Below are 121896 nucleotides of genomic sequence, written 5' to 3' on the forward strand. Positions count from 1 at the left end.
AATTACCGGAAGCTCAGCATCCATGAAAGGGCCTTTGTTTCCAGAACACTTCAACTGACAAGAGACCCAGAAACCACTGCAGGAAAGGACGGCTATTAATTACGGCCTGCTCCGGAAGTTGCGCTTCGTGGACCCCATGCACAGTTCCTGGCTCTGCAGTTAACCCGAACCCTCCAGCCATTTCAAAGGCGATGAGGTTTTATTTTTCTTTCCCACTAGCCTGGGCTTGACTTCAATATTTCCCACCTCAAATTGCCCTTACCGGTTCCTATCTCTCTGAAGGCTGTGGGGCGCAGGGGACATTCCTCCTTCCCCTCTTGATTCTTATAACTGGTGGAAGAATTAAAGTGACACAGGCAGATGAACAGGAGAAAACCAAGTTTTAATACCTAAGCAAGGAGAATTCATATAAGCATGAAAACTCTAAAGGCAGGAAGGCCAAATGAGGTATCTACGTCATTCTGGACTAAGGAGCGGGACTAGGGGTCTGGAACTTCAAAGAGAATTGCTTCCCTTTCACAGGGCGATGAAAAGAGTTCGTGTTTCGTGAACAGACATTTGCTGGGCCATTAGAGACAGTGGGTCACAGAGAGGACTTAGATCAAACAGGCCTTGCTGGCCTCCTCCCCGTGGCCACACAGAGTGTAACCAGCTTACACTAGGTTATCTGTGGTAATAGTTCTGCTAATAGGCCTCTATCGTCAATTCTTTTCTGAAGTTTGAGGGACGGTCAGGGGTTATTCCTGAGTCCTTTGTTGCCTAAAAGTAAAATAATCCTCATGCCAGAGAGACATGTTTTGAGGTGGCAAATTTTGCTTCCCAACAGATGCCACGCATGGAACAAAGGCAGCTCAAAAACAGAAAGTCCAGGGGCCCCAAACTGTTGTCCACCTTGAAAGGGTCAAGTAGGCAGGATGGTAAACAAGCTTTACCGGATCATAACAACATCCAAGCCTGGCTGCAAAGAAATGTTCCCTATTCTGCGTGTATCCCGTCTTGTTTTAAAAAAAAAAAAAAATTTCCAATTACATAAGTATTTCAGATCCCCAGTAGAAAAATTATAAAAATAGAAACACAAGTGATAAAGCCCCACCTCCACCCAAATAACCACCATTAGCCGTAGGGGGCGGCTCTCCTCAGTTTTGCATAACAGCCTTGTGACATTAAGGAAGCGATCCTTGTTTTGTCTTCCTCATCTTGCTTGTTACCAACTTCTTTTAGCTCCATGGCCCCTTTAGGTCGCAAACACAGTCTTCATTGAGTCCTTAGAGTATTAAGCCCGTGGTATTAATCACATCCCCGACTGGACTTGGGGTGAAATCTTCTCCCTCCCCTAGTTCAGCCTGCTCCAGTCCAGAGGACTGTAGTGGGAAGGGAGACCACGCAGGAGGGGGAGGAAGGAGGTTGTAAGCAGCAAGATGGTTCTCACTCACCTGGATGGCTTCCTCTCCTGGCTTCCATGGGTTCCTTAAAGGTTCCCTGCCCAACTCTGGGGTTCCCATGACCCCTGAGGTGCTCCTCAAATTCTGAGTGGTCCCATGTGACTCCTTCTTCAGGCTGGACAGCCATCAGGAGTCCCTCCGGCATCCTGCTGGGCTCTGCCCCCTATCAGCTGGCCCCATTAGACAGGTCCCTGGGTGGCCCCCTGCAGGTTCTGTCTTTGGTCCACAAGGAACTTCCATCTTCTTGCTTGGACCCATAACCAGGACCTGTGGGCCGTCCTCCCATCCCCCAAGCCCTCTCCTGGCTCTGCCATCCTAACAACCGAAGCCCAGTCTCCCTCTATGATGTCTCTGGAAGGAGACAGACCCCCACCCCCATTCACTCAAGCTTTCTTTAGGCTTGGCCAGGAGTCCATCCTATGCCTCTCTCAGCGGTAGGGGACACCTTTCAAGGCTCTCTTAGGGGTCCCATGGCTTCCCGTGATTCTTAGGGTTGGAAAGATCCACTCCTACCCTTCCAGCAACAGAGGGGCAGGTGGGACAGCAGAGCAGCGCCTCGGGAATTAGATGGTGTGTAGAGAGTCAACATCACCCAAAGAGGCCTGGCCTCTGCCCTCGGCGACGGGGAGGAGCCCCCAGGCCCCTGCAATGTCCTGCCTGATGGGCTTTTATCCAAAAATGGCCGCAGCAGTATTTCCAGTCCCGCGTTCTCTTCCAGAACCTTCACGCTCCCCACTAGGAGTGAGGTCCATTTCCCCTCCCCTTGAACTTGGGTGGGCTTGTGAGCAGAAGGAGTCCAAAATGATGCTGTGTGACTTCGGAGACTCGGCCGGAAAAGGCTCTATGTCTTCCACTCGGTCTCTCTCTGTCTCTGTCTCTCTCCTTCTCTCTCCCTCTCAGCCTTTGGAGCCCTGAGCCTCCGAGTAGAAGTCATGCTGTAGAAACCATGTGGAGAGACAGAGATGAGGACGCCAGGAGCCCAGCATCCACCCCCAGCTTTTGGGTGCTGGCAGCCCAGGCTCCAGACATGCAAGATGAGGGAGCCCTCAGAGGCTTCCAGCCCCAGATGCAACCGTAAGAAAGATCCCAGTAAGAGCTGCCTAGCTGGGCCCAGTCAACCCCCAGGACTGTGAGAGACAATGCTACAGATAGTTGTTTTAAGCCACTAAGTTTTGGGGTGACTTGCTATGCAGCAATAGATAACCAGAAGAGGAGGTAAGGAGCACCAAGGAATGCATGCTAGACTGCCCTCTACCCACCAATATCCACTGCACCTTCCTGTAGATCAAGGGTCAGCAAAATACACCCCATGGGCCAAATTGGCCCACTGCCTGGTTTGTCTATGGCTGCTTTCTCATGAAGATGGCAGAGTTGAGTAACTGTGACCGAGACCATGCAGCACAGAGTCTAGACTATTTACTCTATGTCCCTTTACAGAAGGAGTTGCCAACCTCTGCAGTAGAGGATGAGATTTCCCTGCTCTTTGAACTCGGGCAACCAGGTGACTTGCTCCGACGTATGAAATGTGAGCAGCTATTGGATCCCTTTCAAGTGGAAGCTTTGAGAACCAGCTCACACTTTGTGCCTTGCTTTCTTTTCCTTTGAGGAAAATCCCAGTGCTGTGAGTAGAGACAGCCTGGGTCCCGGAGTGAAGATAATATTTGTATTAGCTTCTTGTGGCTGCTGTAATAAAGTACCAGGAACTTACAACAACAGAAATTGATTATCTCCCAGTTCTGGAGGCCAGAAGTCAGAAATCAAGGTGTCCCTGCAGTTTCTGGGGGCCTCAAGTATTCCTTCATTTGTGGCTGCATCCCTGCAACCTTTGTCTTTCTCTCATGGGGCAGGGCTGTTATGAGAAAATACACAGTGTTGCCAGCAAGCCACTGAGATGTAAGGCCATGTGTGGCAGAGCCTTGCTGAGTGATGCTAAATGTTAAGTGAAGCAAGGAGAGAGCTGTGGGCTGTGTGCCTCGGAGCATGTAAGGCAGGCGTGGCCAGTGACCAGGTCCACTTGGACAGCTACAGGAGAACAAAGCATGCCCCTGAGGTGTGCTGTGGCTGTAAGTGCATTGCTTTGTAATATTCCGAAGTGATCTGATTTTCTTCTACTGGTGTGTTTTTGTTTTCAAGTGTGTCAATTACAATATTAGAATCGAAAAGTGAGCTGTAGGTTGGGCTTGCTAGGACAAAGCAGAGAGCATTTGATGTGCTTTGGGAAGCAACCTGGACCACCCCCCTCTCCCCCACTCCCACCCTCACCCCCACACATTTCCTGCTCTGTACCACAGTCTGACTGATCTTAGCTTGGGACCCGGCTGGAGACCAAAGAAGATGCACCAGCAAGATCGCACATCCGTTTGCATTTCCATGCAGGTTTCCCAGGGCAGGCGGCTTCCCAGCTTCCTTCCGAGGAGGGTTTGTCCTTGATTTCCTGATGACCCAGAGGTTGGGTGGATGGTGCACGTTTTTTGCAGAGCAGCCTTCTGAGTTTTGGGGGTGGCACAGGGTGGGAATTTAGCAATGGAAGTTCATGATCTTGGGGGTAGGGAGCTGATCAGAGTCACTGACTGGGGACTCCATTGGGAAATCTGTGCCTCACAGGCAGAATATTCTTTGTCAGGAGCAGGGAAGAAAACAAACTTCAGTTCCTTCCCGTCCATGTTTCAGAATCACCGCCTGGAAGACAAGCTCCCTCTACTCTAACTTCCTCCAGTTTCTTTCTAACCTCTTCCCTCCTCTGGCTAATTTTGCCTCCCTCCCCTGAGGCTGGGCTGGTCAGTTAATGAACCTCACTGATTTACCACCAGATGGATGGGGCACCATTAGCTACCTGTTTAACAATCATATTTCTTCCTCCCGATGAGGGCTCGCTATCTCTCCCATGAAATATTGCATGAAGCTCCCCCATCCCAGACATGAAGTAGTGAGCAATTACTCAGCAGTGATTCTGAGGCTGTGGCAGCTTGGTGACAGCCACCTCCTCTGTCTCCTCTGCTTGATTGGAGATTGGAAGCGGCAGGCTTCCATTTTACAAGAGATTGATGCTTTCTTGGCTCTCTCTGATGTTCTCCTTCCAGTGCCCTCTTTCCATCCTGAATTCTAGCGCCGTGGGTGTCAGTGTGCTCCCCAATGGCAGCGATAGTCTGCAGGCTGGACCTCTGCCCGAGAGAGGTGGCTCACCTGGCCGGACCGCGGTGCCGACCTGTGGCACCACAGTGTTGATTCCTATGAGGTCGTGCTACAGTTAAAAAGGGGTAACACGGTCAGACACAGGGCAGGTACTCTTTGGAGGGGTCTCTCAAATCACCCCACCTGAGTTGCTTATTTCATTAGGCCCTTCTCTGACTCCAAACCAGGGGTCCCCAAAGTCATCCCTACAGAGACTGCCCCTGTGGTCACCCAGGCCTTGCGTCCCTCCATCATTATTTACCCTCGCTCTCCCTTGCTGGTCTTTGTGCCACCCTCCTACCTCCTCTATCTAAGGGCCTTTGAACGTTGTATCTGTTAAAACCAGGTGCAGGGCAGGTGACTGGAAGGAGAGAAGGGCTTCCAGCGAACATGGCAGACCAGGAGAGTGGACAAGGTTAAGCAGAACAGAATACAGTACCACACTCAAAAGAAAGGAACATCCTCAGAATGGGAAACAGCTAAAGGCTGGGGCAGGAAAACAGAGGCTGACCCTGACACGCTCAAGGTTTTGGGATGGGTCTGAGCTTCTAATGTGGGGACAGGGGGTGACGTTTGGAGCTCACTTGAGGGGATATAGTTGGAATGGAACCTCAGCTTAAAGCCTGGAGTCTTCAAGGGCTGCCCACTGGTGCCCTGAAGATGGTGCAAAGGGGGCTAGAAAAACCACCTGTTGGGTTAGCGACTTAGGGTAGAAAAAAAATCCACCTGTCAGAAATCAAAACCCCAGGCCTATGCCAAAAATGGGGGCAGGGTGAGAATTTACACTACCTAAAAGGTGGAGGAAGCCTAAGTCATGAGAGCAACGTAAAAACTGGCCCAGAACCATTTAAACACCAGAGCCCTCTGGCAGAAGCAAATAGGAAATCACTCTACAGGGACAATTTGACAACCTAGAGGGTATCGGACTCCCACAGGACAGGGGCAAACACCCTTGATATGAACCCACCATAGAAAAATTACAAAAAATGTACATAAACCACTACAAAAAAGAGATATTAGAAGTAGCAAAAGGAGAATTAGCTCTCCAATAACTGAAATTAATAGAACAGCTGAATGTGACTTTAAAGTATTTAAAATGATATGGGAAGCATAAGAAGAAATTGGAGCCATAAAGAAAGAATAAGACATTTTGAGAAAAGAATAAGCAGACATAAAAACAATCAACTAGACCTAGAAGTAAAAAATATCTCCTCTGAAGCTATAAATTAAATTTACGAGATGAATAGCAGAATTGACAATACCAAAGAGAGAGTTAAATAAATAGAAGGAAATCATCCAAAACGCAGCACAGATATGTAAAGAGATGAAAAATATGAAAGTATGAAAGCACAATTAAGACATATGGAAGATAGAATAAAGCAGTAGGTTGAATAATATTTCTTATAGATGATCCAGAAAAAGAAATAAAGACAATGGGAGAGAAGCAAATTCAAAATGAAAAAAGTGACAGGATTTTTCCATAATTGAGGGGATTAGTCATCAGAGTGAAGTATCACATGATCCAAATAGGACAAATAAAAACAAATACACATCTAGATACATTGTGGAGAAACTAGAGAGCATCAAAGACACAGCGATCTTAAAAGCAATGAAAGAGATAAGACTACCTACCTAGAACAAATGACAGTTAGATGGACAGAATTCACCAAAGGACGCCAGAAGACTTTGCCATAATGAGGGGATGTATCTGTTAATCTAGAATTATATGCCCAGCTAAACTATCATCCAAAAGTGAAGGTTATAATAGAAACATTTTCAGACAGAGACAAAGAGAGCTTACCATTTATGGGTCCTCACTGAAAGAGCTACTAAGGTTTGCTTCAGTTCAAGTAGAAGTTAAATCCCAGAAGGATTTAAATGATAGTCAACCTAATAAGCATTGACTATCTAATTAATAGTAATATTAATAAGATAATGTTGATGAATCAAGGGGGTTAAAAACAATGAAACTAAAATGCTAGCTAACAACGTGCAACATGGGAGATAAAAATTAGAGAAAAGACAGTAGGATGATAGATGTAAGTCTAAATATGTCAGTAATTACAACAATAATAAATATATTATACTTGCCACTTACACAAAAAATTTTAAGATACAACTGAGCCCAAACAACACAGAAAGACTGAAAATAAATAAAGGTTGACAAAATATGTATACAAAAGAAAGCTGGTGTAGCAATATTACTACTAGACAAAGGAATCATTAAGACAAAAAGCAAGTTTTTATTAACAATGAAAGAAATTATGCTTCAAGAAAATATACCAATCCTGAGCCATTATGCATCTAACTATTGGTCTCCAATATAGAAAGTGAAACCGTAGGAAAAACTAACTCACAATCACACTGGAAAGTTTTAATACAGAGGGTGCCAAAAAAATGTATACACATTTTAAGAAAGGAAAAAACTATTAAAATTCATTTTTTCAATATATACCAATAACAAAAGATGAATAGAAATCATGTGTGTACATTTTTTTTTGGCACTCCTGGTATATCTGTCAGAAAACCATAGCTTAATTAGTAAGATTATAGAAGCTTTGGGCCACATATTTAACAAGCTTGATCTAGACATACATAGGAACTGTTCTTCCAAACCCGCATCTGACATTTAACAAAACTCAATCAGATATTAGGCTACGAAGGAAATTTCAACAAATACCAGAGAATTGACATCATGCAGATCACCTCCTGACACTAAGTAATAAAATGATCTGAATGGCAGTGAAAAGACTGCATTTCCAAACTCGGGAGATCGCTAAAGCAGTGGTAAGTAATTAAAACCACTTGTTAATAAGTAATAGTGCAAATTAATAAAGTAAGCATTTAACACACACACACACACACACAAAATAGAATAAAATACCAGAGAAATGAAAAAGAATGAGAGGAAGGAAATAGTAAGTACAAACATTAGTGAAACAGAAAACATGAAAAAGAAAGAATTAACAAGTTTGAAGGAGATAGATGATGGCTTTGCCCCTCCAGGTATAAATCCCGACTATAGAGGAATTTGTAGCAATAAAAAGTGTGGTTTAGATCTAAGACAGATAAACCAATGGGATAGAATAGGGAAACCAGAAGCAGGTGGTCAGTTTGTGGAAACCTGGCAAATGACAGCGGTATCAACACAGGTCAATTGGGCCAAAGAGGGAGCCAGACAACAAATGGTGTCAGGATACCTGGCTGTTCACAAAGGAAAACATAAAATTCGTATTTACCTGTATGATATAGGAAAATACGCTCCAGATGAATTAAAGGCCTAAGTGTGAAAAAGCAAAACTTTGTATCTTTAAGAGATATAAGAACATCTTCATGATGTTAAGAGAAGCACAAATTATACAGAATAAGTATATCTGGCAACGGTAAAATTTAAAGCTCCCCAAATAAGAAGACAATGTAATAAAGTAAAAAGACAAGCTTCACTCTGGGAGATGTTTCAGAACCACCATATTGCTCAATAAATATTGGATGGATGATAGAAGGCTGAGTGGGTGAAAACAGAGGCATTTATTTACTTCTTCTGCCTATCCTGGCAATGGGCAGAAAGCCTGGTGTTTGTTACTGTTTTAAAATATAATGTATTAGTAAAAGATCTGAGGCATGGTAAGGACAACAGATCGGGAAATGACTGCAATTGAAAACATAGTTAATTACAGTTCCCCAGACAGGCAGTACACACGTTCCTGTGGGGTGGGGGTGAGGGGGGCACATGGAGAAGCACCAGGGTAGGTCAGGAGGCAGAGGGCGAAGAGGGAACTGTGAGCAAGTGACTTTATAATGGTTTCCACTGAAAGTGGTAAGCAGCCTTGCGATTGGCTACTTCAAATAACTGCAGGGGGCTCTGGGGCATAGGGGCTGTCCCTAGTCAGCTGATACCTGGGCCTGGGATGATTAGGGGAGGTAATACAGTGGGTGGACCGGAGTGTGAGAGCCTCATTAGGGAGTGGACTCTGGATTGGTTGGTTTGTATTTGAAAAGCCAGCCCCTGGGAGGACTCCCCTCTCAGTGGGGGTGGGGCAGGGAAAGGGGGTGGAAGCTGGAGAGGAGCCGGAGGCCACGGCAAGGTGACAAGGCGTGGCCAGCGTGTGCACGCATGTAGGGAGGACGTTAATACAATCAAGTTTGCAGAAACCAGAACCGTGGTTAATACGTTACACACCAGTAACCGCTCCCACCCCCCAATGTTTTTTATTACCCTGCTCTGAATTTCCTTTCCTGGTAAACAGCTGCTCGGTCTGGAGCTTCAGGAGAAAAGAAGGAGATTAGTGCCAAAACCAAGAATTTATTCTTCTGTGCCTTATTTTTGGCACCAGGAACACAAGGCTTAGCCGAGCAGGTTTATTACCTTCGCTGCTTTATCTGATGGAAGGAAAAGGCCCCTCCGAATCTGCTGAAGGAGGGGACACACAGCTACCCTGCCTGGGACAGGCGGCTCTGTTAGATCAGCTTGAACTCGCCTCACACACCCAGCCCAGTTTGCTCCCCAAATGTTTTTCTGCCAAGTTCTCTCCATGAGCAAAGTAACATCTATTTGCATCCGTGAAAATCTACCCCAGACCAAGCTCATAGTAGCAATTTTAGGACATTTCATTGTCAACCTAGTTTTCAGGCTCTCTCCCAGGAGTGGAGCTCAGAGCCAGTTACTCACTGTCGCCTCCCATGACCAGCTATCAGCTTGTGCCTCTGGGTCAACTCACTTGCCACCCACGCCACTTCCCCTAGGTCCCCAGTATCCTCCAGGGCCGAGGGGACTCCATCTTCTCTAGAGGCTGCCCAGCTGCTGCATCCATCTCTGCATCCCTTGGGCCAGGCAGGGTGGGGAGGTAGGTGCCCCTTGGTGGCCCACCACGTGCCCCAAAGGCCAGCCCTGTTTGGCCCCAGTGAGGCCCGCAGGGATGTGGACAATATGAAATCACGGAGAAATGAGGAAAGTGTCTGAGCCCCACTCCGTGTAGCCAGCTGTGGACAGATTGAGGCCCCAGAGGCAGGTGTGGCTGCTTCCCCACCCCCACCCCACAAGGGCCCAGCCCCTCCTCCAGGCAGCCCCACACCCAGCCTGTGTGGCCCGGAGCAGGTCTTCAGTGAGACAGTCTACTTTCAGAGCATGAGTGATGGTCCCTTGCCTGCCCAGCTTTTTGTTGTTCAAGTCTGACATGGGAACATTGCTGGGCGACCATATTTTTCCAAACTCAAATTGAGACAGATGGTGAGCCCACCAATGTCTTCCTGACTTGGCCATTTACTTCCATAAAAAGGCTCGTCCAAAGTGCGCGTGCCAATTTGCACTTGATTGTTCATTTCATGAATCGCCTTTCTGAGCAGGATTAAGCCTGGACCATTGGGGTCGCTCTCTGGCCTGGATGGGGGAGTGGGGGGCAGGAAGGGGGGGAATTCTGAGAGGGGCCGTTCGGAGGCGCCAGCTCCCTGCAGGCGTGCCCCCCAGCCCTGGGGTCGGGACTGCACTGTGCCACGTGGCGAGCAGGCCTGGATGTGAAGAATCAATCACTCGGGCTGTGAAGGTGATAAATAATCACCAAGGACTCGGGGGAAATCTCCACAGCTCAGCAGCTGGGCTTTCACGCCAAGCCATGACCCGCCGCAGAGCTGGGCAAAGACTAATGGGGAGCGGGCTGCAGAGGCCGTCGGGTGACCCGGTACAGGGGTCCTGCCTCCTGTGCCAGTGCAGAGGGGTCAGTCAGCACCCCACGGGGGGCCTCAGTGCCACGTGTCCCAGCGTCATCTGTGTCCTGACTCCAGGATCATGTCTTGAACATTCAGACGTTAGCTTCTTTTGTCCTCACGGCACCCTGTGAGAAAGACGTCATTATTAGTCCCTAATTTTACAAAGAGGCACAGAGAAGGCAGAGACTTGTCCAAGGCCACACAGCTAGTAAGTGGTGGAGGTGGGACTGGAACCGGGTCCGCGAGCCTCAGTGCCTGTGCTGCAGTCACCTCACCTTCCAGGTACCTCATGTCAGTGGTGTGGAGTCTGTCCTAGACCAGGCAGCCCCCCGCCAAGCTGGCAGCTGACAGCAGGCACGTGGGAGGGCCCAGCCCCGGGGAGCAGAGCCGTCCTGCCAACCCGTAGACTCCCTGTGAGCAAATGTAGTTGTTGTGTGTTAACTGCCACTGAGGGCTGAGTTGTTATGCAGCGTCAATGTGGCAATAGATAACTGATATGGATTTGAACCAGAATTTATATTTGGCGAGCCAGCCGGTGTAACTGCATGTGGATGGCTCTGGCACAAGTGCCACTTTCGGGTGAGTGTGGAGCTGAGGAAGGGCCCTGGGCCCCGAGGGCCAGCACCAGCCTCTCACGCCCCCTGATGCTGAGGTCCATGGGGAGATAGAGGCTGTGTTGCGTTAGGTATTGGGGAGAAATCCCAGTTACTCGTCAGGCAGCTTCTCCTTGGTGGGGGGAGTGGGAGGGTGGGCACAGCTTCCTGTGCATCAAGCCACCCACCATGGGTGTCCCTGGGAGGGCTTGGTGTCTGTGCTGCTGCTTTTCAAGATTTGGCCGGGGGAAGGGTGGACCTGGTGGGGGTCGGATGGCTAGGAGTGTGTTCCCCTTCCTCAGTCGGGTTCCCCAAAACCAAAAGCCGAGGCAAGGACGTGAGTGTGGACTGTTTATTTGGGGTGACCCCAGGAAGAAGGAGTAAAGGACAGCCCGTGAAGGACGTGTTGGGAGGCTGGGCTGGAGCCTGCTGAAGGGGCCCTAAGAGCCCCGTGGACTGTGCCCCAAACTCACCCACTGCAGGGCAGGAGGCTGGGACTCCAGCCCCAGGCTTGAAGGGTTGTCTCTGGGGGTGTTGGTGCCTCTGCATTTTGGGGCTGCTCTGAGTGTGAGCTGATAGAGGAGACAGGTCAAGGTGGCCCCTGGCCATGGGTGGGGACGGGCCCCATAGCCTGCTCTCCCCTACAAAACCTACCCCACTCACCTCCTCTGTGAGGCTGCCCTTACCTGCGAGGTAGCCGGTCACTCCGTTTTCTGCGCCCTGTGTGGGCCACTGTTAGGACAACAGGAGCTCACGTTGTGCCAAGCACAGTACTACACAGTCTACTTACGTGGCCCATTGACTGCTAGGACACTCTGAAGAGGACGCAGGAGTGTTACCATTTTCTAGACCAGGGGCTGAGGTTCAACGTCTTATGGCTAGGAAGTTGAGGAGGCAGGATTCGAACCAGCTCCTAGACGGACTCCACACACAGGCTGCACCCAAACTGTGGGTGGGGTGTCTGCCTCTTGTTTGGAACAACACGGTTCGGGGTCAGGGAGGGGGATAGTGCAGTTCTTTGTTCTGCCCGGCATCCGGTGCGTGTGGTAGAGACTCCGATGGGAAGGTGTGCACACATGCCAACAGATGGAGCCCGTCGCTCTAATGCCTTCCTAACTCCCACTCCCACGGCGGCCGCCAGCAAAAATAGCCGTCTCATTTGAATGGAGTTCCAAGAAGAAGAAACAAGGACCCAGCTTCCGACAAATGGACGTTTTCTAAAGAGGAAGGTAGCGGCCAAGCCCGCAGCGGAACACAGCTCAGCCGAGCAATTAACTGCAGCCACAGCCCCAGTCAATATAATAGCAGGTGCATTATCAGTTTTGCCACAAACCATTATTCATTATCGCTGGGTTTCGCAGCCTCACCCACGGCTGGCTGGAGTCCGCTGCTTCTCCTGCAGTCAGCTATATTTTAATCAGCTACATTACGGAAAATGTCCCTGGAGAGAATCGTGGCATCGTTTGGCGTGTCAGCTGCTCACACATCAGAACAGGAATGTTCCAAGGTGCGTTAATGTGATGTGACACGGTGCAAGTTAATTTATAGAAAAATTAAACATCTTTTGGAACTGGGCAGGGAGACGAGCAGGGGATGGCTTGGTTTCAGACAGTATTTAAATGGCCTTGATTCTGGAGGAAATCTTTGCAGAGACTCACGGTGGTCTATGAATGTTTATCCAGAATTCCCAGTCTTGGCACAGGTGCGGACTAAGAAGCCTTAGAAAGCAAGATAAAGCCCTCAATTAAAAGCGTTTATTTGGTACCAAGGGTTGGGAACTTGGACAAGGGGTGTTGGGAGAGCTGGGGGTGAGGGTGGGGGAGGGGCAGGAAGGGTGAAGGAACCATCTAGTCCACACGCATTTCCTGAGCCGATTCCATGGGCCAAGCGAGGTGCTGGGGCCACGAAGACGGGCCCACACTGTCCATGACCTTGAGGGAAAGAGAAGCAGGGGCACGAATGCACCCAACCAACCTGAGACCTGACAAGAGCAGGAGGGAAGGTGTTCTTTCCTTTTCACCCCACTGGTGGCGAGGGAGCCTCACACTGAGTACTCTCAGGTGGCCGAGCACATGACACCTGACACAGGACGAATGAGCTCGTCGGCAGTTTATTTGGGGGAGGAGGACATCACAGACCGCTTTGCACTCAGGAGCAGAGTGAGAAACAGGATCTGTGGGAGGTGGCTTTGTAGTAACAAGAGGGTGAGGTGACCCTTGGTTCCCATTGGGGGGTGTAATTGAATGATTCTGCGGGCAGCAGGGAGGAGAAACCCATGAGGTTGGGACTGGGGGGGGGCTAGGCTGCAGCTGGCCTGGCTGACAGGGAAACTAGCCAGGTGGGCAACTTTTCCTGCTGGGTGAGGGGACATCTGGTGAGAGAAGCTGAGCTCAGGTAGGCCTTTGGGGTCTTGGGAGGCTCCAAGGTCAAGGCAGCATTGAATAATGCAAGTTCATTTCAGGCCTCACACCACAGAAGGTGCAAGTGAGGTGGGAACCGTGAGGAGGGAGGGCTTCCTCTGCGTGGTGAGGCGCTACAGGCGTCACGGGGCTGAGGGCATCCAAGGTTGGCGGTGAAGGATGGGCAGCATTTCGGCGCGTGAAAAATGAGAGAAAGGGCGTGCAAGGCTGTGGGAGCTGCGTGCGAGCAGGCGTGGAGGAGGCAAGACAATGCAAGGCTTGAAAGAGGGATGGGGGGCCCACAGTGAGAAGAGCACACAAAGTATGCAGAGGGGGTGGAAAAGGTGGGAGGGAGCAGATTGTAGAGGGCCAGGAGGGCCTCGCTGGAGGAAGGGCAATTCTTCAACATGGGGAAGAAATGGCTTACAACCAACAGCAATGGTCTGCCACACGAGGAAGGAATGTCACCGAAGAGTTGGTCCCTGGATGCTGAGTGCTCACCTGGATGTGGATGACCCCCACATTGTGATTCCAGGCCGGGGTTCTCCCTGAATTCCAGACTCGGATGCCCAGGCAGTTCTCCACCCATCATTCATTTCCGGAGTGCCTGTGGGGTACCAGGCACAGTACAAGGCACTGAGAGTCCAGTGGTGGAAAATCAGAGAAGATCCTGCCCCAATGGGGCTCCTTTTCCAATTGTTTCGCTCCTGGGGCCGATGTTTGTGATGCTTGGGTTTGTTCACACAAACATGAACATTCTTGTTCTTTCTCCTAAAATCAGCATCTCCTTCTGAAGTATCAGGTGGCATTTGGGGCCCGTGGTCCCCAAGCTGGAAACCCAGGAGGTCTGTCCTGGCTGCTTACGTCACCTGATTCACCACGCCCCACCATTTGCTGTTTCCTGCTTTGACTGCCAAAGTATTTCTCAAAACTGTGTCTTCTGCCTTCCTATCCTTTCTTATGACCATAGGCTGGTTCAAACCTGTTCCTATAGAGGGAAAGATGCACGTACACACACACACACACACACACACACACACACACACATACTCACAACGAGTGTAACCACCTCAAGTCCCTCCTGCACAGTCATTAGGGCAACTTTTCAAAACACCATCCTGGTCATGTCACACTGCAGCTCAAAATCCTTCACAGGCTCTTCTGTGAACAGAATTGTATCCCCCTTCCCCGCTCCAAATTTGTGTGTTGCAGTCCTAAGTCCCAATGTGATGGGATTTGGAGATGTAACTGGGTTTAAGTGAGGTCATGAAAGTGGGGCTCTCATGATGAAATTAAGGCCCTTAAAAAAGTGACATCAGAGAGCTCTCACTCTCTCTTTACCACCTGAGGACACAGTGAGAAGTTGGCTGTCTGCAAGCCAGAAACAGGTCTCTTACCACAAACCAAATCAGCCAGCACCTTTATCTCAGACTCCCCAGCCTTCAGACTGTGAAAAATAGATGTCTGTTGTTGAAGCCACCCAGTCTATGGTATTTTGTTATAGTGGCCCAAGTTGACTAATACAGGTCCCCTATTGCCGATACGAAAAGCCCAAGCTCCTTGCACAGCACGCAGAAGCTCCAGTTGTCACACTGCCTGTCTGTTCTCCTAACCACCCCATCTTGCATGTAATCATCCAGAAAATTGTGCAGTTGCTTGCTGATGTCCCTCAGGTAGGAAGATGGAGGGATTGGTCCCAATTCATCATCCCTCCCTGTATGTCTTTTGTGATGTGCATTTGAACTTCTTCCCACCAAAATGTATGGTGTACCTCCGTGCCCCTCAACTTTAGCCTTGGCCATGTGACTTGCTTTGGCCAATGGGATGTGAGCAGGCGTGACACAAGCAGAGGTGCAAAATGCAATGTGCATTTGCACTTACCTCTTGCACTTCGAAGCGCCATTGCTGGAAGAAGGGCTTCCTATTGGTAGCTGCCAGGGTCACCCAATGAATACACATGGCATACAGTCACTGCAGCCACTCGCTGACCTGAGCAAGAATAAATGGGGTTGTTGTGAGCCACTAAGTTTTAGGATGTTTGTTACACAGCGTTATTATGGCAATAGTTGACTGATACAGACACTATACTGTTGTTTCTGTTTTTTGACTTCTTGCCTTCTCTTGCTTTGTCCTTAGCCTAGAAGGCCATTATACATGCCTCTTGGCCTAAATATAGAGGGTGCCAAATAAATGTGTACACATTTTAAGAAAGGAAAACTGTATTAAAATTGTAATACTCAATACATACTGATAACAAAAGATGAATACAAGTCACGTTTGACTTTTGCAATTAACAAGAGGTGCTCAAAGTGGTTGCCATCAGCATTCAGACACTTCTGATTACGGCGAACTACTGCTTGAGCAACGTTGACCAAAGTGTCCACGTGTGTACATGTTTTTAGCACCAAGGTATATTTCAAGTCTTAGTTTATGGTTGCATTCTGCAGGGAGTCTGCGTCACCATTTCCAGAATTGATGCCATCTTGTCTCTGATCCTGCATTTGGAGAAAAAGCATCATGGCAGGTCAAAGGCAGAGAAGGGTCCGTGATTCCTCTGTGTGCCAGGGCTGAGGTCATTTATCCTCACTTTCTTCCAGGAAAGAGGAAGGAGAACATCTCCCACTCTCTGAAGTTCAACCATGGGAACCAGCCAGGGGCTCTCTGGGCCGACTAGCTATTTGTACCAACGTAGGAATCTGTGAGATGCCAATGCGTTTGCCTTTCCAGTTACTCTGTGTCAGTTCCCAGTCAGAGCTCTGTGTAGTTACTACTTAAGTAAGAAAGAATCACGTTAGTTCATGCTCTGGAATTTAAACAGCTGCTAACACCTCCCAGAAAACATTGTATTTAGTAACTAGGTGGCCTGTGTTTTAATTTCAGTCTCTCTGCTCTTCCCAGCCTTTATTATGCGCCAGAGATTTCAGTGCAAACATAACTACATCTTTGCTACATGCTTGGCAGGCGTGGCAATCCCTTTGCCTGGTGGTGGTGGTGGAGGCCTTACTTATCCCTGCCCCACTCAGGAGCCTATAAGCAGAGGGAGAGATGCACATACACACACACCAAGGAAAACTTTTAATGCTGCAAAACTGCTCACCTCAAAAAAACTGTAGGCACGTTTTGCCAGCCTCCAGGGTTTCCTTGGCCGTCATGATGGCAGCCAGCAGCTGCTGGGTTCCTGTGTCAGTTACCTGCTTCCTACCCCCTTCAGGAACCCATGGAGGTCAGGAGGACCAGAGCCAGACCCTGCCTATGCAGTCGCTAACTGGAATATGTGTGGTTGAGTTTTTCCCTCCCATCAATGTCTCTCTCAGAACGATTCCAGCTAGAATACATACAGATCACCTTTCAGGTGTGGGGCAAGATAAATTACTATGGGAAGAGCATACTTCCTTGCCCCACTGATACTGAGCTGGACCTTGGGACTTGCTTTGACCAATGAAATGTTAGCCAACATGATACGAGCCGTGGGTTGAAATATACTGTGTGAGTGGGCTTGCCCTCTTTCCCACCTGCCTTTCCCTATAACTAGACTGTCCCTGAGTGACCCCAGGTCCCGTGAGCATGAGAACACACCAAGCAAGTCTGGACCCCACTTGCATCTTGGAGCCAAATTCCATCTAAACAAAAACAAGATCAGCCAAATCCCCACTGACCGACAAATGAGTGTGAAAGAAATGCTTATTGTTGTATGCCATCAAGTTTTGCAATTGGTTGTTAAGCAAGAATAGTTGACTAATGCAAAGGGACAGGCCTGCTTTCCTCCCACATTCTCTCTAGCTGTTCCTTTGCATATAAAATTGGCAGCACTTGGCATTGCTGATCACCCCCCAAAGAAGAACGTAAATGTGAAGTCACTTTGCCAAGAGTGAGGGTCTCATTACATGGAGTCAGACCCCATTATCTTGCACAGGACCGTCAGCAAACAGCCCCAGGACCCACCCTGTTACTTATCGATATGGTTATGAATAGAACAAAGCCAGCTCAGCTGCTTGGGCCAAGTGGCCAATGCCAGGCTCCAAGCTGGCGTCTTGCCCTCCTTCATGTCACCAACTGAACTAGCCCGTGTAACGGTCCACGCCAGCCCCTTCAGGGAATGTGCAGACTTGTAGAGACCTGGCCTCCCAAGGGGCTGTCCAGCTGCAGAGGTGCTGAATCGAAAGCCAGCCCTTCTGGAAGGTCTTGCACAGCAGAGCTCAAGGGTTCAGTACTTAGCTGCTCTTCACCCCCTGCCCTCATCACTCTTCTCTTTCCTTGGCAGTGTCTTCTCCTGACCCCAGCCCTTCTCTTCACTGTCTCTTGCTCACCCTCTATCATGGCCCTGATCAATTACCCAGGGGAAAAAATTGTTCATCCAGAGTCAAATCTCCAAATCACCCAGATAATCAATTTTTGACTACTGTGCTATAGAGCAGGGGATCGATTTGCTGCTAGCCATTGCTAGGCAACCAGAAGCTTTCACACCATCCTTGTGCAATGAAGGGGGTTGTGAAGGGGGCAGCACCATGGGGCCGCTTCGGAGGCAGCACGTAGTAAAGCTAGGGAATCAAATCAGAGTAAAGAGGGACTTGCTGCTTTCAAGACTAGTGACATTTCAGCCTACACCCTAGCTGGAAGCAAACCACTCACTTAAAATATTTTGTACTGTAGAACATTTCAAATATTGACACAAAGAGATACTATAGTGAATATCCATGGACCCATCGCTCAACGTCAATAATTACCAACGCCTGGTGAATTAATTTTCATTTTCTCCTCCACTCGCTGCCCCACCCCCACCATCAGATTATATTTAAACAAATCCTCACCATCATGCATAGGTATTTCAGTAGGCACCTCTGCAAGGGAAGGACTCTTAAAACGCAGAAACAAAACCCCACAACATTATGATGACACTTTAAAGAAATGAACCTTAATTTCTTCAAAACATTGAGTATCTAGTCAATGTTTGTATCCCCAAATGTCTTCACTTTTTTTACAGTTTTATTTTAATCAGGCTCTAACTAAGTTTCAAACATCGTCCTTGGTTGGTATGGTTCTTAAGTTACTTTTAATCTACCGATTTTCCTTGCTGAAAGACTGTCTGTGCTGTAGAGATTCCCATGAGCTGAATCTTACACCCATGGTGCAGTTTACCACGTTCCTCCATCCTCCATATTTCCTGTGGATTAGTAGCCAAATCACGCAGCTTAGTCAGATTGAGGTTCGGTGTGTTGGTAAGTGGTTTTTATCAGTAGTCTGTAATGTTTGGTCTCTCTCTCTTTTGGAAGGTTGGCAGCTGCTGATTGCTTGTTAGGGACTGGCAACCCACCAAGCAGAAGAAGTTATGTGCAATACATATATGTGACAAAGGAGTCGTATCTAGACTATATCAACAGCCCTTACGAATTATTAAGGAAAAAATAGGCACCCCACTAGGGTGACACACCTCTTTCTGAATAAAAGGTTTTCTGATTCCTTTCTCCTAGAACCAAATCTAGACATGAGAATCAGTGAACAGAAAAGGCTTAGACTGCATCTGGAGAGAGAGAGGACATAGGAAGAACATACTGACAAGTCATCTAATTCCCTTCAACGTTGGACATGAACGTGTCACATGTTACTGGAGGGGGAGAAGGGCTATTTTGAAGAAACCAGTTGATCAATTTTCCAAGACGGACTTCACCAAGATTCTTGAGTTACTGAGGGATTCATCTGATGACAAAGAAAATCAATGTCAAGAATTAGTCTCACCGACTCTCCTTGTTGCAGGCAGTGATCAGGGCAAGCCATGCAGTGCTGGAATTTAGCCTATCTGCAGAGACCACTCTGGGACAAACTGCATAAACACTAGTAAATTACTTCAAAGCTTTTCTCTCTTCTAATTAACTGGAGTAATTTTGTAATAATCCCCACAGCTTGTGTCTTAAAATGGAAATCAGTTAAGATCGAATTCATCTTCTGATAGTATTTCCCTGGGGCTCCGCCCGTGAGAACTCAACCCCACAGGGTGGTGGGGACTCGAAGGGCCTTGATAAAGCACACAGAACTTCCAGACTTCACTCCAGCCTCAGCAGGTGGTGACGAGTGTCAGAAGCATTTAATTAGGACCTCCATCAGCTCGTGCTTTAATCAGCCCCGTCTAGCTGTGTACCTGTGATGCGTAGATCAGCGGAGACAGAAGCTTCTGAAGGACTCTAAAAAGCTTTTTGGGAATGATGGGTTTGAGTGTTTCAAGTTCCCAGACTGCCATAAAAGGAAAAGGCCAGCCCCACCCCGCCTCCTCGTCATTGGGCACACGCAGCAAATTGAGCCTCCACATGCAATGAATTCCACAGTCTCCAATCCGTGTGGGATCTTGGGCGGTGCACACAGCTTCACAGCACCACCCAGCCAGAGGGACCTCGTCCTGTAATCCCTTTGTGTTTGCATGCCTTGGAAATGCTTTTCAAAGCTAATTCACTTGCATTATCATGTTTGGGCCTCGCAGAATCCTGTGAAGTAAAACAGTGATTACCCCATTTGACAGGTGTGAAAACCGCCACCCGAAATCTGAGGTCAACAGTGAGTGAGTGAAGACACCAACGCAGAACCCGCGTGTCCCCATGCTCTGCCTGGTCCCAGCTCCAGCCAGCCTGGCCCTGTTGGGGGCCTGGGGTCTTCATCCAGGAATTCAGGCAACTCCACAGTGCCTGGCACTCTGTGGTTAATTCAGGGAGAGCAAATCCACCCCACGATAGTGTCCTCGTGATGGTCAGGAAGTGAAGCCCAAATCCTGCTGTTTGCAGCCAGCCTAGGTCCTCTGTGGACCAGACAGACTGGATTTATACCCCTCCGTGAGGGCGCTCGTAGACCTGGAGGCAATAGAGGTCACATCTCAGTGAGCTAGTTCTTTCCCAGAGGACAAAGCCAGATTCCTTAGTCTCTCTCTAGGGGAAAAAGGGACTTACACTCTCAGTAACCATCACCCCATCATGGTATATTCATAGGGATGAGATGTTGTGTGTTTGATCTCTGAGTGTCCCCATATTCCAGGCTGATGTCTCGACTACAGAGGGCAAAATAACTACCCCAAGTTTCTTTCGCAGGCACACATTTGGGAAGTGCACCCTGCAGCCCCAGCCCCTGCTACTTTGCCAACGGAGAGTTTTCCCGCTGAGCTGGCAGGCTGGACTCACCCGGGGTTTGCAATGTCTGCTGCACTGGCAGGGACAGCGACGGAGGAAATGCTTTGGAAAGAAATGCCAGCAGCAGCTGTGGAAGCAGAACCAGCATCGAGAAGCAACACCAGCTCCTCTTGGCTCCTCCAGGCAAGGCAGGTTTTACACCCTAAAGCTTTGTGAGCACAAGATACCCACTCTCAACCTCTGCCCTCTAATTCCTGGGGGCCTCGGAGAAGGGTGATGATGGCCTTAGAGCAAAGTTCCTCTACCTGCTTTCGAATCACCTGGGCTGCTTTTGTCCCCAAACAAGTCAACTCTCTGGGGTAAGGTTCTAGCATCCGTGTTTTTAACACCACCCCCCACAAGGGGGATTTGAATGCCCAGCCAGAGTTAAGAATCACCCTCTTAAGGGAGCGTTTGATGCAGGGGTGTCTCAACTCTGGTTGCCATGGGAATTCCCTGGGAGCTTTAAATACTGATGCCAGGACCCCGCTCCAGAGATCCCAATCGAATGGGCCTGGGTGCAGCCTGGGCAGCAGGATTTTATAAGCTCCCCTGGTGTGGCTAATGTTCAGCCAGGTTTAGCCATTGCTCTAAACACTTTTATCCTGTGGCTTTAAAAGAAGCCCCTGGAAACTCTTGGTCTCTCTGGCTTTAAGAAAGTCAGTTCTGCGTGGCATCTGCACACAGGTAAAACTGACCCTGACAATCTCAGCAACTCGGTAAATTAACCGATAGACTGGACCCCCAGGAATGACTTTATTTCCTTCAAGAGTAATAATAATCCCAAACTCTGTAGTGTATTTAAACATCATATGAACACATTTGTACAGCTTCTCATTTGAACCTGACTGGGGACGTAGTTATAGATCTCTGAATTTCTATCTCGTTGTCTGATGGAGCCCAGAGACTTGCTTGTGGTTGCTGGGTTTGGGGTTCAGATCTCTGACTCTGAGCTCAGGGCCTTTCCTCCTGAACTGCCTTATGACACACACTAGAAACAGGTCTGGGAAGGGAAGTAGGCTGCATGGGGGCAGAAGGTGGTGTTCTTTTCTGCAGAAAAAGAGCCTCAGGATTTGAGGAAAACATGGGGCCACTGAGTATGTGAGGCTCACCCAAGGCTGGACCCACAGGCTGTTACCCAAGGTAGGAGCCCCTTCCAGATGGTCCTGCAGAAGTTATAGATCATGAGATCAGGCTTTAGCGCTTGAGCTGGATGGAAAGGCAGTGGTTTACCTGCAAGGCCAGACCTGGGGTGAGTGAGCAAATGCAGGAGGTTGGCTCCTCTGGAGGGTGATGAACCACAGCTTGTCCTACTCCTGTGACACCTGGAACGCACCTGGCCCTGGCCTGGGATTTGGTCCTGGATAATTTTGTCTCTTTGGATCATGGATGAAGCCAATATGAGGACTGAACAGAGTAGGACCCTTTATGGAGAAGGATTTCAGAGTCACCAGGACTTCACCTCCCACTTGCCCCTTCTGTGGAAGCTACTGGAGGATGTGCTCCAGCAAAACGATGGCATAAACCAAATTAGACAAAAACATAGGATCCAAGTAACAGGAGCTCCAACCACAGGAAAATAGTGAGAGGAAGCCCTAGAATGATGGAGAAGGGGAGGATGATGGAAAGGATGGCCCCAGATCAGAGCAAAAAGAGAGGTCTCCAAGGAAAGAATTAAAAAAAATAATAATGAAGGTCTCTTTTAAGAAATGTACAAGGAGGGGGCAAGACTTTGAGGGATTAGAGGGGCGAGGGGAAGGCTTTGGGATGGAAAGGGGCAGAAAAGTCTTAGAGAGGGGCAGTGAAGGGTATGTTTATGGGGTTGGAGAGCAGAATCTGAGGGGGCAGTGGAGGCAGCCAGGTTGGGAAGTGCTTCAGCCAAAGCTGGAGGCTGTTCTCCAAAACCCACCAGCCACGAAGCTGGGGAATGCAGCAGCTTCCCCAGGTGGTGGTGGTGGTGGTGGCCCCACGATACCCAGGGGGGAAACAGGACACTCCCAGCTTTGTTTTCAAGGGCAAAAGGTCATGCAGCAGAGCCAGGCAGAGGTCACAGCTCTGCTGGCCAGCAGGAGGGTAATGTCACCTCCCTGAGTGATGGCCTGCATTTCACCCAGCTGTGCCAGAATCTCTAGCACATTGAGCCTGGCCAAGCCCAGGTCCCCCCTTTCCTTCCAGAGACCACCCCCCTTTCCACCTTGGCTCAGTCACCAGAAAAGCACAGCCAGCCCCATTTAGGAGCAATTGACATCAGAGGCACTTCCGCAGAATGTCAGCAGGCAAATCAGCAGGTTTCTGCTTCAGTCACGACTCGGTGGAGCTGATTACAGGTAACCAGGAGCCTGGAGGTTTGGCTGTGGCAGCCTCTGCATATTTGTGTTTGTCACATTATCTCCAACTGGTAGAGGTGTGTGTGGTGTGTGTGAGTGTGGTGTGTGGTGTGTGTCTGTGTGTGTGTGGTGTGTGTGTGTGTGCGTGTGTGGTGTGTGTGTGCGTGTGTGCTGTGTGCGTGTGTGGTGTGTGGTGTGTGTACAAGTTCTGGGCTGTAGGCCCGGGGGTCTGATAGCAGGGATGAGCTCAAGTTTCACCTCAGAAAGTCCAGGGCAGAAACATTCCACTCTGGCTACTGGCCAGGCATTCGGTGGATAGTTGGAACTTACACCACACACGAATTGCGACACACACACGTATTCAGCTGCTCGCTGTGAGCAGGAGGCTATGAAGAGCCCCAGCAGACAGGCCTCAACTGAGCAGACATTTGGGCCCAAACCCGCCTGTTAGCCCCCAGAAGCTGCTGCCCTCAGGGAGACCCCAGGCGGCTGCGAGGCCGGTAGGGCTCAGCTCTGAACCTCTGGGTTCACTGGCATCTGTTTGGGCATCGAAGCCCCTGCCTCCCAGCCTCTCACACCTTGCACTGGCTTCAGAGCCCTCCGCAGAAAGCCAGGCCTACAACCTCAAGCCCTGCCCGAGGCCAGGCAGAGCGATGATTTCAAACCTGCTTCTCAGCCCCGTTTGCACCACTCCAGTTAGGAATGATCTGCTGTGACTAAAACATCACCCCTCGCCATTGGAAGAAAATGATTTTCCTTCTTTTACAGGCGGCAGGCACATCGGAGCTCCGAGAGGTGTCCAGAGCTCCCCCTTGTGGCAAAGCCTCGCAGGCACAGCGTCTGCACACCTAGGTTCCAGGTGCCTTCCTGACACCTGCTAGGGGAGTGGGACGCAGGGGGTGCAAGCAGCAACTCCACCCCCACCTGTCCCCTGCTGGCCCCCCTCCTCCCCCAAGAGTCCTGGGTGTTTGGGAAGAAACCTGTATGTGGGTGCTTTTCACCGGTCAGAGCCCCTTGGGTGCCTGGAAACAATACCTCCCCTGGGATTAAAGCCGTCCTCAGGTGTCACCGTGGACTCCAGCCAGATGCTATTTTATACCTTTCACAGCACCAATCTGCTGAGAGCACTTTGAAGCTCTCTTTGCAGAGTTTCTAGAGTAGATGGGGATCTCAGTAGTGGGGCTGGGGAATTCTCAACCTCTCCTGAGACAATCTCCCAGGACAGGAAGTGCTGCCTTTCTCACTGCATCATTCCTGCATTGGGGGGCCAGCCCCTGTCCTCTCAGGCTCTGCCGGGCAACCCCCTCCCCACCCCACCCCAGCCCGTTCACAGGCACATGCTTTGATCCTGAGGAAGAGCGGCAAGAAGTATTTTGTTCTTTAAAATACACCTGACCCCCCTTTCTGAGATCGCCCTGTACCGTGAAGAATGAGGAGGCTGAAGTAGTGATACTGCTGATGGCACGTGTGCTGGGCTGGGCTGGGCTGGGCTGGACTGGGCGCCAGGCACCCTTTCCTCGCACTGTCTCATAACCCTACCAGGTAGGTACCGTCCTTATCAACGATTCACAGGTGAGGAGAGGTTAGTACAGGTTTGGAGCCACCAGCTGGTGGGTCGTGGCACCAGGCATCTCCCCCAGGCCCATGTGCTTCGCCCCATGCTGTGCACCCCACCCTCCACCTAGCTCCCTGAGTCTCCTGGCTTTACATGCAGGTGGGTACCATCTGGGCAAGCAGCCTCTGACCCTATAATGCCCATGAGGACCACCTGGGTGCTGGAAAGCCATCTACTTCAAAATGGAGGGCCCAGGCCGACTCCCTAAGGGACCTTCTCCCAAGAGGTCCCTGTGCATGAAACCATCGGCCTCCCAGTCCATCCTCACCTCATGTTGGCCCTTTGGTCCTCCTTCCCGGGCTCCTCGTGAACACACGTGCCCTCCCACCTCCCGCCGTGGGTCTTCTGGGTCTCCCCTAGCTCCCCTGCCCATCCCCTGGCGGTGAGACTGATCCGGGCTCGGTCTTTACTGCCATCTAGTGGCTCCCTGACTCACCACAGAGACCTTGAGGATTCTACCCACCTGACTGTAGAGTTTAGGGTGGTCAGGCCTCAGAGTCTCCAATGGGCAAACCCAGGGGCCAGCAATAGGCTTGGCGTGACCCTGAGGTGACCTGTACGAGGAGCTAGTGGCTCTGACTGGACATCCTGCTGAGGACCTGGACTCGTGGGCACTTGCCGTCCTGTCTATGGAAGAAGGTTTGCCAACCTTGGGTGGTGGGCTCCGCCGTCCCCGCGGCATCCAGCTGCACCCCTCTGCCCGCTAGTGTATGGCCCAAGGAGAGAGGGATGTGGAAGGGAGAGGGTGAGCCTGACGGGGAAGAGAGGTGTTACGGAGGAGGGGCCGTTTGAGTGGGTTTGCGTTCTGGCGGGAACGGTGGGGCATGGAGGTGTCTCTGCCATGAGCTGGCTGTCTGAGGAGTCAGGTGGCAGGGCAGGCAGGCGGGCGGCGTGGCCAGCGTGTTTTGGGGTCGGCACAAATGAGCTCCGGCCCCTCAGCTGAGCGGAAGGTCCTCCTGGTCAGAGGTTGGCTCAGAAGATGCTGTCACTGCCTGATGGGTCCAGGCAGGCCTCTGAGGGACAAGTGTCCTGACAGTCGTTCTGAGTGTCAAGGAGTATTTTGGAAAGTCAGCCTTTACGGGATCGAGCAGTCAGCCTTTTACTATGTTAAAGAAGTGCTTTACCCAAGCGTTGGGGAAGATGACAGCCTGGTCGTCGGGAATGTGCTGACCAGCGGAAGATGTTTGAGATGTCCAGTTCTGCTAGGATGGTCAGACCAGGGCCCAGCGGTCCGGAGGACGGGCTGGTACACAGCGAGCAGTGCGGACAGCAGACTGCTCTCACCCCTACCTGGTGTCTTGATGGGTGGCCCCGCTGTGAGTTGGGTGGGTAAGGGCGAGTGAGGAGAGGCCTGAGAACAAGGGCCCCATAAAGCTAGCCCTGGCTCTTTAACCCAGTCTGTGCTCAAACGCTGGGGAAACTGAGGCAGCCTCCTGTACTCTCTTAGACCACACAAGGGCTTTTTCAACAACAACGTATGAGTTTTCTGTGGCTGCTGTAACAAAGTACCACCAACTAGGTGACTTAAACGATGGAAATGGATTCTCTCACCATTCTGGAGGTTAGAGGTGTGAAATCAAGGCGTTGGCAGGGTCGGTTCCTCCTGGGGCCTCTCCCCTGAATACAGGAGATTTCCCGAACAACTGGATGGACAGTGGAGGGAGGTTGTTCGGAGGCAGTGAGCCTCAGGTGTGCGCCCTGAGAGCTCAGAGAGCACCCCGCTGTCGGGCAGATGACGAAAATGGGCCCCAGTGGGGCCACGGTCTGTGGAGAACTCAGACTCTGGCATCTGTATAGTCACATGGAGTAAACGTGATGGCATAACAAGGTCTTCTTAGCATCACTGCCATCCTTACGCAGTCCTTTCTTCATTCAGAAAAAATATCTTTGGTACCACTCTGTGCCAGGCGCTGTTCTAACTACTGAGGATAGAATGATGTTTTTAAAAAAAAAAAAAAAATGCCTTCCCTGGCCGGCCCGGTGGCTCAGGCGGTTAGAGCTCCGTGCTCCTAACTCCGAAGGCTGCCGGTTCGATTCCCACATGGGCCAGTGAGCTCTCAACCACAAGGTTGCCGGTTCAATTCCTCGAGTCCCGCAAGGGATGGTGGGCTCCGCCCCCTGCAACTAGCAACGGCAACTGGACCTGGAGCTGAGCTGCGCCCTCCACAACTAAGACTGAAAGGACAACAACTTGACTGGAGAAAAGTCCTAGAAGTACATACACACTGTTTCCCAATAAAGTCCTGTTCCCCTTCCCCAATAAAACCTTAAAAAAAAAAAAAAGAAGCCTTCCCTACCCTCATGGAACCGAAATGCTTCGGGGGTGAATAGGCAGTAGCCAAAAACATTTATACTGATTACACGAGACCCATCAGCAGGGTGTGGCCAACGGACTGGAAGTGTGTCCTGCCGGCCACTGCCGAGCCAAGGAAACACTGGGGCTCATGGCACACCACGTCCCTCCCCTTCCCTCAAAGTCCGGTAGGTTGGACCTCACTCCACCTGGTGTCACACGGTCATCCTGCCTTGTTACTCTAGGAACCCTTGGTTAGAGCCAGAATATCAGTATCACAGCGGCTGACATGTGACAGTCTCCAGGAGGGCTAGCAGTAGCCCACATTGAAAGGTACCTCTAATCAACTCCTTGATGCAGAGGGACAGTACCTGTCTGGATTCACTGGTTCCCGTCTCTCAGTCCCGCTGCCCTTAGCAGGTAGGAGAGAGATGGCAAGTAATGTACGGGAGTGTGGGGGTTCAACATTCTGCTCCTTCCAACCGTGATTGATGGATGATGTGTGGCAGGAACCTGGTCAGAGGAGCAAATGGGTGATGTGTCACCACACTCAGCTGCCCTGGGCACAGGCGTGGCAGGATTATGCGGCCCTGGCCCAGCACCTGAGCGCTGGCGTCCCCCTGGCACCTTGAAAAGTGAGACCCTCAGAGAGACCAAAATTGGACTTCAAATTATTTTATTTTATTATTTTGAGAGTCCTTCCTCAGTGCGCACGCTTTCTCTCTCCCCCTCTCTCACTCTCCCATCTGGCAGTCTCTTTCTTTTTCTGGCCGTCTCTGTCTCTACATTAGTGTCATGATACGTGGCCTTGTTGGGCACCAGGGTGATTTCAAGACCCGCCTTGGACACCTATGACACTAACGTCTGTAGTGGAGCTTCAGGTTGTCATTTACTACAAAGGGACATTCCTCCGCGCTGAGGACGCGCCTGCAAACCTGGCTCACTCACAGCCCTTCACAAGTCGGCTTTGCTCACCTGTTTCTAGTTTACAGTCGGGGGATGCGTCCACATGGGAATTATTTTGCTCCAAGCCGCTGGTACCAAGTCGGTTCCCAAAGTCCCCACGGTCTTGCAGGAAGGGTTTCAGACCCCCTCATTCTTTTCTCCGGTCACAGGCCATCTGGATGCCGGCAGACAAGTGCGTACCAGCTAAGACGCATGGTACCTGGGAAAGGAGATGCCGCTGGACCGTTGGGCTCCCTTCCCCTCCGGGGTGGGCATTACAGAAGATTCCTGCTCTATGGCCCAAAGCAACACACCCACCCATCGCACCGTGCTATCTCCAACCCCAAAAGCAACCCACTCACAATGCCTTTAACCTTTTGAGAGGTGTGTGCCCTTGGGTCCTCAGCCATGGCTTCCCTCTTGTGGAGACAAAAGGAGAAGAAGAGGAAGAAAAATTAACTGACATATTAGCTGCTCCCAGGCACTGGGCATGGTGCTGGGCGCTTCCTGAATGATCCACCTCTTCCTCAGAACAACCCCAGGAAACAGGAATAGTTTCTCGTTTAGAAAGGAGGAAATGCAGGCTTTGAGGAGGGACATTACTCAACTAGGCAGGACGCAGGTAGGACCGCAAAGCTCCCTCCCTTGCTTCTCACCAAACACTGGGGAGAGCCTGCTACAGCAGAGGCAATTCCAGCTGTCAGGCTGTCCTGTGTGGTATTTGGCCAGAATGCCCACTACACCACTCTTCCAATTCTTCTCTTAGCTCTGCACCCAGCCTGTGATCGTGAGGGCGCTCCCCACTATTTCCCAGCTTCACACTTGCTCTTCTCCCTGCAGCTTCCTTGGGAAATGCTGCCCCTCCCCCCTGCGCCATTGTCGCTGTGAGGACCAACCTCCCTCGGGTCTGAGTTCCGAGCTGTCTCCTGGGTCTCCAGCCCTGCACAGGCTGGCATGGGCATATCACCACGTGAACGTGCGTGCGGTCGTGTGCGAAATGGGGCCAGGGGGAAGCTGACAACTGCTGTATGATGTGATTCAGAGAAATCAGGTTTGTTTCAAAACCATGCCTCCCACCTCCCTCCTTACACCAAAATTAATCCGAGCTGGATCATAGATAGAGATGTGAAAATGATAACATGGATAGATACTTTTAGGTTCTGGAAGTTGAGAAAGCTTTCTAAGTATGGTGGGTAGAAATCCAAGTCAACAAATGTAGGAATGTAAGAATGTGTATTTTTTGTAACTTCATGTGCAGGCTGATGGGCCTCAGCTCCATTAGTTAGGAGGGCGCCTCATTAAACGTGCTGGAGGAGAAGGTGAAGTTCAAACACGGCCTCAAATGATACCTGGGGATTTTTAAGGTGAAAAGCAGGGAAGGGACTCAGAAAGGAAGCAAACATTTGGTTCATTTGAGCTCAACAGTGTAAACTCTCATTTTAGCTGTGTTTCCATGGTTTTATAACCACGTGGAGTAAAATCACCTTATTAGCAGGAAGGTCACGCGATTGTCCTAACTCGAGAGTTTCAGGAGTAAATGGTGCCGACTCACTTGCCTGAGTGTGTCCTTGCAAATGGCCATTCCCGTGCTTTTCTTCCTTGCTCTCTCTCCCTCCTTTCCGTTTCCTTCAGTAAAAAGGTGCAACCAGATTGTAACATTTCCCCACTGGCAGGGGAGCTAGGCAGATGGCGCGGGGGGAACACATGAGGATTGCAACCAAACGTTTAACTGGTTTATTGAGCAGTCTCAGACTCGGGGGTACAGACATAAAATGGTTTTGTATTTTCCCTAACCGATGCCTTCAGCTGCACTCTGTCAAATTCCGCTTTCGTCTCCTACTGACATCTCCCTGCGTTCTGATCACTTTCAGTTATTAGAAATCCTTTTCCTTTCAAACCATTGCCTCATGTCCGGTTCAAAGCTCTCTGGTCCCAGTCTCCCAAACCAGCCCAGCTGCTGCTCTGAGATAGGTGGGAAGGGCCCGCTGCCATCTCTCTCTGATTTGGTCTGGTTCCATCCACCCTGGGTAGCTCCTGCTCTCCAGGTGGTTTCCATGGAGATAGCGTGCCCATCACTTCCCTCCCCAAGTTTCCTGCACTGGTGTTCAGACTCACGCCGGACACCTCTACTGCTGCGCACCCCCTCTGAAAGGTATGCCCTGTCTCCCATCAGGCCCTGCCAGTGGCCCAAGCCCTTAACACTGTGGAGGGTCCTGTCACTTGAGGGCAGCCTACACGGTCCATGACTCCTGCCTCTCTTCGATGTCGTGGCCATTAACATGGAACTGCAGGAATCAATGAAGACCTCTGCAATGGCTTCTAAGTGCTGTGAAGGTATGAGTTGGGGGACCCCTATTCTTGCTTCCTGGGCAATGGCACTAATCTCTATTTGCTCAGCCATCACAGCTGCTCCGGCCACATTCCTGCCCTCAGAATGCTCCAGGTGGGCAGCAAATATCAGTTTCTTTGTTGCATACATCATACTACAGATGACAGGGTTGAGCTCTCCTGGGTCCACGTTCTCCGTGCCCCAGTCTGTCCTGACAGCGGGATCAGAGAAGACCACAGACTGCAACTGGGCAAGGACCCAGCTGGGAGCGTGCCTGCGACCTCCCCTTGCAGGCACCCCAGTCTCTGCGAGTTCTCCTCTTGGAGCCCGACTTGTTTGATTTTTTTGGGAGGGAAACACCCCCTCACTTGGCTGGGGTCGATGGGAAGAGCACCTCCTCCCTCCCTCTACCAGAATGATGCTACTGTAGAATAAAATCATAATAGGTGAACACATATACTTGAAGCAATTCCTATACACCGTTTCATCTACCCTGAGAGAAATACTCTATTGTTACCTCCATCCTACGATGACAAAATTGAGATTTAGGGGCAATCAAATGACAGCCAAAGGGCCAAATCTAACCCACCACCTGCTTTTCTATGGCCCACAACTAAGAACGTTTTTCACATTTTTAAATGATCAAAAACAACTGCGTAATTTTACTAACAATTGTCACCCCAATAAATTTTTAAAAAATGGTCAAAAACAAATCATTCAAAAGGTGATGATTTTGTGACATGAGCAAATGATGTGCAATTTAAATTTCAGTGTCCACAAAGAAAGTTTTATTGGCACAGCCGAGCTCATTTGTTGATGGGTTATCTATGGCTGCTTTTATAGTACAGAGGCAGAGGCGGGGAGTCTCAACAGAGCCTGCAAAGCCCAAAATATTTACTATCTGGTCCTTTAAAGAAAAGATTTGCCAGACGCTGACAATTATTTTTCTCCCTCACAGGTCTCTGGCCTGCAGACATCATCTTCAGGCCGCAGGCTGGGGCTGGCGGCCTCCACCTGCATCGCTCAGGGACCAGCAGTCACCTGGGGCATGTCCTTCTTACGGGAGATGGAGGAAGAGCGGGCAGAAACAGATGACACTTCTGAAAGCCTGGTCACTTCCTCCCACTTCACATATAACTGCCCATTCTCGTGGGAGGGCCCGCAGAGTCACACGCCAAAGGGCACCAATTTCTAATTCTGATACAGTGAGTGAGTAAAGAATTGCAAGCCGAGGTCTCCTTGACCACAGTCAGGAGTCCAGGATTTGAAGTCAGGGCTCTCTGTGTGCTTGGTCGTGTGCTGCACTGACCTGTCCTGGGCAAACAGTCATAGGCACAATAAAGAAAAAAGAAATGGGACATGCAGACAGATTTTTCCACCCTTCTCTACTCACAAGGGCTATTCCTGAGCACACTGGGCACCATTCAGTACATTACCATCTCTAGTAACCAAAAGCACCAGCGAACTGCAAACAATATCAAAATGGCTCCTGAAGACCCTGGAAAGCTTCAGCCAGCGCATCTAAGAGCAGCATTCTTCAGGAATGCCATTGTCCGTAATGAATGCACGCTGACTGGATGCTGAAAAATTCCAAAGACCGTCATTTCAATTACCCAGCAGGCATTCTCGCAGCCAGCTTTTTTCAGAGTTAGCATATAAATAAGTCACGTGCGTCTGGAAGCCCTTACAAAGAGGAGGAAGGAGATGGGAGAATAAAACTTCACGATTACCTCTCTGCCAGTTTTGCATGAGCGCAGGAAGGCGCAGACCCAGTGCAGAGCCTGCCAGTGGTGAAATGTGCAGCCACTGGGTGTTTGCTGCGCCAGGAGCCGCGTGGGAGAGGGTGGTGAATACACGCTCAGGCATCACAGTGGCTCAATGAGCCTCCCGTGGCCCCAGGTTGAGTCTCTGTGTCATAATGGAATCGGACACTTGCCAAGAAATCCATGGGGGGAGAAAGAATTCATAAAACGTACACACTACTCATTCTGTAACTTCTGTTTTGAAAGGAAGATGTGAGAAGAACAGAAATGTAGCAAATCATATAGTGACACTGATATGTTGTAGAACATGCTGAGATGCCGTAGATTTTCCTTTCAAGCTCCACTGACAATCAGAGAATCTACAAAACAGTGGACATGGAGTCTTTGAATAGCACATGCCAGAAGTACTGTTTTTGATGAGGTGTCTTCTGGATTCAACTCCCTACGGTTCTTGGCCTTTTGAGTGGGTGTTCCAGATAAAATCAAATGCTTCTGGGCAAGTGTATTTTACTTACAGAGGTAGAGGAATAAAAACTACCATTTTACCGAGAACTCATCTGTACCAGGCACAAAATGTTTTACGGACAGGATTCCATGTCCGTAAACTACACATGAGGAAACTGAGACTGAAACAGAAAGGTTCTGTGAGTTGCCTTAAGGAGCCCAGCTCCTACGTCACAGAGCTGAGGCTGAAAAGTGGATTTGTCTGAGTCCAGACCAGTGTTATTCATTCATTACACAGCCTCCCCAAAAGAGTGGGTTACCTCCAAGTGGACATCATGTAGGCAATTTATGTGGCTGCAGATGTTTTTTGCAAGATTAAAATGTCCTCCCAGTTACGAGTTCCCTGCTGCCCGACACACCTACATATCAAACCCTTGAGGAGCTCAGAACCAGCCCAAATCAGCTCACTTTGTCCTGCTTCCTTTGTTACTGTGATGAGGCTTCTGGATGGGACTGGGCCCTCAGGGCTCACACCCACTGGTCCCCTCCCCCCCAGCTATTTCCCACTCTTCCCTGGCCCTCAACATTTTGTTATGAACGTTCTCAAATATACAGCAAAGTCGAGAAAAATGTACAGTGAACACCTCTCTCTACCACCTGGATTCTACCATCAGCATTTACTCTGTTTTCCTCTGTCCATCTACGTATCCCTCCATCCATCTGTCTATCCACGCTTCTTATTTTGGATGCATTTCAGAATAAAATGCTGTCATCGGTACACTTCACCTAAATAATCCAGCATGTCTGTCATTAGCTAGAGCTCTATATTTAGTCACCTTTTTTCTTTTGAGGTTATACACAGTGGAATTCCCAGATCTTAAGTGTACATTTGCTGGGTTTCGACAAAATCATACATGGTGCATCCCAGACCTCTGTCGCTATATAGAGGATTACTGTCACCCCAGAAAGTACCCTCCTGTCCCAATCAATCCCAACCCCCAGAGGCAAATGAGCTATGATAACATGCACATGACCTTGAGATCCATTGGTCTTACCATGTAGTCCATCATCTGGAGACATCTAGACTAAGCGGACAGTAGAATGGCTCATCAAAGGCTCATCGAAGGTACCTGATGAGGGGTGACACCCTGTGGTATAGGTGTGCTGTCCTCTAGGATGGCTGACACGTGGTGCGATGTCCACAAGGGCTAGAGTACACTGGGACACTACACAGGGCTGTGAGCACCAGGTGCAAGAATCACCTGGGCCACCTTGGAGCTGGCCATCGCACCTGCCAACAACCCGCAAGTACCAGGGAGCTAATGTAATGCCTCAGAAGGCAACTTAGACCAGGCTCGCTCTTGACTGCCATCTCTCTGCTACCTCTGGACAGAAGAAACCCACAGCTAGAGACCAGCAAATGAGAAAAAATCTATTATCCTCAGGAAATTGGCTCCCGGCCATCCCACTGAGTGACAGTAATCACAGAGGCCCTTCAAGTGGCCGGCTGAATGAATAGTAATGCAGCAGCTGCCGCTGGGATGCTTGTAACAATGAGGTAGGTGGGCTGTGGGGTTGCTCTATCCTCCTGCAAAGGCACATTGGGGCGGGGCGGGGGACCAACTCATGTGGCTCCTTTCACAGGAAGCCGAATGGAGCGGGTCTGCTTTCAGCCTCCAGCCAGTTTTCAGCCTGGGGAGAGCCGAAGCCACCCAGTCCCGCCAGTCCCCCCAACCCCCCGGCCACGTCCTACCTTGGGGAGCAGGCTGAGGAGATGGGCTGGGAGGACAGGGCTGGCCATAATGGGAACTGGCCAGCTTTCTTGGCAACCAAAACCCTGAGCAAGCTGAGCAGAAGGCTGAGGGATTGCAATGGCCAGTTTGGATGACCTTGAGGACATCACTGATTCCCTAAGACCATGGGGGCAGTCTGGGTGTTAAGGGCAGATGACCAGGGTTGTTGAGTCACCTTAGGCAAGTCTGAGCCCCTAAAAAATAAGCACAATGATACCTCATTCCTGGGGTTGCTTTGAAGGTTAAATGACACATGTACAGGAAAACAAGCAGCACAGAGCCAGGCACCTGGCCGGCCAGGCGTCATTGTTCATCTCCCCACTTCCACCCTCCCCCAAAGAGTCAGGGCATTGGGCTTGGCTAGCCTCTGGGTCCTAGACTGCACTTTCCACGGTGGCAGCCACAAGCCCCGTGTGACCACTGAGCACTTGAATAGGGCTGTCCTTTAAATGTGAAATACACACTGGATTTCAAAGATGCATTACAAAAAATAAAGTTAAATCTCCCATTTATAATTTGTATGTGATTATACATTGAAATAACATTTTTGATATATTGAATTAAATAAAATATACTATTAAAATTCATGTCACCTGCTTCTTTTCACATTTTTTAAATGTGGTTACTAGGACACCTGAATTTACATAGGCAGCTTGCATTGTTATATCCCTATTGGACACGGCTGTTCTAGATTATCTATGTCTCCTGGACAGGGCTTCTGGCCAGAAGCCATAGGCAAGCTCCTGCAGGGTGAAGGGACGGCTGATGGGGTCCCATGAGCCCATCGTGTTGAGAACTGTTCTCAGCTGTGAAAAGCAGTGACTGGCTTACCAAGTCACCTCCCTGTGAGCTGGCACTTCCCGCTAGATGCTTTACACATTAATCCTCACTTAATTCTCACCAGAGAGAATGTAAACAGAAGCTGAGGCCGGTTGAGCAATTACACACCTGAGTGTGTCCTGAGATGTGCGTCCATGGGAGGGAGGCAGAGTCAGCCCCCAGGCGGGAACATTTTCTGTGGGGCAGATGAATGTGCCAAGTGCTCTATACGCACTCTTATTTCATCCCTACCACAATCGTATTAAGCAGGGATGGTTATTGTCATTTCTATTTTTGCAGGTGAGATAACTGAGACCCAGAAGTTAGGGACACAGAGCTGGCAGGTGGCAGAGCCAGAATCAGAACCCAGAATGGATGTGCTCAACGCTACATGACACCAGCCGAGCCCCTCTCCAGAGTATTCCAAGTAGGGCTGCTGGATTTAATAAAACAAAACAAAACAGGTTGCCCAATTTAGTTTGAATTTCAGATCCACAACGAATAATTTTTTTTTCATTGTCTCATCAACGACTCGCCGGCTGCGGCCCCTTTAAGACGGCCTTGGAGGACCAAGTTGCAAAGCCGAGGGCGACTCTCTAGCTATCATCTCGATGGGAAGCCGTCACTTCCGGGCGGAAGTGCGTGTGCTCTTCGGTTTCGGCCTGGGGGTGAGAGATGCGTGGAGATGCGACCTCTCTCGTGTCCGGCAGTGGGTGCCCCCTCGGCTCTGGCTGGTCGCCGGACCCCGGCCCGGAGGGTGACGCGGGCCCTTTGCTGCCACCAGCGCTAGCTTGCGGCTTCCGTCCCCGCCCCGGGATGGTAACAAAGCTCCGCCGGGGGAGGGAGGCCCCTCCCTGGGGCCTGGGACTTCGGGAACCGCTCCCCGCATAGCCGCTGGGGCTTGGAGGCCCGAGGAGGCCCAGGGAGCTTGGTCCGACGTGGGCAGCAAAGCTGGGTGAGCGGTTGTAGGAGGCGCTGCCGACAGCAGAGAAGCCTGGGGTCCCCGGCCGGGTGGCAGCGCGGGTTCCTGGGAGCGTGAAGGTGGAAGGAGACTTGCCTTCCTGAGCGCGTTGTACGACTCTTTCTCCCCAGGGTTTTCTCAGAAAAGGAGAACTCCAGCCGCCGGCGAGTGAGTGAAGGCCTGCAACGGTTATTTCCTCCTGCTCCTCGCGGGGGCGGACTCGCCGAGTGACCTCAGTTTGGCGGATCCAGGTAGGTCCAAATCTCCACGCGTGGAGATAAGTGTCCTAAGGCCGACGGTCTGGGGAAAGGCTCCTGTGTCGTTGAACCTGCCCCGTGGTGGGTGCAGCCTTGTACCAGACAGCCCTACCCTGACCTACAGTAACTTCCCAGGAGGAGATCTCCTGGGTTTTGAATTTGCAGTAACAGGTGTGAGCATTCTAGCAGTAGTTTGATGATCATGTATGATACTGCAAACAAGACCTAGCACTGAAAGACGAGAACCACTGAGCAAGTCGTTTTCAAAAATCTGTAAAGAGTGTTCATTTAATAAGTATTTCTTGTGTTTTCATCCCAAGCACCGTACTAAGTGTGAGGGATACAGAGGTGAACCAGACAGCCATGGCCCTTGTTCTCAGGGAGCTACAGCCCAGCTGGGGAGACAGATTAAGTGATCACACTACAGAGGGTGAGGTGAGTGCCCTGGGGGAGCACAGTTCTATAAGAATGTGTCACATGGAGCCTGGTGGAACCCGGAAGGCATTCCAGCAGATGGGATCCTTGAGCTGGATTCTGCAGGATGAGTAGGAGTTTGCTGGGCCGCACGTGCAAAGGCACAGTGGCCTAGTAAGTGTGGCTAGTGGAGGAACTGAAAGAAGGCCACTGTGGCCCAGGAAGCAAGGTGGAGAGCAGTGCGGAACGAAGCAGACGAGGTGGTGAAGGGCCAGATCACACAGGGCCTGTGGCTCGTGGGAGCATTTGGTGTTTTCTGAGAATATGGGAGGTCAGTATGGGTCTTCCACAAGATGATGCCCTGCAAACATTTGTAATTTTAAAAGAACATTAAGTCCAGACCAGTGCTGTCCAGTAGAACCCTTTGCAGGGATGGAAATGGTCTCTACCTGCAATGTCCAGTGGAGCAGCCACAAGCCACAGGTGGCGGTTGAGCACCTGCAGTGTGGCTGATGCAACTGAGGAACTGGCTTTTTAAATTAAATTTCAATGTAGTGGCTGCCATGTTGGGCCGCGCAGGCCTAGAATGTATGGAGGGAGTGGTGACACCTTTCCTGCCATCATGACACACAGGTGCCTTTTTACAGCTCCTGTCCCTCCCTTTCTCGGGAAAACCCGGGATGGACTTCACTGTCGGGAGAACCCTGTGCTGATGTCTCCTGAGGAGCTTCCACACGTACAGTGGCTGCTTGTGGAACCTGGCATTTGTATTTCCGTGGCTGTAGGTTAGCCTGCTCCTCGCGAGGCAGCATTCTTCTTTCTGCCTTTGCCTGTTTTGTTGTCAGCACTGAGTAGACAGGAGTGATGTCTTTGGCACGTTTAAGTACCTACGGTGGTCAAAGCACGACGCCTGCGCTCTGGAGGGATGTGAAGAAGAGTGGCCCCTGGTGTTACGGGGCGTAGAAGCGAGAGAGGTAGACTGGCAGGGAGTGCTGTGGGGCAACGGGAAGAAGCATTTTCAGTGGGACCCATCAGGATGCGACCCCATAAAGGCTGTTTCCAGCTGATGACACGTGTGACAAAAGGCAGGAAGCATGACAGTGCTTGAGAGGATGTGGGGACCTCAAGCGTTGGGGACCAACTGGGGAAAACACATAGCTAGAGGAAGGCAAGGACAGTGTAGGGATAGATAGGTTGGTGTTGGGTCATCGGGCTCTTTGTCAGTTCAGGTTGGTTGTGGCTTGTTACGGGCTGGTTTCTGAGGCAGGCACCAGTGGTGATGGGCAGATGGCCGGCAGACGGCGGGTTACGGCCTGGGCAGAGATGGGTTAGGAAACCAGCGATGGCCTTGAAGTAGGAGGGGCCTGCCCCATAGACTTGGGAGAGGGAGGGGCTCACAGAAGTAGGGGCACACTGTATTCTGGGTGGAAGGTAGGCTTGAGATTTTGGAGGCTAATTTAGGGCACTAGCAGTTTCCCATTCTGTAAATGTTCTGATTTGGCAGAAGTCGAATGAAAACTGACAAGGTGTGCTTTCTTTGCGGGTGAGCTTACTGGGACGTGTGTGCTGGATGAGCATCTCATCTCATTTCTGCCTGATTTTCTGTGCCTGAAACATAATTGTTTTGTTTTTGGACCTTCCAGGTTTGTTTGGTTTAATCCTTAACCACGTGATTTTTGAATGAGGACCCGCGTAAGACCCTGTTTGGAACGGGTGTAAATAAAAGGAGTCAGACCCCGAGGAGACTTCTCGTGCACTTTGTGGTTTCTGTGCCCAGTGACGGTGTGTCTGAGCGTGTCGCCTGCTGCCGTGCTGTGGGAACGGAGGATGGTCTGCCAGAGCCACTCGCCCTTCTCTTAGGAAGTGGGAGCACCTGGGGCGTGCCTCAGCCGTGAGGAGCCTGGACTGTCAAGGAATGGGGACACGTGGAGGGAGGTGGTCGTTGTTGATAATCCAGCCGGAAGGGGGGTGCCACCGTGTTGAGAAGGAGCGCTTCACTTTGGGTGGAGTTTGCCAGACTCGACTGCTGACCTCAGGAATGGTCACCGGGAGCTGCCAGCACTGCCCATCTCCGCCCATCTCGGCTTCCTCACCTGCATTGCTCATCCTGTCTGGCCTCTTGGTTCAGCCTGAAACCAGGCCCACACTTCACCGAGGGCACTGCCAGCCTTCTGCAGGGGTGAGCCGATCCGTGCCTCAGGGTCTCAGCACGGGGCTGCCTGGCACTCACATACCCTTTGGGCCACCTGTACCCATATCTTAGTCCCCAGGGTGCTGTTGGCAACACCCTGGGCCCACAAAGCAGCCTCGGAGCCTCAGTGGGGTTTGCTGTCGGCTCTTGTCTTTTGACCCTTGTAGTTTTCACCTTTGGGCCACTCCCGGATCCCAGAGCACGCAGCTCAGTACAGGTAGCGTCATGTTCTTCCACGTGCTTGTCTTTAGAGGGAGAAGGTGTAATAATCGCCTCGGTTAATGTGAAGATGTGATGGATCCTGTGGGAAACAGTATATATTGGTATTTCTGGAATAAATTTGGATGCCCCGTTGCTGCCTCGTTCTCCTGTGGTGTTTTTCTTGAGTGAAGATGTTCACTTCCTCCCACTGGCTCCGGGCAGGGCCTTGTCTGTCTGTCCGTCCTTGGTGTCGGTCTGGTCGAGCAGCTGTCTGCAGACTTGGTGGGGGAGTCAGGTCAGCCTTCGGTTTGGTAGGTTAATCAGAAGCATTAGATTCCAGGCTCTTCAGCAGTTATTACCTTGTTTCCCCCAAAATAAGACCGCGTCTTATATTAATTTTTGCTCCAAAAGACACATTAGGGCTTATATTCAGGGGATATCATCCTGAAAAATCATGCTAGGGCTTGTTTTCTGGTTAGGTCTTATTTTCGGGGAAACACTACCGTAGTGTGGAAAATGACCGCGTGGGCGTGTGTCATACAGAGGTATTCCTCCCAGGAAGTGCCTTCCTCTGCTTTCCCATTTGCTCCGACATCGACCAAGGAGGGTGCCTGAGTGTCTCCAGTGGGTGGTTTGGGACTTTCTCAGGCGAAAGAGCCTGCCAGGAACAGGGAAGTGAGGAGAAGAGCGAGTATCCTAAGGCGGGGTGACGGGCTGAGACCTGGAACCTTCCCTGGGAACCCTCCATCCCCCACGCTGCCTGCTTGTCTTTTCACTCCTGGCCTGGTCCAGTCTGCTGAAATGCTGCCCTGCTGTGGGTTCTTAACGTCCAGCCGCCTCCCCTGATTTCCGTGACCGCACCCCAAGACAGCAGTCTTCACTGATTCTGCTGCATGTTACTGCAGTGTGTCAGGCGGCTTCCTGAGTGATGGGAGAGAAGCCTAGAACCCAGGGGAGGAGACGAAGTGTGGCTCCCGGAATGTTCCTCAGCTGTATCCTGCCCTGTCATTCAGTTCCTGCTCCTTCGTGGAATCGCCCCAACTGGCCCAGGTGTGGCGATGGCGTGCTACTTTTCCCCAAAGACCCCAGATTTAAAATGGGCTGCGACATCGTTTATGACTTTTGTTTCTCTGGATGGTATAAGAAGGTTGGGGCAGACAGGAGTCTAGTCTTTGAAAGAGGTGCTACTTTCAGTGGTAACAACGGATAATGAAACGTGTGGTCTTTAAGAAGTAATTTTTCAATGTTAAAAATTGCTACGGGACACAAGGCCTGTAGCAGAAAAGGGAAAAGTTGAACTAAAGGACAGAGCAAGTTGAGATGTTTAACTTCCCTCTTTGTCCACTAGAGGGTGCAGTCTTACACCAGACTGTTCTCTTTTGTAACTTGGTACAGTTTTTTGTTTTTTGGATTTTTTTAAAAAATAATTTCGCCAAGGCCTTATTTCACTAGAATGTTATGCAGTAGATTAATCCACAGGCTTGGGCTCTTAGGGATCGGCCAGGGTGCCCCGGGGGCATACAGTTCCTGGGAAGTGTTTATTATGTCAGGGACCAGCTGAACCATGTGCGGTCACAGGACATGGCCGGGTACGCGGCTCTTGGGGACAGGAGCACGTTCTAAAGCAGCTTTCCGTCCACATTCACTCCCGGTGACAGCAGGTGGTTTTCCTCAATGCGAAAGGTTTTCTTCACTCAGGAATCCGGTGTAACACGTACCAGTGTTTGCAGCCCGGACAGTGCGTCCAGGCTGAGAGGCCTTCATGCCCAGAACTGCTCATACTAGAAACTGAAAGGTACCTGTCAAGACCAAACCAAGCTTGTGCAAAGCCAGTGTGGTCTAGATTGCTAATTGTCCAATAGAAAAGTGCTGTTGACTTGGAAAAAGAATTACAACTCTGGAAGTGTAATTTTCGCAGAGTACTAAATGTTCTCTGGTTTATGAACCTGGTGGACAGCTTTCCTATGGACTAAACAGATGTTGAATGGAACGCTCACTGCTGCCCACGACCGGCTTCCGTTCCAGTGCAGGGGAGGCCGGAAAGAGATCAGAGCAGTGCGATAGCATGGCAAGTGCTCTGGGAAACTGGCTAGCTGGGAGAGGAGGGTGGAGCTTGCAATTTTAGACAAGGTCATCAGGAAAGGCCCCAAATCCTAAGGTAAGGGAGTTAATCATGTGACAGCCTGGAAGCGCATCCAAGGCCAAGGGAACAGCCGTTGCAAAGGCAGCCAGTCCAGCCAGTACGATGGGGCATGAACAAGAGGATTTATGAGGAGGGTTGGAGGGGACCTGGGGCCAGGTCGCACATGGCCTTGCAGGAAAGTTTGACTTTTATAGTGTGAAGTGTCAGTAGCTCACATTTTCTTCTCATCTCTTAGGGATCATTTTTTCTCCCAACAGTAGTTTACATAGAAGTATCTCCTGTCCTGTGCTAACAGAGATCCCAGACCTGTGCACAGGGAGTGTGTTCTTTCCCTTGGCAGCTGTCGGAAGCTGGCTCTGTTGAACCCTGACTGTGGTGTCCCGAGATGAGTGATATGGAAAAACACGTTTGGATGTGACAAGTGAAGTTCCTGGGACAACTGACCTGTGCCCTTCACCTTACAGGTGAAGCCAGAGCCTGCCCGAATGTCTGCCTGCCTCAGAGTGGCGGCAAGGACTTGGCCCCTTCGTGCCCACGCATGCCTCCCCTCCATCATAAACTCACGCACTGTTTGTATTCCTGCCTGATTTCACCTCGTAGGAACTGTACTTACTTTTTTGTACACATGTTTTATTTAAATCATTATTTAAATCACTGTCAGGAGGACTGACAAAAAGTACATTCTCCTGCAATCTTTACAAGGTAGAAGCCTGTTTTCGTGTTACGGGGTTACATAATGAATGTGTCTAAAACGATGATTCATTCTGATATTTTTCTTCAGATCAATTATGCAGCTACAGCAGAAAACTAGTTCTTTTATTGCAAATTTAATGAAAGTGGAACCGGATCAGTTGTTGGAAGGTCACGTGTAGCTTAGGCCTGTCAGCTGTGCAGCTGTGTAATGGTTATGCAACGCTGCCTTAGAACCACAGCCACCGTCAGCAAAACGTTTAGAATACTGTATGGAATTTCAAATAAGACCCGTACTTTCTTTGAACAATAAACTGCTCGTTCACAAAACCAAGCCTTGGGTTTTCAATACAGCCTTTCACTAGAGGCTCTGGCAGTACGTTCCACCTGTGCTCAGGGAGTACATTTCTTAACGGCAGCCTTCTGGGTTACGGCAAAGCTCCCTTCTCTGATGTGCCATCTTTGTTCCCAACTACTTCACCCCTTAGAAAGTTAACGGGGATGATAAAAAGACAATTAAGTCAAAATGAAATCAAGGCTTCACTTCCTCTGGTCATTTTAACTGTGTGTAAACACTACTTGGTATTTGTTTTTAATTTTTTCCCTAAAGTAATAATGCACTAGTTTGAAAAGTTCAATGGATGAAGAGGCTGACAGAAGCAGTTCCCTGTCCCCCCCCCCCCCACTTCACATAGACCTCCTCACAGGCAGTCGGTTTGCTCAGCGCTCCCTTCCTTCCAAGGGCCCTCACCTCCCTGTTTCCGAATAGCAGGTATGTGCTGCTCCTTTTGACTCATCGTCCTAATCTTTGCCCCTCTGCTTCCTCTTCCCCGTCCTCTCAGGGCAGTCATCCCCTGTCATCTCTTGTCTCAGTCAGCATGCGGTGTTTGTGTTGTGCATACACCCGGATTACCCAACACCTAGTGTGCAGCTCGTCTCTGCGTTTCCTTTTTGTTCTCCCCTTAGTTGTCTTGCCATTTCTTTGGCTGAGCTTCCTTTGAACCGCTTGCTAATTCTTCCCACATGTCCTGGTGGCCTCAGCGTAACGTTACACAAGGTCAGCCGCACTGAGTCATCCATCCATCCTCATGTTTTCTTAGATGAGTGAAAGAAGACTTTTCTGGCAATACCTACAGCAATGTGTTCAAGTTCTGTTCCAATCTTGTGTGCAATGGGAGAGGCACCGTAGGTCAATTCAGAAGCTCATTGTTAGGTAGGGGTGTTTCATAGGAAAATACGTAGAAAGATTGGATTATCGTTGTTTAGCTAAATAGAAAAAGAACCGCTGGCTAAGGGTCCTGACAGCAGAGTGGGTGGGGAGATAAGTAACTGATTCCCCAGAAAACTTAAGAATTAGATCAGGGATGCCAATTTCGTCCCAGAAGGAGGTTAGGAATTATATCAGGCAAAATAGACTCTGTTCCAAGTCTGGCTGAGACCAGATTTTATTTCATAGTCCCTCTTTTTGACCTACGCGTCGTATCTGTCTTGATTAAATACTGACTCTGTCTAGAAGGCCCATCCAGTTGCTTTGGGTTCTAAGAACGTAAGTGATTAAAGTGTCGCCTAGTTTGTTGCTTCCCAAACACCGTGCGCACAAAATCCCCTGGGTTTGTCAAATGCCGGTTCTGGGGCAGCAGGTCTGGCGTGGGGCCTGGGTCTCTGCCTTTCTCCCCAGCTCCCAGCTGGCCTGGTGCTGCTGCTCTGGGGACCACACTCATGAGTGTGTGTGTGGGGGGGTGGCCTGTCAGTTGCTTTGTACATTTCTCAAGGTGCAGGCCTGTGTCCTGTCCGGGTGTGGACTTCTCAGGGACAGGAGTCGGTCTTCCCAGATCGTGGACCCAGCCTCTTGAGGGGACTTAGGACAGTGGAATTCTCGGGGGAGGTTCTGCTTCTAGGCAGATAGGGGGAGTTCAGGGGAAAAAAGCACCTTATTCTGGAACCCTTCCCCGGCCTGTTTTTAAGCCTAATTTTGCTCAGAATCAAGGAAATCACCCTCTGCCTGCCTCCTCCTAAGGAAGGGGAAATTGAAGTGAGTCAGATCCCCTCTGGAGTCAGGAGAGAAACAGGCTCAGCTCCGGCCTGAGCTTCCCCCACCGGGGTCACCTGGCCTCCAGCTGACTTCCCCTGTGTATACAGCTTCCGCCCTGCCCTGTTCCACTGTGTGCACAGGAGCAGTGGTTTGTGCGTCACCTGCAAGAGTTTGTTTATCCCCCAGGCATGTAATTTACCATCAAGGAATCAATCGCTTGTGTATTGGAGAAAAACAGCTGCTCTGGGTGGAGTTTTCATGACTTCAGATTCTGGGGATGAAACCTTACTATTCACCCACCCACACTGTGAACACGGGGGAGGAACAGCAGTGCAAAAAAAGTCACCATCCCTAAGGCCAGCGTGGTTGCTGCCTGGCGCTTGGCTTTTATCTCATTTACTCAGAACAGGGTCTGGGCCCTAGAACGTTGTTTTTCTCCCCTTTTTATAGATAGAGGGCCAGGGCACAGGGGCAGTCAGGCCAGGGTCCCGCAGCTAGTGAGTGCTGGGGTTTGGTAAAGTATTTTAAATGCAAAGTATGTGACTCCGTTCTCTGTTATACCCGGTTAAGAAGACAGAGAGAAAGAGGGAGACTGACAAAGTCCAAGAGAGCAGAGAGAGAGAGAAGAAAACAGTTCTGCCACCGGACAGAAAACCCTCCCCTCAACGTGCCCAGGGGATGTGGACGATCCTGACCTCAGGTCCTGAGGGTTTTGGGCGATTCTCTGGGCGATTTTCAGTGATGTAAAGGTGCTGTTTTGACTTTCTTGCTAACCACACACAGGCTTCTTTTACAGTGTTTCTAAAGGTTTTACACGTATGAGCGTTTGAGTTGGTTTTCAAGCTTTCCTTTGGAGCATTGCAGCTCAGTCTGCGACCCCGGGAAGTCCCTTTGACAAGGGGCCTGTGCTGTTCAGTTTCATTCCCCGCTCCCTAAATGTCACAATTTGGAGTTGACATTTATGTCACTGTTTTCAGTCTCCTCTGCCCCACGCACGCCCACGTGCACTCATGCACACATAGGTGAATGAAATAAAACAGAGGGCCAGAGGGATGGGGCCCGTTTCATAATATTACTGTATGTCCATGTCATTTCATATTTCAAATGATTTTTCATCTTCGTTCTGTTCAAACTGTGGTCATCCCAAAAAGAAAGTTCTGATGACATACAAGTAAAGGATTTTTTTTTTTTTTTTTATTAAGGAGGGCGCAGCTCACAGTGGCCCATGCGGGGATCAAACCAGCAACCTTGGTGTTATCAGCACCACACTCTAACCAGCTGAGCTAACCGGCCGCCCCAGGGATGTGTAATAAGGTTTTTTTGACGCCTCATCTGAAAGAGAATTAGATGAAGCTAACTATTCAAAGTTATATTTGCTGTTTACTTTCTGGAGCATTAATTTTTTTTATACTTGACGTTGGAAGTATATAGAGTTCTACATACTCTCAAAGGAACAAAATAATCCACAAGTACTTAGCACCTACCGTAAAGAACAACATTTGAAGATGGGCTTTTCAAGTGTTTCATGAATCAGACCCAGCCGGCAACTGGAAGGAAGGAGCTCTGAGGGGTTGTGCAAAGCGAATGGGTTTTATACGCAGAAGGGCGGGGGCAGGGGAGGCATTAGCAAAAGACAAGAAAGGATAAGATTCTTGTTAGGCCAGGTCATCTTTTGAGGGGAAGGGAATGACGGGGTGTCTTCAGGCAGATGACCTCACTAGGTATTGATCAGGACATTTCAGACTGATTTGTTTAAAATTCCGCTCCTGGGAGAGGCTGCAACTGCAGTTGATTTAGTTTGGGTTTGGTGACTTGGCTCAGCAAAAGTGACTCCATTTTGGCCTGGGTTTTTTTTTAACACTAATTTCCAAGCGTCATAGTCCCTGATTTCACCTCAGTTCAGCAGCCTGTTAGCCACTAAGTTAACTAAAGGTACAAAATGCTAATAGTTAAATATGTGCATTTTTGGAAAGCGGTGTCATAATTCATCGTGATTTGTCGGCTTGAAAATGTTTTTCTTGGAAAACCCTGTGCTCTCAATTCTGTACTTCCTGTGCAAACAGCACAATAGTTGGAACCGACTGCAGGCAGACTGCTTCGGCTTTTACTTCTGTCATGTTACCCAGAATCGCGGAGGAGTGGACTTGTTTACTTGGTTTTCATTGAGGAACATTCTTTGTCTTCCAAGGAATACATGAGAAGAGCTCTTGTATCGGAACATGAAGCTCTGAGCAGTGACTGGTCTGCTGACCGGCTGACTGAGCCCTGGGAGGAAATGCCCTTTGGTTGGCAGATTGCAGGGAGAGGAAGTGGCCTGTATCGTGGGACTGTAAGAAAACAGTTGTTTCAATGGGGGACAGTCATCAGTTACAGAAGTGGCTCTGGGAATAGCCCGGGTGATGACAGTGAGTGAAGGGCCCGCCAGGAGGCTGTGCATGGATCTCACCTCCGCAGACCCACCCCCTCCACGAGTGAAAGAAGCCTCGTGTGTCTTTGATATTTCATTCTCAAAATGAGCTCAAAACTGGAAGCAACCAGAGATAAAAAGGGGAAATTAGTTAAATTATGGTAACAGCTGGACAGGGGAAAGGAGCTTATGATATTTTGATGAATGACGGGACAAACAGGTGTCAGCATACTGTATGATTTCCAAAATCAGGCAAAAGTAATTCTGTGGTGACAGGTCAGAAAACTGGTGGTTTGGGGGCTGGGACATGGGCGGGGCAGGGGTAAGGAAGCTTTTGGGGCAGCTCCTTAACCTTGATCCACAGGGGGGTCATTGGGTGTCTACATATGTAAAAACACCTGAAATGTGTGCTTGTCACTGTATGAAAATTATACCTCAATAAAAAAGAAGACATTGTGTACATATTGTGTGATTTCGTTTGTAAAGTTCATGAGCGAGAAAACTGGGCTATGATGTAGATGTCAAGAGGGGGTGACTGGAAAAAAAAAAAAAAAAAAAAGAGGGGGTGACTGGAAATAGGATAGGGAGCTGCTGGGGTGGGGGGCGGCCGCGTTAGAATTCTTGGCAGGAGCAGTGGTCACACAGGTTTACTCTCTGCGGTAGTCCAGCCATGTGCTGGATTTGTGGTTTCCTGTTGGGCTGCTATGCTGCAGTACGAGACTACTCCAAATATTATATTAGTATGGTCCTGGATTTTTGGTTGCAAAAATACATGCAAAGAAAAAGAACTGGAAGGTATTGTATTAGTTTCCTGTGGCTGCTGTAACAAAACACCACAAACTTAGTGGCCCCAAACTGTACAAGTGTGTTATTATCTTAGTTCTAGAGGTCAGGAGTGTGACTCAGGTCTCAACTGAAACCAAGGTGTCAGCAGGCCCCTTACGATTACATTGGGCCACCTGGGTAATCCAGGCCAATTTCCCTATTGTAAGGTCATCTGAGCAGCACCCTGAATTCCCCTTTATCATGTGACCTGACGTTTTCACAGGTTCTGGTGTCACAGGTGGACATCTTGGGGGGCCATTATTCTGCCAACCTCAGAAATACAATAAAAAGTGAAGAATGCAACTTTCTAAGTGTAAGGGCCATCCCCCATCCCTTTTTTCTGACCAGTATTTTCAGACACTTTCCTCAGAATACACGTACGTACTGCTTTTGAGATGAGAAAAATTCAATCTCGGTTGCATGGATGGTGTCTCCCAGGTGTGGTCAGTACCGGCCCGGACAGTCCTGAGCAGCTCACAGCGTACTTGAGCCTTTAACATCCAAAACGATGAATTAAAAAGCACTTAGGCCTTGAGCAGCTCACCACCTGTTGTTACTGCCCTCAGAACTTCTTCTGCTCCTTCCAGACGTGTCGTATAATCTTGTCCAGAACAACAGCGTTTCTGCTTAAACTTTTGGTCAAACTTCACATTTTGAAATAGAGGGATGCTTCTACTATACAATTTTAAAAGTATCTGAAACAAACGAATTACATTTGGGAAACGGAGTATGGGCAACTTGCCAGCGATACCTCAGCGTTCCTTTGCCCAGCAGGGTCTCCTGGTCACCTTCCCAGTGTGTTTGAAAGGACAGCGCTACCGCTGCCCACGGAACCACAGAGTGTGAAGCTGGCACGAGCTTCTCCCGTCTCAACCCTTCACTTTCCCTGCCAGCCCTCTTGGGTGTTCTCTGGGTCACTGGCTGAATGCACCCCAAAACACATCCTTTGCAACAGACTGGATAAAGAATGAGCTGGAAGGAAAAGACCTTCCAGGTGGAAGATGAGAAACCAGCCAAGGTGAGTCTGTTCTCTGCTCACCCACCCCTGAAATCCTGCTGGGGCTGAGGTCGTCACTGTCTTTGGGACAAAGAACAATTGAGAAGAAACAGCAACTGAAGGCCTCTGTGCTTACCATGAGGGCTGCAGAGTTAACACGAGACATAAATTCCTATTATTGTATTTTCACTTTATGCCATGGTTGTCCTATAACTGCTATAAACACAACCTCTCATCCTACTCACAGGCCTAAAATTACTCCCAGGCACAAGCTTCCTGGTCCCAGGAGAGAGATCCTGGCTGCTAAATGTGGGTGCAGATAAAGTCCACAAGGTCACCCTGTGGGGGAAGGAGATGCAGGTGTCAGTGGGCCACCCCACCTTGGGCAAGGTCTTACAGTGCTATTTGTGTGGCCACCTGAGTTGCTGTGACAAATGACGTTATCAGAGCAATCCTAGGAGCCACTCCCTGCCCTCCACACCACCTCATAATTCAAAAGTCAGGCACAAACCTCAGACAGACCATCAGGTCCCAGCAGCATTTTCTGGCAGCTCGCAGCCATAAACCATGGGGATGCAAGTGTCTTCTCGGTTCCTAATTGCACAGCTGTTTCCCTGTTTTGCCTTTAGTCATGTATTTTAGTAATTGACGCCAGAAAACAGCCCCTTTCCAGCTCCTTCCCGCCTCTGACCATCCGCCAGTTACGAATAAACTGATAAATACCAAGGTGGGTGTTTTATGTACAGTGGGAATATCAGGCAGAGCGTGTCTGCAGCTGTGTGGTTTGTTTGAAGCTCCAGGTCCCTTGGGTTGGCCTTTGGCAGCTAGGGTGTTTTCATCACTGACCCCATCTGTGTCAGGCCCTTGTTTTGGGCTGTGGGGGAGGGCTCCCAGGGCCTTGGCTCTGGGTGACTACAGCCTTCCCAGATGCTGTCCGCCTCCAAGAAAAGGGGCATTGTCGGCTCTGATTGCCCTGTCTGTGGTTGCAACCAAAGCAGCGTGTTCTCTTGCTTCTCGAGACCCAGAAAACAAATCCTTGTTTCCTAAATGAAAACAAAATCAGCAATGGGGGAGACGGTGGGAGATGCTCTCCAAGGATCTGAGAGTCCTTGGCAGAAAAGAGCAGAACGCTTGTATTTAAAATCCCCTTGATCAGGGCCTTTTTAGAAGTCGTCCACTGGGTGGTAAGAAAAGAGAAAGAAAGCATTGAAAACGTTTTGACTCCTTCCTATTTTTCAACCCTACCGCAGTTCACATGGATGTAATGATGCATTTTGGGGGCTCTCTGCCGGAGGGAATTGGTGTGCCCGAGGGACCCTGTATGAGGCAGTCTTATGGGAGTGTAATAACGTGAGCAAACCCTGGACCCAGAACTAGTGGCAGGTGAACTGATTCTGACCTTTGCATCTGGGTGTTACTCGGTGGAACTGAGTCATGAGGGATGGATGAGATTTCAGAGGGCAGAGACTGGTGGGAAAAAGACCTTCCAGGGAGAAGAGGCCCAAAGTTCTAGAGAGGCCAACATGACAGGGAGAGAGGCGTGAGCTTTCGGACAGCGAGTCCTGGTTTTCAGCCCTTGGCTCCTGGGGCCCAGGAAAACTAAAATTGTGTATATTTATCACTGTTTCCCCATTGTGTTTACAAGTCTGAGAGCTAGCACAGGCATACATTTGCTGAAAAGGCAGGGTTTTGTATTTAAAATTCGAAGGGACATTTTTATCAGTAACAGCACTTTCAAAGAGTCTTGGAATTCCACAGACTTTTCCGCAACCTCCTCTCATTTCTCCAAGGATCTACCTGGCAGGATACTCGGTAGTTGACTGTACAGTCACCCGCTTCGTCCACGGCTGTGGACGTGAGTGGGGCTGGGCTGCCCACTGGGCAGTTTCTGGACCATGATTTCTGGCTAGTACTCCATCTTGACAAAATTAAATCTTAAGCATCCTTTTGACTCGCCGTAATTGGTTACTTCTGGGTCTGCTGAGTGCCATCCACCCAACAGTTTCCAGCCTTCCTCTGTTCTCAGCAGTAAATGCTACTGAAATAGTCTGTATGCAAAGGTACTTTTTGGGTGCGTGCAGAAACCCAACCAGCATCTTTTCGAAAGACTGGTATTTTTAAAAGCCCTAATGAGCTCCTCTCACCGGCTGAATGAACGTGTTGACAGCCTAGCGGTGATCGATGTGTCCACAGCCTTTAGACAGAGCTGATGAATTATAGAATTCCATCACAGGTCAGGCCCTAGAGGAGAATTTTCCCTGTGGAGTCGGTCTGTCACCAACAAATTGCTCAAGAAAACCCCGCCCCTTATCCGTCCTGACCATGTCCTGCAGGAAGACACATTTGGGAGGGCTGGGGGGTGTAGAAAGTCCTTTATTACAGTGGACTCGGGGTGGGGGAAAGGGCTTGGTTTGGGGGTTCAGACCTTTGAGACCACCTTAAGATCCTTCCCTCTTCTCATCACTAGGTGAGAATCTATCTAGAATACAGAATGATTGGGCTTTTTACAGTGGCATGGTGAGAAGACCCTAAAAACAATACCATCCTGACAGATGGCCAAGCCCCCTGCACACGGCTGGCACTGAAGCTCTCTTGAATCTTCGCCAGAAGGCCTGAGGTTTGGAGGCCAGCAGCAAGGTGAGCATTTCATCTGGGTCAGCTTCAGGGTCAACTAGATGCAGAAATCATTTGATTTTTCCAGTCCGGGCATCCTAAGTAGGCCACCAGGTCCACCTGGCTTGGGCTGGTCAACCCAGCGTGCCAGCAGCTGGGCGTCTGGCTACTCAGAAGCCTTGACGGTGGGTACAGTAGACGGCTCTGAGCAGGGCTTGGAAAAGTGGCTTCTCCCTGTTTGTTTTTCAGCCTAAAGCCCTTTTCCCTCGGCTGGCTCTCGGCGGGGGCCACTCCTGCAGGGCTTTGTCTCCCACCTGGTCCTCAAGGATTCAAACCAGCGATCCTACCGTTTTTCCCCCAACCAGGTCACCTCTGAGAGTGAAAGGGAGCGTTATTAATAATTACCTTGACTCAATAGGCATCAGCCGAAACCGTCTGGGGCCAACTGGCATGTCTGTCACGCTAATTATAAGGGATGCAGCAGGAGAGGAGTGTGATTCATTGAATGAGGCCTATTAATCTCCACCCATGTGGGACTGTCCTTTGAGCCCCACACATTCCAAGTGACAATGGACACTTTTCTGTTATGTAATACAGTCTGGGCGCCACCAGGTCCAAAGGTAACAAAGGACAGCATTTCCAGCTGCCGGTCCAGGAATGCCATTTAACCTAAGGACAGCTTTGGCCCCAGCCAGGGAAGATCATGCTTTCCTAGGTCAAGGTTATAATTATGCAGCATGGAAGCCTCCTTCCTGTAATTGTTCTACTGTGCGTGCAGGCACGCACGGAAGTGGCACTCCGAGAAGCTGCCGGCTATACTTAGCTGCCATTAGCATTGCCTCCTATGCAGGGAGCACAGCTTTGACTGGCAGGGTACTCCCAGAGGGCTTAGAACAGGAAAGAAGGAACTAGTACCTTCCAGTAAGCACCCCACCACCTCCAGCAAGATGCCAGCAGCCCTGGCTTTGCTGTTTCCTGAGTAGGTCCCAAGAGCCAGCTTAACCTCCAGGCAAGTGAGCTTTTGCACACAGCGACTGGGAAAGGAACACACCATCTACCAGGTGACTAGGCCCGCATTCCTGAGGGGTCCTGGGTGAGTCCCAGGCTTCCATCCTACCCTGAAACAAATACCAGCTTCGTCCAGGACCTGAAAGGCTGAGTCTCAAATCACCGCAGTAGCTGGAGGAAAAGCTCAGAATAGAGCAGTGTCCCTGGGAGAGAGCAGACTGGGACGTTGTCAAGAATGCCAGCTCTGTGGCAGGGCAAGAGGCAACATTTCTTTTCTCTGTATTCTTATAGAATATTATTCTAGTAAGTATCCCATGCAATCATGTATGTCGAGTGACTGCAAACGTCATCTACCATCTCAAGTAATTAATAACGTCTTCATCCATAAGCAGAGGGCCGCAGTCTGGTTTGTCTGGAAGGGCTCTTACACTGTAGCAGTTGATGCTTCCGTTATGTGTGTGATCTCCAGATCACACACACCAACCTGTGCTCACACCTTCTGCTCCCTCACTCCGGTGCAAAGGCTCTGACTAGTTGGAAAAGCAGGGCCTGTCCAGATACCTTCAGATCCCAGCTTAGAAAAGCAGAGGCAACTTCAGGAATCTGAGCGTGGGGACTTCTCCAGGCTGCCCTGAGCCTCGCTGCACTTGCCCTGCCTAACAATATTTTCCTTTATTGTACCGAAAACAATTTCAGCTGTTGGTTATACTGCCTGAGATTTCACCCATTGGAGATTAGAGTCAACAAGCCTGGGGAGGAAAAGGTTTTCCTTGACTCTCTTAGCGTCCCTGGCTGAGCCTGAAAATTAAACTGACAAGCACAGCTTAACAGGAGAAAAACATACAGATTAACTGAATGTAAGTTTTATGTGACACGGGAGCCTTGCTAAGGAAACGAAGACCCGCGGAAACAGTTGAGCCTGAGTGTTTTGTGCTGGGTTTGAAGAGTGGGCAGCCGCGGAGGAATCTGAGCGCAGGGGCACGTGTAGTAAACAGCGCGGACCTGAGCGAGGCCTGTTTGAATTCTTCCTGGTGACCCTCTGTCTTTGGAGAAAAGGGTGAGGATGCCCCTTTCCTCTGGGTGTAGGGAGGGTTTTGTCACCTGTTTCAGGGGGTGGGGGGAAGGTCCTGGTTCTGCCGATTTCTCAGGCTCCTCCCCCTTAAAATGTTCCATAGGCCACAGTTTTTGGTAGGGTGGCCCGAACGCCATCCCACGCACCTTCTTCAAAGTGAGCTGAGAAAGACACACGAAACGTGCCCCAGAAATGGATCACTGGTCACCTCGCTTTGCCTCTCAGTTCTGAGCTCCGCTAGGGATTTGAGGAGTGTGCGTCTCTGTCAGACAAGGACAGAGGGACATGACTTCTGGGCACGCATTGTGGCCTACTCCTCACCCATAGCCTGAGGCTGCCCCAGAGGTTTCAAACCTTCTCTCCACGATCTGACTGTAATCAGATTTCCAGATTGTAGGTATCCCCTTTCCAACGTAGAAACAGAAAACCTGCTGGGGTTCAGATGTGTGATTTAGATTCAACAACCCCAGGCTCCTGCAGGAGACTGACTCAGAACTGACTCCTGTGGAGACAGGGCAGGGAGTGGGGCATCGTTTGGTTGGCATGGTGGATGACAGAGCGAGCTTGGTGCTGAGACGGGAGCCAAGAAAGCAACATCCTGACTTGGCAGCTTCCTAATTCTGGTGAGGTGGCGGCTCCCTCTCTGAGCCAGGGTTCAGTTCCAGCCCCTGGAAGCCAGCCTAGGGCCTGCATCTCCCTTCCGGCCCTCCCGACAATTCTGTGAGCTCTCTGCCCCTTATAAACCCCCTTTGGCTTGAACTAGCTGGACTGGATCCTGTTGTCTGCAACTAAGAACCCCCTGGCTAATGCAGATGGAGCAGGGACGGCAGGGGGTGGGGAAAACAGTCGTTCAGAAAGTGGTAGAAGAGTCCAGAAAGAGATACGAGAAGTTGGCAAATGCCTTGAATAATCATTACTGTTTATCGAGGCCGTACCACCACGTGCTTTATCCATAACACTTAACCACAACTCTGTTAGCCATTTCATTCCCATTTCACAGATGAGGAAATAGGGTCAGAGTGGTTAAGGGGTGGGCCCAAGGCCACACAGCCGGCCCGCCCCGTTCCTCCCAGCTTCCCCTCCTCAGAGCCAGACGTCAGCTGTTCTAAGTCTACCACAGTTACCTATTTATGGGCTTGGAAGGTTACGTGGCCGTTCACAGTCAGTCAGAAACAGCGCGTATGTGAGAAAACTCTGATGCAGTGGGGGAATTCCCAGAATAGGTGACCAATTTCACCGAGGCCACCACCGAGGGGACAGAATCACAGGAGCCATTTACCCTGTGCATGCAACAACTGTGCTATTTACATTTTTTACGAAAAGTAAGTGTATTATTTATGTAATTATATATTACAATTAGTACCACCAAATCAGTAGTTTAAGCTGTTCTTTTTTTTTTTTTTTAAGGAGGCTGCAGCTCACACTGTCCAATGCAGGGGAACCGGCAACCTTGGTGTTGTCAGCACCACACTCTAACCAGCTGAGCTAACCGGTCACCCCCAAACCAGTGGTTTAAGAAAAACGGGAAAGCAACAAAACACAAATTGTGGTTATTGGATAATGGGGTGATAGGTGATTTTCATTTTCTTCTTTATGCATTTCTGCATTTAAACATGTTTCTAAAATGAGCCTGTACTCAGGTCGCTTTTAGCTGCAAGGAACAGAAAGTACTTCCTCAAACTGGGTACACAATGAGGACATTGATGAGTTCACATGGCAGAAAGTCCAGCAAAGAAGGAGGCCCCGGGCATGTCGTGGACAGAGGTGACACCGAAGACCCACTCTGCTTCTTGCACCTCTCCTCTCTGTGGCCCCAGCACCCCCACCTATCGAAGCCTGGTTCCCCTCGTGGGTACCCCACAGCTGTCACAGTCCCAGGAACCAGAGCGGACACAACAGCGTCCAGACACAGAAATGGCACCTCCTTTTTCAGTGTCTCATTTTTTAGAGTGCAGGAACCCTTCTAGAAACCCTGGCCCACTTCCCTGCGGGCCTCATGCTCACTCCTAAATCAGCCCCTGGGAGAAGGGATGCCTTAGACTCGTGGTCTGCCTGCGGGAGCTGGGGCAGAGGCCAGCTTCCCCTTGGCCGCGGCGTGTGGAGGGGGTGAGTGCCTGAACAAAATCGGGGCCTGGCAAGGAAGATGTAGGGAAATGGATGCTGTGCGGACAGTCTGCTGTGGCATCTATTGCACAATTTTTAAAACTATGTCGATGTTATTTTAAATGTAAAAATGACCCTTCTTGTGAGAATCGCAGTTGAAGGTTCTGACAGGAGTTGTGTTGACGGGTCCCCTCCATTTATGAAAACTTCCTGCTCCTGAGGGAAAACAAGCATGGCCCCAGCAGGAACAAAACCCTGTCCTGTTTCTGCTTCAATATAGTTTTATCTCTGGGGACATCAGGAATCTAACAGGTCTTACCCGGCAGCCATGGGGCCCAAGCTTCTTCAGGTGCGCCTGTCACATGGGTCACAAGAGCCAGACCACTGACTGGGGCTCCCTGTTGCGGCTAAATAAGGTCCTTTCTTAAGCTGTCATGGCTCCAAATTCAGTCCTGTCCTTAGCCGTGAATAGTGCTAAGCTTTTATTAGACATTATTTAATGCAGACGTAAACATTTAAGGACTTGGCCAAGATAAATGAAATGGTCTTCAAGGTGACTTGGATCCCAGCATTGCAAATCTGAAGCGGGAGGGAAGAGAAACCACGTGGAGGCACCTTGGGTTTTCCTGAGTCCATAAACTTTCTCATTTCCTTTTAGCAAGTTTGAACCAGCTGCTGGGAAATCATTGGTTCCTTTCCGCTTGCCGTACAGTCACTTAACTGTTTGAAGCAAGGGACGCAGAAATTAAGACAGTGGGTTCAGTGTCTTGCATCAGAGAATAAGCTTTACTTCGTATTGAGATCCAATGGACTTAGCAGTCTCTGCTGCTAGGACATAAGCATAAGTGGATTTAAAGAAAAAGAAGAGGAAAAGAAAGGAAAAAAAGCCACTTTACTATTTGCACCAAGTTAAGTGTATCTTTAATGCAGCATTCTAAAACTTGAACTGAATCCCTAGCTTTCGAAGTTGCAGGCTTTTTCTCCTCCATTATGTCATGTGCTTGGCACTCAGGAGCTCCATTATTCTAAATCTCAGAACAATAAATGGGTGGAAGAATAAATGGACCATTAAAAAGTCATACAGGTTATTGCCACTTGCTATTTAAAGAATTTATGAGTCAAGCCAATTCAACCTCTTCACAGGGGCCATATGGAAATATTTTAAAGTAAGATATGTTCTTGGTTTGTCTGCTCAGCAGAATGTCCGAGAATGCACCACAGCACATACATTGATCAGCAGTTCACACATGGCCAGTTGGAGATCACCTGGGCATCTGCACGCTTTATGTGCTTATGGGTCATGAGCTTTTCACCATGACACCTGGACATAAAAGTCTTGAAACTGTGAACTAGAAGAAAGAACAAACAAGCAGAAAAACTGTGAGTTAAGCAGAGAGAAGTTAATGCAATAGAAACACCTGCGTGAACCCGAGTCAAACAGCATTAGGTTCAGCTTCTCTGCCTTGGAAGTTACTTCCCCTGTGTATATCTTGGTGTTCCCATCTGTAAAATGGGCTCCTAGGGGGATCAGTGGTGACACATGTTAAGTGCCTAGGGTCAGGCCTGGTACAGTTGGTGTGTAACAGAGGGAGCTGTTTTTAACTGTAATGAAATTAAATAGGGTACCATATTTAGGTGTCACATGGGGAGAGAGGCACTGTCAACTGGCTCCAAGTCCTGAATTCTCTGTAGTGATTAAATAACCAGGACTCTTTGTGCCTTGGTTTTTCTGGGTGGCCAGCATCACAGAGGTTCCTGGAAGTCTCCCCTGAGCTGCCAGGGCTGGTCCCCAGAGAAGCCCTCTGTGCCTGAGCAGGTCCCGGAGTGGAGCGCCTTTCCAGGTGCACATGACAAACCTTTGAGCAAGGCCAGCCCAACACAGAGGCCGCTCTTGGCCACCAACGATAGCAACGTCCTTGTCCTCAGAGCCTGGGGCCTACAAAGCGGACAGCAGGCCTGCCTTGTCCTTCCTTTAGCCTCAGTTTCCTTAGAGGCCACAGTGGTTGTGTCTGTGTGGGGGGTGTCAGGCAAGAGCGCGCCCCCTCAGGGACCAGGGGGCCCATCCTGGGGTCGTAGGCACCTTCTTCTCTACTTCATGGAACAGTGGATGCCAGTGAAAGCGAGCGAGCAGGACTGTGCCCCTTCCCTCCAATGAGAGCTTGTTTTCTAACCAGCTGTAAAGGGTGGAATGGTGGCCCCTAAAACATGTATCCAGGTCCTAACCCCCAGTAGCTGTGAATATGTCCTTTGCAGATATAATTAAGTTGAGATCATGGTGGATTTAGGTGGGCCCCTAAATCCAATGACTGGTGTCCTTATAGAGAAAAGAGAGAAAGGTTTGACTTTCAGAGACACGCAGAGAAAGCAGGTGCAGAGACTAGGGTGCTGCAGTCCTGAGGTGGGGGACACCTGGAAACTCCAGAAGCTGGAAGAGGCAGATAGGATCCTTCCCTGGAGCCTCAGGAGGGAGTGTGGCTCTGTCTCCACCTTGATTTCACCTCCAGAACCTCTGGCATCCAGAACTGTGAGAGAATAACTTTCTCTTGTCTTAAGCTCTCCAGTTTATGGCAGCCCCCGGAAACCAAAATGCCAGTGCCAGCATCGGTCCTTCCTGAGCCTGTGTCAAGTTCAAAGGTGTGCCTTGTGTCCCTGGGGGTACAGAGGAAGGTCGTGCAGGCTCTCAGTTTTGCATCAGAGGGGTTGCAAATTCTGGGGAGCCGTAGAACCCCCGCTGATGTCCTGGAGGCAGCTGTGGGTCATGCCTTGGCACAAGCCCAGTACCTGACAGAGGCCACCCTGGGCGGCAGGGCTGGCAGGCTCCGTCCCTGTTAGGATCAGTTATGCTCTCACACTTGAGCATTTTCATCGAGTGAGCTTTCTGAACTTAGAGGGTGGCAGAGACTTTGTGCCCAGCTAAGCAAGGTGACCTTCTCTGTGTGCGTCCCCTGACCCCCTTCAAAGCCTATGGAGCTTGTAGTTATAGAAAGTGGTTTACCAAGAAAGACCCCCATATTTTTTCAGTGGGGCTGTGCTGACAACCATTCAAATGAGGACTGGTCTTTTGATCAACACTCTTGATATTCTTTTTCTGTTTAGAGGAAATTTAACATGGGGAAGAACTTATCTAAATAAATAGAGGACGATGCCAGTAACCAGCCAGAGCGGGAGGCATGATAATAATGACCTATGCTTACAGAACATTCCGGAGGCCGAGCTGTAGGATGATTGGCTGTGGGAAGCATTTACACAGAGCCTAACCATTCACAAAGTGTTTTCACCAACACTTTCCTGTCTAAGCTTAACAGCCCTGTGAGATACAATTTCTGACACCAAATCTCAGCAATAGCCAATTTAAAACAAGTCTTTTTTTTTCCTTTGGAAGAGAAAAATCCTAAAAGCTGCTTCAGGATACTGAGACGGCTCAACGAGGCACACAGGCCCTGCCAAGGTGGGAAGGGGTGAGAGATGGACTTTTCAGCCAGGTGTGAAATGAGCAGATTTCTGAGTCTCAGGTGGTCACAAGACATTCTGAAGGCAGAGCTGTAGGATGATTGGCTGTGGGATGCACCCCAAGTAGGGAATTGAACTGAAACACTCCCCCCATGGTCGAAAGCATTTGGGGTGACAGATTTCAGGGTCAGAGGCGGCCCTCCCTTTCACGCATGTCAAGGAGAAAGTCGGGGACCTGGGCTCTAATGACCCATCTGTCTCCTCACCGTGTGGTCCAGGCTCTGTCCACAGAACTGAAGGCGAAGGAGGACTTTCTCTGCCATGTTTACCGTTGGAGGAATTGCCTAACCAATTGGATTTAGTGTTCTCTGCTTCTTATTCCTCACCCAGCCCGCCCTTGTTGTGTGCCCTCCAGTCTGTCCCATGTTAGCACTTCATTCCTTCTGCAGGTCCACCCCACCTCCAGCCTGTGTGACTGGCAGTGGAGCAGCCTGGGAATGAATTGCTGACTTGCTAACCCAAGTCCGGATCTGGCCTAGGAAACCGCCACCAGCTGCATCGTTGTAGGAGAAGCGAGGACTCTGTTTTGTGAAACAAACCAAAAAGAAGTGTGATTGGGTTGGCTATTTTTATTTCTGAGCCGGAAGCTGAAAGGCCTCAGGTCATCCTTGGTCGTCCTAGATCTCATCAGACGAGTGCTGTGCTTCCCAGGGCACACTGCAGCACATCTCCTCTTAATCTGGGCTGCTTCCCTAGACTCCATGCCCTAGCTTGGTGACAGGGGACAGAATGGGGTGAGAGCATCACCCCCAAGGATGCTTCAGCTCAGTCTATGGGATGGAGAGACGTGTTCCACCACTCAGCATAAAGGGCTACTCTAAGTAAGGCTCATCACTTCAACGCAAACAACCCAAGCAATATTCAGTATTTAATAGGATTCTGCAAAGTGCCGAGTGCTATGATAGGTAGAAGAAAATGAGTAGATATGGTCCCAGGACCCAAGCAACTCTCAATTCAAGGAGAGACAGACCTGATTCTTTTACAATCTCATTTAAGGAAGTACATCTTATGATGGAGGTACCAGGTGCACAGGCATATAGAAAAAGGAGGTGAAGGAAAAGCTTTGGGGGAGAGGCGTACACCACAGAACGCGGCAGGCTGCGTTTTCACTGTTCCCTGCCCTGTGCAGTCGGCTGAGCACCCGAAGGAAAATCTGCTTCTATGTAGTGCATCTTCCCATGCTGTGTTTACTATGGTGTCTGAATAAATTCAGGGACTGAATAAATGTTTGCTGAGTTAATAAATGTTTGCTGAGTTTGCTGAGATGAATGAGTGAACAGATAAAGTGGACATGAAAATAAAATCATACTGGACAAAGGAAAGCTGGGAACAAGATTTGTAGAAGACCTCAGGTGGCAGGCTTTGAAGCTTACCTTTATTTCTGTCATCAATGTAGTTTTGGAGTGAAGGAGTGAGTTTGCGTTTGTGTGTTAGAAAGAATTCTGCCAGCAGCGTGAAAAGTGCCCTGGAAGAGGGAAGACTTGTAGGCAGAGAAACCAATTAAGACATGGGGAGCTTTGCCTCTCCTGACAGAAATGAAATATTTTAGAAACATCTAAGGCTGGATGATAACTTTTGCAGACCTGGCTTCTTGGCCTGAAGTTTCCTCAGGTTGGGAATGATGCAATGGTACGAGCCTAAGGCCACAGGATGACTGCCAGAGCTCAATTAGGAAATTGTGCCTCTGGGTAACCTACATCTTCTGTACTTTTCCATGCTGGACACTTTGCCAGGTGGCCCATGTCAGGAGAATCTGTCATGTCCTACAAGGCTGTCTTTTATCCTTTATCACCAATTGAGAACGTCGTCCCTGACTGAACAAACTGTGAAATACAAATGCCAGGGTGGATGGGGCCACCAGAGAGGAAGAAACGTGTGCCACTTCTAGAAGTGTGTGCCACAGCCTAGATATTTAACTGGCCTTGACGCTTAGTAACCTTCAGAGAGATCATTCAGAGTTACCTCCTGCTTCTTTTGCTGTTGTGGGGAAGAGGTTGGGCTCTGCAGGCTCAAATTTTAGTTAAGACTCACTTGCCTCCGAATGTCTTTCCAGCTTTGACCCTCCCCTTAATCCGTACCCCCAATCCCTTTGGTGTCACCAACTTCCCACGCTTTCCTTGAGATGATTCCTAATATTGCACTAAGCAGTGGAGAAGATGTGGCCTGAGGGACCGGTAATAGTGTCCCCAGCTCAGGTTAATCCTGATGGGGAAGAGGTGACAGGCCACAGTGTCAGTGCCCAGGTATAACTGGGCTGTTGATACCGCATCCTGACGTCAGATAAAGCTTCTTTAAAAAGATTAGCAACAATTGTCACCCCAATAAATTAAAAAAAAAAAAGATTAGCCAAAATACCATTATCCCACCTAAAAAATTAATAATAATTTCTTAATATCATTGTGTTCAGTGTTTAAATTTCGCTGTTTGATGAATCGCATTTTTTGCTATTTTATTTGTTAAAATCAAGATGGAAATAGTTTATATATTGCAGTTAGTTGATGATCTCAGGTCTTTTTTTAAATTTTTAATTGAAGTATACGTAGAAGAAAGCATACAAATCATAAGTGTATGGCTCAATGACTTTCTCAATCTCTTAATCTATAGGTGGTTCCTTACCCTCTTTTTTCCTTTGGACTTTGTTTGATAAGGAATATGTTTGTCACGTAGTTTCCCACGGTCCATACTTGGCTGGCTGTTTCTCCGTGGTATCATTTGGCACGTTCCTTTGCTCTCTATTTCTTGTACATTGGGAGTTATGTGTAGAGGCTTATCAGATCAGGTCAATTTTTGGCAAGACCATTTCATAGGTGCTACTGTTTACTCCTATCAGTAGGCTCAGCATTCCTGGGCTGTGCCTTTCTCAAAGCATCTTTTGAAAGTGGTTGTGATATTACAGACAGGCAAAAGCCAGTCTGAGCTGTGCCCAGCGAGCAGGGAGGGTGATCAAGTTGGAAAATGATGGTTTGAGTTGAAAAGGTGTGATCAAGTAATGAATGGTTTTCTTGTGAGACTGGTAAACTGGCCCCGAAGGAAATTCCAAAACAGTTCCAAAAATATTCTGTGCAGTGGCAGCATCAGATGTACAGCCACCCAGGTGACTAATGGGAACGGAACAACAGTGACATTGATGGAGAAATTGTACGTTGGTTATAAAACCAGCTTTGTTGTGTGGGTGGAAGTGCGTGGTGTCCTTCTCTAGTCATTAGCGCCTCTTAAGGACCCCAAATGTCTGTGTGTATCATACTTGAGTTTGCAATTGGAGCTGGAACCGCGGCTCTCTTGCTGGAATGCAGCCCTCATCTCCAGACCCTAACTTCTGTCTTGGTTTCACCCCACAGTCTGGACTTGTTGACAGGACGCTCGCTGCTGGGTCCCACCCACCTTCTCCCCAGCCCTGGCGTTTGCCTCATCGGCATTACTCGGCTAGAATGTGGTCAGGGCACTGCAGCAGAAGCCTGCTACTTCTGAGTAGTCAACAAGAAATGAGGAAGCACAGGGCGACCTCCAGCGCGGATCAGACTGGGGGCAGGGCCTCAGGGCAAGCGGCCCGGCAGGAAGGCCCCGGCTATTCTGACCCCCGCACACTTCCCTTGTCCAGTTCAGCAGAACTACTTTCGGCACTCGCGCGCAGCCCACTTTGGGTCTCGCCCCGCCCCTCACCATGGCCCCGCCCCTCACCATGGCCCCGCCCCGCGACGCAAACTACTAGGCGCGGCCAGCGGCCTTTAGCGAGACCAGCCACACTTAAGAGCCGACCCTCGTTCTGAGCTCCTCCCACGCCCGCCATCCCCGAGTTGGCGCCTGCGCAGCTCGCTGGTCACCCTTCCCCCTCCCTAGCAACCATCCTCGCGCCCGCCTCCGCCTCCTCTGCGCGTCCGCGCACGCGTGCCGCTTCCGGCTGCCTGGCCCCGCCCTCGCCGTCACCCGTAACAACCACTGGAGCCTCGCCGTGCCCCTCCCGCTCCCGCCCCCCCGGCCCACTCCCCGGAACCGGTGGTGGAGCTGCGGCCGCCGGCAGTGGGACGGCGACGGCACCGCGGAGCCGCCGGCATGAGCGACCCCCGCCGCCCCGCGTCCCAGGCCGAGTCCTTCTGACAGAGGTAGGCGCGCGTCGCCGCGGCGGGCTCCGAGCGCGCCCCCGGCCCGGTTCCTCCCGGCGGCGCGGGGCTCTCGCGGCCGCCTCCACGCCCGGCCCGCCTTTCCCGGCCCCCTCGGTTCCCTTCGGTCCCTCGGCCTGGAGCCCCAAGTCGGCCCTTTCCCGTCCCGGGTCCCTGCCCTCCTCGCCGCTTCCACAGCACTGGTCGCCCCCTCCCCACCCCCACCCCGCCAGTCTTCCCACTCCCGGACCCCTTCTTGCGGGCAGCCGAGTTTGGGGTCGAGCCCATCCCTGCGCACCTTCCCGGGTCGGCCGGGGCTGGGGGCCCGCTGGAGCCGCTGCGCTGGACCTCCGGACGGGTCTGAGGGCCCGGCCGCCCCTCGACCCTGCTCGGGATGGATTCACTGGGTTTGGCCGTTGGCTAATTTTTAAGGACCAATTGTCATGCAATAGAGGCTGCCCTGGGCCAGGATGCCACTTGGCCGTTGTAACTCCGGATTCCCACGTAGGACATTTTTCTGGACCAGAGCATCCGAAGCCGGGAACTGGCAGGAGTTCAGACGCTCGTGAATTAGCAGGTTCTTGAGCGTAGCCAGTTTGGGTTCTGCCGGGCTGTGGACTCCTGAATGGATGTTACGGTGCCTTAAACGAGCGTTCTGCTCTTTTACACCCCCCCACCCTTTTTATACTCCATAATCACCCTCCCCCTTATCGGGGAGATACCCTAAAATAATTTAACCGATTAAATTTTTTAAAAAGACTATTGAATTCCTACTGTGCACCAGCCTTGTCAGGTTTGCAAAACTAAACAGAATGTGGTCCCAGCGCACCAGGACCTGCCAGCCCCAGAATCAAGATTAATGAGGCTTCTGTGGTGGAGAACTCAGGAGTTTGGCTGTCTTATGATTCTAGAGCTGGAAGTCTTTCAAGATTATCTCACCCCAAACCTCATTTTACAGAGGTGAAACTGAGTCCCAGCGAAGTCAAGTGACTTGCTTGAGGTCACCCAGCGTTATTTAGCTTTTTTCAGACTGTCACATAGTGCTGTTTTCTACCATATCCTGTTCCTTCAGAGAGGGATGCTAAGCAAACATGCCAGAGACCATTCAGACCTGTTTAAATGTTATCCTATAGATAGGAATCTTCTGAAATAAAATCTATTTTCGTAAATTTTTTTTTTTTTTTTTTTTACAGCTAGACTTTGGGCTCCTAGAGGACATTCCATTTTGTACTTTTGAGTGACCTCTCACCATACTCAGCATAAAATAACATTCTTAATGATTATCGTCTGCAGGACAGGTAGTCTCTTTGGATTTATTTTTCTTCCTCATTTTTAAATAGGGAAGTCCCCCAGGGGACTCCAAATAAAAGTGTTTTCAGAAAAGCCACATAGGCTGGGACGGGAGTGTGAATTCCTTGACATGTGAAGTAGGCGCCAGCATTTAATTGATTACTTAGGGATATTACAGCTCTTTGAGACTGGAAACGTCAGTGTAGCCTCTGGCCAGAGTTCTAGGTCTCTCTGCTATTTGAAGACAGGCCTCTGAAATCGTGGTCTACACAGTTAGAAAGTGGGCATTGACAAGTTTCCTTGGAAGCTGGCTTTTGAGGAGTATTCCATAATTTAAGATACAATAGTATTTTTTTCCACTTTTTAATTTTTGTGTGCCCCCAAAATAAATATCTTAAAGTGGCACCATTTTAATTGGCTTCTAAGAGAAGTTGTTGAGAAAATGATTCAAGAACTAATTGTATCGGTTATCAGAATAATCAAATCATAACTTTTCATTGCTGGAAAGGACTCTAACTCAGGTCAGCCCTTTCTTCACCGTTTCCGTCTTAGTATGATCCTTTGCCCAGTTAAGTGTCATTATTTGATTTTTGTGTGCATAGGATTATGACCTATTGGTTCCTTTCTACCCTTGGACTATATAGTATGATGTGTAAATCAGACTTAATTTTTTCCACATCAGGGTTATTTATCACATGTTTGTTTTGCAGGTGTGAGAGGATTGCTATTATATTACAATCATGGTGCAGAAATACCAGTCACCAGTGAGGGTGTATAAACACCCCTTTGAATTAATTATGGCTGTAAGTACTTACTTAACATTTCAGTTTACTCTTTGGCTTCTTATGTTTTTTAAGTATTCAGATTTGATGATCTGTAAACTGATGTTTATTTTATTGTCTTCATTGCTTCATTTGTACTTATGCTGTTTTTTTATGCTTATGAGTCGTATCTAGATTTTGCGAAATATTTTTAAACTCTTAAGTCTCTGAAAATCAAAATCTGCACTTTATTTTTAAAAAATGCACCTCAGGGTAATGAATGTATTTGAGTTAATTCTCCCTCTGAAAACACAGAAGTGGGTTTCTGACTAAATACTTCTTCCTCCACATTTTGCTCTTTGTTAAAGTAGAAAAAGGATGTGGAGAGGGGTTTCTTCCCTCTGCCGCTCATTTGGAAGAGTGCTCTGATTGCGGGTGAGCTCACTTCACGTAGAACTGAGCACTGTAGGATGGAGCTTAATGTACATTATTCTGATGACTGTTGAATGAGTTTCCCTCTAATGTCAAATTCATGAGTCATATTAGAATTACACAAATGAGGTAAATAAATTCTTAATTAAAGTCATCGTCGTTATTTACCTGAAGTGTTTGGCTGAAAATAAGCATTTCAGGAGATGCAAGACGACACAAACCCATTTCCAATCACTTTTACGTTACTATAGGGTATTCTTTCTCCTCCCTTCCCTTTAGTGTTGCTGTTAAGGTATAATACACATACAGGAAATGGCTTGTCGTGAATACACCATAATGAAAATGTCAAACTGAACCATGATTGAGTAGTGGGACAAACCAGCCCAGGAAGAAGTCCCACTACGCCCCTTTCCGTCCCTTCTCACGCCCCCTTCTCAAACTTAGCCGCTACTGTTGACTTTGAACACTGCATGAATGTTACCTGTTTCTGTTCTACATATGAATTGAAACTCAGGTGTGTTTGCATCTGGCTTCTGCTCTGCATTGTTTGTGATCAATCTGGTTTTGAAAAACAAAACAAAAACTCTAGTCCTCTCAAGGGAACAATTTAGATTGAGGGAGTTTGTTTTTTAAATTGAGGTATAATTTACACACAGTAAAATGGTCACGTGGTCGGGGTACAGTTTGATCGGTTTTGACGAAAGAGTGACCCACACCTCCTATCAACATGCGGAACCTTTCCATCCACCCCCTCAGAACGGTCCCTCATGCCCCTTCTCTGTCAGGAGTGAGGTGTTTTTGTCTTTTCTTTGTTGTTTTTCAGTTCTGTGTTTCCCTTAAATACTAGGACTGTTCAGTATTCTACGTGAATGGCTTATCGAAAGGCTGGTTTCCTGTTTGCGGCTTGTGTGTGCTGGTTTGGCTTCGGGGCGTGCAGAGCAAGGATCCACTCCCGCGAGCTTGAGGAGTGCTGTTAGTCGGAACACATGCGGTGTGATAGGAATGGTGCAGAAATCCAGGAATGCAGCTGGGATGGGCTGAGCTCCCAGAACCTGCATGGGAGGGGGGGTGTTCCTGGCAGTGCTGGGGGCCTGCACCCCGTGGGCCTCCGTCTCCCTCCACAGGCTGGAGCCTCTCTCCCCCACCAACAAGCAGCTGCTTTGCTCACTCCTGGTTTTCCCTCCCCTGTGACATCAGCTCACCTACTCTTTTCTCTGGTCAGAACTCCTCTGGCCGCATTTCCACTTTGTGGCATTTTCTTGTTGCTTGCATTCTTGCACTTTTTAAGTGACTAATTCTTGTCACATTTCGTGGTTCAGATTCTAGAGAGACTTGATCTGGTCGTCTTTCCCCTGGCCAGCTTGTGAATTATTGGCCTGGTAGTCGAGGCAGAAATGCAGCAAGCGATTGTGGGGGTGGGGGTGGGGGAGCTTGGTGGTCCCGGGGGAAGGTACCATGACCACCATCACGTTATGTTTTCTAAAATGTTAACTACAATTTTAAAAGCTTGGTGCAAGCCTGATAATTGGAGGCAAAGGATGGTCCCTTCTGCAAACACTAGATTTTATAAAGAGGTATTTTGATTGTCTACAGTTCAACTTCCTTATTTTTCTTACTTTACTATTTTCAAAGTGGTAAAGTTTGCCCTGCCAATTTTATGCATGGATTTACAGAAGAATTTGAAATTCAACTTCAACCCCCTCATACTTTTTAAATTAACTCATTTTTAAATTGCTTTTGTTTCAAGGCAGTAGTAGTATTCTTTTGAGTTGTTAGAAAATATTTAATCTGAAAATGAAGTATGTTCAGCCTTTTTCCCTTCTGGAATTGGAAACCAGAATGTTTGTTAAGTCTTTAATAGTGATTTTTGTGTGGTGTCATTTGCCACTTTTCTGACTGACTGTTAATTGTATGACATAAAATTCTCTGTATTTAATTTACCTTTATTTTTTTCATGAGCAAAAACAGTATAAAAGAGTTACTTTGAAAGTGCTCTTAGTTCATTCAGAGTGAGGAAAGAGATAAACAGTTAAAGTGAGAACAGAACTATAGATAGCTTCGCAGCATGTGACCCTCAACAAGAGTTTGGCAGGTGGTGGTAGCCTGTGGGATTGATAGGTGTATCTGAGTCCTGATTTCCAGGAGTCCCGTGAAGGAGGAGAAAGACTTGGAGAAAAGGCCTCTCGGTACATTTAATGCCCTTGATTGTTTTAACCGAGACTGTATTGCCAGAAAATTGTTTAGGTAGAAAGGGCCTAGTGTAAATAGGTACACTGTGGGTATCAAATATGTTCATTGCATTTTGATTGATTTCATGAAAAATTATGCGTTTTGGGGTCATTATACTTAGCATTAAGAAATCCTGTTAGTGTTCTCATTAATTCATTTGAATTAACAAATGGTAAACAAGCAAAATTGAAATGGAGGTTTTTCAATGGGCATTTGTGGCCTTTTAGGGGCATTCTTTTGTTAGCTGTTAGCCCAGGAAAAGAATGTTAGAGCTTTGGTGAGTTGAGAAGTCACGTAGCTCAATGCCCTTTTGAGGGCGAGGACTCTGAGACTCAGAGAAGTTCAAGCAGACACAGCGAGCCGTGGGGATCTGAGTCTTTGTATCATAGCGTGGCCCCTCCAATAACCAGTACATCCTGGAATGTTTTATGGAGAGTCTTGTCCTTGAAAATGTCTTTCTGGTCTGGGCCAAAAGCATTCCCTGGGGCCGCCCCGCCTGACTTGTAGGGAGGAGAATTTAATCAGTGAAGGACATTCCAGTGGGCTGTGCGGAAGGAAGGATCTGTGGTCTCACTCGGGCCGGGACGTGATCCCCCCGAGAGGAGCTTGATCCCCCAGAGAGGAGCTTAGCCTGGGAGGCGTGATTCTGGATGCTTGGCTTAGAGCGTTTCATTTTGAAATTTCTAAGGTAAAACACAAATTGGAAAACTTAAACATTTTCAAGTACAGCTTTCCCCCTCCCCATGTGAATGGCCCCTTAATAAATGGTACAAAGACAAAATAAAGGAGATAGAGAATCGACTAGAAGTGCAGTGTAGGAGAGCCCCCGGGGAGAGTGGTCAGGGCGCTGTGACTGGGAATTGTGTGTGAGAGGAAAACCTGAGAGTCTGCCTTCCGAAACAGACAGACAGGTCTCTGGTGACAGTCGCAAGTGATGGGGGACTGATCTCTGATCCTTCCTCGCCTGAGGACAGCTGTCATTTTGACTGGTTGGAACATGTGAAAGAAGAGGCACTACAACCTTCTGTAATCATCCCACAAGTCATACCCTTGTCCAGGCCCATTTCTTTTTTCTTTTTTATCCCCCCTCCTCCTACCTGCCCCCCCTCCGGTTCAAGCCGTTGTTTCTCTGTCTAGTTGTGTAGGACACAGCTCCCTGGCCCACGCTGGTGTTATGAGCCTTGCACGCCCCCCGGCTGAGGCAGTCGGTCGGCCATTCACCGCAGCTCTTGCCGGATGCTGGCTGCTCATGTGGGCCCATTTCCACTTGGGTTTTTTATCATCACAAATTGGTTACATGGTTCTCTCTTAACCCACCCATTCCCCCCCAGTTTCCCTGTTCTCTTAGCACTGTTCTTCTCCCAGAAGCCCCTGCACCATCTGTATTCCCAGCAGACACAACCTTTAGATTGCGCTTTCAGGGCACGCAGTTCTGTCCCTTTCTCTCCCAGCACTTGCCATCATCGTTCCAGCCTAAGCCCTCTTCTCTTTGGAGGGAGAGACCAGAGTTTACTTGTTCCTTTCTTACCTCTTTTATTGTCCCTTTCAGGCCATCCTGCATTCTAGTGCCAGGCACTGTTGCTGTTTGTCAGTCCCCTGTTTCAGTGATCTCTTATTATCTGTCAGACAGTTCTGAGCTGCTTTGCTTTTTCTTCAGGGCCTTTCATGTCCTACCCTCTCTGTGTAACCTGATTTCATATATCATGCAAACTTCCCATCAGGAACATTTAAATCTATTCTGTGCTGTCCTGGTTTGCCATGCACAGGGTCTCTTCCTGCTGTACTCCCCTTTCTTTGCATACTTCCTTTCTTGCCTGAAATGTTTGCCCTTCGGCATCTGGCTCTTAGAATCTTCATTTTATTGACCCGCCCACTTCCCTGATGTCTCTTAAGATACTGGACCTGCTTCTCTTTCCTCTGACTCCTTAGTGTGGTCAGTGTTGGGTACTTTCACTTGTAATTAGTTTATTCTAGAAGGTTCCTGAGTGTTGCTCTCCAGCTGTTTTATATATTCCTCAAGGGCAGCGACTTTGTTATTTCTCTTGTTCCCTCAGGTGTTGGTGCTAAGCACTCACATGTGTTTGATTAGCTGGTGTCTGCTTGTTCTCAGGAGCTTTGGGCATGAGGACTTGGGAAGTGGGTTTGATGGACTCTCAGATCTGAAGTATAACTCACCTGTTTTCTCCATGGAAACAACGTGCTGTGCTCCTTCAGTTAACCAACACCGCCCGCAAGAGCAAAGCCCTTTTGTGACAATGTTGGCTTTTTTTTTTTTTTTTTTGTACATTATATAAAACCCTGTTGATAAACACCATAATCGTAGTTTAAGTGATGTTCTTTTACAGGTCGAATAATGAAAAAACCTATTTGCCACGCGTACACATACGAAGTGGCCACCAAAACAAAATGTGCTTTTGCTCTTTTCATTTTCTCGTTTTATTTTTGTTTCATTCTCTCTTCTCTTAGTCCCTTTCCCTTTCCTCTCAGATTTCTCATGTCTTCCGCTAAGACGAGAAGAGCAGAGGAAGAGAAAGAGTTTTGCTGTGAGACTAGCACAAGTCTGGGCCCTGCCACAGACCAGTTCTGTGACCTAATAACTATGCCAGTTACTAGCATAAGACTATTGTGAGGATGTGATAGAATTAAATAGACCACGGAGGTGAAGGTGGGTAAGCCAGGCCCTGGGAATGTCACGGCCTCCCATTGTCCCTTCCCGATATCCAGCCCTTTTCCCGCCTCCAAATACTAGGTGAAATAATCAGTTTGTATGTAGGTAAATCCCTCTACTGTGAACATGTGTCTCTCTTTTAGATCGGCCTTTGTATTTAAGCTTTATTTCATCGATTCAGATTTCATATATTCAAACAGCTAGGGAGACATGTGGGGCCCCTGGAGTAGACTTGTGTATCTGCATGCAATCTGGGGAGAGCTTGGTGTTGAATTAAATTGAGCCTTTTTTTGGAGGGTGAAGTGTGTGAAATCTGAGAGGTAGAGCGCTTCCTGGGGAGCTGTCTTGGAACACAAGCCACCCCACGTTTCCACATTGTTCCTCTGGTTGCTTGGGGCAGAGGAGCAAAGGTCCTGCTGGAACCCATTCTTGCTTTGTCCTTTCTCCCCCGTGTGGCAGCTAGCCGCCTCCGTTCTCCCACGCGTCCTTCCTTGCCTGATGTTATTTTGAGCCACTTACACCTTTTCTCTAACTTTGTTTTTGTCCTTTGACCTGACTGTGCATATTGGGTTTTCAGCATAATTTTGGTTACGAAGTATTTTCATTCCATCTTTCTTCTCGAAGCATATCCTCTTCCTGTCATCCTAGATTTCATGCCGAGGCCTTTATATTTCTGACTCAGGTTTCCAAGTTTCTCATGGTTAGGTGTCATATGGAGGTTCATCTTTTTCATTAATTAAGATATTGCTAGAGTGTCAGCCTCAAATGCAAGAGAATTTGTTTTTGCCCAAACGAACACGCAGTCTGCATTTTGGGGTAGCTGACTTTAAACCCAGTTTTATTCAAGTATAGGAGTGGAGGGAAATGATCAGTTTTCTCTGATATGTTAAAGATCCTGGTCAATTTTTAGTTGGCAGGGGGAGTGGGTATGTGTGTACTCTTCTTATTTATAAAGTTTTTGAATGCCACAATGAGTCCTATTGTATTTAATAAAAGCGGGGGTGTAATTAGTCAGATTTACTTGGTTGTGAAAATGGATAGTTAAATATAGAATACTTTCATTGCATGCTACTTTGCATGGAACCAGGCATTTTCCCTTCTCTTACACCCACTCTCCCAACATGCATTTTGAATTATTGTTAATGTGCCAGCGTGAAGACCGTGTATTACAGTAGGAAATATTTCAAGAAGAAATAAAGCAGGGTCCGATTCAGCTTCCTGCATTTTTGATTTACCTGTTTTTGTACAAAAAACAAAGCAAAACAAAAAGCCAAACCTTGTATTATTGAAATTTTCAAGCAAACACAAGTAAAGAGGATGGTACAATAAATGCCCTTGTTGTACCCACCACCCGGCTCCAGTAGTGTCCACATTTTGCCAGTCATCTGTTCTGCCCCCTTTTTTCCTGGGGTACATAAAGCAGAGTTCACACATCTCGTTAATTCGTTGATAAGTGCTTCAGCGTGCATCTCTAACCAGTAAGGACCTTTTTCCTTTTTAAATATAACCCCCATGGCATTATGACACCTAAGCAAAGTACTGGTAATTTCTTGGTGTCATGGAATACAGTATCCACGTTCAGACTTTTGTCTAAAACAATGGCTTTTTATAAGTTGTTTGGTTCCTGCTTCAAATACAACCATTGCGTTTCATTTGGTCATTACGTTTCTGCAGTCGCCTTTATTCTCTCACATTCTCCCTCCCTCATTTCCTTTCATCCCATTGCTTTGTTAGAGAAACTGGGTCATTTGTCCTGTTCACTTACGTTCACCTTGTACTGATCTAATTGCTCCTCACAGCAAATAGGCACTCGGAGAAGGTGCAGATGTCAACTCAATCAGTTCAGTTACTTTTTAGCAGTTCCGTGTAGCACTTCCTGAGAGAGATAGAAGCCAGTGGTTACAACCAGCGGCTCCCCTTTCATCCCTGTGATTAGCCTGCACAACTTTGAGTTGCAAATAAGGTGCAAAATATTTCTTCCCAAATCAAACTGAGTCTTTCCTATTTATAGTCACTTTTGAACCCACTTCATTGGTCTTAGTATTTCATACACAAAGCACTTAGAAGGAGTTAGTTCAGTGGCAGGTCTGATGAGGAGGCTTCTGTGTAGCTCAGGCAGGGAGTGCTTTGGCGGAAGTGTGGCCTCTCTAGTGAGGGGGCTGTCGGCCAGTCATGCTTTGTCGCAGCCCAGGAAGGGTAGGGAGGGCTATCGGGCTGGTTGCGGAAGTTCCCCCAGAGAAGTTCCCTGAAATGAGGGTTTTCGTTGGCCACTGTTACAGTTGATCCTTCTTTCTTGGTTTTTAACCTGTACAAGAGTGAAACAGACAGTTTTGTATATTTCTAGTGGAGTAACTTTACATGTTGTAACAGAATGCATGTGTTGTGTTGTAATTCTCTTGGGAGGTACGATTGGATGTTAGGAGTACTAGCCTTTTTAGAAAAGTCTTTATGTGTATGTAATTACCACTGTATGTGAGATAATTGCTGTATGTGTGTCCATAGTTTCCTGTGTGTCCTGTTTCCATTCAGACGTCTGCCGTCTGTATTTCATAGCTCTGCACGTTTTTGCACCAGTGTCAGAGGGCGCTTGGGGTCATCAGCACGGCACTGGTGAGCGTCCGGGTTGTAAATGTCGTGCATGTTTGATTAGATGGCTGTGGGGTGGCTCTTCCTCTCTGGTCTCCGGTCCTTCCTTCTGGTCGCTCGTGCTTTTCTTCTCAAGCCACCTCCTTGCCTTTTGGGGTACAGACGGACTCTTCCCCTAATGATAACTTGTCTTGTTATTTTGGGACCTCCAGTTGTATTATTTTGTGTTTTCTGGCCATAATAGGTGTTTTAATTTCTAGTAGTTATTACCATTTTAGAAATATCTAGCACTGTCTTACCTGACGTCTCTTCCTGGCAGCCTCGTTTAAACCTGCAGCCTCACCTGTTGCTCTCTAAACCTGAGATCTCAGAGCTCTATGGTCAGCCTACGCTCCTGCCTCCTGGGACATCTCCGTCTGACTGTTCCAAGTTACGTTTAGTACATCTGAAGCAGATCCGCCCCTCCCGCCTGCACAAAGAACACGCCAACAGAAAACACAAAACGAAAACCCCAATAAAATGCCACCCCAGAGCTCTCCCGTTTCCTCTGAGCTGCTGCTTCTGACCAGTGCCCTCACCACGTGCCGACCCTCAGACCAGAAACCTGGTGTCCCTGGCAGCCTTTCCTCCTGACCCCTCAGCCTCAGTGATGACCAGACCCTCACCTGTCAAGGGTGTCTCCTAACTTGTTCCTGAATCTGAGCCTCTGACGGTTGCTGTCTCAGATGACCGCTCACCACTGCCTGTCTCTGCCTCCCAGCCCCGTCCCACCGCCCACTCTTCTCAGGGCTGCTACCCCGGAGTCTCCAAGTTGTAAATTGGGACACGCCTCTTGCTAGTTTAAAATTCTTATGTAGCTGCGCCTTACCTTCAAGATGAAGTTCACATTCCTTAGCCTGGTCCCCAGAGCCCTTCATCATCTGCCTCCTGACTTGCTCTTTTGCCTCATCTCCACATGCGAGGCCCTACACGTACTCCACACCTAGTTATGTTGGTTTACGTGTGGTTTCCTAAACTTGCCATTCTTTTTCATGGCCTCCCTGCCTTTGTACCAACCCGCCTGGGATACCTTTCCCCCCCGTCTCACCTGTCCGACTAACTGGTCAGATTCTTCTAGTTGGAATTCGGAATTCCTTCTCTGTGCTCTGATGACTCACTGTCACCTCACTGGTTACTGCCCTGTCCTGGTCGCTAGGCTTGCTGACTTCCCCTCCACTCTAGTGTCTTGAGGATGGGAATCAAACCATCTTGCTTAAATCCTGAGCGTTTAGTAAGGCCTCAAAAATAGATTTGTCTACAGAATAAGTGAGTCTTGGAATGTATGCGTGTTTCCTGTATTCTGCTTTTTGTAATGAAAATTTTGACAAAAGGTCACATTGGAAGATAGCCTTTTGGTTGGAAGTTTTTACTATTAATATTTATAAATTAAATTATGATTGTAAGGAATCTGATACAAAACATGTTTTGTAAGTAAAATAGAGTTTATGTTCAGTGAACTGAAGCTTATAATTACTATAGTTGACTGAAAAACATCCCTCAATGTTTTGTGTGGTTTTTCTCTCATAGTGATGAATACCTACAATTTAAAACAACTCAATTTTTATGATTTTCCTACAGTGAAATTTCACTTAAAAATTCTTGACTGATAGAATGGTATTCTATTTTTCTGTTTGCAATCTCTACACACTTAAACCTGAAAGGTTGGTTATTACATGAGTTTTTTTTCTTAATGAATATGTTATTCTACTTAACATTAGGTAGTCCTAATCAGAAAATCTGTCTTCCTTTTCTTTTTCCTAATTTAATGCCTGTGTGTGTTTTAAAAATCCAGTCCAGAACTGAAATCTACAAGGTACATATTTTAAGTAAATTAATTTAAGAGATTGTTGGTTGTATTGCAGGATTTATGCTATTAATATTTAGAAAGCTCTTCCCCAAACACCTATTGTCTTCATTGGACTTAACTAAGTTGGTTTAGAATGCACATGCTAACAATTCTAAACTGATTTTCTACTGAATCAGAATTCCTGGGGGTGGGGCCCCGCGGTCTGGTTTCACAAGCCCTCCAGTTGTCTGATTCCTGCTCAGGCTTGAGAACTGCTGGTGTGTTCTCCTTAATTTGAATTTGTAGCAAATGGAATTGGAAGAAAGGAAGTTGGTTTCAGTTATAACTTTAATTTAAAATTTTTGAAAGGAATGGAGACTGTTACATAATGCTCTCTTTTGAGATTTAACATCTGCTGAAAGGAGACTATTTATTTGCTTCATGTGCTTTTCCAGACTGCTGTTCTTGAGTTTATTTAGTGATACCAAAGTTATATTTACAAGTATTTGTGTCCTTGAACTTCTCTTAATGTAATTAATTGTTTGCATGACTTCATTTCCCAATTTTCAGGTGGAGTAGATTTGTAATCTATTTTTTTCTGTTGTTACACATAACATAAATTTACCATTTCAACCATTTTTCCAGGTGCGGTTCAGTGGCATTAAGTACATTTACATTGTACCATCCCCATCATCCATCTCCATCTTCCCAAACAGAAACACTGTCCCCATTAAACACTGATTTCCCCCCCCCACTTTCTGTCTTTGAATATGACAATGACTATTCCATGTATAGTGGAATCATACAATATTTGTCCTTTGTGACTGGCTTATTTCTCTTAGCAAAATGTGCTCACTGTTCATCCATGTTGTAGCACATGTCAGGATGGCTTTCCTTTTTAAGGCTGAATGATCCATTTTATTGTTAAGTTTAGACCACATTTGTTTATCCATCAGTGGACACTTGGGTTGCTTCCATTTTTAGGTCATTATGCTTACTGTACATTTTTAATGTCTAGTTTTTAACTGTAATGTCAACCAAAAATAAACCTAGCTCTAGGTTTATTTTTATGTCTTTTATATTTGATAGATTCCAGATCCAAAAGACAGGCTCTTTGAGGACTTCAACCACTGTATTCCACCTGTTCAAATTATTTCTTTAATTTACATCTCTGGATTGGCATCGCTGTTAGTTTCTTAACAAAGAACGAATAGCAACCAAAAGCAGGTATAGAATTAAAACAATAAATAAATAAAATCAGGTGGAGAATGATGAGCTCGGGGGTGATCCACTGAAGTCAGGTGGTGGCTTCGTGCCTCAGGGAAGGGAAGGGGCAGAGGAAGCAGTGAATCAAAAGCTTCGAGGTCCGTGAGGTATAACTTGTGTGATAGCCGTTTCATAACTAGTACATGATAGATACTTCCCTGACGGATTAAAGCAACTCCTGCTCTCAGCCGACTGAGGATGGAGTTTTTATTCTGGTTCATGAAGCCGGATACTATTTCCATAGCTCATTACATTCTTTTATGTGGACAAACACATGGCATCTTTAAAGGCTGACAGCTGCAGTTCTCTGGAACACCACATGCTTTTCTGAAGTCCACAAATTTATTTTTTACACTCTGGAAAGTAAAATAGTACTCTGCCAAATCCAACTTGATTTGAAGAGGAATATGCAAAACTGCTATTTTGGTTGTCGTATTTTGTTGTCACATAAAGTTTGCTCTCTATTAGACCAAAAATCTTCTAGATTAGTAAGGGTTTTGGAAAATCATGGCATGTTTTGGATTCCATTGGATGACAGATCAAAGTGATTGCTTTAAATACAAAATTAAGCACATGAAAAACAGAGAAGCCTCTCTTAGGGCTGCAGACATTTTTGTTTGCCTAGGGCTTTAAGAAATTATGGCCAGGGAAACAGTTGACCTTCAAGGCTTATTGACAGAAATAAGATATCTTAAGTATAAAGATGTGCTTAGAGATGTGCGTACCTCTGTTTTATTTTAACTAGTGGCCTTTAATTCTCTAACAGGGATTGGTTAATGCTTTTATTTTGATAATCAAAAAGTATATAAACATGGAGATCAGCTGGATGGATACCTGTCATATTTATAGCTAAGTGCTGGCAGACAGTATGTGGTTTGCTTTTATGTTTATTTTTTGGGCACCAAATAGTACTATTTTAATGGTCGAAAGCAGATACAAAAAGAATTCGAGATGGCATTAATATGTAAATGATGTGTTCAAGCCAAGTATAGGCTGAGTTACTTGGCAGACAGGGAGCTGTACAAATAAAGTTTTAAATAGAGACAAGTAGTGGGAGTGGGGAACCATCCACCGACATCTCCTGGCGGGGCTGCCAAGTGTGCAAGCGGCCCTGCCCATCCCGTACTTCTGTTGAGGGAGGAATTTGGCTTCAACAACTCGCCATCCTTCCCATTAAATGTTTGTGATTGGTTTTATAATTGTATGAGTTTTTGCTTAGTTTGCTTGTACGTATTTAAGTATACATTTAACATTATAATAAAAATAACTGGTCGACACTAAAGGTACAAGGAAACTTTTCTCTTTCAAAAGGGGTTTGTTTGTTACTCAAGCTTTACAAGCAATTTCTGGGGGTTACAGATTTTGCTTTACTTTCATTAAAAACCAGACTAGCCAGGTCCTTGAGTTGGGTTTTGTTTGAAACCCAACCGGAGGTTGGGGGGAGAGGGGTAAACATGCTCGTGTTACTCTGTCTGTGCTTCACTTGAGTGGCTTGTTGGTGCAGCTGTTTTAATGGGCAACCCTTCTATACAATGAATCAGTAGACATAGTCCTTTATAGTCATTTTAATTGAGTTTTGACAGGTGAGGCTGAGAATGGAAAATAGGGAGGTCAGTGTTTGCAACTTCTGGGTCTGACTTAGAGCTGTGGAAATTAACATAATGTATACATTTGGACTGCTTTGTCCCCCTACAGTGGAAAAGGGGGGGGGAGTCTTTTATGTTTGTGATTCTCATGGTCATATTTCCTTTTCATGAAGGAAATCTTAGAATACTTTGTAAATGGTCCTCAAATGAATTGTATCCCGTTTTTAATTTTTTAAATTTAAACTTTTAAAACAATTTAATCTGAGACAGTTAGTCACGTACAGGAAGCAAAGTAGGTGTGGATGCCATAGGGGGTGAGGCAATGGGTCTAAAACAGGGTCTGCCTTCAGAGGTCTTGTGTCCTGGGGGGTTGCTGGGGGTTCAGCTGGGCTGAGCCTGGGGCATGCAGTGGGCAACCACCCCACCTCCGTGCGCTCTGCTCTCAACCAGTGTGCAGTCCAGTGAGGAGGCCTGGTGGCCTGGGCCCCTGTGGGCAGACAGGGATTATTGGGGACCCACTGTTTGCGAAACGTATATAAGAACTTACAAAGGTCTAAGAATAATGGTGAGCATTTATGGGGTGCTTCTGTGCCAGTATCTCATTTATAGCTCACACTTTGTGGGGTCGGCCCTTCTCCCCCAGTTTTTTTGAGATATAATTAACATATGACATGGTGTTAGTTGAAGGTGTACAACATAATAATTTGATATATTGTGAAATGATCACCACAGTAAATTTAGTTAGTATCCATCACCTCACACAGTTACGCGTTTGTTTCTTGTGATGATAACTTTGAAGATCTCTCAGTGACTTTCTGCAGTACAGTGTCGTGAACTGTAATCATCATGCTGTCCCTGACACCCCAGGACTTGTACCTTTTGGAGGCTCTTCTAGTCTACTGTACAAACGAGAAAACTGAGGTTCCAGGTCTTGCCAAGTCAGGTTGTGGCTCCTCGCCTGCTCACAGTGGTGCCGACTGGCTGGTACCACTGTTTTGAGCCACATGTTGCCAGCCGGCTCACCCCAGACAAACCCGGATGCTGTCAGCCAGCCGGCAGCGCTGAGATCCTTGGCTTGGCCAGTTTGCAGGCCTCACGTTAGCGTGCTCCCCCGTTTCTCTTCCCCCAGCCTCATGCTCCCTCTCATCTGTCCGGGACCCAGTTCCCTGCTGGGGAGTAAGACTTCTTCCCCCAGGGCTCCATCTTTGGTGGCTCACAGAATGGCTGGGTGGGACCGAGGCCTGTGGATGGATACGGAGGCTCTGCGTGGGCTCTGTTGTAGACCCTGGCTTGTGCCTTGGTTCCAAAGGGACAGTGCTCCAGGAGCGGAGGGAAAGGACTGTTGGGTGGCTGAGTGGAATACCTGAGCCCTGGGTGCTGGGGCTGGGGGAGGCAGTGGATGGAAAGTCCTAGGAACTCCTGACTTAAAAATAGTCCGGTGGTTGGGCCGGCCCGGTGGCTCAGGTGGTTGGAGCTCCATGCTCCTGACTCCGAAGGCTGCCGGTTCGATTCCCACATGGGCCAGTGGGCTCTCAACCACAAGGTTGCCGGTTCAATCCCTCGAGTCCCATACAACCAGCAACAGCAACTGGACCTGGAGCTGAGCTGCGCCCTCCACAACTAAGACGGAAAGGACAACTACTTGACTTGGGAAAAAAAAAAGTTCTGGAAGTACACACTGTTCCCCAATAAAGTCCTGTTCCCCCTCCCCAATAAAAAATCTTAAAAAAAAAAAAATAACAGTCCGGTGGAGGCCCTGGGTGCTGGTGCAGCATCCTGTCTTTGGCAGACAGTTGCGCGATGACCCGTGAAGGCTCTTGTCCTGAGAGCAGTAGCTGCCTCTCCTGCACTGTGGGGACTGCAGTCTGATGTTTACGTTTCCTCAGGCCGGGATGGCAGCTGAGCGATTAGTTTCCTGACATGAGTTCTTTCCCTTCCAAGTATATTGTGTTTCTTCATTCTGTGGACAGTGTTGATAGCGTTAGCTTTAAGCCGTCAAGACTACCTGAGACCAAAGCCCTGAAACCTTTGTAGAGGACGTGTTGTCATGGAGACCCTCCCCCACCTGTTATGCGAGTTCTCCTCCTGGCAGCTGAGTGCAGGGTATTTTAGCTAATTAATGAGTCCTGTGACTAAATCTGTGTATTTCTGTACTTATTTCCTATTAGAAAGAGGACGTCTTACTCCTAATGCCTAAACTGAAACAAGATCATTTCTGTCTTTAACTTCATTTTCTTTTCCTTATGGAAGGAAGGAGATCTATATGATATTATTTATACCTAGTCCCCCCCTTTTTTAATTGGCTAATTATAAATGTAAAATAATTGGTTTCCAGCAAAGCCTCATGAGATTTATTTTACATCTTGTGTTTTTAGGGCCATTGGGGACATCCTTTTAGTCTGGTGAACACATGGATTTTTTTGGTGCATTTTCAAAGTATAATGGAAGAGATAAATGTCAGATGAAACATTTTGGTTTTTAAAGCTGTCCGCATTAGGAAGGCCCCTTTCTGTCTATGTGCAAAGCCAGGTTAGTTTCTGGCCTGTTGGATGGCCCTGCCTTTACCTAGCGTTCACTCCCTTTTTACCTCTTTGAGAAGTTCATGTGCAACATGGAACAGTAGCCACAGTGCTTGAATATTGAACTTATTCTCGGTCAGGGCCTGCTAAACACGCTACGTTTTCTTTTTTAATCTTCCCCTGTCCTGTGCATTGCAGAAGATGAAGAAACGGGGGCTCAACGGAATTAAGTAACCTTCCTCAGGACCTCTGCTGGTGGTGGGGCTGGGAGCCACGCCAGGTGCCCTCCTGGGCCCGTGCGGAGGTATCTGTATGTGCAGTGGGGCGACCTGGGTTCAGCAGAGGCACACTCACTCCTCTGGCCTGTGTCCTCGCTTTAGCGCGGGAAGACACTCATTTCATGGAACACTCCTGCCCAGTGAAGGCCTTCATCTTTGTGAGCCTGACGTTGGTGCATATGTTGTAGGCCAGAATGGATGACCCTGGGTTGCATGGAGAGAAGAAATTTATCCTGAGGCTTATTTAGGGCATCTGTCACCAGAGCCCACACATTTTAAGGACAGTAATTAGGGCAGAGATGTGTAGTTGTCAGGTCAAAATGTTTGTTAAGAATTAAGTTATTCATTGGAAGTCAGCCAAGAATACCAGAGCAACTTCTTGAACTTGAAATGTGGCAAGTGAAACTGAGGAGCTGAATTTTGATGATGTTCACTTCAGTTCAATTTGGAGCCACATGTGGCTGGTGGCTGCCACTCACGGAGCCCGTCTCCCCTTTGAGTGGATGGTGGTGGTTGGCTTCACTTTCAAATTCATTCTCTTCTCCTTCCTCCTGACTTCTTGTTTGGGTTAAATGTACACAGTCAAATTTGCGTATTTAAGTGACATGTGCATTTGTTGGGACCCTGCTGTATAGTGGAGAACAGTTTAGTTACATATAAATACATTCAGTGACAATCCATTGGCTTTATAATTCTTTCTGTTTCATTTAAGGATTTTTGTTCTTCACAGTTTTGACTGGTTGGCATTTAACTGTGGAATTTTTGTGAGAAAATCATCGGAACCTGTTGTAGTTAATCTGCTAGGTCAAACTGACGTGCTGCCTGTTTTTGTACACAAGCGAAAAATAGCTTTTACATTTTTTTTTTTTTTTTTTTTTTTTTTAGATTTTTTTTATTGGGGAAGGGGAACAGGACTTTATTGGGGAACAATGGTCAAATTGTTGTCCTTTCAATCTTAGTTGTGCGGGGTTCTGTTCAGCTTCAAGTTGTTGTTCTTTCAGTCTTAGTTGTGGAGGGCGCAGCTCAGCTCCAGGTCCAGTTGCCGTTGCTAGTTGCAGGGGGCACAGCCCACCATCCCTTGCGGGGGTCGAACCGGCAACCTTGTGGTTGAGAGCCCGTGCTCCAACCAACAACTGAGCCATCCGGGAGGCAGCTCAGCTCAAGGTGCCGTGTTCAATCTTAGTTGCAGGGGGCAGAGCCCACCATCCCTTGCGGGACTCGAGGAATTGAACTGGCAACCTTGTGGTTGAGAGCCCACTGGCCCATGTGGGAATCGAACCGGCAGCCTTCGGAGTTAGGAGCACGGAGCTCTAACCGCCTGAGCCACCGGGCCGGCCCAGCTTTTACATTTTTAATGGTTGGGAAAAATTCAAAGGAATGTTTCATGATGTGTGGAAAGTATATGAAATTCAAATGTCAGTGTCCATAAATACACTTTTATTGGAACACAGCTGTACTCATTTGTTCATTTAATTGTCTGTGGCTGCTTTTGTCCTAGAAAGGCAGAGTTGAATATTTGTGACAGAGACCATCTGGCCCATATGGCTGAAAATATTGACTACCTGGCTCTTTACTTACAGAAAAAAGTTGACTCATCTCTCTCTCAGATTTTCAAAGGCCTTTGTGCAGAAATTGGAAACTTAGTACAACATTGGACACTATATTTCATAGGAAGTTTGATAGTAGAGGGGAATCAATTCAATTGAAGCCTGTTTGTTTAGATTTTGAATAACGCATCTGTGGGCAAAGGGATTTGTGAATAGATGAATAAAATTCAAAGCACTTGGAGCCACAGTTCCCAGACTGCGTTCTGAGCTACCCCAGGAGCACCAATGCTGGAGGGGATTGTTAATTTTTGTGGAAACAGTGGCACTCAGCATTTCTTGGACACTGTGCGAGGTAGTTTACTGGTTCATGATTAGATCACACTGCATTTCTTTTGATGAATTCGTATCTTTGTGAGGCTGGGTTTGCCATGGTTGCTCTGCTAAAAACAAGTACCACTTAAAAATCGGGGCAGCGGAACGAGAGTAGCAGTGTCCGGTGTGATTCCCAGGCTGGGCAGTGCCTGAGACGCACACTTCCTCACAGGTCATTCTGGTTATTGAAGAATGAAACGAAAACAATTTCCCCTTCAACTTTGAGTATTATTTTTTCAAGTGGTAACTAAGTTATTAGGGCACGTGCTTTTTAAGTTGTTTGGACCTTAATTTAATAAGTGGTATTTCTTTTTGGCCTTGGGACATCCTGACAGAGTTACAGAGGTGCTGACGTTTGGAAACCTGGGACAGAGAGCACCGTGTGACAGGGCTCCAGGACAGATGCTCCCTGGAAGCCAGTCAGGAAGTCCTCGGGGATTAGCTTCAAGTCAGGACACAAACTGAAAGCTCAGAGGCCCCCCCCCCCCCATCTGAGATGTCAGTCTTGAGATCTCTCAGAAGCCTCACACGGCTGAACAAATGTGGGCCTTAGTTCTCTAATCTAAATTACAATGCAGAAGATGCAGTTTAATCAAGCATTCTAGATGGTCCTTTTTTTTATTTGAAAGCTCAGTAACTCTACGTCAATCTTTTACATTGTGTTAACAAGTTTCCAGGTGGTCTTGCCTGGAAATTCTTGAAGGAGGAATACATTACCAGTACTTTAAGATGCAATATTCTAGAAGGCCTTGCTAAGTCGAGGCCGTAGCTGCACAGTTGATTCAGCAAAGGACAGAGGGAATAGTATGTTTGCCTTTAACCTGAACTTGAACCCAGAACTGGCCTCCTGCTGTGTGTGATGTTTAAAGCAAGATCTGAATGGTAGTCTTGCTTTAGCCAAATATGAAAACACGCCATTTTAAAAGGAGATTTAGATGATTCTTTTTCTGCTACGCATAATTCTTTGTCTCCCTGCTCGTTGGGTCCTTGTAGCAATGGTTCAGATACTTACAAGCCATGGCCCTCTTTGCTGAATATTGCGACATATTGATATATAGTCATTTCTCTCCTGTGAATCAGGACAGTTTGTTAGCAGGACACACGACTGTCGACTGTCGTAGTGACAAGCACAAGTTCTCGGTCCCTGTGGGTGGGGTGCAGGGCGCGGGGCACTGTCACGTTAAAGTTTGTGGGTGACATCTCGGTTCTTTGCTCATGTTTGCCTGCTGCTCTTTTGTACTCACTCCTTTGTTCCTTTGCTCACTGATTTTTGTTTTTAGAGGGGCCATGTATTATTAGCACTTGTTTCTAGAACCCAAAGTGTTAGGAAAATTTGTGGCGGAAAATCTTAAAATGGATAGAACTCTGTTTAGTACCAATTAGTGTTGCTGTTTGGGAGGAGACGACTGTCAGCAGTTGGGGGGCAGGGCACCCCCCACCCCTCCTTTCATTCAGCACTGCAGGAGCACGTCTGTCGGAAGAGGCAGGGAGCTGCCGGGCATCACTAAGCTGAACTGTTGTAAGGGGCCCGGAAACCGTAGTGCTGGGCGCTATTTCGGGATTCTAGTTGAAAGTCTTAGAGTGTGGATAGATCAGGTGCGTGACCTCTCTGTGGAATTAAAACCTTTTACACGTGACGTCTTCTCATTTTGTGGGTAATTTTTACCCGGTTCTTTACACTTATGTCCCTGTTGCCTGCTAATGGTCACCAGAAGGTCAGGTGGTAAAGGTGGCGTGCAGGCTGAAGGACGGAGTGCACAGGTGGTCACGGGGCGCGGCAGGCCTCACCTCCGTCGGCACAAATGTCCTCAGTCCCTGAGCTGTCTCCCACGAGAAAACGTGGATTTTAGAAGAAATTCTGAAGTTTCTCCTATCCTTTAACAAAAATAGTTCTTGTTTAGAATTCTTGTACTAACAACTGTCACCCCCAATAAACTTTAATTAAAAAAAAAAATTCTTGGAGCAGAGGAGTGAGTGGATATATGAATAAAAGAAACGATGCTACATGGACGCCAAATCCCTCCCATTTCTTGCCAGTGTTTGCCCAGTCCCTCTCTGGCGTGTGGGGTAATATGCACTGAGGTGGCTCCTTTATCGAAAGTAAATACAGCTGCTTCATAAAACTGTGTGGTAGCTGTGAGATTGAGTGTCGGGAGAGGGAGATGGTAGAAACTGTTCCTGGTAAAAAAAAAAAAAAAAAAAAAGAATACGTAAAATATTTGGAACCGGAAAGGTTTTGGTACGTGGTATATGAGCAGCACACGCACCGTCTGTTCTTTCAGCTGTCACTGTCCCCTCCACAATAGTCATCAGAATCCCACTTGCACGAGAAGGTCCTAGGAAGGAAACCAACCTCTTTTCGGGGGTTACTTTGGCAGCTACCACGATTCTCCTCCATGTCCTTTCCATAGACCTTATAGCACCGTAGGTTGAACTTACATCTTCTCCTGACTAAACATTACCTCTGGGGAAAAGTGTGTCATCAGGACCATGGAATTTCAGGTTTTCTAAGATGAAATTCATAATTTAAACTTCAAATGTGTTTGATCTTAGAGGGAAATGACGGGTGTATCACAGTTTTACGTATTTCTTTTTAGTTTTAATATAATCGTCCTCTTTTCTTGTTTGATCTCACCAGTAGGTATTGCAGTCTGTTGTTATAACTTAGTACCTTGGGCTAACGAAAGACTGGTCATTGAGGGAAATGACTTTGGGTTAATTGTAGCATTTGATATAATTGTGCGTGCTGTTTTGCCGTTGTGAGTCTTGTGCTAGTTTGAAAATAGCTAATCTGATTGGGTTGTCATAAGTATTTGGATAAATGAAGTATATCTGCTAACTGGATTTTAATTTTTAAAGGGCTTAAATTTTCACAAACTTTCGTTTTTATAAATACCTTATTAAATAAGAACACATTCACAAATTGCATGTAGATGGAACCTCGTCTTACTGTGGACTAAATACAAGTGTCTCTTAGTAGTAGCAGAGCCCACAAAGGACTGAACTGTGATTAAAGTGGAGCTTCAGGGCCCCCAGGTCCCTGGGTAGCTGTCATTTTAATATTTGGAATTAGCTTAGATGTTTATATACTTTTGGGTTTCAGCAACAGACTGTGGCTTGAAGCCCTTCATGGGGCGACCTCCTGTGCCCCAGCCAGCTTCTGAGTAACCTGGCGTGCCGTGAACACGTCCGAAGGACTTCTGGAGCTCGTCCTTTTGGTTTGGCTCATTCCTCCCATCAAGAGTGTTCCCTCCTCCCTGGGTTGCTTCTGTACAGTTGCCCACTCACTCTTCAAGACCCCGTGCAGACGGACTTGGGGGGTGAAGCCCTCTCTAACCGCCCAGCTGGAAGTGCCTTCCCCTTGAGGATCTTAAGCAAGTTTATTGTCAGTGCAGTTTATTTTGGTCTTTATCGCCTCCTCTCTCGGCCATCTTTTCTGTTGTCCTCTGCAAGGGAATGTGTGTACGTCTTGCCTCTCTAAGTAAGTCCCGTTCCTGTGTCCTCCACTTTGTAATCTCTAGAATCCTAGCACAGTGCCCGCATGTGGCAGGCCCTCCGTACACGTGTCATTTTTGATAGTGAATGAGTTGCAGAATTTTAACTCTGAGGGACTTGGGTCAGTTTGCCACATTTTCTGGATATGTTGTATATTTGTTTCTTTGAGCCACTGGCAACTTCTAAGAGACTTAAGGCATAGTTAGTTTTTTCACGTACTGATTCTTTCCAGGGTAAAACCAGTTCTGCATCTAAGTGAGTGTGATGGTCATGTCTAGTGCCACAGAATCTCCCAGTTGTTATTGGAAAGCAGCTGACTTACTGTGTTTCCCCGAAAATGAGACCTAACCGGACCATCAGCTCTAATGCGTCTTTTGGAGCAAAAATTAATATAAGACCCGGTCTTATTTTACTTATTTTACTATAATATAAGACCGGGTCTTACATAATATAATAATAATATAAGACCCGGTTTTATATAATATAATAATAATATAATATAACATAATACTGGGTCTTATGTTAATTTTTGCTCCAAAAGATGCTTTAGAGCTGATTGTCCGACTAGGTCTTATTTTCGAGGAAACACGGTAGTTTGTTGGCTAAACTGGATATGAACATGGTTCCTTTTAAAGGTAGGTTATTTACCTGGAACTTCTTTTAAATAGGTTTTCTTGGCAGAATGCAGTGTTAAGCTCATTAATTCTCAAGTTGAAATGAGTTCACTAAAATATGGTTTCCTTTCTTTCGCACAGTACAAGCTTTTAATGTCAAAATTGCATTCAGAGGTTGGCTAAAAACTGAAAGTACTGTTGCCAGGCTCCCCAGTTGCAGGCTCAGAAATCCCTTTTGAAAGAGGACGAGTGGGTGCAGGCAGGTGGGAGGAGGCACAGCTCCCCAGGAGGCAGCTCTTCTGCGGAGCAATAGGCACGGCCCCAGTCTTGTTTTTAGTATTGAAACAATTGCTGTTGAACAGAAAGAGTGAGCAAATGATTACAGTAGTCATTTCTCTTACAAAAGTCATTGTTCCTTTTAAAAGGAGACATCAGAGCACATTTCTCTCTCTGAAGAAATCACTTCTGGCAGAGTTCATTTTGTTCGGTCTTGTTAATTTTTGTATTTGCTAAGTGGTGAGTGTGATTAGGAAATGACTTGATAATATTGCAGATAGTTTGTGAACAAATGTGACACCTGGAAATCGCTGCTCCTCTTCTGATGCAGCGATGGCACATGGTGAGGGCTGAAACACGGGGCGGCTCTTCCTTAGCAGGGTTCTTCCTCAGCTCTCGCCAGAGATAAAAGCGGGAGCCTGGGAATGTGGCCACTTGGACCCAAACAGGGTTTGAAAAATAGGGAAGCTTCCATAAAAATCCAGGTTGTTGGCTTTTCTTGGAAGCCCAGAAGCTGAGTGCTCTGGGCCTGCCTCTCCTTGGAGCTACAGTGCACGGGGCCGGGCAGGTGGCCCTGCGAGAAAGCTCAGGTCCCCAGGCACCTGGCCTGTCACCTTGGCCTCAGGGCTTCGGGCAAACCTAACATTTGTATACATTTTCATGTGTAAAATGTCACTGTCATATTTAATCAGTTCCATGCAAAAGCACTATTGGTTTACATGTGCACTCTCCCCCCCAAAGTTAGCTTTTCGTAGTAATATTTTTCCCAACTTTTTATTTTGAGCAATTTCCATTTTAAAAAAGTCAACAGAGTGAACACCTCTATACATTCACCTGGATAAATTAACACGTTGCTTCTTTCTCTCTCACAGACACACCATTTTTTTTGTAGGACCGTTTGAAAGTAACTTGCTATTAGCATAACACTTTCGTCCTAAATACTAAAGCATGTATTACCTAAGAATAGATACTCTCCTAGATACCTGTCGTCACTATCACACTCAAGACGTTCAACACTGATAGAATAATGCCATTTAATATGAAATGCATGGTCACAGTTCCTTCAATATTTGTGACAGCTAATTGTATTTCAATCCAAGCATTGAATAGTCCTGTCTCTTTAGTTGCCTTTATTCTAGACAGTTCTCTGCTTTTTTGTTTATCTTTCAAGACACTGTCATTTTTTCTTAAGAGTCCAGGCTAGTTGTTTTGCAGAATGTTCCATGATTTGGATTTGGTTGTTCCTCACAGTTGCCTCATGTTCACCATTTTTGTTGAGAACGACATCGGTGGCGTGTGCTTCCATTGTGTCACATCAGGTTGTCACATTGTCCTAAATTCAGTCGTTAGCTTAAGGTGATGTCTGCTGGATCTTTACGTTTGTCACTCTGTTCCTTTGTAATAATCTGCAGGATGATAATTTGAGACTGGAACCTGCACCCACCTTTCGGTAGCGTCCACTGAGATCCTTGCCTGAGTCAGTGTCTGTGAATTAGTGGGTGCAGAATTGTGATGAGCTGACGTTTTTCTGTAAAATTTCCTTCCCTGCCCGTTTCTCGTGGGCATCACTATATGGTTTATAATGCCTTACCATCTTTTTTTTTTCTGATGTCAAATGATCTCAGAATTCGCGAGTGGAACCCCATTCACGCTGGTTCCTGTGTCCTTTTGAACATGTCCCCATCGTCATTTGGCACTTCCTCGCTTCCTGGTAACAGATGCTTCAGGCTCATCTTGACTTTTCCTTGCTCCAGACTTGTCATCAGCCTTTTCTCCAAGAGGATTCCTTTTGAGTAGGGAATGGTATTTAGAAACCAAGATCTGGGGGCCACGTTAGCTCACCGCTTCTGAGGTGTCGTTGCTTCTAGGACCTTCCTGTGGATAGAGCCAGAACATATATTAATGATTTCCATAAAATTGGAATGCTTCTATTTTTCAGAGGCTGCAGAAACTTTAGAGGTTGTAGTACATGCTGAAAAATCGAGGGGACTGATGTCCGGAAAGGATTTCAGAGACTAACGTTATGTCAGCTTTTTGCAGTCGTCTTTTTCCATCATCATTAGAAAGTTAAGGTTTTCTGTACTAACAATGTCAGTGGTCATTGACCTTACATATCGCTGAAAGATACGCCAAGGTAAGTGAGCGCAGAAACAAAAAGTGTTATTATGTAAGTAAGCTCTTAGTCCATAATTCAAAAGTTTATTGAATAGCAACTTTGTTTTAGGCATTGAGAGCCTTAGTCTCCTGGGGATCAAAGATACAGGACTTGGTCTCTGCTCTGTGGCTGAATAATGCATCTGGTGGCAGGGTGACAGGCGAGGAAGAGCATGAGGAGGAGGGAGATAGAGCTTGCTATCCACTGTCCGTACCCACAGAGCTCTGGAGAGAAGCATGCTGACTGGTTCCCTGTGTCAGTCGCTCATTGCTGGAGCCTTAAGTGCCGTCTGGTTGGGACCCGCCAAGGTGGAAGCGAATGTCTGTGTACACACGAGTCTGCGAGGATGGGTCCTTTCATGGAGCGTGGAAAGTTGTGGCTGTTCTAAATTCCAGGCTAGACTGGAGGTGATGCCTTATGCTGACCCCTGCAGGGTAGAATTGAAAGGATGTTGTGGGTATTTTGAAAATGACCTACTAGGCGCTTAAATAGGAGAGAGATCCTGGCTGAGGTTGTTTCTGGGTAAGTGCTCACTCTATCCTTTATGTAACTTAGAGAGAATTGTTTTGTTTGAAGCCCTTGTACTCTCAGTTTCTTGGTACGTCATAGTGCTGGAATATACAAGCCAGTTTTTTTTTTTTAATGTAGTCAGTTTAGACAGTTTTCAGTGTCAGTGTGTAGAACAAATGATAGTCGGCAATTTTTTTCTTCTAGAATTGTTCATGTGTGCAGTACTTAATACTAACAGATTTTAGGACCTTACTGAGATTTATCTGTGGTATGATCTGTGCGATTATAAATATCTTAAATGTTGTTTATTATAAAATGCATTAAGAGACAAATACTATATGATTTATCAAGATTATAGCCGTAATGGGATTCAGAATATATTTGAGTGGAGGAGGGTAGTAGATAAATATGAGGAATGTATTTTCCCAGAAGTAAACTCCCGAAGTAAAAACATTTTGAAAGCAAATATAATTGTCACCACATGGTTTTGCCTCCCTTCCAGGCCACGCTGTGCATGACTCCCATGAGGGTTTTCTGAGAAGGTGACCCTAGTCTCATGGTAGAGTTCCCTCTTGCCCCACGCTGTGCCGAGTAGATCTGCTCCAGAGGGCAGGGCCTTCTGTTGGTCTTGGTTCCCCCATGCCCTCGGGGCCTAGCCACATCAGTGCCGTCACAGTGCCCCTGCAGGCCACCAGCAGTTCCCTCCCCTGCGGGCGGTGGGTCCCTGCTCGCATCCCGAGGTTTCCTGGGAGGTTGCACTCCTGGGCGCTCTGTCCGGAAATGCTCTCCCCTCATGGCTGACTGTAAACAGACCTCCCCACGCTTTGCGACCCAGTGTAAATGCCTCCTCTCCCATGAGTCCTCCCCACTGCTGTCCCTCCAGGCTGAGTGTGTTCTCTTTCTGAAGTGTTTTCTCCTGAAGTGAAGAAGCACTGGCTTCTTAGGTCACACTTGTATTTCCCTGACTCCCTTTCCTGAGCCCGTTTCCTCTGCCCCTCCCTCTGCCTAGCATGGTTCCTTACAAATAAAAAAGCAGGACACAGCATAACATTTTCAGATTGGTGTGTATGTAATGTTACAGCGAGAAGAGGAGACACCTACCAGAAAACTGAGAATTCCTTGGGGTGGAATGGAAGTGAAACTCCTGGGTGGAGGGATTCATGGGTTGCTCTGGTGCTTTCTGGGGTCTTTCCAGGGCAGCTCTTGTGATCTGAGTATCACTTGTATTCCAACAGTCAAGCCTGTTCAAGGGAAACATTGGGAAACTTGTCCATGAAAGGCAGGTTTTTTGGTGCTCCACAACTCCTTGTGACTTGTTGGAGCCAAAATCAGAGCAGTCTGCCATTTCCACATTTTCATTAAGCTTTTTAACACCAATTTCTTCCTTAAACCTGATTAGTTGTGGTTAATTTAAGATGTGAAATCACAGTTCCCCCTTGCCTCCACTTTAGTACAACCTAGTAGAGGAGTGACGTCTAATAGAGGGGCGACGTCTGACGGGCGACGTCTGACGGGCGACGTCTGACAGAGGGGCGACGTCTGACAGGGGCGACGTCTGACGGACGACGTCTGACAGGGGCGACGTCTGACAGGGGCGACGTCTGACGGGCGACGTTTAATAGAGGGGCAACGTCTGACAGAGGAGTGACGTCTAATAGAGGGGTGACGTCTGACAGGGCGACGTCTGACAGAGGGGGACATCTCAGGCAAGCCCTGGGCTTCTTGTTCAGGCTCCTCCTTCCAGCCTGATACCTGGGAGCCACTGGATGGCCTCAGTTTTAGTGTGAATTCAGCAGCATCTTTAGCTCAATAATTTTCACAGATTCCTATGGAGTAAACTACACCTGGTGCCTGTGTGCGTTTTCTAAAAGTTTGGATGAATTATGTAGAAGTCTTTTTCTCTCTTTAATTAAATGTTTTATTTCGAGGTAATTGTAGGTTCATAGTATATTAGTAACGTATTATTCACAAGGAACAATGTCATTTCAAGAACATTACAAAAATGCTTGAGTCCAGGATCTGTTTTGAGTTCATTTTGATGCTATAATTTTACGGGGTTTAGGTGGGGGGCCTTTTTCTTTGTGTGGATGTGCAGTTTCTCCAGTGCTGTTGGTTGAAAAGGTTGTTTTTTTCTCCACTGAATTGCTTTTGCAGCTTTGTCAGAATCAGTTGGGCGTGTTTGTGGGGGTCGGTTTCTGGCTGTGTGCTCTGTCCATTGGTCTGTGTGTCTGTCCCTCTCCCTGCATCACTGTACCTTACGTGTGGAGATGCCCCGGTACAGTGATTCCTCAAAATTTAGTCTTCTTTTTCAAAATTGTTTTAGTTCTTTTGCTTTCCCATATACATTTTAAAATAATCTTATCTATAACTACAAAAAGATCTTGCGGGGATTTTGATAGAAATGATACTAAACTTCCATGTCCACGTGGGGAGAACCGACATCTTTATTAGTTGCATCTCAGTCCATGAACAGCGCATGTCTTTTTCTTTTTTAGTGAAGGCTTAAGATGTGGAGAGGAAAATAGCTGGGATGCCTCATTAAAAGGTGATTTTATTCCAGGGAGAGTATCAATGACAAATGTCATTCCCCTTTTTAAAAATGTATCCTAGGCCTATGAAAGGAGGTTTCCTACATGTCCACTGATTCCGATGTTTGTGGACAGTGACACTGTGAATGAATTCAAGAGTGAAGATGGCGCCATTCATGTCATAGAGAGGCGCTGCAAACTGGATATAGACGCGCCCAGACTGCTGAAAAAGGTAACTGAAGCGGCCCCAAAACCAGGATGAGTCGTGCTCGCGGCTTCTATTGCAGTTGGGTGCTATTAACAAATCCCTTTCCTCTTTATTTCTTTTTTAAAGATCGCAGGAGTTGATTATGTTTACTTTGTCCAGAAGAACTCACTGAATTCCCGGGAACGTACTCTGCACATCGAGGCCCATAATGAAACGTTTTCCAATCGGGTCATCATTAACGAGCATTGCTGCTACACCGTGAGTATGGCTTCCAAGAATTGTTCGGCCGTCTCTTGGTACAGTGCGTTTCTTTGTCTTAGAGGGCAGTACTTCGTCAGGTACTGCTGCTCATTTCCGGTAGCAGGACCAGCAGGTAGCAGGTGCAGTTTGCTGCAGGAAGAATTGCGCTGTTGTAGCAGTTACGGCAGCCAAGTGGTGCCTCGGTTTGCTTTTCACTCTGACACATCAGAAGTGTGTGTGAAAGGCCCCGCGGAACTGGGTACCTCTGAGTGTCGCCAGGTGCATCGCTCAGCCCTCCCTGTCTCGAGAACTTCTTACCAGGTTATTAGAATAACCTACTGGGTCTCTCTGCTTCTCCCCGACCCGCCTACCATGTGTAGCACTGACTCCAGAGTGACCCACTGACAGTATGTAAGATTGGGTCATGCTGTCTCGGGCTCCACACCCAGCAGCGTCTCGGCATTTCACTCAGGAAGTGATGCCTGCGCTGCCAGCCTGCCTTGTGCACAAGTCTCCGCCCCCTCCGTCCTGCCATCCTGATCACGGCAGCGCATTTCCCCAGGGGCCTTTGCTCCAAGTGTTCCGTTTGCTGGAATGCTCTGCCCTCCCCTGCCCCCCCCCCCCAAACTTCTGCCTGACTCCTGCTCCCACCTCCTTTAGTCTGTGCTCAGATCTCCTTCTCGATGAAACCAGCTCTGACCACCCTGTTTAATTCTGCATCCTGTCCCCGACAGTTCTTTTAGTCCTGCTCCGTCTTTTCTTTTTTCTATAGCACTTCTCTTCCAACAACAATATAATTTCTCATGTATTATGTTCATGGCTAATTGTCTCCCACTGCTGGACTATAAGCTTCACCAGCAAGGATCTTTGTTTAGTTCCCGATGGGGAACACAGCTCAATACACATGGTGAATGAATGAACAAATGAATGAACAAATGCACGAATGAACCAAGAGTGAAAATGAAGCTCTCCTTGTAAAAGTCCCTTTCAGCGTATGTTAGAAATGCTGCTTCGGCCTTTGCATGAGTTTGAACGTCTCTGTAATTTTTCCGTCTGCTACTTTCAATGACGTTAATAAGTGTGTTCTGCTGCTAACCATTTGATTGAGGAGCGAACAAGTGGTGTTTCCAGGTGTCAGTGTAGGTAATGGGAATGCTTTCTCACTTAACTGCAGGTTCACCCTGAAAATGAAGACTGGACCTGTTTTGAACAGTCTGCAAGTTTAGATATTAAATCTTTCTTTGGTTTTGAAAGTACAGTGGAAAAAATTGCAATGAAACAATATACCAGCAACATTAAAAAAGTGAGTCTACTTTGGGATTTTATTTAAAAGGGTGGGCAGGTGTCTCTGAGATGATTTGAGCTGGCAGTCTTTTCGGGACGCTGGGAACAGGTTAGTCGGGGATCCCAGCCATTTCTTGGAGAGGAAATGCTCTGACTTTCCCCCGTGCTTTATATCCCAGGGATCCCATGGAAGGGTTAGATGGGGGTGCAGGTAATGCTGGTTGCCAGTGAGGTAAGTAAGGAGGAGTGTGTAGCCACTGGCCGTGGCGTGGCATCCTCTGCTTGGAATTGCTGGGGAAGGTGGAAGTTGGGAGGGGTGAGGCAGGAGCAGCGAGCCTGTGGCATCCCCAGGGTCTGCTGGTGGGGCTTCTGCGTGCTGAAGAGGCCCTTACAGGTGACCGCTTGCGTCCCCAGGCCTTGATTGTTCGGTTCGCCTTACATGGGAGAACTTTCCTTCTCATTTTTATGCTGCTGCTCAATTTATTGTGGAATTTTGGTTTTGAAATGTATCCGTGTAGGATTATGAGTGCTTTTTGAAGGCTTGTTTCATTTTTAGGGCTTTGGAAAGAATTTGCATTGAGACAAAAAGCACATATTGAGTGCAAGTATGGAACATGATGCTTTTAAGTAGTCCTATACAAAAATTATCGCTTTAGATATTATTTCCTAGACCTCTGGAGAAGAGGAAGTAAAATAATTTTATGAAAAGCAAAAAACACAAAAGCATTTGTCGTTTCTTTTTCCTCTTTATAGCAGTTCAGTTTTTATTAGTGTTTTGAAAACCTATGAGGGATGAATAATTTGAATGTTGAATATATACTAACCTTAAAATTGGTTTTGTTTTAAAGGGAAAAGAAATAATTGAGTACTATCTCCGTCAGTTAGAAGAAGAAGGCATAACCTTTGTGCCCCGCTGGACTCCACCTTCCATTGCAACCTCTTCAGAGACATCCGCGTCGTGCAGGAAGCAAGCAGCGTCGTTGGCTGTCGTGGTCCCCGACGCTGCGCAGAAGGAAGGGCTGAGTGGCGAGGTCCTCAGTAACCCGAGCGGGGCATCTGAGCCCGTGGTGGGAACGCCCGACGGTGGGTTCATTGTGAGAGCAGGACTGGGCGGTCACGGAGTCACGGCCTCTCTGGTGACTCTGCCTGTTGTTTCCGGGGACATTTAGATCTTACGTGAAGAAGAGATGGCCCTTGGTGCCATCCCTCTTCCTCTAGCTTCTGTAACACATTCATTTTATTGTTTCTTAAATTGAAGAACCTTGGCATTGTTCTTTAATGGGCAGGAAGGGTTATTTCAGGTTATGAGACCAGGAAATGTTTTCCGTGTATTTCAGTTGAAGGCATCTTTAGTGAATGTGAGGTAGGACCGATCCTTTTACCACAATTATTCGCCATCACCTTTTAGGCTTCCTGTGTGCCAGGCACTGTTCTGAGCACTTTATGAATATTTACTCGTCAATCATGGTTCCTTTTAGGTAGGAAATGCTTACTATCCTCATTTTATACATGAGTTAACTGAGGCACAGAGAAACTGAGTGACCTGCACAGAGTCACACAGCTGTTAGTGGCAGGGCTGGGATTAGCCTGGTGGCCGGCTGCAGGGTCTGCTTTTAGCTGCTGTGCTGTGTTGCCTTTCACGTGTGTCAAACACACACACACACACCTTTTTTATTTCTCAGAGTGATGCCCATTGTAAAATCAGAAAATTCTATCAAGTCTTGTTAAACTATTGGTACTTCTTTCCCTACATCTTCTCTCCGGCTAAGCTAGGCCACTTGTTAGCTTCCAGCAGGTGGCAGGTGAGAGGCATGTTAATTGGTTTGGGGATATGTTCTGTTTTCCCCCCTTGTGGATTTTTCTTTGCTGTACTTAATTTTGATAGCACATTCTTCCCACTTACGTTATTACCTTATCACTGAAAAAGATTGATTGTATTCTTGAACACAGCTCTCTTCAAAATAGGTTAGATCCATTTGTGTTATTTCATAGTTTTGTGTCATGTAAGTCCTCTTTATATAGCTTTGAATTAAAAGTCATAAAATATGTTATAGCCGTCTGTCTATCTTGAATAGTATTGAGATTTTGCAAATAGAGGTGACCTGATGGTAAATTAGGAAATATAATTGATTCACCAATTTACCTGTGGCTCAGTTGGTGATTCGATTTTAAAGATCATCACTGAGGTTCTCTTGGGTGGCCTTTTCAATCTGCCGTCCCTGCCGTGTCACTGAGTTCTAAGACGAACCATCCGTCAGCTCCACCGACAGGACTTGGGAGGACTTCCAGTGCTAGTGTTGTTTGTTGAGAATGATTTCGTGTCACTTCTATTCCAGACAAACTAGATGCAGACTACATCAAGAGATACCTGGGTGACCTGACGCCTCTGCAGGAGAGCTGCCTGATCCGGCTTCGCCAGTGGCTCCAGGAAACCCACAAGGGCAAAGTGAGACTCAGCACCCCGTCTGGCCCTGTTTGTGGTTGCTAAGAGTGAAAGTTTCCTGTTGCCATTGCTGGGAGTGTCCCTTCCCGGATAAAAGTCGCAGAATCTGTGTCTGTCTGTGGCATCTGAGCCTTCATGGCAGGTTATGATGCCCTGCTCTAATCAGCTGTACTTTTCTAGGTTTTACAGAGAATGGTCTCGCTTGAAAACAGTTACATGTCTAGAAAGTTTGGAAGGAGTTCACAGATATTCAGATTAGAAATGTTTGAGCTTTGAATATGAGGCTTTTTGGTAAAATTTTAGCCTCATGAGGAATCAGATTTGTGTACTAAGCATCGTACTGAAGGGGGGCTAGTGGTGAGCAGAGGCAGATTTGTGTCTGGCCAGTGACTCGCGTTACCCAGTGAAGGGAGCTGGGCATGGCGTGCGGTCAGCCTCCTCGCTAACACTGTCAGTCTTGGTTACTGGAGCCCAGATGTCTGAGGATTTAGTGTCACTTACAGAGGACATAACCGTCCTAACAATAGCCACCATTTGCTGTGCACTGACCATGTAACAGACACCGTTTTAAGAACCGTGGTAAATCCTCCCAGCAGCCCTGTGAGGTGGTGCGATTTTTATCACCCTGCTGTACACACAAGGAAACTGAGGCAGAGACATTAAGTAACTTGCCCGAAGTCTTACAGCAAGTGAGCGGTGGGGCCAGGGTTGGAAGCCCGGCCGTTGGGTTCCAGAACGCACACTCTTAACTACTTGCAGTGCCGGTGGTCCTTTCTGAGTGAGGATGGTGCCATCTCAGTGCTCTGGGTTACATTCACAGGATTGCCTCACCCATGGCTCACCTCCAGTGGCCCAGCGGTGTGCATTAGTGAGCGCGTGGCCGTGGAGGAAGACAGCAGGTCCGGTGACATTCAGACGCGCTCTTGGCCTCGATTTTTACTCAAGGAAACTGACCTGCTGATTGCCAGTAGTGGTCCAGAGAAGGTTCCTATGTGTTAGGAACACCATGACCAAAAGCAATACTTTTTTCTAACTTTTTAAGTGACACACACACACACACACACACACACACACACACACACGTGCACAGATCATAATTTATAGATCAGCCCAGTGAATTTTGAAGCATTGTATGTTTAAGAAATGATTTGTGCCTTTGCTCTACTTTGCCGACACTGAAATGGACTACTGTGAGGATGATTCAGACTAATACTGATTTTCTGAAACATTAAGGAAGGCTCATTTCAGTAGTGCAGAATGCAACCCACTCTTGGTGAGAAGTGAGAGTGTGAGAGTCTTATTCCCTTGGTAACTTGGTTTTCTCCCTTAGCAACTTGTAACACTGCTTAGAAACGTGTCTTTCCCTCCATAGATCCCCAAAGACGAGCATATTCTTCGGTTCTTACGGGCCAGGGACTTCAACATCGACAAAGCCAGAGAGGTCATGTGTCAGTCTCTCACGTGGCGGAAGCAGCACCAGGTCGACTACATTCTCGATACCTGGAACCCTCCGCAGGTCCTGCAGGACTACTACGCGGGCGGCTGGCACCACCACGACAAAGGTAACGTGTGACCGTGGCGTTCACGATGTGCTCTGGGACCGCCTTCCGTCGATGTGAGCGGGCCCTTGAGTGCCTTGTCTCCCCTCTCCTGCCCTGAACACACTGATGCCCATGTCCTCACCGCTGGTACCACACTCCTGACCCACTGGGGAAATACCTCACGTAGGAAGGCCCCAGACTGTTGGCTGCTTCCTCACAAATAACCTTGCCCTTGGGCGAGTTACCTCCATTCCTTCCTTAGTGAAAGGGAGTTTTTTGGACTTACTTAAAAAAACCACAACTTTGAAGGTGGTTTTTTCAGGAGCACAGTGCTAGTCAAGGAACTTTTCAAGGACTTAAACCCCAGAATATCTGTAAAAATGTATAGCCAGGTTTTCCACATCAAAACAGGGAAGAACTTCAGCTATATTTTTGGGAGGAAGCAAAACCTAAGCCAAGGACAGAGAAACACCTAAAATGAAGGATGATTTGTGAGCGACCCATTTGGGCTGCTTTCTGTCCCAGGCCTGGCAGGAAAGTCTCACTGTCTAAGGCAAGCTCTCATTTCCTGATTCGGAGCGTGTCAGTGGACAGAACGGAATCGCAGACATGGCGAGGCCACAGGCACCGCTCTGCAGCTCCCTCTCCCTCCTCCGACAGGTGCTTTCAAAACTGCGCAGCTCTGATTCGTCCATGAGCACTTCTCTAGATTAATTGTAGCTTTATTAATTTTTACTAGAAGCATGTATTCTACTTTCCGACATTTGAACCATTAAAAAGTTTGGTAGAAGACATTAACAAATGTATCTTATTAAATGTTGGGAGAGATTTTTATATAAATCTTCCTTTCAACAAGATTTGGGAGCACAAAAGTAACCCTTTTAGCTTTGAGTAGAACAGATCTAGACCCACATTCTAGGAGGTGAGGTTCGCCAGGTGAAGACAAGGTAAGCGTGGGCCCCTGTGTGAACATGACAGCACTGACCCTCCGTTAGCATCAGAAGACAAGTCTTCCATTCTTGTCCTTCCTGCTGCAGTCCTGTGGCCCCGAGCGGCAGGCGTCTAGACTGACTCTAGGGACACACTCTTGCCACCAGGATCTTTTCCCTCCGTGTGGTTGGCTCAGGGTGACAGGGATTTATATAATGAATTAGGTTCCTCTCAGGCTCAATCCGTTAGACCTGCAGGCTATAAAGCAGAGCCAACGTGTGCTGGCTGGTAGGGATTTGAGATTTCTAGAAAGTCCTCATTTACCTTGGCCCTTAGGGTGGGAATTAAGGGACACTAGCTAGCTTTAAGAAAACTTCAACATTAAATTTTTGGTAACCTATAAAATGAAAAAGTACTCTGTATTCACAGGAAAAGTGTCTGTGGGTAGTCTGATGTCTCCCTCCTGTTGGAAGTCAGCGCTCTGCTCAGTGCCCTGGTGGTCTGAGGGAGTCGGCTGAGCCCAGGGCCAGCCAGTCAGAACCAGTGGTCAGAGCCAGTGATCAGAGCCAGACAGATGGAGGTCGCGCGGCCCCTCTAGCACCCTGCTAGACTGCTCTTTCAGTGGCTTTTGTTTTTTCTTTTGTAATTTCTTGGGGAGAGGTTGAGGGGACTTCGTGTACACGTACACACGGGAGCCAGCTGCTGCTTCTCAGTGGGAAAGAGCATGAAGTGCCCCTGGAATATTGGGGGAGCCCATTTCCTTGTTGAGGGTCTCAGAGTTATATCCTCAGCTCCGCGGCAGGAACGCTGTTGGTGATGACTTTCCTTCGTCTCTCCTGCAGACGGGCGGCCCCTCTATGTGCTCAGGCTGGGGCAGATGGACACCAAAGGCTTGGTGAGGGCCCTCGGGGAGGAGGCCCTGCTGAGATACGTAAGTGCGCACAGCCGAGGACGCTGGGCTCCACGGAGGCCTTACACTTTCTCTCTCTGCCAGAGACTAGGACAGTGTATTTGTCCTGTTATAACAAGCATGCATTGCTTTTGTAATTAGAAAGCAAATCTATGAACATAAAACATTTCAAAAGTGAGCACAGGGAAGCAGCAAGACAAAAATCAGCCTAGCCACTCAAGGTGACTACTTGGGAATGATGCTGAGTCATCTTTTGTCCTTCACTCCCACATTGAATTGGTCCCTACCCTCCCCGCTCCCTGATTCGCCTTTTGAGATGTCTCTCAAGTCAGACCTCTTCATTTCCTTAATCCAGCCTCTTAGCGTGTTTCATTCGAACTGTTAACAGATGCCTCCTACCAGAGGCTCAGCCCTTCCATAGCAGCCTCCATGAGGAGGGCAGTTACAGTTCTTATATTAAAGATAAACAAAAACGTTAAAAGGCACATATGTAATCCAGTTATCCTTGGCATTGTGTTGTGTATTCTGTTAGCCCTTGCCTCTGCGTGTGTGCTCGTACGTGTGTGCATACATATCCACAGAACATACATGCACATGTGTGTACACACGTTATCCATGTGTACACACGTGTGCATGCACCCACATGTATCCACACACGTGCAAACGTATCCACCTGCACAAACGTGCATACGTACCCACACACATGCTTATGTATCCACACGCACACATATCCACATGCACTCATGTCCACACACACACATGCATAGTATTCACACGCACACGCACATGTGAAGGTGTGGAGGGCCCACTTCTGTAGGGGAAGAGTTTGTCATCCAAACCCGAAGCTTCCCTTTAGCCGTACCTCCAGTCACTTCCAACACGGCCCTTTCTCTTGGCTGGTATGTGTCCCCCACTCAACAGACACTTACCTCTGGCTGTCCCAGGAACACTTGTTCTGAAGACACGGCAGTAGGTCATGGCCTCCCTGCCCATCCGGTACCTCCTCCTAACTGTAGTCTCACTTGGCGTAGCTGTCACCTTTGCCACAGAAGGCAATACTCATTCTCTTTTGCGCGTGAGCTGTTCTTTGATGGATGTGTTCTGTGTATGTCAGAAAGTCTACATAGATGACGTTTTGGTTCCCCTGCTTACCTGAACTGTGCTGTATAATAGTTACTCTCTTTCATAGCTTGATGCCGTGGAGTTACCGTCTCATGCTCACGAGTCTTTATGGCCCTTTTATGCACAGGTTCTCTCCATCAATGAAGAAGGGCTAAGACGGTGTGAAGAAAACACGAAAGTGTTCGGCCGGCCTATCAGGTAGATGTGCGACCTCGAGGTGCTTTTCCTTCCCGCTTACTGTGAATGTGAGGGAAATATTTCCAGTTGGTATTTAGAACCAAAACGGTGGTTGATTTTTAGAACCAAATCTGTAAACAGTTTATTGTTTTCCATCGTGTTCTAAAAGGTAGAAAGTAGGTAAGCGTATACTATGGTCAGCTACGAGGGACAGCTGCTGGATTGGGTGTTTGAACCCCAGGTGTTGCTGTCACCTTAGTCTGCGTGGCCCCGGGGAGCCCAGACGTGCAGGTTTGGTTTGTCTGGGGTTTTTTATTTTTTTATTTTTGGTCGGGCATGGTGCAATCAAATTACTCTGTATTCCTAAATCCTGCTTCTCATTTTATGGTAGCTGTTCTGGAAATGTGCGGTGAGTCAGAGGCTGACACTGAGGGGTGCCCATGGTTCACGTCAGTGCCAGTTCCGTGGGGGCAGAATTTTGAGGGATTTTTGGTGCCATATTCTCAGCTCCTGAGACATGCTACTCGGTAAATGTTGAAGAGATGCTTACTGCAGTTCAGTCACACTGCACATTAAAAGGCCAGCCGTGTGCCCCGTGACGGCCGTAGAGATGGCTGCGCCTCTCGTATTCCTTACTGGTGGATCGCTGAGCGTTTATTCGTGGTCGATAAGCCTCTGGTCCTGTGATGGTTCAGGCGTAGTCCTACCACACTGGTCCCATATGCTTTATTCAAGTACATACAAGTGTAGTTCAGAGCACTAATTCTAAACATGGGCGTATTTTTGGAAGTGGATATAAGTGACTATTTTATAATATCAAAAAGTAAAAAGAGCTATGGGACCTGAACATGCTATGCAGTGACTAAAACGTGTGCCTCCCGCAGCTCCTGGACCTGCCTGGTGGACCTGGAGGGACTGAACATGCGTCACCTGTGGCGGCCAGGTGTCAAAGCCCTGCTGCGGATCATTGAGGTGGTGGAGGCCAACTACCCCGAGACGCTCGGCCGCCTGCTCATTCTGCGGGCGCCCCGGGTGTTCCCCGTGCTCTGGACGCTGGTAGGTGCCAGGCTGGGGCATGACGGTCAGCGTGGGGAGGGCCACGTGCATGCACTTAAAGACACAAGTCTGAGACTTTGTCGTCACTACTTAGGAAAAAGATTAACATGGAAAGTTGTTGAAGGGAGGGAAGAATTGCTGCATGTCCCCATGTCATGCAAGTGGGCTTTACAAAAAAAGCAATTCAAACGAATTCCCTTTCCCCCACTCATAGCAGCACATTGTAATTGTAACCTTTGCAAATCAGACAGCCAAGCAAACGTGATTGCGTGGTCTTCTGGTTCTTTACAGGTTAGTCCATTCATCGATGACAACACCAGAAGGAAGTTCCTCATTTACGCGGGAAACGACTACCAGGGTCCTGGAGGCCTGCTGGATTACATCGATAAAGAGATTATCCCTGACTTCCTGGGCGGAGAGTGCATGGTACGCACTTAGGGAAGCTGCCGCCCGTTGGGCTGCTCACGAGGGAAGAGAGATGGGTGTTGGCTTCCCAGATGATTGTCAGAACTTTAATGACTGGCATCTCTGATCACCACTCAGGTCATTGTTGATACCACGCACGCTTCTTTGTTAAATCGTGATGAGAATTTGTTTTAGAGTCTGATCGAATGGCAGCTTGCTTTATTCACTCAGCTTTGTGTGAGTCAGACTTTTAAACTGTTTTGGAGGCACTGTGCACTTTTAAAAACAGTTAAAAAATCAAAATGATTCTCAGAAAGATTTCCCTGTGAACAGTAAATGAGCATAACATTTTAAAGGGCATCAATTAAGGGAACTAGTTCTCTTTTATGTAATTTGGGGTTTTTAATACATTGAGTTACTAGATTATCAGGCAAATGCCTGCACTTCTATACCCTGTACTGTGATGAGGGCCCCAGAGAAGCTTAGTTCCCTAAGGACCTTACAGCCTCTGGGGCTCAACGCCTGATGTGAGGGTGCAGGAAACCGAAACCTGGAGAGGTCTGGTGACTTGCTGAAGTGACAGCTGAAGCCAACACGTCGTATCATAAGTCAAGTTCTTTATTAGAGAAACTCATTTACTCATCCTTCACAGTAAATGAAGTTATCTTTCAGAGATGTGTACATGCTGAATTGGACTCTTGTATTTAGCTAATGAAGTGGCCTTCTAGGGAAATCTTTCTGGATGGCCAGAGGAATTTAAGAAGCATTTGAATTTAGCTCTGAGCTCTTAAGTCCTGCTGTAAGAATTGCAGGTGTGTCACTGTGCAATGCAAGGAGCAAGTACATTACGGGACCTGAACTTTCCAGTGCCTGTGAGGTTACCTAGGAGGTCAGATTTGTAGGAACCGCAAATGACTCAGGTTGCCTAAGAACCGTCCATGTGGTTGCTCCTTCCAATGACTAGAAGAATTACAGTGGAGCAGAAGACGTGACTCGCGGACCACTGGGATGGTCTCTCGCTGGAAGAGTCCTCATAGCTAATTGAGGTCGCCACACTCCAGCCTTCCAGCGTCCTCTGTGCTCTCTTGCACGGCTCTTTCAACACTGCCGGTGTTGACGTATGCTGCTCACGTCCGCTCTCCTGCGGCTAGAGGGTTTGAGCCACATGGCAGTCTGATGTCCGCTGACATGACGTCATTGCTGTGACGTGTTTCCGGTCGTGCTGTACGGCCAGCTAAAGACTAGTGTTTGTTTTCTGTGTGATTGCTTCCCAGGGCTGATGGTGTAGGAAGCACTTGGATTTTATGAACTGTAGTATTAAGTCATTATATCATGGTCAACTAGGAAAAATATGAAATGTGCAAACTAATTCAGCTTAGCCTGTTTCAAGCAAATTCAAAAGACGCTCTCTTTCATTATTTTTTTGGCTGGTGTTGTGGACTGGTTTTTTGACTTGAGGTAAACAGTGAAGCTTTCATCGTTGATTATGTGTTTGACCGTAATTGCATATAATAAAAATAATGCCTGTAGCTGCTGAGAATAAAACTCTTTTCTTAACATAGTGTTTTCCCTTTACAGTGCAGTATAAATACTTGTAATTCTTACATAAACCAGGGTTAGTAATTGAGTTCAGTACCTCACACATTTTAGTGTGAAATCTGTGGTAAACAAGCTTCAACTTGTTCTCATTTATTTAAAGCAAGACACATGTATGTAAGTGGTTTTTAAGAATCATGTTGCTCCATCCTGCAGAGTGTTTGCCAGCATCTTCCATTTCCGAAGCAGCTTCAGGGAGGCCCTTGATTAGAAGGCGGTGCTTGCCCTAACGTTTGCTTTCGGAGGACTGGCTTGTGTTTGCACAGCTCTAACTGCGGCGTTTCCATTTCCAGTGTGAAGTGCCCGAGGGCGGACTGGTTCCGAAGTCTCTGTACAGGACGGCGGAGGAACTGGAGAACGAAGACCTGAAGCTGTGGACCGAGACCATCTACCAGTCTGCCAGCGTGTTCAAAGGCGCCCCGCACGAGGTGTGCCCCCCTCAGGGGTTCCTCCCCTCAGGGGTTCCTCCCCTCGGGGGTTCCTCCCCTCAGGGATGCCTCCCCTCAGGGGTGCCGCAGGGCGTCTGCCCAGCATGATTTAGCTCACAAGAATCAGATGCTTTAGAGTGTTGTTGGCTTCAGTTGAAGGTTGACTGAAGAACGGGCATCTCAGACTAGAAAGGGCTGTGTGTAGTCAGAGCGCCTGGAAAGGGGGTCAGGTCTCTTCCCCCAGGTTCCCAGAGACCCTAACAAAGGCGTGCACAGGAAGTCTTTCCTCGTGGGAAGACTTTTGACTCTTGAATTCAGTTTGTTCAATGATTATGTAGGCCTAATTTTATTTTCTGGTTTTTCCTGACTGGATTTCACTTATTTATATTTTTGAAGGAATTTCCCCATTTTTGCCAGTCTGGTGGATTGAGGAGAAACTAGCACGTCTCTCTTTGCCCTTCCTGCCATCATGTTGTGGTGCGGAAACGAGTATCCCCATATTTCACATTCACAGTGTATTCTGGGACACCATGAGTGACCCGAGGAATGAGGGATTCTCCCCGAGTCGCCCTTCCTGAGCCCCAGGGTGAGGTTTGTGGCTCAGAGCTGCCGGAGAGGCGCTCAGGGAATGCGCTGCAGGCTCGGGTCCTGGTGGTGGCCGGGAGCTGACCCCTCTGCCTCCTGCCACAGCAGCTGCCCAGCCCGGCCACCTGCTGTTTGTCCTCACTGCTGTCTCCCGGAGCCACCTGCCTGTCACTTGTGGGGCAGGCCGATACTGTTGCTATGGTTCAAGCAGGCAGAGATAAAAATTTGTTGTGCTTCAGTCATAGGTTGGGGGTGGGGGGTGGAGGGCAGATTTTCCTGACTGCGTCTTGAGGATCATTGGTGCTTCTTACGTGGAGGCCAGCTTGAGGACGCGGAGTTCTTACGGGTCTTGTCTTAGGTGACCATTAGTCTTGTCCGTGGGAAGGACTTAGTGGCTTAATATGTTTTTTCGGAGTCATAGGGTATCTGAAAATGGGTAGCCAGGTTTTCTGCATCAGAACAGTAAAAAGTTCATTTCTGCTTTGGGGGTTAAGTAAAGCGCAAACCAAGGACAGTGACACCCCTAAAATAAAGCCTGAATTAAATGTCCCCATTGTGAATGCAGGAAAGAGGGTGCCTGTCAGCTGAGGCGGACAAACGTCTCAGGAGGGCGCTGCCCCTAGGGAGCCACTTTGCTTAAGAAAGAGACGGGGCCAAGTCATTAATTCCATCGCTATTCTTAGACATGACCCTCATGCTTTCTGGAATCTTCTCTTCAAGGAAATTCCGAAGTAGTGTTTGAGCGGTGAGAAGTGGCAGTGGTGAAATTGAAGGAAGAGCCCGCGTGACAAAGCAGAGTGCTAATGATGCCATGTGGAGGGCTCCCCGGGCAGGCGTGGGGGCAGGAGGGCGCACAGGCCCTGGCTCTGCTGAAATGCTTTACAGCGAATACGTAACTGCACAGCTGGTTTTCGTTCTCACATCTCTCCCACAAGCATCTTTGGAAACTATCACTTTGGTCATTCCTGCTGGGAAACTATGTGGATGCTGTGTAAAGTGCCGATTTCAGATTGGCCCTTCCCCCACCCCGTGCCACGTGGCTCCCTCTTTCCACCCCCAGCCTGGTGCCACCTCCATCTGTGAACAGAGGTGCCTGGGTCCCTGCGCTCACCCCCCCTTCCTGCTCTGGGCCTTCCCTCTGCCGCCAGCCTTGGGCTGTCCCCAGACCCATGTCTGCACCATCTTGACTTCCTTCTGTTTTGCGTTATTGAGACATTTTTATAGCCAGGACCCAGTGTTTTAGAGTGCTGTCTAGCGATCGTGTAAAGGGAGACTGTAGGTGTAGCTAACAAAGTCACAGGGCTGGGCCCGTGATGCAGAGCGGGAACCAGTGGTTGAAAGAATGAAAAGACCAAGAAACCTGGATGGTTGAATACGAATCTGGGTGCAGAGATCCGCTGATGCGACACATCTCCTCCGACCCAGCACTCACCGCTGGGCTGAAAAGCAGCTTGGTGGCCAGGGGCCTGGTGCTGCCGCCGCGGCGGCCCAGGGCCTCACTTACCTTGGTTGGTTGACACAATCTTCTTTCCAGATTCTCATTCAGATTGTGGATGCGTCTTCAGTGATCACTTGGGATTTTGACGTGTGCAAAGGGGACATTGTCTTTAACATCTACCACTCCAAGAGGTCGCCCCAGCCGCCCAAGAAGGACTCCCTGGGGGCGCACAGCATCACTTCTCCCGGAGGGAACAACGTGCAGCTCATAGATCGCGCCTGGCAGCTGGGCCGGGACTACAGCATGGTGGAGTCGCCTCTGATCTGCAAAGAGGGCGAGAGCGTGCAGGTACAGCCCCACGGGTGTCTGCAGTGCTCCCGCTTCTCTCGTTCTGGGAAGGGAAAGTCTTCTGCTGCATTCCTGTCCTGCTCGGCTGGCGCTGTGCCTGTGGGAGAGCAGTAAGGTGTGGCCGGTTTTAGTTACGATCAGAAGGACTGAAGAAGCCAATGAGTCTTAGGAGAGAAAGAATTTGCACTGAGCAGTGGCTTTGGACAGAAGCCATGACTGGCGGATGTCTGAAGTGCATGAGCTTTCTTTAGAAGTAGTTTCACAAAAGCGATGTGGGAAGGAAGGAAAAGGCATGTGTGCACACAGGAGACTTCCCCTGGCGTGTCCTTGATCATGTTCCATTTGTTTCCTTCGAAGGAAAATCACCCTAAATAGAAGTGAGAGAGACAAGTACTGAGGACGTATTGTCTGTCGTTACTGAGCATCCTGCTTCATTCCCGAAAGCCCTGTCTGTTCACTGGTCAAATTTCAGCCCCTTCCGAGTGCTTGTGCGCAGTGGTGGGTGGTCTTGGGTGCTTCTGACCTTCATGATCGATGCGGAATCTTGCTGCCTTTACGGTTTTTCAGGGATGAGCCTGTCAGTGTCTTGGTGGTCTTAGAGGCAGAGTAAAAGAGAGTATTTATTATTGTTTTAAAAATATTGAACATTTTCAGCTATATCACAGTCTTTAATTCCAGAATTACTGGAGAAGGTAATTTTCACAGATTGACATTTGATTTTAGATTGACATCCTTTCTACCCAGAATTTGCTGGTGAGGTCATGGGAAGCGTGTCAGAGAGAGCATTGTCTGGTGCAGGTCACCTTTTCTGACCCCCTCAGTTCTCCGGTCCTGGCCTTCCTCCCCACGAGGCTGCCAGTCCTTGGGGTGGACACACTCAGAGTGTCACTCCTGTGGCCTTCCCCGCGTCTAGCAGAGGCCTGGCTGCAGGGCTGGCCGTCAGGTGGAGGCAGTGGGGGGGCGGGGGGGCGATGCTGATAATGAACCAGAGTGGCAGGTCCTTCCCCTGTCCAGATGGGTGGTGATCACTGGCGAGTCCGAGGGGCCTGGAGGCAGCTCTCACATTTGTCAGACCCACGGCGACAGGGACCTGGAGGTGAGGCCTCCTCAGCCTGCTCTGCCTGACTCTTCCAGGGCTCCCACGTGACAAGGTGGCCGGGCTTCTACATCCTGCAGTGGAAGTTCCACAGCATGCCAGCCTGTGCCGCCACCAACCTGCCCCGAGTGGACGACGTGCTGGCCTCTCTGCAGGTCTCGTCTCACAAGTGCAAAGTGATGTACTACACGGAAGTCATTGGCTCTGAGGACTTCAGGTATGGCTCCCGCACGGGCGCGGGGCTCAGGGACACGTGTGTGCGGGCAGTGGGGAGCCACATCCCTGGGGGGCCCTGCCTGGCTGTCCTGCTTCCTAAGTGCTGCTGAGTGGGGGACACAGAGGGCAGGGCTGGCCGGGCAATCTGGCAGGCAGTGTGGGAAGCGGGCAGCTCGAGGGGCGTCCTCACACCCCGTCCCCTCCCTGGGTTGCTTGCAGAGGTTCCATGACCAGCCTGGAGTCCAGCCACAGCGGGTTCTCCCAGCTGAGCGCCGCCACCACCACCTCCAGCCAGTCGCACTCCAGCTCCATGATTTCCAGGTAGTGCTGCGACGCCCGTGCCCCGTCCGCAGAGGGGACAGAGGGGACGCCTGCCTCCGCGGACAGCCCGCTGCGCTCCGCCCCCCCAGCAGCCACAGTGTGCAGACGCCTGTCACCCTCTAGGTAGCAAGTAGCTCTCACTCGAGATGGTAAATGTAGTCACTGATCACACAGCCGTCTCGACAGGTAGTTTAACTCAATAGCCATAGATTTTGTATACAGTGTGCACAAAATCACACCGGAGCACAAGGGCTCTCTTGAAAGAAAGTAGTTTACATACCAATGAAAAGGTTGACTTTGTCTCAAATGTTGATGCAAAAAAGGTTTTGAACACCCTCCACTAGTGGATGAATTCCTGCACCATCCTTCAGAGGTGACGTCATCTTCCTACGTGGAGCAGAAGCTGCCAACCTGTCCCTTAAAATGCAGTCCTCACCTCCTCCCTGCTGTTAGTTGGCCTGGTCCGTGGATTAAGTGACAGCCCACTAGACACCTTTTCCTTTGGGCAGACGCCGCTTAAGTTGGAAGGACTCAGAGACAGTCTCAGGGAGCACCCAGCCCGGCTCCCGGGGGCCAGAGGGATCCACGGTTCTGAAGTGGGTGCTGGCGGGTCAGGGGGCCTTTGGGGACGGCCCTTGACGCCAGGAAAAACACCGCCATCATTAAACATCATTTTCTCTTTCCTCCTCTTCAAATCTTTTTGGTGCTTTCAGAGCGGGATGTTTCTGTGCATGACTTGGGTGGATGGCATTTCTCTCCCTTTTCCTTCTGGTGTGCTGCTCTTCCTGCCTGCATGTGTTAGTTCAGAACTCATGCTAGATTTTGCTTCCCTCTGCCCCCTCATAGCATACAGAGCCTAGGTGGTCCTTCTGGTCTCTTGAAGGATATTTTGAAGACAGAGTAAGGTTACAGTTGCCATTTTGAAACTGTCCAGTGTTCATTTTAGCCAACCAGCAGTCTTGCCATGTGGCCACTTCCAGGTAGCATGTGGCTTGTAGGAGTCCTGCTTCTTGGTAAAAGGAAGTTGACTCGTGGGTGTGTGTGCACACAGGCGTGCGTGGCGTGTGGTGCTGGTGGGAAATGGCACAAGCAGAACCTTAGTTCCCGTAACAAAAGATTGTTCATAGAAGCACATCAGAGTATGAGATTGGTTTGCCTTTTACATTTTCTTTTTGATTCCCAGTTACAAAGCCTGGTCTGTCTTACGTTGGCCCTCATTTTGTCGGTTTTTTATGGCAAAAGCAGGTTACTTGCTAACCTGTGGGGATGTTGCATTGGGCTAGTCTGCATGATAAAGACGTGATGTGGGGTGTCGTGTGTGGCAGAGGCTGTGCTTTCAAAGATAAGCGCCAAAAGCCACACGGCCGTTACCGTTGTGTGTGACGGGCGTGTACATCTTGGGTTCATTGTTTTCCGTCTACTCTGCAGGCGTTAGGTGGGTGTCCATGTGACGCGAGAGCTTTGTGGAGAATATGTGCTCGCCCCAAAGGGGAGGTGTTGGGGGGCTCAGAAGAAATGGAGCAGCCCTCTCGCCCCGTCAGTGACGCTCTCGTGGCTGCCTGCACACTGAAGTCTTTCTCAGGCTTCTCCCACGATTGCCGGCCTTCCTGGAACTCAGCTCTGCATTTCCTTTGGAAAGATAAACTCATCACTGGCACCTAAAGGCTTGTTTCCAGAAAATACAGTAGGGTTAGTTGGTGCCTCTCTGCTGCTTCCAGTTGGTGCTTCCTGTTTCCAAATTATAAGGACCTGAAGATGGTCCCTTCTTTCTCTTTCTTTCTCTCTTTCTCTGTGTCTCAGATGGCGATTTTGCTGACAGCTGCCAAGAAAATGCTTCACTCAACAGTCCACATGAGCCCAGGGATGTTTGTAGAACTATTTGAATTGCAGCCCCCCCCAACCCCCACTCTGAAGATATGCTCTTTTTCAGTTGATTCAGAAGTGGCACTGTGTTATCCCCAAAGAGTTGAATGCATCTTTAGAGTTCAAAGCACATGACTGCACAAATGCGTCCAGGGTTTCCTCTTGAATCACAGCGCCCGCCGTCCTTGTGCGGGAGCCATGGGCGCTCGTGCATCGACCCTTCCGGTGTTCCGTGTCCACTCTCAGTGCCCCGCACTCTTTCTCAGATGCTGCTGTCATCTCACCTTTCTTCACTAATAATCCTTTTCGTTCCCCCTCTATTATTCATGTCTTAATTCACTTTCCTCCCTAAATGCATTATTTACATATCAAGTTCTGTAAATGTTTTGTAAACATATTACCTCACTCTTGGTAATATAATACTGATAGTCTTTAAAAGATTTTTTTATTGTTATCAAAAATAAATGTGAGCTGTTTGAAGAAAAAAATGTCTTTTTCTTACTGCGAAGTCTGACATTCTTAGGAGACTGTGGAGGTTGAAGGAAAGAGATCCTGGAGCCAGAGTGCCAGTACCCTAGAAGGTCAAGAACAACGCCTCACTTGTGAGGGGCCGTTTCACAGGAGCACGGCTGGTCCGGCAGGAAGATGGCCGTGTGAGCAGCTGATACGGGAGTGAAGCCAGTGCTTGTAATTCCCTTGCTTCCAGGAGAAGACATGCTGTCGTTTTTCTTCAACTCTGCAAGATCAAAATCAAACACAGATCATGGCATGATGCCTGATGCAATGTTTCCTTAGTAAACGTGTTCTTAGAGAAAGGTGTGGACCTTCAGAAACCTGGGCCACCTCCCTGGCTCCCTGCCGGTTGAGTCTGCAGGGGCGGCGTGGCACAGCAGGCCAGAATAGCTCACTGCCTGCTTGCTGGGCGGAGCAGCGGTACCTCCCCCAGCAGGAGCCGCGAGGTTACCCGCTTTCCTACTCAGCGTCTGTCCTGGGTGGGAGCTGGCCGAGGGGACTGGTTGTGACATGGGGTGCGGAGCATGCGATGCCTGAATGTTCCTGCACGTCCACAGCTCAGTCGGGAATAGGAGTTTGTCTGACGGCAAGATAGGTCATTCCTACCTCAGCAGCACCAAAATGACTTATGGGTAACTTAGCCAAACTGTTGCCAAAGGAAAGAAAGGCTTTTACACGAATTCCTGTCATGCTCTATCTAGTGTGTGTCTGTGCCTGTGTCAAGTCAGGCCTACTCTTACTAAGCCTTTGCTTTAGCATCAGATTCTCACGGAGGCCGCCAGAGGCAACCTGAGAAACAGGTGAGGGTTGTAAGCACCTCTTACCTGCTATGCGTCTCTTGGCTGCCCCAGAGTGTCGCAGTGAAATGGAGTATCCCAAACAGTGGTCACCGTCTTTTCAGAATGGGCCACCAGACCTCTAAAGCGTGTTTATCCTTAAGTACACACTGTTTGCCATAAGGTCTGTGTAAAACATTGACAGCTTAAACCATGGCATGCTTTTCAGTTCCTGAGTCGGGCCAGAGGCGTTCTCATTAAAAAAAAAATGTCATGAAGCAAACCAGTGACTCCATTTCATTTGAAAAGTTGGAGCTTTGGAGAGCAAAGGATTCTGGGAAGGTGGTAGTAGCATCCCCACGTAGAAACAGAGCAACTATCCTCAAACCTATGCATAATTGAAGTGTATACGTGTAAAAAATGGTTAAAATGGCATATGTTCTACCATACACAAAATCCCCATGAACTTCATTATACAGCAAAACTAGGTGATAGCATGTCTCCATAATCCCCAAACAGGCACAAACCACGGTAGTCACAGGACCCGCATGTTAAACAAGGTGTCTGATGGGTCCGAGAGCAGAGCCAGGAGGTACTCAGTGGGGCACAGTGGCCACTTAGACCCCACAGGTGGGCCAGGCGAGGGCTGTGCTTCCAGTCGCTGGTGAACACCAAGGTGCTGTTGAGGTGGCGGGGAGCAGTCACCCCCTCTGAACCCCTCACACTGACCTGCCAGGGCTCCCGTCTGGTGAAGGACCCCACACTAAGTAAAAACTGCTTGGAGTGGAAAAAAAATCATGACAGGGACAGGAAAGAAAGAAGACCCAGGCTGAAGTGGGGGAGGGCAGTGGCCAGGAAAGTGTCAAAGTCAAGTCCATACAGAGGTGAGAGGAAGGAGCAGAATAGCCTACAGGCAATGAAAGCAAGCCAGAAAGATGTGCCTGCAGAACAGACCAAAAACTCGTGACTTTTTTGTTAATGAACAAAACATTAGGAAAATAGGAGACATAAAACCGTGAGTTCGAAAAACTCAGAAATGAGACGACAGAACTCAAAGAATTAGAAAAGAATGCAAAACATTTCAGAAATTAAGCCTAAATTAGAAGGAGCACAAAGTGAAAAATACAACAAATAGTGTTTTGAGAGAAATGAAAGGTACAGAAGAGGAAAATTATGCACATCAAAAAAGAAAAAGGTGGAAAGATACGTAGAGAAAGTGAAGATAAGTAAAGAAGGTAAAGAATGGTAATATTGAAAAGGCGGGTACCTGAGAATGACCAATACGAAGAAGTAGTAAACATGCTGGATTTTAAAGAGATCCTTGAGGCATCAGGGCCAAGAGGAATCAGGCTTTTCAAAGGCTGAACCTTTTCAGGGAGAAAATGGAATAATTAAGATTTTCAAGGAAAGAGTCACCCAGGAATTTATACCCAGAAAAACGGATGTGTGCAAAGGGCACACGTGAAATACCAGTGGGCGATGGTCAGGGAAGAAAGTTGCCACGGCCCTTCCTGAAGAATCTGAGGGCACGCAGCAGCTGCCATCCTGGCTGGGGACAGGAGAGTGAGCTCTGCCTGCCACGCCCTGCTCCTCCCGTTTTGTGAGGTTGGTCTACACCCGCTAGGGATCTCACAGCCCCAGGTGCTGCCCCCCAGGTGCTGCCGCCAGAGTGAAGCCCAGCCTCCTCCAGGAGGTGGAGTCCCTTTCCAGGCTGCTCAGTGGTCCCAGCTCCGGGCAGGGAGTTGCCTCCCCTTGCGCCACCTTGTGGTCTCCTTGGGGACACATCCCCCCTCACCCGTGGGTGCCGTGCTCCCTTCAGCTCTGCCTTGGGAGATTCTCCAGCCCTCATGTCTGCTGAAACCTTGCCTCAGAAGGGTTGTGTTGGTTAATTTTACGTGTGAATTTGGCCAGGCAGTGCACAGATAAGTGGTCAAACATTATTCTGGGTTTCTGTGAGGTTGTTCTGGTTGAGAATAGCATTAGGTGGGTAGACAGAGTAAAGCAAATTGCCCTCCCCAATGTGGGTGGGCCTCATCTGAGTAGTTGAAGGCCTAAGTAGAAAAAAACGCTGACCCTCCCCCAAGTAAGAAGGGAGTCCTCTGCCTGACGGCCTTTGAACTGGGCTACTGGCTTTTTCCTGCCTTCGGACTGGAACACTGGCTCTTCCTGGGTCTCCAGCCTGCTGCCCTTCAGGCTGGAATTATACCATCAGCCCTCCTGGGTCTGCAGCTTGCCAGGCAGGTCTTGGGACTTGTCAGCCCCATAATCACGTGAGCCAATTCCTTATAATCTCTTTCTATATATACATTCCATGGGTTCTTTTCTCTGGAGAACCCTGACCAGTACAGCAAGTGTGCTCCAAAATCCTGGAATTGCAAAGCCTTTGACTTGCAAAAAACTGGTTAAGCTAGAATCATCTCTCTTTGGCATGCGTGTGTGTGTGTGTGTGTGTCTGTGTGTGTGTGTTGGTTTGGGTTTTTTCCCCATCAATAGGCTTATCCTTCCGAAGTAGAATAGAATTGTAGACAGTTACACTGTTCACGTTGAGGGAGAGCTTAGAAGGATATGGTTCCAGCCCTTCCAGCTTGAGGAAGAGGCAGCTCGGAGAGGTGAGAGGCTGTTCCCTGAGCAGGTGGCTGTGCGTCGGGCTGGTTGAGGGCGATTGGGGAAGCCACTGCGCCTCCCTGAGCCCCTTCTCATCCGTCAATAGTGAAAGCTCAGCTGGAAAATGTCCAAAGTCACTGATCGTGAGATGGCAGGACCAGGTCTTTGCATCGAGATCATGGTCAAGCAAATGAGTATTGGATTATGTACACTTTCAAGTGCTCTGCGCTGTGTGTGTGGGGTGGGGGAGGAGGGGTCGCTGCAGTGTGGATGTGCCCAGGACTCAGGAGTGTAGGCCGGTGCCCAGCTCAGGGAGACACCAGGGCCTGCCCGTGGCTGTGGGGAGGTTCCTCTAGGAGAAGGGCATGCTGGGCGTCGATGGAAGACACGCCACTAAGGGAGCGCTCAGAAAGCAGCCTGAACTTAAACACAAAATAAGAGTGAATGAGTTGACCACGGGATGAAGTTGAAATGCCACCCGACTGTGGCTCTGCTCAGGCGCCCAGGGGAATGCGAGGACAGCTTCTTGCTGACTTGGATGCCTGTTAGAGCCAGGGGCTGTGGGGAGACATGGTGGGCCCTGGAGAGCGGTACCCAGGCCTTCCAGCACCTTCTCTCTTCCCCCCAGGTCTCGCTCTGTGGGGCTCAGCCGGACAGCATGGGAGGCATGACTGTGCACTCACTGCGCAGTGTGGTTTTGTGACCTTAGGGCCTCGCTGTTAGGGACAGGGTCTCTGACAGGACATGAGCTGCCTGTGGCTGTGCTCACACCGTATGTCGGTGAGTGGCTTCCGCCCAGAGACAAATTACACACGGACTTGCGTCCACACAGAAGCCAGCTTCTCGCGCCTAAGTGGGTTCTGTGAGAACAAGCTGGTTTGTTTGCTAATGACGTCACCCCGGTTTATTATTTTCTAAAGAGCAAATCCAAAATCAAGCAACTGAATCAAGTATCATAGTCATGAAGGAAAGGCCTTGTATGGGGGGGACTTTCGTGTTGACATTTTTACCGAATGTACATGCAGTTGTAGGAATCAGTACAGAGCAGTCCCTGGTGCCTTTCTCAGTTTCCCCCAATGGTCACATCTGTAAAACTGCAGTCACAACCAGGATCTTGTCATCGACACGCACCACCCCTGCTCCCACTTCCCCTGCTGGCTTGGACTCATCTCTGTGGGTGTGTATTTGCTTCCCAGTTTCATCCCCTGTGTAGGTTCATGCAGCTGCCGCAGTGAAAATACAGAACCTTTCCATCAGCACAGCGACCCCTCACTGTTGCCCTTTTATAGCTGCGGCCACCTCCCTCCCACGCCCTCCCGTCTCCAACCCCAGCGACCACTGTTCTCCATTTCTAAAATTTTGTCATTTCAAAAATGTTACGTAAATGGACTCACAGGGTCGGTAACCTTTCAGAATTGGCTTTTTTCACTCTGCCTATGTCCTTGGAGACTGCCACAGGTTGTCATGTGTGTCAGTAGTTCATTCCTGTGGTTACCGTGTAGGAGGTAGTTGTTGGGACCAGTTCAGCCACTCCCCCAAATGGCAGCAGGTTGTCTACTGCACATAAAACTGGAATGAGCATTCAGGTGCAGGTTTTTACTTGAACATAAACTTCCATTTCTCTGGGATAAATGCCCATGAGTGTAGTTGTGGGGTCGTATGGTCATTAGTTGCATATTTAATTTTACAAGAAACTGCCAAACTGCTTTCCAGAGAGGCCGCGCCATTTCCCTTTCTCACCAGCACCGTGTGAGGGGTCCAGTTTCTCCATATCCTCACCAGCATTTGGTGTTGCTGCTAGTTTTGATTTTGTCACTGCGATAGGCGTGTAAGTGCTGTCCCTTGGTTTTAATCTGCGTTTCCTTGACAGCTCATGAACAGCTTTTCATGTGTTATTGGCCATTTGTGCATCCTATTTGGTGAAACGTCTCTTCATGTCTTTTGCCCATTTTCTGACTGGATTCTTTGTTGTTTTATTGTTGAATGAGTTCTTTATATACTCTAGATATGAGTCCTTTGTGTAGGGTGTGTGGTTTGCAACATAGTTGGTTTTAATCTAGAGAAGACATACCCCTTGTGAATCAAAACTGGAAGAGCATAAAGATGTAAATACTTTCACATCAGTCCTTTTCTTTTAAAACTGCAGATGGGTGTTCTCAGGTGCTGATGGCCCTGTCGTGCTCCCAAAGGCCCTGTAAATCTCCCGGCGGTCTCCGAGCCATTAGCCACCTCATGACAGCTACTGACTTCATGTGTGAACACAGTCTGTGTGTGTGAGGAAACACACCCTCCCTTTTAAATCTTCATTAGCTAGAGTCACTTTTTTAAAAGTACAGTGGTACTTCGGTTTTCGAACGTAATCCGTTCCGGAAGACCGTTCTGAAACGTTCGAAAACAGCCGACAGCGAGGCCTCAGGATCTTAAACTCAGCAGAAGTTGCATGACATGTTCGACTTGCGAGGCGTGTTTGAAAACCGAAGCATTTATTTCTGGGTTCACGGCGTTCGTAAACCGAAATGTTCATCAATGGAGACGTTCAAAAACTGAGGTATTACTGTAATTGGTTTTTATCATAAGAAAATACTTCCTCACAGTGAGATTTCAAACAGGAGAGAAGGGAGTAAAGTAGAAATAAATGTCCCCCCCTCCCCACTTCCTGGCTCCCTCACCTCCAATACTCCATCCTATTTCCCAGAGACAACTATTGGGACGTTTCAGGTGGTCTTTCTAGAACTTTCCTAGTCGTACAGAAGCACATACATGTGTATAATTATGCATTTTTCTCTGAGTGCATGTCTCCGCGGTCTTTCCACATCATTCTTGACTGCCTGCCCACCTGCTCGGTCCAGTTCTTGATCTGGCTGTTAACTTTTTTCTTTCCAAGTTGAAATCTGTCTTCCCCTCTCCAGGAAAGTGCCCCTCGGCCTTCCTCGGGGCAGGTATTCTCCATGGTTTCCCGTTATTCATCCGTTCGAGTCAACGTCATTGATGTTCACTGTGGGCCTCGGGTTCCTGGAGAGTGGACGGGGCTGTCAGTTGGCAGGAAAGCGTCGCCCTCAGGGAGCACGTGTGCTCGCTCTGGAGGCCGGATGGTGACAGCCAGCCAGGTGCACCAGCCACGTGTGGGCTGGTCGCTGGGCTCTGACATTTTTTTGTTTGTTTCTGTTTTTTGGACAGAAAACTAATTATTATGAGGTCAAATGTATTCTCTTTTCCTTAATAGCTTCTGGGTTTTATATTTTGTTAGGACCTCCCCACATGAAATTCTCCTACATTTTCTCCTGGTACGTGAATGGTTTTATGTTTTTACGTTTTAAATCTCTGAGACATGTGATGTTGATTTTTGTGTGAAGAGCAAGGTAGTGACTTTGGATTAATCCTTATTGGTTCTCTAGATTCAGTGGCTGCAGGACAGAGCACACTCCCAGCTCCTTGAAGGCCCCTGAGAAATCCTCTAGGGACTGATGCTGAGTGCTGGGTCAGGAAGGGCCTAGAGGGAAAGGCGGACAGCAGCAGTCCCCAGGCAGCGGCCCGTGCACAATCGACGGTTGTAAGTGTTGAAATGTTGCAGGAATAAATCGTAGCCCTAATGCTGAGGACCTCAGGTGTTGCCGTGAACACCTTCTGCCACTGCCCACTGCAGTGAGAGCACCTGGCAGGGATGTACAGAGGGGTCTTTCCCGCGGGGCCGTGCGTATCTGTGGGCCTTTGCTGCCGGTGCCCCTCAGGTGGCAGGCAGGCCCCAGTCCCAGCGGTCAGCACTCCTATATTGGCATTTAGTCGGCTGAAACACGTGGCCAAATAACCAACGAGTCATCTCTTTTATGACCTCATTTTTTTTTAAATTTTTTATTGGGGAATGTTGGGGAACAGTGTGTTTCTCCAGGGCCCATCAGCTCCAAGTCCAGTTGCCGCCTTCAGTCTTTAGTTGCAGGGGGCACAGCCCACCATCCCATGCGGGAATTGAAGCAGCAACCTTGTTGTTGAGAGCTTGTGCTCTAACCAACTGGGCCATCCAGCCGCCCCTCCGGAAGCTCAGGAGCAGGTCGTTGTCTTCAATCTAGTTGTGGAGGGCGCAGCTCACTGGCCCATGTGGGAATTGAACCAACGACCTTGTTCAGAGCTCGCGCTCTAACCAACTGAGCCATCCGGCCGCCCTATTGCCTCATTTTTAAATACTTGGGTGTGTCTCCCAAGAAGCTGTTTGGTTTGGAAAATCAAACTGAAAAGAAGATGCAAATGAGACCCGTGGGGATGCTTTGCTGTGCCTGGAGCACCGGCTCTGCTCTGCGGTGGGACGGGTTCCAGGGCCCCGAGTTGGTGGGCATTTCCTGTGTGGGCTCTGGTTCCCAGGACTGGTCTGAAAGTGGTGTGCAGTTTTTTATGAAAAGAAAATAAAGAATATTGGCTTCACTGTCTCCAGAACATGTAGTGAATGTCTTAGTTTAAAGGGGCGCATCGTGTCGGCCTGCTGGGGGCACCTGCCTGTCTTGGAGAACCCTGGGCAGCAGGTGTATTAAAGAAATGAACAAAGATGGGATGGAGGAAGAGAGCAGGGCCGGGCCTCGGTCACGTGTGTTGTTTTGCCCCGGGACTTCCCAGCGCCATGTGCTCCAGGCTCAGCCTTCAGTTCCTCCCTTGTTCTCTCCTGTTCCCGGAGCAGGAGGACCTGCTGGGAATCCCATTGGAATGTCACCGGACTCCCTGGGAGGCCTCAAGGACAGAGGACTGGGCAGGGGGCCTCTTCCACTGTTCACGTCCTGCCAAGTGAGGGCTAGAGACGGCCTTGCTCCTGCCTTGTTATCCTGACAGCCCGTGGGGTCAAGTTGGAAGGGTGGGGGTCTGTCTCCTCCAGGGTTACTGTCTCCTCGGTACATGCGGGGTGGGATAATGCTTTGCTCTGGGGGCCTCCTGGACGTTGTAGGACGTTTAGCAGTATCCCTGGTCTCTACTCTCTAGATGCTAGTAACACCTGCCAGTTGTGACAACCAGCGCTGTCTCCAGACATTGCCCACTGTCCCCTGGGTGGGCAAAACCGTCCCTGGTTGAAAATCACTGTTCTAATCCAACACTGTTAGGACTGGGAGGAAGAAATGGGCCCAAAGAGGTTAAGACGCGTGCCTGAAGTAACACAGTGAGTCGGCGGTGATGGAGCTGGGGCCAGGCCTCTGGCTCAGGCACCCCGATTGGTGTGCTGTCCATTGCAAATACAGCCGCAGGTGTGATGAGTGTGGTTTGAATGGAAGGTGCGACTTGAATTCATCTGAGGTCCAGTTCTCCCACAAACGGCCCCGAGATTGCACAGGCTCAGGCAGGTGGACGTTAATCTCCTTGCCTGTACAAAGAGCCAAGTGCATTTGAATTCCAGGCCCAGCATGGACTCTCGCCCAGCCGGTCCTGCACAGGGAGGAGAGCCTTCCAGATCGCGAGCCTGGACATTCGGACCAGACGGTGAACGGCTCACCTCCAGGTAACACCAGCATTGGTCCCAGCCATTCTGCGTAGCTTCCTGGGGTGTCTACGTCATCAGTACCAGTTAGTACCTACCTCGAAGTACATGATGCGTTGTTCTCACGGAACAAGCATCCTGCAGTCTGCTCAGTAAACCCCTGCCCAGTGTATCAGGTCAGAGTTAGAATATGCTGGAAACGCCGGGGAAAGGAACCTTCAGTAAGAATGCTTTTGTGAGGCTAGGTTTCCCTGTGATTGCTTCCTGATTCTCTGTCTAATAAATGAAATTAGACGTGGTGTGGAATTTATTAAAGCATAAACATTTATTTGGAAGTGGGGATACAAGTGCGCGCTTGTGTGTGCGCGTGTGTTCGCGCGAGAGAGATTTGGGGGGAGGGTCAGACATACCCTAAGGACTGAGTTTGTCTACACTAGAACAGGGTACATGAATTCACTCATGCATTTGATTTTATAATCCTATAGTTAGCAACGCTGGCACGCGATATGCAAATCGGAGAGAAATTGCATGCAAATGAGCAGAACATCGGTTCTATTTTCAGCCTGCTCTGCCTCCCTTGGGACCATCTGACAGAGCCAGCTGGAGTTTCTTATCTCCGTCCCTGTACTTCCCCGATCGCTGGGGTCAGCGCTGTGTGCTGCCCCTGGACTGAGCTGCGCTGGAGGCCGGGCCGGGTTTCTGCAGACCAAGATGCACGACGCAGGCAGCCCCAGTGTGGCCAACCCCTCGGCTCTGCCTGGCTGCACCCCCATGGGGAAGCTGTCAGACCTCTGTAAGTCTCAAGAGAGCTCTTCTCCGGGTGAGACAAGCTGGCGTGCACGGTATGTTAGCAACGAGCCTAGCACATCCATGACAAGTGTTCTATAAATACCAGCTGCTGTGATGAGACAGATGACAGTGACTCAGGCTGACTCGAGGCCCGTCCGATCATTCGCTCAGGGTTCACTTCCTGTCTCCAAGGTGATCACGGCTGGTCGGCTAGGCCTTCAGAGCTGCTGCCATCCTCCAGTCCCCAGCCCAGCTGGGTGCTGTCCCTCTCGCTCCAGCCTTCACAGCTGGTGGAGGCCTGTCTGTCTCAGGAAGGACGGAGGTGGAGGAACAGAACGCTCAGCCTGGCTGTGTGTCCCAGAGAGTCTGGTCCTGCGTCTGTGGTCCTGGACAGGCCACAGGGTGGGAACGTGGCCCAAGCTCATGACACAGCCACACAGCCCCTCACGGCCCAGCAGAGCGGGGCTCCTCCAGGCTGGGGGCTCAGACCACCTTTCAGTGTCTCCTGACATTTGAGAGACAAGCTAATGAACCCAATATGAGTGTGAAAGTCTGCGCGCCCTGGTATCCATGGCTGAATTACATTAGGTCATTAAACATCAACAAACCCGGCCGCCTAGTCCAGTTCCCCTTCCTGGAGACACTGCCCTTCATTGGGGTTTCACGACTTCTGCCCTGGGTGCTTCCAAAGGCCCAGCGCCGGACTTGCTCACTCCCCAGCATGGCTGAGCCTTCGCCAGACCCCCAGCAGACGCAGGGCTCCTGCGTTGAACCTGTGCTGCCAACAGATGTGCCCACGTTCCTTCTGTCCTCGAGTCCGGTTTCAGGGATGGCGGCCATGGCCAGCTCGCTGTGCTTCCTTTGGTGGACGAGAACTGCTGTACATCAACCCCAGGACCTTTCTCAGAGGTGACAGTTCATCAGACTTCCCGGCGGGGCTCCTCACCTCCAGCCCTTGAGGAACTAACTGGGAGAGGAAACACCTCTTCAGCGGAAGTGGCCCTGTGCATGCCGCTGTGCCCTAGGAAGTCCTGCCAGCCTCCAATGACAGCTTCTGTCCAGAAATGGAGCAAATCCTTCAGTGAGACGAGATGAATCAAGGAGTAACTGGAACCCCCCTCCCCGCCCCATCACTCAGGACACAGGGCTAGTCTGCAGGGGCCTGTGACTCAAGGAACAGTGTGAACTTGGCCAGAAGCCGCTGCAGGTGGACGGCAGTCTGGCCTCTCAGCAGGTGCAGTGAACGGATGAAGGGAGCAAAGGTCTCGGGGGGAGGGGCTGTTGGCCAGGGGCCTCCCTACGGTTCCAGAATCCTCTGGGCGGCTCCCAGGCCTGAGCCCCGCTCTGTGCCATTGCAGGTCACCCACTCCCCCAAGCACCGTGATTCCTGGACGAGAAAGGGACCTCTGAGGACCCCAAGGGGTTTGTCCTCTGAGGGCACAGATCCCCCAGGCCCCCACTGCAGCTGCCAGCACAGCCCCTCCGTCACACAAGGGCCGTAAATTGCTCTCTGTTGTTGCTGCCTCTCCTCTCAAGCCCATGTCCTCCATGTCATCTGCACACGATTTTCATTAAAAGTCAAAGAAAACTTTATTATGAAAAATTGCAAAGTACAAAACTTTATTATGAAAAATTTCAAAAATTTCAAAGAATGAAAAATTTCAAATGGCAAAGTACAGAAAGGAGCAGTAAGAATCTGTATTTAACCATTGCTGACATTTGTCATGTTTGCTTCATCTGGTTTTTCCTAAGTTGTTTTAAAGTAAATTACCACCTTTGTGACATTTTTTGCCCTAAGTATTTGAATATGCGTATCTTCAAAAAGGCACATTTTCCTACTTAATGCAATACCACCTGCTAAGCAAATTACCAGTAGTTCCCTAGTATTATTTAATGGCCAGCCTGCACGCAGATTCTCCTGAGACCACACACTTGTCTGCTGCCGCCGGCGTGTCCAAGCCAGGATCCGAGTAAGGATGGCGCCTTGTGCGGGCTTGTAAGTCTCTTCTGTCGCCTGTAATTAGAACAAGACGCGCCTCCCCTTTTTTTTATGACCTTGCTGGATGACTTCGGGGTTTGCCTGATTGTTTCCTCTTGCTGTCACTTGCTTTGTCAGCGGACATTGCATATGACCTGGAAGTTAGATGTGAGCTAGGTGTGATTAGAAGGTTGGACTTCCGGGTGGGCATGTCTTATAGGTAATGAGCTCAGCAGAACGCACTTCGTGACTGGTGGCTGCACTTGGGGGTTGAATCTGGGCTTGGGGTCCCCGCTCTTGGGAGCCATCAGGTAATCTGTGGGGGACCCTTTGGCACAGGG

The 121896-nt window shown here is 48.5% G+C and overlaps 1 protein-coding gene, 1 long non-coding RNA gene and 1 other non-coding gene across 12 annotated transcripts; all 3 read left to right on the forward strand.

Annotated features, from left to right (window-relative positions):
• The first annotated feature begins 33614 nt into the window (after positions 1–33614).
• On the forward strand, positions 33615–41965 carry LOC109449453 (uncharacterized). 2 transcript variants are annotated; one of them, XR_016023042.1, is made up of 6 exons: positions 33619–33727; positions 35082–35736; positions 35874–35993; positions 36320–36434; positions 37061–40600; positions 41289–41965. It is a non-coding gene; the product is annotated as an uncharacterized LOC109449453 (long non-coding RNA). The 2 variants fall into 2 exon arrangements; XR_016023043.1 differs by lacking the exon at positions 41289–41965 and having other exon boundaries at positions 33615–33727; positions 35082–35600; positions 37061–38958.
• LOC141569051 (small Cajal body-specific RNA 16) lies at positions 36038–36223 on the forward strand. Its single transcript, XR_012492445.1, has one exon.
• Positions 41966–62165: 20200 nt separating the features above from the next.
• On the forward strand, positions 62166–121361 carry SEC14L1 (SEC14 like lipid binding 1). Of its 9 annotated transcripts, none has more exons than XM_074320460.2 (19): positions 62166–62305; positions 63496–63600; positions 64303–64395; positions 91322–91471; positions 91574–91705; positions 92862–92990; positions 93820–94054; positions 95308–95417; positions 96787–96976; positions 98728–98816; positions 100045–100115; positions 100979–101150; positions 101442–101576; positions 103445–103579; positions 105699–105950; positions 107085–107263; positions 107482–107583; positions 118708–118809; positions 119351–121361. In XM_074320460.2, exons 3-19 carry the CDS (start codon positions 64333–64335, stop codon positions 119583–119585), a joined length of 2481 nt encoding a protein of 826 aa, XP_074176561.1. In that variant the 5' UTR covers positions 62166–62305; positions 63496–63600; positions 64303–64332; the 3' UTR covers positions 119586–121361. The 9 variants fall into 9 exon arrangements, with proteins under 9 accessions (XP_074176561.1, XP_074176564.1, XP_074176565.1 ...); XM_074320463.2 differs by lacking the exon at positions 119351–121361 and adding an exon at positions 119274–119292; XM_074320464.2 differs by lacking the exons at positions 118708–118809; positions 119351–121361 and adding an exon at positions 109970–110039.
• The last annotated feature ends 535 nt before the right edge of the window (positions 121362–121896 follow it).

Source organism: Rhinolophus sinicus, chromosome 12, assembly GCF_057876585.1.
Source record: "Rhinolophus sinicus isolate RSI-liver-muscle chromosome 12, RSI-T2T, whole genome shotgun sequence".
Classification (NCBI taxonomy): Eukaryota; Metazoa; Chordata; class Mammalia; order Chiroptera; family Rhinolophidae; genus Rhinolophus; species Rhinolophus sinicus.

Excerpts from the sequence above, each read along its gene's own strand:
- SEC14L1 (XM_074320460.2), top strand. The coding sequence starts at position 64,333 with ATGGTGCAGAAATACCAGTCACCAGTGAGGGTGTATAAACACCCCTTT. Across the intron at positions 64,396-91,321 it reads CCTTTGAATTAATTATGGCT|GCCTATGAAAGGAGGTTTCC; the intron begins GTAAGTACTTAC and ends AATGTATCCTAG. Across the intron at positions 91,472-91,573 it reads CGCCCAGACTGCTGAAAAAG|ATCGCAGGAGTTGATTATGT; the intron begins GTAACTGAAGCG and ends TCTTTTTTAAAG.